We start from the raw sequence: 144179 nt of genomic DNA, 5'->3' as shown, positions 1-144179 counted from the left end.
TCTACAGAATTCATAAACAGTTGATTCTTTTTCATCTCTAACGAACAAAATTATATTTTAGAGGGATCTTATCAAAAAATCATGTGACTCTAATCAGAACCGTCAGTCCTCATCATTTTACTACGATGTACACAAGTACTGAAAGGGGAAAAAAAAAATCACCTTTGATTCGACTGTAACTCTAACCAGACCTCCAGTTTTGTCTCTCTGTTGCCAGACTAAACTCTGCTTTTGCAGCCAGCTGTTTTGGAAATATTCTTACTTGCACCCCTGGGATGACCCCCACGATTTATAAAAATGAAGTATTAATAGCTTCAAATTGCACCCAAATGACTGTGATGTAGGCCTGTAGGAGAAGCCTGTTTGTTTTCTCGGTTTCTTTTTCTATACATTGAAATCGTTTGCAGAATTTGGAAGAAAAAAAAAACTGGATGAAGTTCAGAGATATACTGTAGTGTGTTGCAGTAAGGAATGCAATAACTCGTATGTGCATGTGAACCTGTCCAAGCTGTCAGCATCTGAAATCTCAGGTTTTTTTTTTTTTTTTTTTTTTTTTACAGTCAAGTCCCACAAATGCAGAATCTGGTAAAAAGAAATGCTGAATTGAAGCAAAGTTGTCACACATGTTTTAATCTGAGCATTTTGTTATTTCATTTCATTTGGTTTTAATCAAAATTTTAAGTGCGCCGCCACACTTAACGTTGATAGCTACATGGTTGTAAAGCTCTGGCTAAACATGTCAGGATATGCCGGGTTTCCTGCTAACATTTAGTTACTTTATTTCAGAAACAGTTCCCATCAGTTTCTGTGGGCTCTGCAGAGCCTCAGTGTGAATAGTGCGAAGAGCTGAACCATTAAAATCTCCCGAATAAGCCAAGAAGCTGGCTCCAGTAATACATTGCACGCTAGATCGGTTGAGAAAAACTGTAAATATTTCCTCTAATATTTCTCTGGCTAGCAGGTGTTCTTTTTTTGGCCAGAGGTTCGTGTTCTGCTGTAAACATGTATCTGAGTGCAGCTATATTTTTGGTTGAGGCTTGTGTTGCTCCCGTGTAGAACCCCACTTTGGCCCTTTCGTGATGAGCTGTAGTAAGATGGATGATTCCCTGAAAACGACAATTTCCTGGTCTAATCCCAGCCGGAGGGCAAAAGTGGGGTGATCCAGCTGTGTGTGCGTGTGTGTATGTGTGTGTGTTGGGTTCTGTTAGTCACTTCAGGTGTAGCATTAACATCTATGCTTGTAGCTTTTAGCAATAAGGCTATGAATGTACAGCAGCCAACAGTACTTGAGATACTGAGGACTGAAAACTCAAACATGAAAATGTGAAATCACTTCTGAAAGTGTACACACCTTCATTAAAAAGGTCATCATGAAAATATGCTGACATGAATGATTCCAATGACTTGAGTTTTTGGACCTAAAAGACATTGCTCTTTTATTAAAAGTATGTGCCCCCCAATTCACTCAGGGACCTAAATAGTCACCATGTATGCGGTTCATCATTTGGACATCTTTGATAAAGAAGCAAAGAAAACCTTAATGCTTGTGTTTTGTGCATTAAATAGAAAAGGCAGTCTAGACACTGAAGTCACAACATTTATATTTTACCGTGCATGTAAAAAAAAAACATTTTTTGTGTAACATTTATTTCTCATCACTTATTTGTTCTTCAGAAAAATTATTGTCCTACAATCATCTAATATAAAAATCACATGCAGCCTGTGTCATTCTCTCTCTCTCGTTGTTTCACTAAGTTAAAAAAGAATGAATCTTTTTAGTTAGTCAGATCCCAAGTCCCACAACATCATACTCATGCAGCTTTGCTAACAGATGTCACTGCCACTTAATCCTTCTTCAGCATGTTATCAATACTCTCATTAGTAAAACTCTTACGGTCTCTTGGTTGTCTATTAGGCAGCAACTGGAGAGTTTTGATGTTTCTGGATTTTTCACTGAGGTTTTTTCTGACTAAAAAAAAACATAACATTTGTTTTTGTGGCCCCACTCATTCATGCCCCCCCTCTTTTGCTGACTTAAATGGAGTCTGAGCTGTTTCCAAGCTGCACAAACTGGTGCTTGCGTATGACAGCACCAGTGTTACCCTTAAGCCTGTACACCTGCTCATAACTATCACAGTTTTTTTTTTTTCCCCCCAGCTTCTTTTATCTGTTGCAAATGTAACTTGGATGACTTCACCCCACTGTTCAGAGACTTCTGCTGCATTAACATCAACCTCTTTGGGTTTTTTTCTCTCTCTCTCCTGCAGATGTGACTATTGGTTTGGACCATCATGCTGTAAGTAAAGATTTTATAAAACATGTAAAAATTAAACTAACTCAGGTTTCTGCATTTAAATATACATGCTGCATAAAACTTTAACTTGTGCATAAACAGAGGTCGCAAACTGCAGAAATGGGGTTTCAAAAAGATTACCCACTGACGAGGGATTCCAAGCTATTCCCACAATTCTCGGGACATTAAAAGCATACGCAGGCTTGCATATAATTGTATGTGCATGGTCTTGTTACTCCTGAGAGACGTTATCTTATTCATGAGTCTCCAGGAAACCCCATCTTTCCTTGTGTGGCTTTTACTATTACTTAATACCCGCTAATAAACAATTTATGCCACTTAACTGAGAGTAATGCATTATATCCTGACACATGGTTGAGTAACTACCTCGACTTTTCTCCCTCTGCTCCTCCAGTTGTGGAAAACAAAGTATTTGGCTTTCAGCCACGCAGAAAACTGAGGCCCATTATCTTCTGCATGCTCTCTAAAGAAGCTTTCAAACAGAGGAAGTTCACCTCTCTCTTGTTGACCAGGTATTGTGTATTGAATAACTGACCAGCATGCTAATGAAATATGAATAGCGTGTTACTAATGCAACTTGGACACAGTTGCAGTTCAGGAAAGCTGTAGGCATAATCATCTCCACATTTTGTGCAAACCATTGCAGTTTAAAAAAAAAAAAAAGTAAAACCACACACACAAGACCTCAAGATGTGCCATTTATCGCACATTTTAAAAAAAGATTCAGTAAACACACTTTAGATATAGATGTACTAAAGAGATGGTTAAAAAGAACAGAACTAAAATGAAGTGTGGAAGTACTAATACAAATAGTTTCCTCAACTGAGACAGAAGGATGTCGAATCAGAAAATAAAAACACTGAATGCTTGAATGCTAACTGCTAGTAAGATGTTCATTTTCGTTCTTATCGGTCCGCTTTAAGTCTGTCAAAAGTGACGTGAGCTTTTTGGTTTTGTGTCATGCTGTTTGTTGTGCTGGTGCGTTCCTGGGCTTTTACAGACCTTGTTGTCCAGGTTGACGACCAGCTGATGGGGCATAAAAGTGTTTACTGATAAAATTCACTTACATAGCCTTGCATCAACACATATAAACACTTTTACTAAACCAGCTAAAATGTCAGGATTCATCTCACTTCATCCACCTTGAAGATGTGTTTGCTCTTCACAGTTTGTTTGGAAACCAACTATTATTTGCAAAAGTTGCAGAAGATTGATGACATAGCAAATGGAGTACCTGAATTCCTAATGGTTATGAAAGGAATAGTGTAAGAAGGAAATGTATGTAAATTAATTTTAATTCATTATTGTTCTGAAAAGAATATCATGCAGAGATCTACTGTGTAGATTTTCTTCATAGTGCCGATGTTGATGCTGTACGATATCTACTGCACTACTGTGATTATGCACTGATGGCAGAGTGTTGCTGTCATTTTTTTAAAGGAGAAAGTGGCATATAACCACTTGTGACAAAAGAAAACTGCAGTTTAATAAACTTAAATTCAGCATTGAGTTGTTGTTTCTGCTCCATTTCTGTGTGCCTCTGTTCTGGCTAAGTTGATTCAAATAATTTCATGATTCGAGGACCAGGGTTGGGAATCACTGCTCTAATAAAGGCTGCGTCCGCTGAATATTTTTTATAAGTGAACACGGTGGTGGCTATGTAAAACTTTGCAATGAATGGAAGCAGCAAAAAGTCTAACTTTTCAATCCATAGCCCGTGCTTTACTCGTGAGGGTTCAGCTGCAGTGCAGTAATGCAGCTTCCTAAGACGTTGGGAAACAGAAATTGGATCAATGTTTGGCTTCTGGAATTATTAATGATTATGAATGATAATTCATTATTAATAGAGTTAAGAGTTTGTTAACCTGGAATCATTAACTAAACATTCCAGCCTCTAATGAAGAAATGAATGCAACTCTACCGGACACCTGACACTCCTCACAGAGACGCATTTCTCTCCAATAAAGTCCAAGAATGAACAAAACACTTCAACTTTACAGTCTAAATATTCTGTCACTGTTAAACTACCGACATCCCACCAGCTTCTGAGGACAAAAATCAATAAAAAGATCAAGTCAACTAATTAAAGAAGTGTAATGAAATGAAACAGACTTCTGTAATATAGTTTCAAGACTGATTAATAGTAGAATATTGGAAACAACTATGCTGCAAATTATCAATTCATCAGAAAACCAGCTTGACTCCAGCAGCAACAAGCATACGTGTGGGGTGGAGGGGCCGGGGGCTGGCGGGTATGCGTTCGTGCAAAAATCTGGGCTTAGAAGCACTTGTTTCAGCCAAGGGTTGGGAGTCAGAGAAATTAAGATATGACCCTGGGTTCTCCACTGCACAGAACGGAGGGAGTGTGTGTAAGGAAGAGAGAGAGAGAGATAAAAGGATATGCACGCACAACTTGGTTTTGGCACATTACTCAAACTCTGCTTTGGATGCAATCATTTCAAACATGTGGCAACATAATGCATGAAATGACACATAATGACAGAGAACATTCAGGAAAAATAGCTTCAAGATTAAATGATTGTCGGGTGCTGTGGTGGTGCAGGGGCAAAGCACGACTCACGTATTGAGGCCTTAATCCTCGTGGCGATGGTTGCAGGTTTGATTCCCTGTCTGGTGACATTTGCCGCGTGTCTTCCCCTTCTCTGATTACCCTCTTTTCTGTCAAATTACTTTCAAGTAAAGGCCACTAGAGCCAACAAAACCTGTTGAATGTTAGAAAACAAGAATGCAGTGAATCCACAATTCAGCAATCAAGAAATGACAAAGAACAACAACAATCTTACAGCATCCAATCTTGAGCGAGACGCATTAATCCAACAAATGAGTAACGGTCTCAAATCTGAAGTTATATATATATATATATATTTTTTATGTTGAATTCAATACTTGTCTAACATAACTCTAGGGATTTGGAGTTATGTCAAGTAGGGGTAAAAAAAAAATACACCAGCAAACATTCTCACATCATAAAGAAAACAAAACGATTCTCTCTGGTGCACTCCTTTCATGTGCAAACACACACATGCACCCCTCTGAGTGCCTTCAGGTTCATGTTGGCCTCCAGAAGAAACTGTATCTGACAACAGAGGTCATGTGACCTGGGTAGTCAGCCTCTGATAGCGCTACTGTCAGCTCTAATTGGGCGGTGGGGAATTGATGCAAACCCCCCGCCCCTTCTCTTTAAATGTGTTTGTGTGTGTTTAGAGTGATTGCTTTGCGTTTCCTAAAAAAAAAAAAAAAAAAATGTTCATGTGGGATTTGACAGTGGAATAAGATAAGTTAGTTATTGGTAAGCCAACCATTTTTATCAGTGACTGAGAAACTCTTCAATCCGGCTCAAGTTCATTGAAGGCTAAATATTCTACGCTTCACCAGTAGAGGGCAGTAATTGTAAAACAACGCAAACCAATGCTGGAACCTTTTTAAACTAAGTCAGGGATTACGTTTGCTGTTTGAGGGAGCTTGGAAAGGTCAATTTCAGAGGAATTCATGTTTGTTTTCTTTAGCTGTGAGCTTTCATTTATTATCTGTGTTTTGTTTTTTTTATTATTTGGAAAAAGAACGGACTGCGACACAGACTAAACAGAGTGAGACTTGAGCACCTTAAGGCATGAAATAAAACAGGTGGATTAAGGAGGAATCAGCTGCGACGAGGCTGAGAACTGGCTGTGCAAGACACTAAAGGAATCTGACTAAAACGCAACATCTGTTTTCACTTCAGATAATTTCATTATTATTCCTGTTCATATTTATTCCTCCTCTTCAGATTAGTATTTGCAGTTTCTCTCCTAATAACATTATTTCTTTAGCTATGCTGCAGCAAACAAACTGAACACTGAATATTCTGATGGACTTGTTGATGTATGGAAGTCCAATGATGACCAGAAACAACTGTAAAACATCAAAAACCACCCTCTGTCATAACACAGAAATTATTTAAAGGCGCAAAAAAGTCATATTTAATGTGACGACGCTGTTCATTCACACCCAATCATTTAAGCTGTTTAACGTTTTCCAATTTAAATTAAACTGATGTCAGAGGCTAAAAATAAATCTTAAAGGGTATATATAAATATATATATCATTACTTTTTGCAGCTGTTCCCTTTTTTCTATGAAAAAGTATTTCCCTCATGTTTTCTTTTTGTCACACCTCAACCTTTCAAATCATCTAACAAATGTCACTGTCATGTAAAGATAACCTGGGAAAACACAAACAGTGGTTTGGAAATAATGACTTTATGTACTTGGAGAAAAACAAACAATCAAAACCAATATGGCATGATGAAAAAAATGTAACTCCACTTCAACTTAATAACTGGTTGTGCTACTTTTGGTGGCAACATTGACAACAATGGATTTTGATTAAAGGTATCGAGTTTTTTTTTTTTTTTAAGTCGCTTTGTGGTAATTGTGGTCCGCTGTTCTTTGCAGAACAGCAGATTCTCGCTGATGGTTTTGTGCTAAAGAACAGAATTTGTTCTGTCAGTTTTGACAAGTTTTGTAGATCCCGCAAAAAAATAAAGCCTAGATCGTCACACCTCTTGGTATACCATTATTTTTATTAAATGCTGTTGGTTTTACAGCAGATGTAACAGGACAGACTTAAGACTCAGTTTTGTCGCTCTTGTCTTCGTCATTGCCTACGGTGACTCCTGTCTTTGAAGTGGATGTGGGCTGGAGTTAGCTGCTGACTCAGAGACTTAAACCCGGCTGCTCCTCAGTTTGGTAATGCCTTCGTTATGTTTTGGGTTTGAACACACTTGCCATAGTTATAGTTCTCTTTTTAGGGAAACCTAAAGTCAATCTAATAAAAACATGTAAAGCAGTAGGGCTGTTGTAAACGAATATTTTAGTAATCGAGTAATCTATCGATTATTCTTACGATTAATCGAGTAATCGGATAAAAAAAAATTATAAAATGAAATATTGGTAAATCTGGCATAATACTGGTGTTACTATCAGATATCAATATCAGTCCAATTTTTCATATTTGGCATCCCTAACAGTTGCTTTTTTGTAGTTTAGAAAACTAACCTGTAACAATAATAGCTCACTTTCTAAGTTAACCAGAAGAAAAGTTATAGAAAAATCTGAAATTATATTGAATTTAATAACAAAGAGGCAGGCTCACAAATATGCTTATAAAAAATGTCTACAATCCAGCTTTTAGTTTATGTATTCATCTTCAGTGAGTTTAATAGATTAATTAAACTCACCTTGCCACCTAACCTGTCACGCTTTGGGTTTGAAAATACGGGAAATGCCGCCTGGAGTGGGAGGAGAGGGCGAATGAACGAACGTAAGATGGGGTGGAGGGGAGGAAATAGACCAGCGGACTGACGAACCGTTAGACCGGGGGACGAACACGGGGGGAAGCAATACGGGATATTTACGACACCTTCACTGGTCACACTCAGAAACTCATCTACCAGCCATGTACGATGCGCTCCGCCACCCGTTTCTTCAGACCGGGATATGAAATTTATTGTGCGGTTCGTCGGTAAAGCTACATTTACACGGGAAGCATCAGCTACTCAGCCGCCCGCCCTGTTCAGTCTATCCGCTCACCTCAGCGCTCTTCCCGCCGTTCGCTTTCAACCAGCAGCCCCGGAGGAGAAATGCTGCCGTACTCCAGGCATTCCCCCAGTCATGTTAATAAGGATGCTTATTGGTTCCCCAAAAACGATAAAAAGTCGGGCATTATCATCAATCAATAAAATCCCCACGGGCCAATCTTGAAGATTGGACTTTATGCCGCTGAGACTTAGCTTTTGTCAACAACTCAGAGGCGGAAGTGAGAGCTCCGCGCAACGCAAATGAAGTCCCGGCCGGAACACGGTGCGCTAACTAATAAAACATAAATTAACGAAGCTTCGAGGCAGGTAAATTTTCCTCGAGGAATTTTAGTAATCGAGGTACTCGAACCATTCGAGGAATCGTTTCAGCCCTATAAAGCAGCTTTAAAATCTGTCTCCTTTTTTTATCATGACTTGTAGAGCTGAGTTGTGACAGTATTCAAAAGAATGTAACCCTTTTTGCTAAGAGGGGGAAATAAAAGGCTAAGTTCTTCCTTTCTTATCAAAAAGACATGAAAGAAAGATACAGCAGGGCGTCACGCTTATGGCACTTTAATATCTGAGCTCAACATAAGAGCTTCCACTGATTTGGGGACTTTGAGACAAAGGTACTGCTGTAAAGGCATTTTAATAGAGAACTGTGTTGGACTCCTGATAAATTTACAAACAAACCTGCACTCGGATATTTAACGCTTCCAAATTGTTTAATCGTCTCTTTGATGTACTTAGTAGGCATGTTAAATATTTCATATTTGCAATACACTTGTCACAAATGAGCCGTTGAAGAACACATACCACCAGAGACAGGAGGACGATGCAAAGCTGGGAGTAGTACAAAAGATTCAATAGAACCACAACAGAAATTCAGAAGTATGATTCAGAAGCAGATGTACCCAGGGCAGGACACGGCAGGAAAGATGAGCAGATGGACAAACGCGAAGGGGGAAAGTAGGAGCATATCTACATGCTAACTGACTAATGAGACACAGCAGGAAACAGTAAAGACAGTCACTGGGCCAGAGCAGCAGGGACAAAACACCAGATGTACAACGACTGCTACAACTGAACAAAATAAGGAACGTTGGTAGGGCCTTTACGAATGCAACAAGGAACGCAACCAATTGTCCAAAATGTGTAGACTGGACTTTTGGTACAAAAGTAACAACCGAGCGGTTGGTGAGAGGCGGCGTACATCCCGGAGACGATGCCCGTCTATGAGACAACATTAACTTTGATAAAAACCTACAAAGATACATCACTCAACATCTCCTCCCAATTATTGCTCCAAACCTGCATTTCATTTCTAAAGTCAATCTACATCCATCCCACATCCACATTTATGAACTTTTAGGTTTTCCACCATCTACAGCCCGTACCGTACCCCACACCCCTCTACCTCTCAACACTCACAGCCCCTAAGGTCTCTCTATACATCTAAGAGCCACATGGAGGGTCTGTTTCAGATCTCCACATCTGTTTGTTTTGCTTGTTTGAGGACCCCACAATGCAGTTTGTAGTGCCTAGGACCCACAGAGAGCAGATTTAATTAGATAAGGGGAATGGTGGTAGGAGCTGGATAATTGAAATTGGACATGGGGGTTTCACAGGGGAGGTGGCAGGTTCCTGGCACTGCGTGTGCTCGGCGCAAACAATGCGCTTCACACTGTGAGGAGCAATGAGAAAGTTAAGGGGAGAAGGGGGGTGAGAAGGAAGAATGGAGATAACATACTTAACTCTGGCCCGGTAGTCACTATAGGGTTTATGTGACTATTATCCTTTTAGTGCCACGCCATGAATACCAACCCTTAGTTCCTAATGTTAATCTTAGAGCAGACAATGAACATCTGAACAATGAGAGCAACTTCCTGTTAACAAAACTTTAGCTCAAACTTTAGCAAACATTTCATTTAGATTTCTGCTTGCTATTTTAGGAAACGGCTTTTAAAGTTTATATGAAAACACATTATCTGGGGAGTTACATTTGGGAAGTCCTCTGTAAATTTGCTACATATATTAAACTGATTACAGGTACATCTTCTGACTCAGAAGGCGCAGAAAGTCTTTTATTTAACATATTTACATCCATACAACAAAGTGAGGAGTTTGCTAAATTCACCAGCAACTTTATCAGAAAGCTACTTCAGTTTAAACAAAGCATCAGATTGATTGGAGACGCTGGTCATGAAGCGTGGCGTCAGGTGAAGTTATATCTGTTACTCCTTTGAGCAAACAGATTTATCAGTATGTTCTGTATCATACAAATCTTTTCCATTGATGCAAGCAAAAAAAAAGACTTATTTTTTGTTCCGTTTTCTTGCTGCTTGGTGCTATGAAACAATCTTTTGCTGCACTAAAAAGTTGTGTTTTTGCTGCTCGGCTACACAAAATGCATCTGAAGACAGATCCTTCAGTGCTGTTTTCAATTGTCTGAAGACTTCTTTCACTTAGGTAAAGAGGGAAAGTGTGTACCTTATACTGAAACGCTAGATTTCATTCCTGTGTATCTAATGACTAGAATGCAGTTGTCCTTGGAGAGTCTGTTCTTTTTCATTTAGCTCTCCCCCTCGTCGTATACTTGACATGGTTATTGTATGCATATTTCTAGCTTGCTGATGATTTAAATGGTTACATACTTCCCATAGCAGTTCTTGCTCTTTTTGTGGCATCTGGTCAGGTTTTCAGTTTATATTTCTTTTTCCTGACGTGTGTATGTTGGCAAACGGAAGCATTTTGCATTCCTTTTCTCAGTCCCAATCAAGTGGAAAGTACAGATAAAAGAGCCAGGACATGGGCTGAATCAAAGTCAAAGGGCTGCTCTATTCCAAATTCAAAATTTTGCTCAAGCCTTTCAATTGACTGTGCTTCAAAACAGCTTGGTCCTTTTGAAATACTATATGAATACCAGACCAGGATATGATAAAATCCTATTGTGATGCGACAATCTGTTTTTTTTCCTCCAACTATCAAATTTGTCTCTCTTTCCATTTTAGTCTTTGCAGAAATATATTCTTTTGCAATGTTCTCTGTGGCATGTCATCAAAACCATTACTGTTGACATCTGCAGTGGGACATTTGTTTGCTTTAACCAAATCCACGGTTAGATGATTCTTTGGGCTGGTTTTTACCTGACGCATATGGTGGCGTAAATGTTCTGCTGTGTGGTTCAGAAATTGACGTCTTCAGAATCAGCGTTACTGTTAAGATAACATCGGGCCTTTAGCAAAGCATTTCCACTGTCCTTTTTTCAGAGTGGGACGATTATACAACTTCAATAAGGTTTTCATTTGGGTGTTGGGTGAAGCATTCCCAAGCTCTTGAAATTAGCCTGCTTTTAATCATTCTAAAACTGATGTTCACATGCGCTGCAATGATGTCTCAGTTTCATCCCTCTATCTATACTATTTTTGTACATTATTGAACACCCAAGCCCTTTTTATTGCACGTTAAACCTACTTTTTGCAACTGATTAATCAGTCAAATCTATAAAAACTCAACAGTTGTTGCTTGAAACTAACAAGTATAAATAACTCAATGAATTCTGCCAAGAGGAATAGCCAGGCTGAATCAGAAGTTCACAAAAAGCATGTTTTTGATGTTACGGAACATTCAACTAAATATAAGTGGGGTAGCACCTATTTTCCTGAGTCTGTAGGTATAACTTTGACCCATTGAGGCTTACAGAAAATCCAAAATAAACTAAAGTTTGTTCTATGTCCAAGTTGAGAGCATAGGGTCACATTTTACCAGCTCAGTCTCTTCCACATTCCTGGTCCGGAGTATCTTCAGAAATGTTTTTTTACAGTAACATCAATTCTAACGTCTGCACATAAAGAAAGCTGGTTGTACACAAACCTTCAAATTTAGTGTGGGAACCGAACTTTTTGGCACGCCAAATGCCAAAAGGTTGTTTTCATATTGAGGCAGATGTGACTTTTGGAAAGGAATCTGCCATCATGCTGCCGTGCATGACCATCAGCCGAGTGATTCAGCCGGGTTTCATTAGGAAACACAAGCTGTCCCTGAGAGTCATTAGGACCATCAGCGAGTCCAACTGCCAGGTGGAGGAAGTTTTGATCTTTTTGTTTGGGATTCCTGAAGGATGTAATCGTTTTTCCTTTTTTTTTTTCGTTTCTTATTTTTTTTTTTTTAGTAATGAGGACTTTCCTGTGGCAAAGATTAAGCAGTAGTGATAGACTGCAGATAAAATGGCTAGAGTGATTGTTCCAAAAAGACCAAGGCCATCCCTAAAGTGTTACTGACAGCCCATGTGGTTTTTATGTCAGTCTACGGAACGATTCACCTCACTGAACCACCACTGTTGGGATCTGCTGCTTCTTGTTAATCGTTCTCAGCCAAGCTTATGGATAAGGGAAAGCAGAAATTGTCAAACGACATAAGCCTTCATTCACACTTAAACGTTCCTGCATTATTTTTGATTTGATCAAAGAGGCAGTATAGCAGGCTGCTGCGGTCGTGACTCGTCAGCTTCAGATTGGGTTTGCAATGCAAATGAACTTTTAGTCAACTCTTGAATAGCTTTTCTTACCCGTGTCTGCCTCATGAGTAAGAGATATCTAAACAAGTCTTTGGCCTTTTTAGCCAAAAATGTTTTGTGAAGAGTCTTGATCAGCACATCCTTCGTTTTTCATTTAATTCAGTTCATTTTGACTGCGCCAACTTACAACATGTCACCTAAAGCCGCTTCACAAAAACAATCAGTCGTACACTCCAAATGATCCGAGCAAGAGCAACATGAAAAGCTCCTTTTGACAGGAAGAAACCCCCTGGCGGAACTAGGTTCTGTACCAGCGGCCATCTGCCAACCCATTTCTCTCAGCGGCACACTTTTGGGTTTGTTTTGGCTCAATTTACCCAGAATGCCCTGCACTATCGTCCACTTCCTGATTGCTTTTGGAGTGGTCTCTGGCTTGCATCGACATACGCATCCGAACCGTGTAAGAGTTCACTTCAACCGAACCGAAATCTAAATCTTTAGCATGACCAGAGTCCAGTTTTTTTGGCCCGCATTAGAGTTTGATTGCACACTCACACCTCCCCAAACAAACCGGACTTTCTAGGCAAACGAAGAAAGAGTTTGATTAAGGCGGCCTACCCAAGGGTAATTATTTCTGGCTCTAAACCATTTTCTCAGATAATTCCACTTTTCTTGTTTTCTCTTTTAGAGATTAAATTGTATCCAGCACTAATACCACAGGTTCCTGGAAGAGGACAGACTCTGACGTATCACTTTTCTGCTGTCCGACATCACAGACTAGTTGTTCTCTATGAGCTGTCCTCTCTGTTTATCTTTACAGATTCCAGATGAATTCTTGCTGAAAAGACGGTGGCCAAACATCTGTGCACTGGCACTGAGCAGTGACAAGTCTGGTGCAGACCGGTAAAGTGTACGGAAAACACAGAGGCACCTTGACACAAACACAGGGGGAAGAAAATGCTTAGATCAACCTTTGTGAGACACACAGTCGTACATGTCAGACGCACAATGTTCCCTGAAACGAGCACTGGTGTCTGCTTAGTAGGTGCTCAATCATTTGGCTCTTAGAAGGTTTAATGGTTTGGTAAGCCTGCAAGAATATTTCTTGTGTGAAATATTCTTGAAACATGGACCTGAAAAACTTAATGAGGTCAGAAAGCCCGCAGAAAGCAGGAAGGTTATCACTTAATTTCCAGGACACAGATGGGATTGTTCTAGCTGTGATGCTGTTCCAGTTGGCAAGCCTTCCCCTGGACATAATATCACATTAAGACTCCCTCCCCCCCGCCATCACATTTTTCTTTTCAAACCATGCTTTTCTTTTATGATCCATATATCTCTATGACTGTAGCTGTTTTCCGCACTCAGGATGACACGGAACACCTGCTTTGCGTGTGCTTTGTTACGCTCCTTTCCAACATAAAGATTTTCTCCACTTTCAAAAAGTCAAGGCCGCTGAAGGACACTCTGTGATAGCGGTGATGTTTACCAAACTCAAGTCCTCTTCTTTTCATGATAGCGCTGTCTTTTTTTTTCTTTTTTTCCAGGAAACACTTCCTTTCTTTATACCTATTGGCTGCAGAAAAACACATCATGCCAAGAAACCAGACTTGAAGATTACTCCGATTATAGGCTAAGACTGCTTGAGGCAAAACATTGGAGGCGATATTTAAAGTCTGCTGCCCAGTCATATCGCTAACAGGAAATAGGAGCATTGATCTGACGGCAGTGCTTTGGTTTCCTCAAACACAAACAGCAGGTCTGTGTTTGAGTGGAGCAACGGGAATTGGCTGATGCTCTCTGGGGATAAAATCAGCTCTGTCATAGACCAAGGTCCATGTTTATCTTTGGGCTTCGGAAGATGTTGATGTTGGCTGTGCAAGAGAACCACTTGTTTAAAAAATTATTTTTGAGGGACACTGAAAAAGGAGAAAGAGAAAGCGAGAGACTAAGCAGACGGGAGAGAGGGAAAACAGTGTAATTAGTGTGTATGGAAGTGGGAATAGATGTGTGTGTGTGTGGTGGGGGGGTGCTGTTTTTATTCCTCACCAGAAATAGCATTTATATTGGATTTTAAAGAGTAAAAAGTGCTTACCATTGTCCACCTCCAACCATTATCAGTACCCGCTTGGCCTTGCAGGATCCAGAGGTCACTGGAGCGAGAGGTGGGGTAAACCCTGGACAGTCCATCACGGGGCAACACCGAGACACAGAACAAACAATCATGATTGCTCACAGTCGCACATGAGGGCAATTTTAAAGTAACCTAACAGTTATGTCTTTTAGCTTTGGGAGAAAGTCAGAGTACCCGGAGAGACCCACAAATGCACTGGGAGAGCATGCCGACTCCAGAATGACCACACACTGTGATTTGGATGTGATGTCTGGGTTCCCCTGCTGGACCTTTTTTGTCTCTCTGACCCAAATCTGCTCAAGTGGAAGATTTGTGTAAGTATGGATTTGAGATTATCTGATGACTGGACTGTCGCTGGGTGCCAAACAATTAACACAATCCGACTTACTCTTCTGCTTCAAACCGTAGTAATTGTTACACAACTTCTGGGTTTAGGCCCTGAAACAGCAGTCACTACCATGACCCAGCTCTGGCCCGGTTGTTACCTGCACTTGGAAAAACACACTGGCAATAATTACACTTGCAGTAGGACTGTGAGAGATGTGTTTGGGTCAGAAAGACAAACAGAACTAATGTTTGTCTTTTTAAGAAGCATTAGTCATGTTTGGTCAACCACGTGTTGACAGCAGCCTCGGTGCAGCACGGCATGACAACTAGGACTTTGCAGAATGTGCTGGCAGAATATGAATTGAAAAAATATGAGAACGTTTCAGTAAAACGGAACGCGGAGGTTTTTTTTTTTTTTTTTTTTGACCGCAGTGACACTGTTTATGGTGGAAAACTTGTATTTACATAGAAAAAGAGTTATTCACATCCCCCGTCTCCAAGGGAGTGCTTTTGCCATTACACGCTCAAGAAAAGATTACTGTTTGCAGCGATATGAGGAGACATTAATGGGGCTGTTTTCTGAATTAATCTAGCAAGCTTTCATGGTAACACACATCGTGCAGGAATTCAACTTCTTGTCTGACCATGGAGGCCATGAGTTGTTGGGTGTAAAGATACAGTCGGATCACAAGATGGGATGAAACCAGATGCTGGATTCACCAGACAATTAGACATGTTGGCATTGGTTTTAGAAAAGTAGGTCCCCACATTTCAAAAATCATGAACAGTGTCCTAAAGCATATACCACTCCATGAACAATAATTTAGTTCTGATTCATATTATATCTAATTTGTTTCAAAGAATAAATTGAGTGTGAAATCATCCAGTTCAGGTTCGATCAGTCTGAGTGTTTGAGTTTTTGAACTGGATGAGATCAAATTCAGTCCAGACTCATTCAAATTGTGAAATAGCACGTTAGCTTAGCAAAATGAGAAGTTATCAAGTGTTTTCACTGAGAACAATCAATTAATATGTTCATTCTGTGTGTTCGGTCTGAAGCAACAGTTTAATTTTTAATGTCAATGAAAAAGACAAACTGTGGAAGTCGGAGTCGATCCAGTTAAAGTGATTGCCTTGGTCAATTTTCTTAAAAAAAAAAATAAAACAAAATAAAATTCCTGTAAACTGATCAGCCATTAGCATCCAACTAATATTAAGTGGCCATAAAATAAAATATACATATATAAATTAGCAGCTTTGAGCCTCTGATGGTCATTTGATCTAAAATGACTTAATATGCTCAAATTGATGAGGTTTCTTTGGAAAACTGAGGCAGGCTGCATAAAATGCGTCTGGTCGGGAGGTGACTAGTTGAAGTTTGTTGGCAGATTGATGGCAACTGTGCGAGCACGCAGGCTTTTAGACAACACAAATCCATTAAAGCACAGCGAGTGATAAGATCAGTTCAAGGAAAGATCACAATGAGTCAGATTGTTAAATTCAGGAAAGATGAGGCAATCGGGTAAAATAAGGTTTCACACAATTAGATACGGAAATGTCTGCCAGCCGAATTAACTCAAGAGCAAAAAGGCATTATGTAAGGCTAATAACCGCAAAAATGTGTACACATATTGCAAAATTAAAAATGATTAACAAAAAACTAATAAAAACAGGGAATATAAGAAATTATGTTGGAAAAAAAATTTGCTATTAACCTATTTTTCTGGAACCAAACCTGAAAAGATTCAGAAAGTGACAGTATTGAAGAGATGTGCAGTGGGATTAGATCGGATTATTTAAAGGCTGATTATCTCTGTCTGGTTACTGGCTGCTGGAAAACTTAACAATCCAATATTTTTCCGATCAGAAAACATTGACGGCACTTTTTGAAAGGAGAATCTGCTACTGAAGAAATTAAACTTCATGTCCAAGAGACTTATTTTCCGTATCGGTGAAATGTTTAACAGCAGGAGGAGAGACTTAGTGACCGTACTTCACAAGACATTTTGAAACATATCCACGGTTCACGATTCGAGAGAGTGAGGCTTTCTGCAGATAACAGGAAGGCTGAAGAGAGACTTTTCACCTCTTTCTATCATGTAATGTGCTGGATTTGGAAATGTTGGCATTACTTTCAGAATCTCCGAAAAAGCTTTAAATTTCCAAGGAAATACAGACGAAGGAAGGAAATGCAGCATTATTGTCTAATATTAGATCATAAGGGCAGTTAAAATCTTTCTACTATTACTTTGTTTTTGTTTTAAATTAGTAAGACCTGTTCTACAGTGATTTTACTGTTTCAATAAACAGCTAATTACCTCTAAGCGTCGAATTTCAGCTCCTAAGGAGAAACCAGAATTGGCTAAAAAGTGACATTGGAAAAGGTCCACATCATTCTGATTGCTGCAGCATCACAGTTAGTCTTCTAATAATTGCTAAATCTTAATGCTAACATTTTAAAAAACCCAAAGTTGTGACTTTTATCATTTTCTGGACACGTTTGGGGAAAGTGTGCTGTCAAAGAACTAAGAAGTATCCAGACACGCTGTCGCATAAAACTACTTGCACGCATTCACATAATATGCAACTACCCCAACCACACAACTCATACACACACACATACACACACGCACACTGACCCACAGACACACATGAAGGCGGTCCTTCCCATCTGTGGCCCATGAAATAAAGGTGCTGATGAGCAGCCTCTATCAGCAGATGCCATCTTGGTCTTGTCATCAGTGGCTTGCATGGTCACAGAGAGAGGGGCTTGTGGCTTCACCTTTCAAAGAGTTTCTGCAAGCTGCTGCCTCCCCTTAAAATTCCTACGCTCTCCATCTCTTTATGCTACATTTATTACCTGCACTTAGATAATATCCTGTCCGATCAACCTCTCCCTCCCCCTTTTTTCTTTTCTTTTTTTTCCTTCTCAGGCCAAATTGCAGAGACTCTGAACCCAGCAGAATAAGAAGTGTTGAAAAGTTGACATCAACCTCACGACCGCTGCTTTCTCTTAACTTGGCTAATAAAAAAAAAACAGATTTAACTCATTGATTTAGTAAATCCGATCTTTATGTCTCCTACTCTGGTGGGTGAGAACATCCATAAAATCCTTTTCGCCTCTTCGTGGTCAGAAAACGCACATCATCAGCCAATCGGATTTTCATCTCGTCTTCATCTGCTGCAGAAGCGACTCGCGCTCTGAGTCTGTGCCTCTGTTTCATCTGGTCAAATTAAAAAGTGTGAGTTTGTCGGCGCCGAGGGAAGGCGAGCGAACGCCGAGCCAGTCCCGTCTACGGATTCCACGGGAAAACGTTCAGATGACACCTGGTACCTGTTTCCTCCGTCAGCGTTTGAAGAGAAAACAAACACCTGAGCGGGAAGGCAGGGGAATTCTCCCTCTTGGCCTCCGTGACGTCAAACGGGGGCTCTGTTCCTCGTCGCTCTGCAGAACTGACACTTTAAGAGCAAGAAAACAAGAGCGCTGTTTTTCCAGTGGAGAACAAAGTTTTATAGTCGTATTGATTTTGTGTAGGAGGGGAAAAAAAATAGAAGAGATGAAGCAGAGATGCTTGTTTGGGTTGATTTTACTCATCAAAGTAAAGAGGCAGAGGGAATATTTGCGATTGACTCAGCTGTTTTTAAGGCACAGACTAATTTCTGAAAAAATACATTAAAAATCAAGTTATCAGCTGAACAAACGTTTCAGACTGATAGCCTTAAATAGCCTTCTCATAAATCTAGATTTTGTGCAGATTTCTGTCAGACTTCCATGCAGTCGTGACACCCTGATGGTAATTCAAAAAAGGCTTTCCGCCTTTGAACTTTGCAGGATTCTTTACTATGACTATTACAATGATTCATTGCTGTCAAGGTTGGACACAGTAAAAAACAAATAGCTCAATATTAGCTGCAATATCACCAAAGCGTCCAACGGGCCCGTCTATGAAAACACAAGCAGATCCTCGACTCAAATCATGGCCCTTACTGATGCCGACTGAAATCCGATAGCCATAAGACGGCATGTGTTAGAGAAGATCTTAAAGAACAAAAAACTTCTTCAAAGGCCGCATCCTTCAACAGGACAAACCTGAACGTTTGAGCTTTTTCAGGAAGAACCAAACTGAAAGGAGGAGGAGTTTTACTGAGGCTGATCGCGACATGTTATGGTAAACATCCCTTTACTAACGGGAGGCTCTACTGAATTGATTAAGTTTTTCAACAAGAAAATGTAGAGGTTTACGACACCATTCTGATTCCTTCCAGAAATGACACTGGTTTCCTCACCATAAGGAGCAACTTTCCCTCAAGGTTACTGGAAAATCTTGCATGAAGCATGGCTAAGCTAATTGTTGTTGAAATGGTGGCAGAATTCACGTCTGAGTTCTGGTTTCTTTGGTTTTTCTTTTTTATTGGCTAATTCTCTTGAACTTTGGATCAGCTCATGAAAGAGCCTGTTAAATTTGGTTTCCAGTAAACTGATCACTTTGTTTGGTCTGCTGTTGCTGTCTCTTCCTTGTGCATTTTGGAACCTTATTTTGATCCTGAAGAGTGGAATGTGAACAAGCTGTAACTTTTTTCTTTCTCTCAAGATTTTTACCAGAATTGTGTCACAAGAGTTGATCAACCAAAACTAATCAGTTCAGCCAACTTTAATTTTTTTATTTTTTTATTTCCCCCACTGGATGCTGTAAGTCACAATAATCTATTAATCAGACCAGGCACCTCAGGAAAAATTGTTTAAATTTTTTTCTCTCTGTCTCTAATTAAAGAGAAACAACAGAGAATAAAATGTTAACAGAACAAATTGTTTTACGTAAAATACATATATTTCTATTTTTATTTGTCATTGGCAGTTTTGTTTTCATATCCGAAGTTAATTGTGTAAAAGAAAAACACTTGAAGTATCCTTAAATATTCAGATACAAAGGATACCAATTCAATACAAATGATGTTTAGTCTTTCTTAATTGTGGAATAATCCATTACACATATACTCTCTTTTGATATTGTTTGATCTATGCATAGATCATCAAGACAAAATACATACTGAATTGAATTTGAAATGCTACCAAAGACCAAAGAAGGGATTTTATCAATCATTAAGTACCAAACATTAAAGAAAATACCCATTCCAGCGTTTTTAGTACATAAGAATATGGCATTTGGATATACAGCAATCCTATTGCTTATTCTAAAATGACGTATGTCGCATGTATTTTTGTTATTATTCTAGCTGCCTAATGTCTAATATAATATTAAAGAACAATAAATCTCTCCCCTTTTTTGAATGAGATGATCCTGCAGATCATTTTCATTCAGTCTAGGCAAAGTTTGCTCATGTTCGTAAACAATATGGTCATCTGATTCATTAAAAAAAAACGTTCTAGTATTTCTTTTAGGTTTTCTGTTGAGATACTTCACAAATAACTACAGTAATGGTAAGATATGTTGGCTTTTACCTGGTTGTAAAAAAAAAAAAAAAGCCTCCAGGTAAAAAATGCATGAAACAGATCATTTGTGCTGTTTTTGCTGCTTTGTGGTTTTAATCAGCGGTGTTACTACGGCGAGCAAAGCCGTGACTAACACGAGCGTTTGATAGGTAAGAATCAATTAGTGTGTGTAATCACGCCTGGTGCATTAGGCTTTGGGTTTGCATGTTTGTATGCAAGAGTGTTGTGAAATGGTTGACTGGGCCAGTAAACAGCTTAGTAGTAATTACCACTATAAAAACTGCAGGTTCTGCTCTGCCACCACTCAGTGAAGAAAAGCCCACCCTTGAGACAAGAGTGTGAGCACAATGCTGGCTGTTGATTTGCTTTTATGGAGCGCATTCGGGCCAGAGTGACTGGTGTTAACATGCTTTCTTTCCAAGATATGTTTTATCCCAAATATTTAAGTGAGCAGAAAAAAAAAAGAGAGGAAAAACCCGCAAATGAAATACTGACATTCTTTCGGTTTGACTGATTCTGACGAAGCAAAAATAATTCGTTATAGTGTCAATGCAACGTTTCATTGCAGCGTACATGGACGGCTAGTACATTAAAAAGACAATAAAGTAATTTAGTGTTTAGTTCTATCTGTCTGATAGTTGTTAAGGTATAGTTATTTGAAGCAAAGTCATCCCCAAGCTGACCTTTTGATCCCATTTTCACTTCTTAATGGGAAACCAATAAAGCGAAAATAAGACTAAAAGTGGGTGCGTGTTTCTGTGTGAGTGTGTGTTGATGTAACCTGCTGTGTAATTAGACGTTTGGTCACTAGAGGTGACGAGGAGAACAGGCCCTGGAATGCCCTCTGCCACGTCTGTGAAGAAATCCCCCTGAAGACAGACACACACACACACACACACACACACGCACGCATTCACAATTATTGTCTCTCCACCTCGGTGAACCCCTGCTGTCCAGGCTTCATTATCTCCAAACCCCTCCAATGAAGGTTCCAATGAGGAGGGGGGGCAGACAAAGTTCTGTTCCCCCCTTCTTTCCGGAGCCCTGGGGCTTTGCTGGAATTTACACCCCTGAGCCTGAGAACGGAGAGGGCCCACAATCATCCACTTTCCCATTGTTGGGGAGAAAGTGGAACAGTGGGCTTACATCGGAGGAGGAGGAGGAGGAGAATGGGAACACACAGAGAGGTGAAATGAAACTGATTTCCCCTCGTCTTCGGCGGGGGCTTCGGTGCTTCTGTCGCTCAGCGTGGCGCTTTGGATGTCGAAGGGATGGAGAGCAGAAGTGAGGGGCAAGAGTGACATTCCTTACTAACTAGATTTGTCTTTTTTTTGTCATCTGCGAACATTCTCCCTCTAAAGGTTTTCTGTTTCTGCTTTCCCTGCTTCCTTTTTCGTGTCTGTGTGTGTGTGTGTGTGCGTGTGTGTGTGTGTGTGTGTAACCCCAACTACTGACAATTCCCTTTCACGTTGCCAAATTACACCACTATTAATGTTACTGCTGGAAAAGTGATAATTAGATAAGCTAAGCTGCAGGGGGAAGTCTACTGTGAGCTCCCCTGTGAAAAACTTTACATTGTTCTGAGTGCAGAGCCAGAAAGAAAGGCCAATAAAAAAACCACTTCCCCTGTAATTTAGGTCAGCATCTCACCCCCCTCCTCCCCCCGAAAACAAACTGAGACAGAGTGAGGGGATGTGGAAGTAAGGGGTGGGGTGGGGAGCGATCTCTTACCACCTGAGGTCTGTGTGTACGTGGCGGCCCTGCTAACCATGAGTAAACACAGTAAATGGTTTTTGACTGTAAAAGCTTAAGTTCAGCAGTCCGTTCTCACGAGGAGGGAGCGACGGATCTGTGTGCTTTGCACTTGGCAACCCAGACGGACTCCAACAAGCTGTATGATGTCCAAGTCTGTGCAGGAGGGATCAGCAGTTTTCTCCATGCTAAGTCTGCTGACTGTGTCTCGTCTGAGAGCGCGGTTCTAAAACTGTGGCGTGAGAGCCAACTGGTGGCATTTGGGCTGCCTCTTCGTGTTTCCGTGAGGATATTCGTTATCGTTGCGTGGAGACAAGCAGATTGACAGTGATCCAAAAGCACAAAATCTTACCAAATGTTTTTGGTCTACTCTCGTGCAAATTTGTTAGGTTTGTGTTTTTTGTTTTGTTTTGTCTTTTGAAGTAAGACAAAAGTAGCTTTTGAGCAAGATTAGGAACTTGCGTCAAGTCAATGACTCCTTAATATTGATACTTGTTCTATAACAGGAAAAATGTTTTTATAAGTGAAATAATCTGCCAGCAGAACAAGTCATTTTTATTAATATTTAAGATTCATTTACTAGTCACGGCATTTCGGGCCATGGTTTCCTAATTGCATGATTAACTTTATTAAGCTATAGTTACATCAAGGCTTCTAGGTAGACATGCCAAATTAACAAAAAACAAATCTATTTGTATGTTATATGCAATATATATAAAATATTTTTTTAACTTAATACCAGTTGTGTTTAACTCTATTTATGTGAGTATTTCCCAGTCAACTCTATTTGGTCCTTTGTGAAGCCCAGCTCACTGCATAGTTGCTGGTTCTGTCCTCAGAGCTTGTGCGCTGGCTAACACCCACCGGCTGGGCCAGAGTGCCCCATTAGCTTAATGGTCGTATAGGATTTCACAGGGGATGCATCGCTGTTATGGCTGAGAGGTTTGTGTTTCCCTTTTTATGGCTCCTTTGGATTCCCAACGCCCAGAAACACGGTCTCAGGAGGAGGAGAAGAAGGAGAGGAAGAGGAGGAGGAGAGACAAAACAAAACAAACAGGACAGCAACATAACACCGTCTTAAGCTGAAAGCAGACAAGTCAGGTAGGTAGAGATAACAGAGGGGCGGCATTTGAAGAAAGAGAGATGGGAATACTAAGAATTACAGTTTAAGAGATACAAACATCAAAATATGTCTGATGAAACTCCTGATCTGTAGTTTTTTTGTGTTGTGGTGGCCAGATTTCTTTGACTATACCTATGACTTTTGACCCTTAGTGTCTCCCACAGCAAATCAAAAAGAGGTCAAGTTTCACTTTCACCAAAACATATAATTCAACTTGTTCAACAAGGAAGCTAATTTTCAAAATCTTTTTCTACTTAATCTAAAAATGCTAGGCATGTAACAATATATCACCCAGAGACCGACTGTGAAATAGACTCCCAGTTTTGAGAAAAAGGTAAAAATAATTGAGTTGTATAAGCAGGTTGATCGTTGCTTCATCAGAAACTTCTCAAACTTGCCCCTCATTCCCGATCTCCATCCCTCCAGTAAGAACCAAAGAACCTGATGACGACAGAGGAAAAATGAAACAGACTTTTAGTTTGAAGCAACAAATCAGACACAAACTTTAGCATCGCTAACAGTCAGCCAATCACAGCATCCTTACAGTATAGACAGTGTACTTAGACTGGCTGGTCTGGGTTTTTCACATACTTTTGTTTGATCCGTTTGGCTTTTAATTCCAGTTTACAGGCAAGTAAAAAGGTGAAAAGGGGGAGAGATTCGGTTCTGTGGAAAACAAAATATCCTATTGATGTCAGAGGAATGAGGAAGATGGGGAAACTGGTTTAAGATGACAAGAAATGGAGGATTAGTTAAACCTTAAGAAGAATGTATTTTGCGTTCTCTAACCCTCATGTTTCAGTTTCCAACTAGCAGATAAACCCAGTCCTCTACTCCTCCAGCACACCTGAATCAACTGAATGGCTCAGGCGTGTTGAAGCAGGGATGCATCTAAATGTTGCTTGATAATGGTGCTTGAGGACTGGACTTATACTGCACCACCTAATTCCCTTTTACAAACTGAGTATCCATGAAGAAAAACATAGAATAATCACTCAATTTTAAGCTTAAGTGCTCACAGCACCTCGGCTGGTGCAAATTATGAGTATGAAAGAAACATTTCAAAGACAAAATTTAAGGATCCGGTTCCTGAAGTGAGAGAAAACGTTTTGTCGTGAACAGAAATGCGGGTCCTTAACTTTCTTTTGGGTACCAGTCTTCATGTTGAACTTATGAGAACATCTGCTTTTAGTTGACGACATTTGCATGTGATTCGCAACAGATTCAGAATAAAGACGTTTTGAATGGCATAAGAGTTGACGTCATAAAACGATTTACAATAAATTAACAAAACTTGGCATCTGAAACGTGCATCATTTAGTTGCTTTATAGGAAAACGTGTCACTTTTAAAGTGATGGCTTACATTTAACTGCTGTGCTAGCACTAAGCAAACCTAAACAATTCTTAGAAATTGATTGCAGCTGCGCTGCTTTTAATTTGTTCTTCCTCTGTAAATGTGCACCAACTAACAGCATTTTGTTAACATTTCTGCCTGTGTAATGCTTTTTTAGGTGCAGCTTTGACTTGTTTTGGAAGTTTTTATATCCTACAGTCAACATCCTGCAGCAACCCCTCACCTGCTCATCCAATAACTAAACCTCTTTTACGCAGCAAACCATCAGAATGTTGAGGTCTTATTCTGTCACGTATTGAAATATTCCCCAATGTCTTACTATCTGCACCACCAGTGTGACCGACAGAGGTCCAATCCACCCGATTCTACCTTGAATCTGTGAAACGGGGAACATCCTGTTGTTCCTTCTGCTCAGTTTTTATTTGTTGCATCTCTGCAAACTCTCTGACAGAAAAGAGATGGTCTGATGGGATAGAAGAAAACAATGAATAGTTGCATTTGCATACGCTAATAAAGCCAACTCCGGCCTTGCATGTCACGACGAAGCAGAACTGATTGCTTTAATCCAAAACTCCCTTTGTCAGTGGGAAACATGCGGCACAATAACATGTGGAGATCATTTGTCAGCATATTGTCTGACCAAACTGATTTAACTCAATTATTTTTTAGTTATTTCTTCTTCTACTTTTTTTTTTGCCTCATTATGAAACCCTTTCATGAACATTTTCAATGCTTTTTTTTTTTTACCAAAGTAAAAACGTGCCACTTTAATTTTGACCATCTGTGTTGTCTGTGTATCACCTTCTTCACAAAAACATGAGCTCACAAATAACTGTTTATCTCTCTCTGGTAACAAGTGGCGTCCAGGTCAGGCCTATCAGGCCAGGACTCTTGACCTTCCCTGACTCTTCTCCAGTCCCAGCTCCTTAGTTCAGTCTTCATCAGCAGGAGGGAAAAAAAAAAGAAACATAGCCTGAGTATTTACCAACCACAGACACCAGACTTTCATTTTTATTTAATTTTCTTTACTTTGCGTCTAATCTCCCCATTACCTACTTCAAGCTCAGGGTATTTTTTGCTTCATTCATGCAGTTCACCCATGAACTGGTTCATCACAAACTGTCTACTCTGACTTTTGGTGTCTTCCTCAAGTTGTCTTCACCTTTACCAGCCTCACACCTCACCATCAAGGAGAGGGGCTAATCTTTCTGACCTGCCAGATTCTGCAGACTCCTCCGCTGACCTAAATGTGGCTCCACTACAGCATTGCACACACTTTTCGGGAGTGTGTGCATGTGGAGAGGAGGCGATGTGTGAGCGAAATATTGGAAGGTAGGCTGAGTATTCCTCTGGTTTGTGTAAGTCTTCTTTCGTATAAACATTTTTTTTCTGATTATAAGCCATTTATATGGCTCACCTATATATAATTTTTACATGTCTTTTGGTTAAACGTCAACTTTTGATGTTTTCTTTATTAGAAAGTTAAAATGTTACAAGTCATGATTATCAGTTTTCGATGATATTGTGTTTTTATCCAAATGTGTTAAAGAAATGCAAAAACTATTACAATCTAATTTTACTGCACTTGTCGAAGCTGTCAAAAATATTTTTTTATTAATTACAGTTTTTCTTTTTTTTTACTTAGTTACATTAAGATCAAAACAAGCCCAAGCCTTTTTTTTTTTTTTTTTAAAGCTTTTTCAAAACGGCACACAAATTCCCTCAGGATCTTCCCTGCCTTGCAATAATCATGTCCAACAATCAAAAATATCTACTCTAGATGAAATTCTCTTGGCCAGTAAGGGACCAGAATAGCTGCTGCTATTTTAACACTCATAAGATGGTCTGTCTAAAGAAAATTCAACTCTTCTTTAGTGAAAAATACAAATCCAAAAAGCAAAAGTGTTGTTCCTCTATGATGCAGACAGACATGAAAAATCAGTGGATGTCAATAAGCCTTTGCACAAACTGTGCAAATGTGGCTACAAAGCTGAGTATCACTGCAAACAAGGCAAAGGATGTCTTATGTCTGAGAATAATAAAAAAAAAGGTAGTTTAAAAGTGATTTTTAGAAATGGTGGATAACAGAATACAGTTTTTATGGTGATTTAGCGTTGACATAATTCTTTCTGAAATGCTGTGATTAGCAATGAAACCAACAATTTTACAATTCTTTGTTTAAACTGTACTTGCTTCAGTATACATGTGCAGACTTTAAGGCCACTTTGAGGAATTTTACCTTGAAATTGACAAAAAGTTTGAAAAACAATTCCTAAAGGTTATTAAACAAAAATTCATTGCACAGCGAGGCCCATTAGAGCCATACACCGAGAAACTAAGAGGCAGGCATAAGCTGACAGCTGAGTGTGGGCGGGTGTGTGTTTGAAAGCCCTGTCATATGTTATGATTTGTGAGCTGAGAGCAGATCCCACCGCTAACTGACTCCTAGACTTTGGCGTCAGTGATGAACGATCAGGTCACAGATTCACCTCTAAATGAGCCGAATCACCTTCATGGTTACAGGAACACAAAGGCTCTTTTTTTTTTTTTTCACGCAGCTGCAAAAAACACAGTGTTGCTGTGGTTGTTGGTGTTTTCCTGCATAAATAAATACAACAGAACAGTTGCCCCCTGCCCCCCCAAGATTTGGGATTTCTTTCCACTTTCTACATCTTCAGATGGAGCACAGGTGTGAGGCGACTTTTCTCAAACTTTTAAACATGAGAATACCCACTCTTCTTTTCTTCCTGACGTTCCCCCTGTCAGGCCTTCACCCGGACTCCTTTCTGACACATCAAGCTGGGTCAGAGATCACTTCAGTAGTGTGATGAGCCAGGGGCCCCTCAGTGGCCCCTCATTGGCTGAGAGAGCTCCATGTGGAGCTCCTTTTGGATCCGTGTAGAGCAAAGGGCCAGTGGGACTGAATAGGCCCACACTGTTAAGGAATACTTGTGATAATGATGTTATTTGGGTATGAGCAAGGCCTGCCTAGCAGCTGTTGACAGTAATGATGTAGTGAGTGAGCGAGCGTGTATGTGTGTGTGTGTGTGTGTGGGTTAGTAATTAATGAATCTCACAGCTCTCCTACATGCCATCTGCTGACCGAGAAAGGAAGTGGATGATTGATGGGAATTATCGATACCTCCTGAAGCACAGACATACATGTAGCAGGTTGCTAAATCCTTGATTGGCGTCTCAGTTTGTTTCTTTTTCTCCACCTCATCACAAATGAACTCATCAGTCACTGATGAAGGAATGTCAATACTCCACCAGCCCCCACCCCCAGCCACCACCCGCTCATCCCTACATGTCCTGTTTGGGGCTTACATTCAATTTCTAGTCTCTTGCATTAGAAAATGTGGGGTTATATTGGCAATTAAAGCCAAAGAAATATTATTGTATATACAGATCAGTAGGTTTGAGGACCAGAAACTGATGCGTTACCAAATTTCACCTAAAAACTGCTTGAAGCCGCATGTAAAACATAACATTTCAGTTCCTTAAAATTGGAATTGTGCCAAATATGACACACAAACATTGAAATAGTAAATAGCATTTAGTTCCTGCTCTCCATTTGCATTACTAAGACGTAAGTGTAACATTTCAATCATTTAGTTTCCCATTTTATTAACCATCTCAAATATTTTGCTTAAATTTGGGCTTTGCTGTTTGCAGTAATGTTTTTTTTTTAAGTCGGTTTGGTAAGCAACTTTTTCTTTCTCTGCTCACATCGATGGAGTTAGATAAACTCACCAAGTCTCCACTAAAATGTTACCTGCAGATAAAGTTCAATTTCACACACTGACCATCCTTATAAGGTTTTATTTTCTCTAAAGCTAATTTTATTCAAAAGCAAATCATCCTCTTTGCATCTCTTCTGTTTTCCTGCCATGATCCATTTCTGCTGGGCCCTACTCAGTCTCTCCAATCGGAAGCCTGCAACTGTTGCAGTCACTAACAACTGTGTCTGTGCAAAAGTGCATTGATAAATGGTAGATGATATCCAATATCGTGCTGTTATTACTGAAGGTCCTGTTTTCCAGAGCAAAGACTGCTCCTGTCAGAGAACCCTGTGTTTGATTTGCAGTCCATCCTGCTCTCCAGAGGGACACGAACGGCTCAGACAATGAATAAGATTTAAAGTCTCTTTTAAATTCTGAAGGGAATATTTCAGATCTCGCCGCTCAAATCATTTCAATAAACGATAATAGACTTGCATGCCATTTTTCAAAACTTAACAGTGTCCTCGTTTTTATTTTATTAGTATTTATATGATTGTTCATACATTTGCACTTACTGTGTGTGTGTGTGAAACATAAATGTGATTTATCCATTACTAGTCAGCTGTAATTTCAGAGTAAAATTTAAATCCTTGTCTCCATATTAGAGCTTGTGTTTTGATCCTATTTGATTCCACATTTATATATAAATAACCACCTTAAAGCCATAACTTCAATTCAGACAACTGAAAATGATTTGTAACAGAAAAGACAGAGGAAGGTGGAGGGAGAAAAAAACCCCTGAGGAATATGTTTGAGAGATGACACGTATTAGAACAATGCACAAAAAAATGTTACAGAAAAAATTAAAGATGCTTTCAACATTAATTCATCTCTGCACGTGTTCAGTGTGTGTGTCTGTATTTACAGTATAAGGTTTTGAAACATGTGGTTGCTATCACGACGGCAATCCATTGTCAGTGCAGATGACTCTCCGTCTTGGTGAGTTCACGGGTGTGTTTATGTACGCCTGGAGAGCATGTTTCAATCATTTGCTAATCATCGCCTTCGGAAACGCCATGAAAAGCATTTCAGTGACTTTTGTAGCAATGCTGTCGAGTTAATCTTCTTTTACACCATAAAAAATATTTTAAAAAATGAGAGGTGTTGTCTGTAGGTTTGAGCATCAGGGCTCCCCTGGTTACTGTCACATCATCAACAGTCATTGAAGGTTCTGAAATCATTTATCTACGCACACTGAAAATAAAAATAAGATACATTAGGGGGGAAAAAAACAAAGGAACATCTCATCTTCAGGCGGTAGAGCAACTGTTAGCTAGTGTTAATGTAATCCACTGACTTTTTGCAAATATGACATTGAAATTCAGGTCTGGTTAATCACAAAATGTTGCTGTACTTTCGACACCTCCCTTCATGGGGCTGACGCAGCGCAGCAGGCTTCCCCGTTCCACAGCTGCGTGTCCACAGACTTGGCAGATGCCCTTCCTGATGCAAACCGAGGATGGAATGGGATTAATCACAAAATAAAATATGAATTTTATATGAATATGTTTCGTATGAACATGGCTGCATTGTGGCGAAGTTGGTACCACTGTTGCCCTGCAGCAGCAACGTCCTGCGTTTAATTTAATTTAAAAACACCTTAATGATCCTAAAGAGAAACTAAATGTCATAATATGCAAGATTCTTCAAAGAGTCCTTGTAGACGCTGATGCCTTCAGGCAGGGGGGATCTCCTGGCCAATATATTGGGAACAGAAACCCAGACAATTTATTTTAACACTGCTGGGTCCAGGTCAGCAAAAAATAATTTCACAATCATTAAGAGGTTAGAACAACTAACTTAAAATTGTACTGAAAATTGGAAAAAAAAAAAAAGAAAAAAAACCCACTGATCATAACAAAGAGAACCAGTTCCGTAATTTGGCTGCAGTTTGTTCAGATGCAACTTAATGAATTGGATCATCATCGAAAAGTTCATCTATAAGAGTAAAGTGAGATTCAGGAGGAAGCAGAAATACTGACTATCTCACTGCCTCAATTTTTATTAGCAAGTTTCTCCATCAATAAATGCTTTATTACATGTGTCTTTTCTGGTGTTTCACTCAGGAAGATTAATGGCGAGGCACCACCTCCAACCTCTATTTCCTGACTAAAAATTGATCTGACTTTTTGTGACTAGTCTCAAAATCCAAAGATGGAGTTGGTTGAAGATAGAGACACACTTTGGCAGACTAAGCTGAATTTATGACGACACTAAGAAAATTATCAGAGATATAACTAGTTTGTAACAATCACATACAAAAAATCTGAAACTTTTTTCCAGCTTCTTTGCTTCCTTTTCTTATTTGCTTTATATCTGCCACCACTATAAGCAAATAAGAATGGCCTGCTTTCCTGTTCCCAGTTACCCCTCTGTGATGCTGAGGACATACAAACATGTGTGTGAAAAAAAAAAAAAAATGAACCCATGACACAATAAAATCTATTTATCTCCAGCATGTTTCTTTTAGCCAGCTTATCCAGATTCCCACATCCTCCCCGTCCCCCGCGGGCTGTTTTTAAAGCTTTCACTTTAAACTTAAAGTAGCCGCAGCACAACTCCTGCCTGCCTGCCTCCTGCGAGCGCCGTCCCTTGTCCTGCATGTACTGTTGACAGCAGGTTGTTCAAATCAGACATCAAACAGCGAGGCCTGATGTTCGGCTGCTGCATCTGTCCCAGTGCTGCTCCGTTGTTTATTGTTTCATCCCGGCTTTATTTACAGCTGGCCTAATTATTTCCATGTTAGATCTTTGTGAGGGATGTATGGGCCCGGTCTTTTTTTTTTTTCCTCCTTCGTGCTCCGCCGCTGTCACGCCAGGCCCTGGCTTGCTCCTCCCGCTCGCTCACGGCGCAGGTGACAAGAGACTTTGGCTGCAAGATGGATGGCTGTCTGCCTGCCACATCTTAGACCTGTTACCTCTGAGTGGGTGTTTATTTGAATTCCCCCCACCACCACCATCCCCTGCTGCATCACACACTGGGATGGAGAGGGGGAAATCTCTTGAACTCCAACAACTGGAGTGTAAATATTATGGGGAAAGCCACTGAGACATGAAATGTAGCTTTAATTACAACACTGATATATCAAGGTCAGTTCCTCTGTGCATGTGGGGGCAACCTGACAGTTTCCTTTTTGTCCACATGATTTCTTGCTTGACTCAGTGTACACACTCATTAAATAAATGTATGTGCCGCGTTGCATATGGTGGTGTGTGTTTGCGTAAGGGTAGGATCTGGGAGTGCCGGAGGCTAATTTTATAGACCATCTGCGATTGGACAAGATATCAAAGACACATTGGGTAAATTCACTGACACTATTCTTCATCTGCTGATGCTTTCCTTTTATAGCGGAGACGCATGTGTAGGTAGGTGTCCAGCTCTTAAATGAACTCAAATTAACTTTTATAAATATCCTGGTAACTGAATTAGCTCATGACTCAGGTGTGCAGTTATAATTTATGAGGTGATTGATGGAAACCCTTAATTTAGCATAAACCAGACCCATCCTAAAGAAACCCTGAGGTGATCTCACTGATCGGTTAAAGACGTAAATTAAATAGTCTTTATGTGAATGTGACAAATCCAAAAGAATACAGATTTTGAACATTTATTTATGTTTTTTAATGAATAAATTAGATTGAACTTCAGATGCCTTTAAATTGAATAACATGTTTCTTGCAGCAATATTCCAGAAAATGTGTTTTCAGCTCTACGGCCCTTTTTCACTGACATGACTCTCCATCTTTTTCACTTGGATATCTTGGGTCAACTATCAGACCCAAGATATCTATTTTTTCCCCCCCTGGGCTACTGCAGCAGTGTTGAACAAAGTTTGATCTGCACAAAATCCGTGACTTTGAGGCTCCCCTGTGTCACCTTTATTAAAAATGTCACGTCCAAAAAGTGTGAATTACCTTTTCTAAAGGCACACACTAAATGCATATCCCAGCAGCTCTTCAATGTTTTAAATGAAATCCTGTCCGTAAAGTTGCGGTTGTTTTCATTTGTGCCTCGGGACTTAAACCTTTTAAAACCCTGAAATATTTATTTGACAGAAAAACGTACACACTCTTCTGGGAAAGATGACATCAATAATTTAAACTGTGACAGTAGATGAGTTTAAACAAGGAGGCCTGAATTATTACACTGGAAAAAAATTAACTATTTTGAAATGCTGAGCACTCTTCCAGGTTATTTGTTTTTCACCACGGTGTCAGCTACGAAAGCACAGAGAATGTCTCCTGTCCCGGATCCTGGAAAAGGTTCTCATTTTTAAAGAATCTCTTAATGTTCTTCAACTTCTCACTAACGAAGCAGATATTCATATGAACAGCAATGGAAGGCTGTCCACATAGTGTATTCACCTGATGGGATAACGTCCAGGCCAAAATCCAATTGAGAATATTTGGAAAGACGTGTAGGACTATATTTCAAAGATACTTTCCATCAAGTCCTTGATTTGTACTGGTCTGTCACATAAAGCTAAAAAAACATACACTGATGTTTACAGCTGCAAATTAAAACAAGAAAATTACACACATGCTTTAGCAAGGCACTATATATTCAATTTAATAGAATGGCTGAGGAAAGTCTTATCCCTTTGTCAACCCAACACGCAGCACACGGTGATGGACGCAGAGTCGTCTCTTTGCTCCATGAAGAAGTCCAGTGGACCCCGAGTCGTTTGCAGTTCAGCATTTATGGGTTTTTCGTCAAGTGTGGAGATAAGAAAGACTGTAGATGTCAGCTGGTGCGATGGCTGGCCCTTGGGTCCACTGTATTACTTCAAACTCCTTATTGTAAAAGATAAATCAATATGCTTCACAGCTGACAGGTGTCGCTCTTTCTACAGCAGAGGTGTTTCTACCTCTGACGTGCAGAGGAAGTGTTCCTTAACCCAAAGCAATAACAAAACGTATTCTTTTGTCCTCTTTTAATAAATAAAAAAAAGTCTGAAAAAGTAATCAAAAATAACACAAAGTACCTGCATAAGCTGCATTTTAACAAAGTTTGTCTGGTCCCATTGCCACCAGCTTGCAGGTGGCACAGCATTGTTTTCATGTGGGGTCTTTCAGGCATATAATTACAAAAAAAAAGCAGAGATTGCTGGCTATTGTTACTCCCAAAGGAAACTGAGTAAAGTTTGACAGGAGATGGTATGCTTTATCTGTTTTCTCCTCGCTTGTTTACTCAAATTAATAATAAGATAAAGGAGACGGATGAGCTTCAATACAGAATTTACCTTAACAGCTAATCACTGTTGGCTTGTAACCCAATTCTATCGCCTTGGTGAAATTCAAGAACCAATTTGGGCCGAGCGAGGCTAGTTCAGGCCATGATACGTCTTTGATGTGATGGGATGTAAGGAGGGAAACCTTTGGTGTTTTGTGAGGATATTTGTATGTACAAGGAGGAAGTGAAGCAGCTAGAGGCCTGCTGCTGAGACAACAAACCGGTGTTCAACTTCGGGGGTGAAAAAAAAAAGGTCACGACCTGAGCACAAACCCCTCATCATCAGCAGCCATGCAGTAGAGAGGCTGGATAGCATCGGGTTTCTCAGAGTCTGTTGAACTCACCTGGTCGAAGACGGATCAGGAAATGGACCCGGCTGAGTTTACGTTTTCTGGAGAAACCATCACAAGCGTCACTCTAGAGAAATCTGGTTTATGATGTCCCAGTGTAGAAATATCAGAACAGTTCGAGACCTAAAGACACTCCGTGTGAGAACGACTTTGGGATTGGTGATTCATCCCTCAGCAGCTGTGTTTATTTTACATTTCCGAGAACATTTTGCAACGAAGGGCTTCAAAATCTAGAAAACGCAACGCACGAAAGGTAATATTAGCTGCTACACTCATCACCTAATGATTTTTCTGTGGAAGTTTGGAGTTGCCTTACCTGCATAAACAGTCGGGACAGATGATCTGCCGCCACTGCGTATCACTGCGGTGTAAAAAGAGTGGATGTGGGGGATCTGGACTCGGCAGCAAACACATAAACCACTAAAAAAAAAATTTACTTCTACAATTTCAACACTATTCATGTTTTCTCTCTCCCTCTCTGAATGTAATGCAATTTTGCAAGCACTTTGTATCCCTATAGCTTTGCCTCAAACATTTTAAAACTTTGGTTAGTGGGTATGGCCTCGTAAAAGGCTTACAAAAACATAACTTGCATGGATTTGCAAAACCAGACCCCCCTGGAGGTGTCTGCATTGTGTTGCTGTTAGAAAGCGTGCCCTCGACCGAGCCACCGGCATGAAGGATGGGATAGTTCCACATGATTCTAGGGTTTCCTTGCAGTTAGTGAATAGTCAAACAAAACAGACCATTGCTTACTTTAACGGTTGAATTTGGAGAGATTTTTGGCAGACACAGTGTTATGATTATCATACGGGTCATAATTCCAAGTCGATGAATGTGACGAGCTGATTTTGTTATTACTACTGTATGAACCTCATCGGTCCATTATTTAAGCTTTATTCTAAACATTTTTAAAAGTCACAAGAAAAGAGCCACTGATGGTGCAGAGCAGCTGCCGCTAAGACATTTTGTGCGACTACAAAGGCTCTTTTTGTACACAAGGACTCCTCTGCCACAGTTTCTGATTTGTGGTCGGACAGAACGCCGTAGGATCCTTTAAACGCAACGGGCGCGTCAACAAACAATGTCGTTTTCAGATGCACTGGCCCATAACAATGTATATAAAACCTTTACGTTTTAAAGCTTGGCGATCTGTGCTACGAAAGCTTCAAAACAGATTTTTCAACAGACTCGGCTTCAAAGAAATTCTAAATTTACTTCTACTCTTGTAAGATGGACAGCCTTTAAACCACCTGAACTTTGTCATGTGTTGTCACTTTATAGCGGATGTCAACATCGATGCAATTTTTATGGTTTTATGTGATGGATAAACACATAGTAGTGCATAATTTTGAAGCAGAAGAAAATGTTTTCACAAACAAAACAATCTGAAAAGTGCAGCATGTGTTTGTATTCAGGCCCCCAGAGTCGATAATTTACAGAATCATCTTTTGTCTCTTGCTTTGAGTATGTCGCTCCACCATGTTTCCAGATCAAGAGACTGAAATTTGTCTTCCCTAAATAGTTGTGGCTCAGACAGATAAGATGGAGAGCGTCTGTGAACACCAACAATTGTCAACGATTGGGTTTGGTTAGGACTTTGACTGAGCCATTCTAACACACGAAACTGTTTTGATCCAAATCTAGTTGACTATGTATCTATTTAGGTGCCTTCACTTTGTTAACCTTGGTTTCCCTTAAAGGTGCATTTCAAGGTCACTGCCCTGCTGGAAGATGAACTTTATCTCCACTTGAATTCTTTGGCACAGATTCTCTTCATCATTAGCTTTTGTTTAACTCCGTCCATCAACCCTGACCACCTTTCTGCTTCCCACAGCAAAGCATTACCTCACTCAGAAAACATAATTTGGCTTTGACTTTATTGAAAAGGGGACAACTGAAACACAAATGACACCATTTGATCCGTCCTACCAGACTGCAGCTTTTAGCTCAATTTAAATCTCCAGTGGCTCCTGAAGTTAAGAAAAGAAAGCTTAAAAATGTTAAGAATTTAGATGAAAATAGTCAGTAAAATACACAAAACAGATATAATTCCAGCAACATCCTCAGCTACGCATGTATTATCCTACACAGTTGTAAGGCCCACAATATCAAACATTATTTTTAAACATCCTGATCAAATCCAGCAGCTCTCAGAGGTCTTTGACAATCTCTCCATGTTGGATTGAATGAGCTACAGCTCATCTGGCAGTACTATCTATCAATCTGTTGCTACTCCAGAGTTGCAATGAACTTCTTGGCTACTTTTTCCAAACAATACTCCACTTGTTTCAGGGGATGAGCATGTCTGAGGGCAGTTTCAAAATCCGTTTTATTACATTTATTTGGTGGTATAAGATTAAAAGGGTCTTCTGAAATTTTCTTTTTTGGAAAAAATAAGATAAAATAAATATACTTACTAGTCTCCTTGCATGATTTTACACTACTTACTGTGGTATATCAGAGAAATTGTGATGCAATATGGTGAAGTTTTGATGCTGTAGCCTGAAAAAATTGAAAACGGTAAAACACCTGTAAGGCACAAAGTTTTAAAGTGTGCATAAAACACACAAACTATACATTTATTTTTAGATTGTTTATCCTTCAACCAACATATATTTTAATTTTACTACAATGCTTAACTGTGATTGGCTGCACGGAGCAATTTATCAACATTTATCCATCCAAATAAATAAAACATTTTATACATGTACAAGGACTGAAATGTTACTTAAACCAAAACCATAGATTCCATTGCGTTTTGGAGTAGTGATGTTCCACTCTATGCTTACTCCAGCAAAATGGACCTGCCAGAGTGCAGCCAAGTCCTTTGTCTTGATTGTCTTTCATCCCTATAACATGGACCCGCTGTGGTGAACGGAAGGGATAAACAGTCGCATAACTGGGAAGCCGCTGCGACTGTTTTCTATAACTCATAACGACGCAGGGATCGTTTAACAAAACACATGGATGCAGGAAGAGAAAGAAAGGAAGTCAAAGGAAAGGTAGTATTCAGAGAAAAGGGATTTGGGAGCACGAATTAGAAATAGGATCTCTGTATTCAAAAACTGTATTGACTTTGAAACGTCTAAATAAATCTGCCGTCTTTTGGAAAGCAGAATGCTGTATTTATTTAACGTATATATGTGCCTCGTTAGGAGCTGGGTTTCGTAAAACGGATCGCCCATGTGGGACGGAGGTACCACACATAGTGTTTTCACAGCCTTGTTCCTCAGAGCGCCTTCTGACATGAGCGATTACAGAACAAGACAATAACAGCCATGCTTGGTCAGAGTTGCATGTTGCTGTTTCACTCTTTTCGAAACCGTGAAAATGTGTGATCTCAACATTTCACGAGGCGAAAGCACCCAGTCACCATAATTTCATTACCGAAGAATGCTTTGTGAGGACCCTGCAGGGTCTGAGGGACTGGTTTCCATTAAACCGGCGTAACCAAGTTTGTCTAAAGCTCACCAGTCAGCTCCACGGCCTCCACCATCAACCCTCCACTCTCAAAGACATGTTACAGTGACCTTCACCATATTCGGTGTATCTTACCAGCCGGGGTGTTGACAGCACTTTGAAGCTCAGACAGCACATATGTGATCACTACGCTGCCCTTGGTGCACTTACTGCAGGACTTCCTGCCGGCGAAGGGAGCTCTTGAAGAATTCCCAACATGACTCCAGATATTTTGCTCAAGAGAATCATTTACATGTTTTAAATGCTGGAGAGACGGAGAGGGCATTCAGACATCTGTCTGCAAATACGCAAAGTCCGTTGAACAGAGAGTCTACACAGAAACAAAAAGCAGTCAACACCAATCAAGAGGAAGATTTGACCTCTGCTCAGACATCAACTGGAGAGCCGAATAGAATCGTTTCTGAGATTGCTTTCCTAAAGTTTTAATTTCAGCGCTGCTGTTACTATAGCGCTTTGCAAGTGTTCAAAACCATTGAAATTTCTGTCTATTCTTAGTCAGCACTATATATCCTTTGGGGGATTTCTCCATAGGTTTTTGAGTACCTAAAGGCTAAGATTGCGTTCATCTTTGCAAAACACCTCGAGCTCAGTTGGAGTGAATAGAGAGAACCTTCACACCAGTCTCAAGTCTTTTGCAGCCTCTAATGCCTGCTTCACACTGCAAGATTTTTAAGCTAATTTTCCTCCCGGTATCCCCCTTCTGACAATCTTAAGGACGCCCTCGTTATCAGGATGGTTCTTATCTTAAGCGATTCCTGCCCTGTTTGGTGTGTTTAAGACTGATCTGGTCTAATCGGAAGGTTGTCAGGACCACTTTGATCTAAAATCGGGGATATTCAGCATGTTGAATGTTGTAGCGTGTGTAGTGTCCCCTTAGGACAAACAAGAATACAACCTGTTGACTGTGACATATCGCCATTCAGAAAGTGAGGTGATGAAAAGACAAAGAGATAATCCAAAATACACCGAAGACAAAACAACTGCCACGTCCAGTGGACAGTGGAAACATTTTTGTTTTGTTTATCCCACTAACACCATTGCTTCTTCCCAGTCTGCCATGTTTGTTTGCTCTGAACTCACGTTTGGTCTCTCAGGTTTTGTGAGGTCTGAATGTTGGGGAGAGAAATCGGGTTGCTGCTGCCGTGTGGCTCGACGCCACACCTTATAAGACCTAACCTGTCATACCTAAAGTTCCTTTATCGTCGTGTTTGTGGTCTCTCAGGTTTTGAAAATTGGCCAACAATTTTAAAATCGTGCCGCGTGAACGAGGCAAAATATGTTCTGCTCCAGGATTCCTCTGTATTTAGCTCCATCCATCCGTCTTCCCAACAACTGCCTGCTGCGGAAAAACTTCCTCACCCCATGACCTCAACCTAAGGTGACCGAATCTGTGCCTCACCAATCTGATTGTTATTTGAACACAGATTTTAGCCAAACATCCCTTACTTGTCACTTCATTATTAGGCTCTACTTTGCTTTCATTTAGGTACATCAAATCCCAATGCTACATATTGAAGAATGGAATGATAATTGGGCAAAATGTTAAAACATTCTTGTGTTACGCGTACATTTCTGGGTCACTGTGTTTTGGGACAAAGGTACAAAGCATGTTTCCGATGTTAAAATCTGACAATAATACTTTGGAATCTTTGGATTACATCAGTGTTTTCATACGAGGGTCTTTAAGATACTGGGAAGACCTTTTTCCCCACCAACTTAAAACAGATGCTTTTATCTTCACTTCTGAGGCCACTGCAGCAGTCGACAACCCCCCCCACCACCCCAACTCCTTGTCATTGACCTTATGTCTTCATGGTGGATGCACAGCTAAAGAGCCAGGGTCACTGCTCCTGACAAGCAGCTGTCATTGATCTGCTGGTTTCCAAGACACATTCAGGGATTTGGTTACTGTCAGTTTGGTACTTAACAGCACACGCAAACATGCACACGCCGCTGGACACTCAACAGCATGTCTGCAAGAATCTACAAATACATCTGGCCTGTTTACTTTTTCAATCGCAAATGTACAAAAATATTTAGATCACTCCTCCTAATCTCTGCAGTGGAATCAAATGCTACAGGAAACACAAGCAAAAGATTATGGCATCGATGATGAATTTACACAAACATGGAGAGACCAGACTGAAGAAATGCATTGATTGCAACCGTGGAGGTCCCCCTGCAGCTTAGGGAGCACAATCTTAATGTTACACATGTGAACCGACAGTGTTGAAATGGTAAGTCTATTTAAATTTAGTGTGCAGCCAATGATTTCAAAGCAACATTGTAGAAATACGATCTCTTCTGTGACTTAGATGAATTGTGGATGTGCTCAGGGCTTATCCCACCTCTTGCCTGATGAAAGCAGGGATAAACTGCAGTCACTGCTCTGGGCAGGATAAAGCTGGTATGGAAAATAAATGATCGCTATTACCATTTCTCAACCTAACTCTTCAGCACTTTGGAAAGTCCAGAGAGTTTCTGGAAAGCTTTAAGGACACCAATACAATGAGGATTAGCAACTGATGTGAATATAAGTTACAACAAAACTTTTCCTTGCATTACTCTGGGACAGGATGTTCTTACTTTTGGGATTCACTGATTTAGCCAAAATTCTTTTAAAAAACACAACTGTGCCTTCCATGTGAAAAATAAAAAGAACATGAAAATCTGGTTGAAAAGTGACAATTTGATAAAGGCAACTTCTTAAGGCAAAACACTGTAAGAAAGATATGATATGCAAACCACGCTTAAGTTTCAATGTTTTTGTTTAAGATAAGGTTGAACTTGAGGTAAGGTGTGTATTTTTCTGGACTTAACAAAGAAAATAAGTTGGTAGAGTTGGTGCACCATGTGCAGACGATTCTCCAGGGTTCAATCCCCCGTCTTGAGCCATTTGCCCTTTTTACCCTTTGTCCTGTCAAACTGATGTTCAAAAAAGGCTACGAGTGCCAAAAATCTTAAAAAAAAAAAGACAAGCATTGACCATATTGATAAAAACCACAGAGAATCATCTGTGGTTTTTTATCAATATAATTGTAGTAATCTAATTTTAGTAAATTAGATGTGCCTAATTTACTAAATTAGACATCTAATTTAGTAAAACCTGAGTTTGGAAAATAACTAATAAAACTGCATAAAACAATGAAAAGACAAATTATTGCACCTCTAAAGTAATGTGTTTTTTTTTTATTCCAACATTTATCAAAAGTGGTAACAAGTGTCTTGAATACAGGTTTCAACTTAATTGACCTTTGCTGCTTATTGTAAATAAAAAAAGAAAAAAAAGAAAATTTGAATATGAGTTACAATAATATTTAATTTTCCTTTGGGGTTAATAAAGTATTTTTGAATTAAATTTGAACTTACCACACATGAGGGCACACCTTCGCACTGAAAACAACTCTGGTTATCAGTAGAGACGACTCCACGGCAGCGTCAGTAAAAGTGAAGTACACAAAAAAGAAGTTGTGGAAGCTATATTGTCTGCAACCCTTTCAGACATGTGCAGTTACAAGAGAGAGCAAAATCTAAAGCAGATAACAGCAAGGCTTAGAGGAGTAGAACAAAGTTGCTCTTTTCTATCCCATTTGAGATTTCAACTTCTGTTTTTGGAAAAATGTCTGGATTTGGAAATACTGGCAAGGTTTTTGAAAGCTCAGAATCTACAATTTCTGTAGGAAATACACTGCTGTTAACAGTTATCAATGCTAGCCATGCTAACCGCTAACATGAGATACTAAAGAGAGTTTAAAATGTTAACTTTTGGACCATTTAGCTTCTTAAATACAAGTAAAATATATATATACAGAATACTATTTTCTGATGTTATAGTCCTTCAAGAGCCGTCATAATTACTCCAAGATTACAGCTGGTCAAAGCTTTACAAGAACTTAAAATTGGCCACACTTCTGATTATTCCATCCCTAGGGATTATTTCATCTCTATCTAAATGAACTTCTGCCAAAACATCTACCGCAGTTGCTGCAAAAGAATAATACATTTCTATTTATTTTTTTTTTTGCAACAAAACAAAGATTGTTGACTTTACGGTTTGTTTGTTATTTCTGAAAAGTTCTCCTCTCTCGCTTTCCACCTACATTTTTGCCCTTGGCTGTGGTAACATTATCCCCGCGAATCAACAAGTGATAAATGGTCACTTTTTTTTTTCCCCCCCAGCTGAGCACGGGTGGCTTCGCCTGACCCCGCAGCTCAACGTCTCTCATGTGCACAGACGACCGAGGGAGAGTAAGAAAAAAAAAAAGAAAACAAGCTGTGATTGTCCTGCACTGACTTTCTGGAGTCCACGCTTTCCCGGCCTGTCACATAAGAGAACCATCACACAGGAGAGCATAACAAAGGTATATTGTGTGTGCAATTGTGCACAGAGATCAAAGCTGGAATACTTATGCAATGCAATCTTTCCCAACACACAAATATATTTAAATGTTTTACTTTTTCTTTTATCCTCCAGATTGTCCATAATTTATCTATTTGGTACAGATGAAAGTGATGATTTTACCAAGATGCAGAAAAATGCCTTTCTTCTCTTTCATCCAGTCATAAAATAATACAATACCCTGCTGCACGGATCGTATTCCAAGCAATGGAAATCAACGTCTTCTTCTCCTCCAAGTCTGTTGTGCATTCCCACAAGTTTTTCTTCCTTGCTCCAGACCATTCTGATAAATATGTGCACCCTATCAATATAATTAGATTCAAGTGAGGCATACAGGCCCAGGCCACACGTGCACACAATAAGCTTGGGCAGGTCTATTAGCGGTTTCAACACAACGAAGGCCCAATGTTTACTTATTATTATTAACCTTATTATTTTTAACATTAGACACACATATTTTTTTTTCTTGTATTTTTCTTTTTCTTTTCATCGACTTATTTCATTATCATTTGTACAGCACTTTGGTGCAGTTTTAAACCAGTTTTTAAAGTGCTATATAGATAAATTTGACATTGACAAATTTACAAAGTTTATTTTTGCAAACTACCATTTGGACTCTTTATGGCTTCCTCCCAACAACAGATTTCCCATTTGTTGATTGCTCAACTTATAATTATTGTTCTGTTTCTTCACTAATGTTCGTAACATTGAAAAGTTTTTCTTCTAAAAGAAATTGGACTTCGTAATTCAAGGACACATGTGAATTCAAAATCAGAACCACAAGGATGTGGGGTGAAGATGTGGAATGGTTTAAAAATGTCCAAACATAAAACAGCTTAAAATGCCATTTAAAAAAAACACTTACCACTGCATGTCAATATGAGAAATAATTACTGTTATTACTGCAATTATCAATGTATTGTTACTCTTTAATCAAGTTGTCAATTATTACTTTATTAATTGATTTCCAGATAATGGCAGCTATTAATATAAATACATTGTGCCAGTTATAGGTATGGATATAGAAAATATTAACTAAGAAAGGATGCTATAACCAAGTTAACATGAAACGTAATTTTATTGGATGATGTTATAGATGTAAGAGGGCTGTAAAAATAAGACAGAAGAACCACTGTTCTTCTTATGACGCTCTACGTTCAATAAAGTCAGCTGTGCTAATACTGAAATGAAATCACACAGGTGGAGTCAAGAGACCTAATTCCACTTTAACTAAGATCATACTGAGCCTTTCTGAACATATTTTGAGGAGACATTCTGCATATTTGTGAAAAGCAAGAACCTGCCTTTGCTAAACGGCAGCAGTTGTGACAAAGAGACGTCTAACGTTGGGACAATGGAGTAAGGCTCGGTGTGCACCTGCAGAATTCGTCCCTGTATAACGTGAACGCTTCATGCCTGTCATACGCCGCTCACGGGTGGCACAGCCGTGGGAAGCTGGGGTTCCTCGTCTTGACACACATTCCTGTCCCTGAGTGCTCACATGAACACACACACACACAGAAATACTCCCCCAGCCCGCCCACCTGGGCTGGATGACCCCCTAAACAGCTCCAATTACCAGGCACTGACAGACAGACAGATTAGGTCCAAACAAGGGTGCTGGGGCCTGCATAGACAGACAGACACATGGGTAAAAAACGGCTATAAGGGCTACTCTAGGTGGGGGGGGGGATGCAGAAAGAGGAATAGGAGAGAAAGAGTATGCTCAAGAGGTCTACACCATTAATTATAGCATGTTTACGTGGAGCTCCAAACAGACCAAACCAAGCTGGAGATTAGTTTGCCCTTTCATCACGAACGACGTTCCCATGAGCCTCCTTTAAGCCTGCCACAATTTTCTGCATCGATGCGACCTCATCCTGGAGATCCTTTCACTTAACTGGTGAGATCCACTTTGTGAAAATCAAAGCCCAGAAATAAAGCAGGAGCGTGACCAAAAGGCGGAGGCGGGGAAGAGAAATGCCCCGAAGGTCACCGGATAAACTGACACCTCGCCACGGCGACAGAAAGAAGGTGTCTCAGGTGGCTTCTTACTCAGAAGATCGAGGCATATTCTGATTGTTTTGGCTTCTCTGGTCAGTAAAATGTTTTGTTTTCCGCCCTCATGGAAATTGCTGCCCATGGTGGAAATTTTTCCCAATCAAGCCAACATTTACACAGTAGTGGATGAAGGCGATGACGGAGCGCACTGTGTGGGAGAAGGACACCAGGAGTTTTTGGGAAGCAAGTTTAAAACATGGAGCTTCTTGTTTGGAGAGCGTTATGAGATACAGCTGATCCTGCTTGCGAATCTAAACCGAGCGCCGGCCCAGAATGGATGCGGCGTTTAGAAACGAGCCATTTCTCCAACTGTAAGAGCAGCAACCGTCACACAAACAGAAAATGAGAAAATTTGACTGGAGCTGCTCCCAGTAACAGGTTGCGCTCATTGTTTGGCTTTGTTTAGTTTCTTGGTTTATTTTACAGCTTGTTTGTATTTTTACGACTCTAGAAGAGTTCAGTAAAAGCCACACACTGACTGACAGTAAAACTAAACCGGCATTTCTCATGCTCTGCAGGCCTGTTGACAATTTTCAGAAGCTTTTTTTTTTTTTTTAAGTAGGACAACTAAGTTCTATAGTAAGTTTCAGCAGTTCAGGATATGGCTCCAAAAAGGTCATTTCCTATCATGCATGTGGATTGCTGTTATTATTATTATTTTTTTTTGCCATTTTGTCTTTTCACAATAAATTTTTCAGTTCTCAACTCCATTTAGGTGTAGACTTTGACTTGACCGTTCTTACACATGAATGATTATCGTCCACCAGTTTGTACATTTTGTTGCCTGTTTCTGCACGTCAAAAGAAATAAATAACACAACCTAAAAAAGAAAGAAAAATCATCTTGTCAAATTTAATATTTAACATGAAAACATGTCCATGCTTCCCCATGAGTTTATTCAAGAAGCAGTATATGTCTTATTCTTATTATAAACAACTTATTCTACTTGTTCAACTACTAAGAGCAATTTTACGTCAAACTATGTTGAGGTGTGAGGCGGTGGAAGGACGGTTGCTGTTGTTTTCTGAGATATTGCAGTGTAACATCTGTAGAGACAGCCTGTGATCTGCAAAAACGCCTCAGAGAAACTCTGAGCTGCTTTTTGGATGGTGACTGGTGAGGAAGGTTGGGCTCAGTAAAGTTTCTGATTATTGCCACATTTTCTGTACCGGTTGCAAGATCCATCGCTGCAAAACCAAAAAGAGGAGAGGAGGCAGCGAGAGCACAAGGACAGCAGGCCTGAACGAATTAGAAAACAGACAAAAGGCTTTGGAGGAGAGAAAGACTGGGGGGGGAAAGAGAGCGAGAGAAAGACAGGATCGCGTTTGTGTAGCTGTTTAAGGGAGCCCCTTCAATAAGTTCAACAAGCACATTTCACTTGGAAGGTCATTGGATCCAGATGACAACTTCCTCTCTCTGTCCAGCTCACTTTTTATCAGCCAGGAGACCGAAGAACAGCAGAGGGGAAGTGTTACTTCAGGCCCGGCTCTCCTGTTTTACTAATCGGTCTCCAGACCAATCCGCTGCCATTTGCTCAACTTGGCGAACAGCAGCTAATTGGTTGCTCAGGTGTGAGAGTTGTAGCTTTTTGTCAAGTTTAATTCTTGTTTATCTCAACGGTATGATAATAGATGTGAACTTTAACAGAATAGCATTCAAAGTATTTATACTGGAAAAGTAAGCAGAAGAAATGTGACAACATTTCTATGAATTACTTTTTTTTTGAAAGGAAGCTTGTTATTTACCAACACTGAAGATGAAGGTTTATTATTGCAGTCAGTGATGCTGACGATGTTTCATTCCGGCGAAGCGCTCTGCGTCACTCTGTTTACTTAGTTTGATTACTTTTAATGTGCTTGTCTCAAGCGGTTTTGCATCTGTCTCCTTTTTAGCTTCTGTAAAGTTTCTTTATTTTGTTTTTGTTTTTTTTCTGGATGTCCATCAGTTGCAGTTCCCAGCATCTGCTCTTCCTCTGCTCCACGCGTTCGAAATTAACAGCTACACAGTACACAGCTTACACAAATCACACAACGGACACAGAATAAAACAACCGCAGATAAAAACCGATGCAGACAGAAATGAAGGCCGTGCACCAAAACAAAACGGAAATGAAATAAATTATTGTGAAAGAAGGCAAGTCACAAACACTTAAATATGTTTAAGCGATACGTATAGAAAAATGTATACATACAACAAATAATTGAGAAAATTCACTCAGGATTATTTTTGAAAGTTGTTTAAAATTATCGTTTTGATGCATGTTCATTGTTCAGTAAAAAACATGCAAGCTTTAAATATTCAAAGAAGTTGAACTTTTAGAGTAAATCTGATTTCAATTTCTTGCTTAAGTTTGATGATTATGCTCAATTGGTACTGAGAAAAAACTGAATAAACTATCTGCTTTGAGAATATCCATTTATGTTACATTACATTAGACTAAACATTGCAGAACTTTTTTTTTTCCGTCAGCACCTACCTCCCATTGTTTTTTCTTTAACGGATTAAATGCTGCAGTTGAAGAGTCGTGCCGTAATCTCTTGCTCTCTGCAGAAGATCTGAAACGGTCTTCCGCTCGCTGCCGAGTGCCGCTGAGTGGACTCGCGGTAGAACCGACTTGTGTAAATAATTACTTCTTCTTTGTTTGATGACTCAGGCAGCTCCGCTACTTGGTAACAACAGCAGTCAACTCTGTCATCACAACCAAAATCCTCCTGTCACCTTTTTCAGTGCGGAGTTGCTACAACAGCTTACCGACCGGAGCGACTTACCTAGCAAGTTTTCTTTTGACGTCTTTTGTGGCCTATTTGTTCTTCATCATGGAAACTGCGACGTGGAAACTGAAAGACAACATTTATTCCAGTCTTTCAGTTTGCTCTGTCATCAATATGAATGTTTAAAAGGTTTAAAAAAAATAACTAAGTTGAATTTAGCAAATGTGCACTGGGACAAAAAGTTTATCTGCTCAGAGATACTACACAGCCACCCTCCTTTTTTCTATGTTTATGAAGCTAAATGCTAGCTGTTTAAGCACAAAACAGACAAAAATTCTGTTTCTGCCTTTCAGATGTTATTTAGCACAGCAGCAACCACAAACGGTCTTGTTCTGCTGAGGCCTCATAGGTTTGTTAGCATATTAGCAAACAAATCAGAGGAAGAAGATCGAGCAACACTGGTCAGCAATAAAGTCATGAAGAAGTTAGTTAGGTTTTAAAACGACATCCCAATCACTGACTGTCTCACTGAGCTAAACATCAAGCAAACATACAAGAGGCTCAGAGTGAGTCTCGTGTAGAGATTGACAGATCAGGCGGATGAATCTGCTGGATTAGTAATGGACTCTACAAATCTGTCCTCCTTCGTGAAAAAGCACCAACAAGTTAGAAACAATTGAATAAAAGTCATAAGAACTTCCAGTCATTTAATATAATGAAACATGGCCAACACTGAATGTTTTGGCCCAGTGTATGTGCAAAGTAGTATGTTGAGAAATTATTACAAAACATTACAGATCCCCTTTGACTGTTTGGTTGGAAACAGAGCGGTGGCAGCACCACGCTTTCACTCCAACAGGACAGGGAAGCTGGTCATAAGTGACGTGTCGATACAGGGTAATCGTGAATGCAGCCACTTACAGTGGCCTTGAAATCGCTTGTCATGGATGATCTCCATCCGATCGTGTTTGAGCTTCAGCTATTGCGTAAAGGGGAACGGGAAACATCTCAGCCTGGCAGAGAAACGCGGATCGATTTATTTTTCACTACTTCACACATATCACTTAAAATTCCAGCAACTTCATGGAGGTTTGTGGTTGTAAGTATGCAGTATGAATAGTTTTGCTTGGCACTTTGCAGTTTCAACAGTTCCAATGAGTTTTTTTTTTTTTTTTTTTTGTACATTAAGAGTTTGTTTCTTTATCCTCTACGAGAAAAAGAAAACTGTCCCACAAAGTCCACAAGCTGGCATGATTTATGTCTCCAATCTTTCGGTGGGGGGGTGAAAAGAAACTGTGTGTTTACAGAGCGGCCTGCGCTTGGGCAGAGAGTTTAATTAAAGGTGAGCATTAGTATCTGCTCTCAAACCAAAGAATGTGTGACAAAGACTCATGCGTTGTCACACCCACTCTTGAGGTCGGTTCCAGCTGCTTTTCATGTCTAAAACAAACCACTACATCTGTTTTTACTTCATATTTTTGTTTGTGCGTCAAAAAGAGAGGAACAAAAGGGTATTTGGGTAGCCCAAATCATTGCAAGGGGGTTTATCTTCTCTGTTCTCCTGGACCAGAGCGCACGAGCGCTATTTGCGAAAAGAGAAAGGAGGGGAGAAAGTGGATGAGGAGCAATTTCAATTCAGACACAGGAGGTCATGACAGAGAGAATGCAGAAAAATAGATCCACAGCCGTGCTGGTCCACATGTCTACTTATGTAGTTAGACACAGATGGATGGGATTTTCCTCAAAGTGGAAACATCGTTCCGCTTTTCTCTGCGAGGCTGACGCTGACGATCAAAAAATCAGCTCAAGAGGCTAGAAAGTGAAAAATATTTCCTCTGTTCTTTTTGGTTGTTTGTTTTCTGGGTCCTGTGATTCGTTGTCAGAATGTTTTATTGGTTGATGCTATAGTCAGTTTCATTTTACTCTGCAGATTTAACCAGCAAATTCAGTGCCTTACAACACAATAGAACCTTTTTTTTATTTTATTTTTTTCAAGGCAAAATCACAAAACTTTACATCTTTTTTGGGGGGGCAGGGGGAATGAGAGGAGGTGGGGCTGATTTTGTGTGACAGAACAAGTCAAAAAATTGTATAATCCTAAAATGGTTTTCAAAAATTTTCCAAATTAGAATTTGAAAGATGAGGCAGCCTGAGGAAATATCTTTTACAATCACTTTGTGCAGCTTTGAGCACTTAGAGATATGCAGCTATAAATATCTGCCCTCCATCTTTGTAAAATAGTTGAAATCCTTTTGCACTGTGTGGAAATGTGCAACTCCCACTACTAGATTTTCAATTTGGTTTTTACTGAACCTTTGGAACACAAATTTTTGCTTTGACCTTTGACCCTCCCCATTTCTTTATATCTCTGGCTGCCATGGTTACATGTTTTGATGGAAAGTGAGTGTTTCCCCCCAGTGTTCAGTCTTCTTCAGTCCCAAACAGGTTTGTTTTTTCCAGGATTGCCATTATTTTAGCTTTAGCTCCAATCAACTCTGAGCTGTCTTGTGCCTGCATCCCCCCCACATCATGATGCTGCCTCCACCCTCAACAAATATTGAAATTTTGCTTCATAAACTAACTCTACATTAAACATTCCAACCTTTTTTTTGTTTTGTTTTTACAATTTGTAATTAGAATCACATAGACTTTGACTATTACTGAAAAATTCTATCTATTTTTAAATTCTCAACTAAACTCGAATGTATTGATAATCCGAAAGTCGGCTTTAGCATTTTTACGCTGCTTTCAGATTTAATCTTTCATGTTATTTTTTTTGTTTTGTTTCATGTCTCAAAACTGTTTTCCAGCACAAAACTTTCCTAAACAAACCACCGACAGATGTTTTCCGTCAGCTCCATTTGTTTCTCGCTGCGGAGAAGGTACACAGTCATTTTTCAGTTTGTAAAACCTCCTCAGTGTTAAGTCCAAGTTTAGCGCAGTCCCAAATCCAGACATGCCTCAGACTTTCTCCTGTGTGGGATGGGGAAAAAGATTTATCTGGATCCACGGATGGCTAACCCGATGGCAATGCAGATAACGCACTTGCTCATCCTTGATTGGCCGAGGAAGCTGAAATTCTGCTTGCGCTGCTCCAACAGCTGTTGTAAACAAATATCTATCACTCTGTGCATTTACTTGCCACCCATCAGACTGTTTGCTTTCTTTTGCTCAGGCAATCTGATAAGTTTTAACCGCAGACACTAATGGATGGAGCTAATCACACAAAAGGCACCAAGATCTTCTCTTTTTTTTAACTCATTTCACGTCACAATTTAAAAAGATTCTCTTAACAATCTACTTTGCAGTATTCGTAAATTCAACTAACTCATCGTCAGTGACATATTGTTGTCTGTTGTGAATACCTAAACATCTAAATAAAGTTTGAAAACCCAACACATGACTCCTTATCAAACAAGCTGACTCCGCTGCCCGCCGTACCGGGAGTTCATTTGTGAGTGTCTGATGATTGTAAGCACTTTCACTCCCAGCTGCCTTATCAGCCAAAGGATGGAGAAGTCCATCTAGCTGCATTCAGGCTTGTCTCTGTGTTTATTCCTCAGATTGATAATGTTCATTAGTTGAACTTTGCTCCACATGGCACTAAATGCTGTTGTACGCTGAGTAGAAGAAGAACCAAGCTGGATGTGGTCAACGGCCCCTTGAACTGTGGAAGAAGTGGAAGGTTTTTCTTCTACCCGCTTTTATGTTGGTCGACTGTTTGGTTTTATGTATCACATTTTAAGACCAGAATGTGATTTTCTACCTTTCTTAAAAAAAAAAAATCCTCTGCGTAGCCATTCATTGTTTTTTATTGTGTTATAAAACGGATTTATGCGCAGGATGGGTTAATCAGCATTTTCTGACACTAATATGACTGAGTTACTCTTATAGATGAGCTGATACTGCTTCCCTGTACGAGGCTCGATTACCATCAGTGGCTCTAAGTGTATAAGAGAATACACAACATCTGTAGATAACTTATGTACCAATAACAATTCATTGTTTCCGCATTTTGTTTCCCCCCTTGACAGTAACGAATAATATCTCGGGTTCTACAGGACGGCCCAAACTCAGGCGGTCCAATCACTTCCTCGGTGACAGACATGTGAAATCCAGCATCAAGGAAAGCAGACAGCTTTTAGGGACATTTGTGAAAGACCGGGTCGCTGTCAGGAGCTCACTGAATCTCAACATGGCTCAGTGACAGGACACAAACCTGTGCAATAGGTTCGGTCATAATGGCTACTAAATATTCCCCAGTCAATTGTTACCTGCACTATAATTAAGAGGCCTTCGGATAAGAAGAGTGTGCAGGAAGCTTCATGGATATGTGATGTTTATTAGTCAACGAAGAAATGAGAAACAATTCAATTATTGTTTTGACTGTTTCTGTGCAAATGTACACATTCACAGCAACACATGCCTTACAGATAAAGAGAGATCCCTGAAAAAAACTAAACAAAACAAAAAACCAAACAACTAAAAAAAAAAAAAAAAAAACGGTTCGACATCGAACTGTGAAATAAAATGAGACGTACCAGCTTCAGCCTCAAGCCGTATGCATCTGGCCGAGTCTGTTTTGTATAGATCTAAACGATATCAGAACTAGAATGTGAGGTTTTGTAATTCCTTTCGCTAACATGAAAGAAAGTCACAGGCGGCGCACAGTTTTACTTACCGACTCAGTAAGATTAGGAAAAAAAAAAAAAAACCAAGCCAGAGATGGTTGTGGGAGATTTTGGCTGACCTTCCAGACCAAAGAGTTATTTATCTTACATTTTAGGAAACAAAACCCTTTGTGTTTGCTTGAGCTATCCGTGATTGAAACCATATACTCCAAATTAGATGTTCAAAATGTTCTCTTCATTCAAGGAACAATAACACACTGGATTAAGTTTTATTGTTTTCCGAGCCTGTTGCTGTTTGTGATTGTAAGTGACTCTAATGTGTTAAACACACAAGTCGGAGCGAAAAGGAAGAAAAAGGACAACATGATTTACAAACAGGCATTACTTTAATGCTCTCCTAAGAAGCAGATGGCAAAATTCAAGTTTAATTTGGACCACACGAAATATTTGATGAATTAATACAGTCTAAGGTAAATAAAGGACAACATTTTGCTTCTTTTGTTTTTCTGCCTAAACATTTTCTAAAGTTTTAATTGATGCCTATACTTCGTGATTCATTTTATTTAGTTGTATAGTTCAGGTTATACATTTTTTGTTTGTTTGTTTTTTTCTTTTTAGCAGAGATGCACCAAGAAACTAGTAAAAATCTCAAAAAGACAGTTGTTTTTTTTTAAGTTAATGTATCAGAATAAATACAACCTGACCGCCTTTTCCTTTTGTTTAGGACTCTTTTTTTTGGCTCTAGTGGCCTTTATTGTAGAGCAGATATGAAAGCAGACATTCAGCAAAGGTCAACAGGCAGGGACTTTCAACAACACTCTTCAGTGTGGATGTTGTTACCGATGCAAGATTCAAATGTAGCTTGTGAGGTGCTAAAAAACAAAGTCCTAGTAATCAGAATTGGTTGGAATATGTGGTACAAAAATGAAGCAGAAGGAGAGCAGGACTTTCAGCAGACAACTGGAGAACAGCAAAGTTGCTCTTTTCTTTTTCTCTGAAGCCTCCACCGCTGATCGTGATCATGCTGGATTTGGAAACGTCGGCAGCGTTTTGGAAACCAGAGTTAAAATAATTCTTTACATTTTTTTTTCAGTGCTAGCCGTGCTAATTCCTGCTTGAACTGACATTGGTCAAAAATGTCGACTTTTAAAGCGTGTTGTCCCTGATTCATGCTGACCTCGCTTCAGTTCCCTCTGCTCCAATAAAAATAATGAATGACCGCTCATGACAGGCAGGCTAGAAAAAATATTTTTAGTTCTGCTCTTGTAAGTCGTCTCATATTCTTAAAGACAAATCAGAATCATCAAGAATTACAAAAATCAGACATTAGAAATCATTTGCAAAATGTATATGGGCCATTTTCTCATTTTTAGAAAAGCTGTAATGTAAAAATACCTAGTTACTAAGAAAAGTAACAATTGCATTATTTAAAAAAAAAAAAAAAGCGTTTAATTATGTTACTATTCAGGAGCCCCTCTGACTGGAACTTTAAAATGTGTGTTGAAATGTTTATCATAAAACTGAATCAATAAATGGACATTGAGCAGCTTGGACAGCGTCGCCCAATCAGCTTCATACACCAAGCGAAGCCTCCCTGGGTTTAGGCTGCACCTGCTTAGCACCAACACCGTCATTCTTGGTGACTAGTTTTAATGAAGTATGTGATGTTCTAGAAATTTCAAGTTGCTCGTAACCTATATAAAGAATATTGTTGCTACTCATAGATAAATTACTTTTCACAGATGTTTCTGTGTCTTTTGTATCTTCAAGACAAAAAAATGACATCTGTACATTCAGCTAAAAATGCTACCTTAGCTTAGCCTGGTTAGCAGCAGAAGATTCAAATGCATCCAAGACTCGATAAACCAAGCAGTGACCTGTGCAACGTTTTGGATGGATGAGGCTAAAAGGAAAAAAGTCACCTGGGAATCAGCAAGTAGTTTGATTCCAGTTGTCGATGGCACTTAAACCCCAAAATGCCTACTGAGTTTCTCAATATGTGAGCATTAGTGAGCTAAGCTGGGTTAATGAGAGTTGGGAGTGTAAAAGCACATTGAGTGGCCAGTATCACAAGAAAAGTGCTGCATAAGTTCAGTCTCATTCCGCTTTAGGCCTCATGTCATCCAGGAAAGAAATCACCGTTACTGAGAGAGAAACATTTCATAGCAGAATAAAAGTAAATCAGGTTTCGATTGACATTTTCCTGCAAGAATATGAAGGGTAAAAGAAACAGCTGGGCAGATTCGTCAACCCCACCACCCCACCCCAGGCCGTTAAAAATGATTAAGAGGAAAGACATACAAGGACTCTGCACTTCATGGCTTATCCTGATGTAGCGATTAGAGATGCTATCGCCACGTATTACAAATAGATGTAAAATTAAACAAAACCGATAGACGTTTAAGGGAAACCTGCAAGCGTTTAAAGTCTGTCTTTGTTTACCACAAAGAAAACCACATTAGAAACAGTTTATTGATCATGTATATTCTTTAATATGCTAAACATTTTGCTATCTTCAAAAGCATTATGTAAAAATCTAATTTCCTAAGCAAACCTGTTTACTTGTTCCCACGTTTCTTTGGTGTTTTTGTTTTCTTTGTTTTGTGTGTGGTTTACACATTCTTCTGTCCTGTTAGGAATTTGTTGCTCTTATCTTCTTCTGTTGCAGCGTGACATTCTGTGACTAAGCTAGGATCTACTTGGAAGGTCGGGGAAGGAAGCACATAGTTTGCACGGAGCAACCCGAAGCTGCTCTCGCAAGATGTGTGCAGCGTGGTTCTGAAATAAAGACAACAACACCCAAGATGTTTCCCTCACAGCTCCACCCCACACACATCTGTAGGGTTAGCGACACGAGGATTTGTGATTGCTACGTCAAACAAACACAAACGGATGAAATGTATGAGAGAAATAATTTTACAAAGTGCTGCAGCCTGACAACAACGCGGTATCAAAGTCATTTATTCCTGCAAACATGTATACACATACGTCCGTTAGTGATTAATCTGTTAAGGTTTTTGGGTTTTGAGATTCATGTAAATGAAACTGAGACCGTTTGAGGTTCCAGATGCACTGGGTTCATTTAGCATTGCAGAGTTGAATTAAAGGTTTGACCCAGCACACTTTGTTGGGTTTTCAACCCAAAAACATGTGTTAAAATGATTTGTTTGAGTTTCCTTCGTTGTCTTTATTTTATTTTTTTTTAAAAGGCAACAATTTCCCTATGTGAGATTAAAGATTTTATTTGAAAAGAACCATTTAATTTGTATAACAAAATGCATTTTGAATACATTCTACTGTTAACTAAAGACATTATAATACAACACGGCATGTTTTACCATCTGAGCTCAATTCAGAAACAGCCGCCTTTCACTGCAGGCGAAGCTGTAGCATTTTTAGGTTATGTGTGAAAACAAAAGCACGATGCTGCCAACGCCATGTCTCACTGTGATGTGCAGTGTTCATTTTTCTGTCATGCATTTTAAATATTCTGATCCAAAAACCAATCACATGTACCTTTGTTTGTTTGTTTTCCACAATTTGAAAACAGGTGTCCTCAAAAGCACATATTCCTGTTGTTCCAGGCTTGGAAGGGATCTGTCTCTGTGGATTTCCTGAGCAGACACTGGATGCTGTAGATATGGTTACCCTGCAGAAAGCTCAGGCAACCGCACTCCAATTAGACAGAGCTGCTGCTCGCCTTCAGAGCCTTCAAGAGCAGATGGAACTGATAAAGCTACACGTGTTTGTGAATGAGTGTGTTTGAGTGTGCGTGCGTGCGGGTGTGTTTGTGTGTGTGTGAGGGCTGGAGGGGTGTAGGTCCAACAACTCATATTCTGGACAATGGGAAAGGCAGCCATGCATCTCGGGAAATATAGAGCATGCATCGACTATAGATGCTCGTTATAGAACTCGGAGAAACCCTGTAACTTGCTCTGCTGGGTTTCAGAAATGAAATGCTGAGCATTAGGTCACACAGAGCAAATGAAATCCAACCATTTGCAAGAGTGTGTGTGTGTGTATGCGCTCATGCTCACGAGGGTGTACACACATGCAAATGTAACTTAAGAAGTAAAACTGAATGTTTGTTGAAAGCAGCAGACTTTGTGTTTCTGTCAAACTGCTGATCAAAGTAGATAAATGACAGAAGGAAAGATTGCACAATTACTTGGCAGACAGTCACTTCAGGATGTGGCAATGTAGGTTTTTTTTGTGATTTTTGCAGCCTAAAATTAGTGATTTTGCTTCATTTTTTTAAAATGTTGCACACAAAGATGTGATTTTATTTTTTTTTGTTAGATTTTTTTATTTTTTTTTTTGCCATAACACGGTCTTACAAAAACATTTAAATTCTTGAACATAACCTTGCCAACAAAGAGAGGAATTTAAAATAGTTAATATTAAAAGTGCAAATTACACTTTCAAGCACCTTCTTGGTACAATATTTGTATTCTTTATACAAAACAACTTGTCCTGGGGAGTTGTCAAAGTGCAAAAGAAAAAAATCCATATCGGTCATTCAAGTTTACATGAACTTTACACAGTATAAACAAATCCTACAGAACATCTCAAAATGTTTTTCTGCAAAAAAAAAAAAAAAAAAAGGGGCAAATGTTAATTTTAGCACCACAAATGCTTTTGTTTTGCAGGTTTTCTTTCAAGAAATGTTGTGAAACAGGAAGTTAAATTAGAAAGGGGCTAAGGGATTGGTCAAAATTCAGTAGAGTACAGAGGAAAAGTTGCTATGACTGGTCAGTTTGCTTTTATAGTTGGAACTGCAACATCGCAACTGTACGTGCAAAAAACATTCCCTTTTAAGCACATTTAAACTAAAGCAGAAACTACATTATTAAAAGCATTATTATTATTATTATTTTAACAAATCAAACAAAATTCTGAAAACATGCTGAGATAAAAACACAGGTCAGCATTGAGATATGACGCTTCCTGTTTTCCTTTAGTTTTACACATTCATAGTTTTTAAGCACTCAAAAATGCATGTAGGTTTAAAGACCTGCAATGACTGTTTTCCAATCAAACCTGTGTCTTTGAAGTATATCGGAAATTCAGTCATACTATCGGCTGGGCTGGTTCGGGTGATCTTATTTCTTCTTCTTCTTCTCCAAGACAAAGCAAAACCAGTGTTGTCGTAAGATTTTGTCCCCAACTCCAGTTTGCCAGATTTGGCCCACAGACCTTTAGTTTGACACTAGACAAACAGAATGGCTAAGAAAATCACAGATAGTTCGCCAACAACAGGTACTGGGTTTCACATTTTCTCAGTGAATACAGTAGCAAGGAGCATCTGTCTGGATGCTGAGATGATACTTGGGATCAACTCAGAACATTCCTCATGAAAACACAACACAACCAGAAATATGGCTCCATACGCCCAACCATCTGAAGCCTGTTTTGTAATTCATACTGTACTTCCTCATTTCAAATGTCAGACAAGTTAGTGTAAATGTCATCTATGCTTATGGCAATAAACAGATGTCTAACGCACAAATTCCATTTTTTTTCCCCCTTTCGTTCAGTTTCCAATAACTTCAACATCCCACATAGACAGAATATACAGTCCCGAAGGCGAGAGGGAATACTTCTCTTGGATGATTTAACTGAAAGGAAATGAGCCGAACAGAGCAGCATATTATTCTCCCACAGCCCCAATCTGCTCAGCCATTCATCAAGAGTTTGAGTGGTGTAACTCAGCTCAACGCCAGCATTTCAACACAGGATGACATTTGTACCGAACGCTCAGAGACGCAGGCAGACATCCCCACAGCCACTCCTGTGAAATCTCGTATATCGGCGCAACATTCAAGGGAGGAGACGAGTGAAGGACCTGGACCTCTTAAATGCTGTTTAATCACCTCAAGTAACAGCAGCAACCACGCCGACCGGCCCTTACACTCCCCCCCTTTTTTCTGCTTCTTAACTCATCGTAATAATTGAAAATTAACTTGATGGATGTGCTTAATAGCTGAGCAGAACAAGGCCACTTACACATCCCATCAATCTCAACCTGCCGGGGGTGAAAACAAAGACAGGAACCTTCTCCATATCCATGGAGCTTGGTTTCACCTTCTGCTTACACACAACAGACAGGAGTTATTTTTAAGGTAGTAAGACAGAAAGTGCTGCAAATAAAAACAAAAATGGAGGAAGCGCACATGACGAAATAAAACGAGAACCCAAGGAGGTGAGAATCTGAGAGGGACGAAGAGATCCAAAAGAAATCCTGTTTGAGGTTTGTGTTTGTCAACACAATGGCTTGCCGTTGTCATCCATGAGGCACAGTGTTGGCGGCGTCATGCTGTGGGGAAGCTTTTTTTTTTTCTTGAGCAGGTCAGAGTTGACAGTTAATACAGATAAATATGGAGCAATCCTGTAAAAAAAACAAAAACACAAGGACATCAGGACAACAGAACACGTATCAGTGCGTAACTGTGAGGTGGGATGAAAAAGCAATTATGGCTCTTTGCAAGCAAAAAATTGAAGGAAAAAAATTGGCTTTTTTTTTGTGCCAAATTTGTAGAATTGTTGTTGATGCAACTACAACTACAAGACACTCGGTTTGTGCGTCCAGCAGCTGTTTATGTCTGGATTAAGACTGGACTTTTCCACTCATTCCTCTTTGCAAAATATCTCAGGCTAAGTTAGATTGAATGCTGACAATAAGTTTTGCCACAGATTCTTAATAAGGACTTTAGCTGGACTATAAAATAAAATAAAAAATATAAAATAAAACATGGACACGCTTTGATCTAAACTATTCACTGTGTATATTTAGTTGTTCTTGCACGTGAAAGCTGAGTAAGACACACTGACATTTGTGGGTTTTATTTGACAAGCAGTAAAAAAAAAAAAAAAAAAAAAAAGAAAAATTCAAGACTGTGTTAATACTTTTGCAAAAGCCCTGTTAAAGAAATTAGGAAGAAGACGGGGGGAAAAATGGAGGTGTTTTGCAAAATTCTTTCTCAAACGCTTTATTATCTCACTTGCGATCTTAAGCAAACAAGACAGAACCACAAAGTCCCGGTACCCACTGTCTCTCCAGTCTGTTTAGAATACCGGGAACATTCTGCATGGTTCCTAAGTGCTCATTAAAACCGGGAGATTAACGCAGCGACTGTGGAAGAAGGCACAAGTTCCACATTCCTGATTGCCTTGTACGGACTGACACGGCCAGCGGCCTGAACGTAGCTAAATCAGCCGTTCTCTGCCATGTCACTCATCCAGAGCCGGTGTTTTAAAACTTATCTTTGCACATTCAGATAATGAGACTTCCCCTCTCGCCTCGCTGCCCGTTTCATGTGTTATTACTGTGAATTAAGGCCACTACCACCACAACAAATCTTTGAAATTAAAAGTATTCTAATTGCCTCCGAAAGCCTCTCGGCGGAGTTACTTTAAACTGTTAAAGCGGTTTATCATCCTAACTGTTTATATTGTCAGGAAATTAAGACGGTGTGTCAAAACCAGCTGGATAAAAGGGAAGTAATTTTATGGAGTCGTATTTTCAGGAACACTAGAATCTCATTATCGCTCTTTTCCACCACATTTTTCAAAATAACCGCTTTGAAACGCTCCCCTTAGTTGCAATATAAATGAACTGCATCCCAGTTTGGCTGACCCTCAAATTCCTCCTTGCCGGGCTTGCAGCTCCCTTTTCCTCTGCTACACTCGGTTAGGAAAACATCTCAGAACAATTAGTGAGGAATTAGAGGGAGCGATGTTAATCTTATTTCCGCCTCGTGTGTGATCATGTCAACATCTTAATGACACCTTGAGTTGTGAAAATTTGCTTTAACCCCAGAAGCTTTGGCTCGCAGCTCCAGTTACACTTTCACGCAGACACACTCATGCATACGCACAAGGTGGGGAAGCCGAGTAGGGAGATTTTTTTTTTTTTTTGGGTGGAAGCAGGAGGAGAGAAAAGCAGGGGACGAACACCTGCTTACAATTTTAAGGAAAAGGCAGAAACGTCTTAAATCTGGACTTGGCTGGCTGGCTGGCATAGGAGCACAGCATTGTTTTACAGATCAGGCTGATATTAAGCCTCCATAAGTGCCAACATCTCCGGAGAACAGGGCTAAGTGCTGACATTTTTGACACCTTGCCAGAGAACCTTGTGGGTATGGATACCTTTTAGTGTAGGAATGTGATAAATATCTTTTATAGCTCTTGCACTTCTGTAAAAATCAACTTATCCATATGTGCATTCCAGGCAGCAGTCCAATTATCATCTAAAAAGCTCTTCTGCCTGATTCACCGGTTGCTTGTTGAATTGATTAGGTTTATAGTTTGAGGCCTGAAATGTATTTATCCGATCAGATGGAAGGCTGCAAACAGGCTATCTGAATTAGCTCCTCTGTGATCGTGCTAGTTTGTCTGCAATATCGTCTGCAGCCAGTTTTTAAAAGGTGGCGGTCAGACGTGGAAATAAAGACCTAGCTTCCTCATCTTCCTCTGATGAATCCCATTTTTTAATGTAAGCGCAATTATTCACTGGAGGAAACAAATCCCATAAAAGCAGCTGTGATTGTAGGACCACACTTGTTGCACCCGTTATTTAAAATAAATACAATATAAGGCTTTATGACGTGTTTTTGTACATTTAATGAGTCATTCTTTGTCACTTCCAAAAGTTGGAAAGACAAGAGAACTTTCATTTTAAAGGAGATTCACGTTATACTTCATAAATCATGAAATGGCAACAAACTTTTCCAACTGTGGAAAAAGTGCAATTACAAAAAAAATTTAAAAGTGTAATTGCAGTTATGGCAGCAATTACGGCCCTCAGAACAACCAGAAGTGTGACAAAAATAAGAAAGAAAGAAAGAAAGAAAGAAAGAAAGAAAGAAAGAAAGAAAGAAAGAAAGAAAGAAAGAAAGAAAGAAAAGAAAAGAAACCGGATGAGTTTCCCTTCAAACGACGGGGGGATACGACAGTAAAAATCCCACTCAGAATTCCCCGCTGGAGAGCTGCAACAAAGAGCAGCATCCTGGGATAACGGAGTTTCCAAAACGACCATTTATTTTTAGTTATTTGTACACATCTTCACAAGGGGTCACAGGAATTGTGGAACAGTTTTGATTGTAATAACTCACACTGCGCGCTGAAATGTATTTTTGTTTCAGCGGTTACGAGTCTGTTTGTGTGTTTACGCAGCATGGTTTATATTGACTTAGAGCTGTGCATGAGCTGTCCATAGGATCAGCGTATCTTTTGTTTACTAGAGAAGTCTGCTGCAGATTAGAAAATATGAGGCAAGTGAAACCACAGTGACGTGAACATTTGGTTTACGGACCGCTCTGCTCTTCAGCGGTGTTTGATCCAGTGTTATGAAAAATGACATCCATCTTTTTGTCTACTTGTGTATCAGAGCTGCCCTGCATAAACACCACAATGCTTGTTCATGTAATCTAATGTGATCTTGTTAGAACAAAGAGCAATAACATTAATCTTTGTCTCTGCTGAAATGCCACCCTTACCTTGCAAATAAGAACATGGAAAAAACTCCAGTTGGTTTGACCTGAAAACTAACTGGAAGATGTACATTAAAGGACAGAAATTTGTGCACTCAACAAATCAGGTAGAGTGTCAGACCAAACGCACTATAACCAGAATGAACCACGGTAGTGGCAGCAGCATTGAGACGGGAGTGGGGATTTTTTTAGCAGGGACAGGGAGGTTTGAGTTCGAGTTGAGGAAAGTTTACAGCTGAATTTAGTTCTAGGCTTGTGAATTAGAGGATGCAAAAATACTTAAGAGTTGGGTGGAGGTTGGGAAAATGTGGTTGTAGAAATTATAAGTCTTCCTTTCTTCTTCTTCTTGTGCTGTTTTACTGCAACACATCTCAATAAAAGGGAAATGTTTGTGATTGTTAGCATGTTAAAATGGGGAAGTTAAAAGACATTGGAGAACACTTGAAAGGCCCAGCATTGATCACCCATCAGCATAATTCAAACAGTAAATGTATGAATTTACAGTGCACAAAAAAAAAAGAACAAACCCCAAAACGCAACTCATCCGAATCCAGAATAAAACCTCTCCACCTCACGGACTCATGTGCTAAGTTTTTAAGGTGACTGCACTTAGTTTACATTTCTTCGGAGCAGGACCGCGACCTGCAGCGGGGCTGCTGCCTGCACCGGCTTTGCACACCACTCCAGCCTTCAACTGATAAGGAGAGTCTTCAGGAACAATGCATGCAATTGTGAGGTTCTGCAGGGTGACGGAGGCGGCCGTGCAGATATGCACACCTCCAGCCGCGACGAGCCACGAAAACAAACAACTTATCATTTTTATTTACACATTCCTTTTGTGTTATCTCTGAGAGTCTGAAAAAAAATAAATAACTCATCGGAACTATAGGAAACGATAGCTTTCTGCTCATCCAGACTTTCTCATACTTTGGCAACAAAGACAACATTTGCCTCGAAACATCGGAAGCAGTGTTGCATAACCAACGTTGTACCAACACACTGTAAGCGGAACCCTATTTTGGTACATAATGCCTTTCATAATAGTGTTGGAGGGAAATAAAGTGTCCGTCTATAGATCTAAAATCAGCTGTTTGCTGCAATATGGCTACGATTCAGCACCATGGACAGCAGTTGTATAATTAACAGCAATTAAACTAGAACTACAGGCAGTTATTAACGGGTCCAAACCCTACCCAACAGGTCTTGCACCTCCCCTCTCTCCAATCTTAAACTGACCTTCAGGAATGATGCATGCAATAGTGAGGTCCTGCAGGGTGACGGAGGATATGCACACCTCCCCAGCATCCTGCTACTACTTACTCTACAGTGTTATAAAATCTATTTTTTTAAAACCTGGAGGGAATGCAGTACCACAATAGCAGCATAGAGCATGTTTCTTCTCCCTTGTTGTTATTGTTCCACCCCTAACCTGCAATTCTTTCTATTGTAGTAATTTCATTAAAACAGACATGTTGATAAAATCCTGTAATAAACAAAACCGCAATCTTGTCCGGAAGCATGTCATTATATTTTTTGTTGGAACAGACCTCGCTTATCGCTTTACTATTGACCCTTCGTATCAAACTTTGAATTTGGACAGTTTGCTACTTTGTGGAGCATTATCGTAAATCTTGAGGCATTGTACGACGCAGAGCTGTTGCTACAATCCAGCAGAAGTTGCTCACCGCACATCTCACCACAGACAGAGATCTGTGCAGGTGTTATCAGTCAGACTACTTAAACACTTGGGAACAGTGTGCCTCCCCATCATTCTCTGTAAATCTTCCTGCGATAAAAAAAACAAACCCTGTGAGCTTCCTCTGTGTGACGAAAACACCCGGTATACGAGCGGAGATGAACGGATAGCCTTTCGACGACGAGCGGAAACAAACAAGTGAAAGATCGCAAGCCTACCTTCTCGCCCCGCCGCCCCCTCTCACCTCGTACCTGCGCCATGTCTCTCCGCTCTCCTACGTGCCGTTTCGCCAGCAGTCACACGGGAGTCCTCCAGATCATCAGTCAAGCATGTGCCGGCTGAGGCAGGGATGGAAGTTTGGAAGGAGCTCAGGAATTTTTTTTTTATGTAAACTTACCTGGATATACGAGCTCCTTCTCAATAGACGGAAAACTTAAGCTCTCTAGCTTTTCGGCTTTTGTTTTCGGCTTTTAAATGGAGAAAATAGCAAAATGGGATTTATCTAAGCAAAGGAAGTACTGTGTTTTACTTTTATATTGCAACAAATCACTTCAACAAAACACAAATTAGCCCACGATTGCTGTTGCTCAGGTGTGACAATCTGTTGACATTGCAGCTATTCATTTTACTTCAACAAGTCTGACTCATGCAGATGTGGCACAAAAAAAAAAAAATTACAATTACAGTTTGCCACAAACAATGTAGGGAATATGGAAGACAATTCTGGTACAAAACACTGTATTTGGAGGCACGACACGCAAAACATGATCCCCAGAGTCACGTCATGGGTAACAAGACAAAATGTGATGGATTTCAATACTTTTCACAAGACATTGAACGTTCATGTTCTTTTTGTTTTAGTTTAAAATCTGGTGTCACCCCCGTTTTGGAACATTGAAATAAAGGAACACAAATAACCTTCCTGGAACATTCCCGGGACACAATTAGAGCACGCGCATGCAGACAGTCTCATCATCATCTTAAAATTTTGGCTCTGCGCAGAAGCTGACGCAGAAGGCAGCCAACATTCCCCTCTTCTGATTCACCTCTTGCTCATCAGGACAGATGGAAGATGGCGCAGACAGCTATTTGTCTCCTTTGTTGCATAAAGTAATCAGCTTTCAGAAAGAGAAAAGAAAAGAAAAAAGCTAAGCTTGGGGGATGTTTTTTAAAAAAAAAAGTAAAATCCACCAATCCCAGATGCAGGTGCTCCAAAATAGCAGTGTATCTACAATCAGTGCAAGGCCAAGGTTTTATAGATATGAAGTTTCACTATGTTTGATTGTTTTCATATGGAAAAGGCAGAATAACTAAAAAAAAAATAAAATAAAATACTCTGAATGACAGGATTTCTTCAATTTGCATAGATATCTGCCAGATGAGAGTTTTGGAGTAGATAATGTGTAATGGAGAACAACATCTGCTCTTTTACTGTGCTGGTAACAAACATTCTCACAATTTATTAGAAAACAATATTGAGCACATTGCACATTATGCTTCTGCCATGTGTGCTGTTATTATTGGAAAACATGCCACGTAGGTCCAGATGAGAGGCAATGAAGAGGATTTTGTGGAACATTAATTATTGTCACGTCTAAAAAGTACGTGTTGCTTTTGATGCTTTTTCTGTGCTTTACATTGATCATGCATACTGTCTGAATTGCCTGTGTTTACAAGAAACTGCTTGCCTTGTGAAACAACTTTCCAATTCTTGATTCGACTCATCAATGGCTATCAAGCTAAAATGTGTCCAATTTGCCAACACATCTCTAAAACCCTGACCAGTATTTTACTACTGTAGCCGTACTGCACTGTCGAACGTCTCAAAGAGAAGCATCAAAATGTTCTGGCTGTGGTAATCCCAGCTGAGTGAAGCCAGTTTGGCCTCTATGAACATACATACCACTCTTCTATAAATGTATACAGTTCAAGTTTGAGGCTGGAGTTTTAAACGCAGTTCGTTCTCCCTCCGGCTACTTCGTCGGTCAATTTTTGATTGTTCTCTGTGACCTAGAAAAAAAAAAAAAAAAATCTCCACAATGTCCCCTCTGATTTCATTCAGTGGATTCTCCTGTCATGTGGAACCCATGTTCACATGATAGACAGAAGGAGAAAGATGAAAGTGTGACACGTCGCTCCAGAGAGCTCCTCACCAATGTTCTCCAGTAATCAGCAAAGGGCTTCCACTTCAAACAGGTCTGTCCCAACCATGGAAATAAAACACAGGAAGTGGAAGCACCGCCGAGGGACGCTCGATCCTGTCAGAGTCTTGCAGTCCATGAAACGGAGGGGCTTCTCCCTACAAACAACACATCCAGTTTAGCTCTAAACTGTCAAAAGCAGCAGCAAAGCGACGGCGTATAATGTCGACCCCTGAGAAAATACATTCGTTTGTGTTTTTAAAGAAGGCAAAAGAAAACGACTGGGAACTTTGGCAAAAGTTGTTGTGACCAACTATTTCCTGTGTTTTCAGGAGCAATGATTAAAGGTTTCAGGAAAACAAAAAGCAGCATGAATGAATGATGATCTCATACTCACTACAATCCTTAGCAACTGTTTTATTCGTGGCAAGGTCACTGGTTTCCATCACACAGGAAAAAAGCAGTGATTCAGACCGACGTTCATTGAGTTAGACAAGACCCAGGCACCGCTGTGTCAACTGTCCACCCGTCCAATAAGGTCTGTTTACAAGTCCTTCTGCTTCCCTGCTGTCGCTTCTTTGCTTTGCTCATTTCTGCTCACATCCAGTCTAAATATCAGCACCAAAAGCCAAATTAGAAACCCAAACACAGAGCTCCTGTGATTTCCTCTGTGTTATCGCCTTCAGTTTGATTATTTCCCATCAGCCAGCATGGAGGCTCCCTCCTGGTGGTGTGGTCTGTTTCCAAAACGTTCAACTGAGCCGGGAAGCTAAGAGGCATGGTGGCTTAAATCTCCTTGGTTCTTATGTCTACCAACAGTAACCCGAGTCGACTTCAGTGCTCTTAAACCCAAACTATTGCTTAATGCTGAAAATGTAATGATTTTAATCTTTTCTACTGAGCTGTTAGCACATTAAAACCCCTCATTGAGCACACTAAAATCTTTAGTGTTTTTTTATTTGTTTTTTTAAAGCAATGGACATTTTTGTGCCTTATTATATCTCTTTGCAATAATAACTTGTGTTTGTCTACAGTAACAATTGGTCTTGAAAACAGAAGGTGATTGCTGACTTGCAATCGGTTCAGTCTTTCATGATTCAGGCAACCTGCAGCATCTGCAGCGTAGCAGAAAATAATATACAGTGGCTATAAAAACTATTCACTCCCTTGGGTATTTTCAATCGTGAACAACAAAGTTTAGCTTTTTTTTTTTAACAAAAGAAATATGAAAAAAACAAAAAACTTTAACATCAGAGTAAAAACCGAGTTCCACAAAATAATGTCAATTAAATAAAGACTATTGAACACAACAACAATGATTGCATAAATATTCACCCCCTTCAGGTCTGTGATTTCACGGGTATAGAGATCTCTCAAGAACCTTTTGACCCCGTTCAGATCCACGATGTAATTACTTCGTAATTTACTGAATGTGAGTTTGTAGACAATTACAGCTCAGTTAATTACAACATGCGATCTGGTGAGGCTTATTTATCAGATTAAAATAACATTTGAAAATAAAAATCTGTAAACAGTTTTTTTAAATTTTTTTTAAATTTTCATAAATTAAATGTCACCAGTGGTGGTACGTAAAAAATATTCAAAATTGAGATAAATAAAGGCTTTAAAAGGTTGGTGTAAAATTATTTGATAATGTTCCACTTCATCGAGATTCACCTGCATCTTCATTCATTGCAGATTCGAGAAAGAAAACGGCAAAGTTCTCAAAACGGCTTCCGAGAAAAATCCATAAATACGTCGAAGCAGCAGCAGCCTTGTAGTTTTCATGAGTTGTGCATGAGACGTCGTTCATTTACAGGCCCTATGAAATCACTCCTCTGACTTTTTGAGCAGTTAATGATGAACACAGCTGCAGCTGACAATGTAATGTCCAGATTCAGTGACTCTCCATCTCAGTAAGGTGGTGGTGGTGGGGGGATACTGCTGATTCCAAGCATGCCTTCTCACCAGGATGCCTCCTTTTTCACATCACCCAACTCTCTCCCTTTCTCAAACTAATTTCATGTTCTGTTTTTTTCCCGCCCCGCTCTCCGAGAGCTCGTCCAAACGACTGACGTTGATGAATGCGTGGAAAGGATCCGCTGCAGGTAGGATACGGTTACGAGCTGAGCGGGATAAGAGGGAGGAATAGAGGGAGGCAGAGAGGTTGGAGTGGGGGTTGGGGGGCGGTGCAGAGAGTCAGGATGTTTGTCTTCCAATGAGCCGTGACTCTGAGAGAAAGAGGAGCAGAGAGTGGGATGAGAGAAGAGAGGAGGGTGGGAAGAGATGAAGGGGAAGAGATTAGTGGAGGGTGTCACTGCATCTTCACTGAACTGGTTGCAGAGGTGAAAACAGAGCTAAATGAGACTTTCATGCGCTAGCAAAGTTATTCCCGAGGGCACAGTCACACGTAACGTGGCAAACCTCGTTCGGAAAAGCAGGAAACAGAAAGCAACGCACCTGGAAGCACTGAGCAGTCAGAAAGTGCATGCCTTTGCTGGGGAATGCGTGTGTGTGTGTGTGCGTGTGTGTGTGTGTGTTTGTTTGTAATACCTTGTGGGGCCGATTTTCCTGACATATACTACGTTGTGGGGACCAATTGCTCCTTGTGGGGACCGGAGCCTGGTCCCAACAAGGGGAAACCCTGTTTTTGGGTTAGGGGTCAGATTTAGGGCTAAGGTATGAATTGAGTTTTGGTTAGGGTTAGGGTTAGGTATGTGATGGTTAGGGTTAGGAAAAGGTTAAAGGTAAGGTTTAGGCTGTAGAAATGAATGGAAGTCAATGGAAAGTCCCCACAAAGATAGCAACACAAACATGTGTGTGTGTGTGTGTGTGCGTGTGTGTGTGTCATTTCTTTGCAGCGCTGTGGGATTTATTTGCTTTTCTAGATAGCTCATAAAAAGTGTGTATGTGCATGTGTGTATGTGTGTGTGTGTGTGTGCGTGTGTGTGTGTGTGTGTGTGACGTGTGTGTGTGACGTGTGTGCTAGAGCAAGGTGTGTGTTTCTGTCTGAGGGCATGTGTGGGGCAATGGGAGTGTGTTCATACTGGTGTGTAAACAGAGCGCGATGTGCATACACACTCATACACACGGCCCCGTGCTGAGGTGTTTATAAGTCCTGAGAGTGGAGATTCCCTCTGCAAACTGAGGGCAATCTCCTTCCAAACCAATTAAACCTACAAACACACACGCATGCACACGCACACACACACACACACACAATAATACTACAAGCATTATGACATAGTAGATTTTATTCATAGTGTAAAACAAAAAAAAAAATACCCAGATTTTATTACATTTAATGTTTTGATTTTTACAAGTATATACTGAGTGAAAACATCAACATTCATGCCAGTAGCTGTTGTGGTCGTATAAAGAGATTATTAAAACTCCAAGAGCGAGTTGTCATTTTGAGTTTCATTTTGTTTACTTTTGGAGAAACCAAACTGGCGCTGTATGAGAAGTCACCGATGGCAGAGAAAACGTGGTTGCCCTTCCTGGGACGAGTCTTTAAAATCGCCATCAAGGAATTTCTGCCCACTAACGGTTCGTGCTAAAGCTTTTCAAACTGACTTAAGTCCAGACTTTGATTAGGCTGTTCTAAATCCTTTCTCTGCGGTAGCTTTGAGGGTTTCAGAGCCGAAATGGCTTGTGTGTTGTGGAGCAGAAAAAAGCAGCCCCAGACTGTCCTACTACCACCACCATGTCTGACCAATAGTATAATGCTCCTGTGAAAAGCTGGGATCTTTGCTCTGCAGAACTCTTTGCAATCACTTTGCATGCTCTCATCCTGGTGTGTCTAAAGGTAATTAGGACCACAGCGTGCACACGATCGTTTCATTATCTCCTTCTTTCTGTCGGCTCCGCTGTACCCAGGACGAAGCACGTACAGAAAATGTGTGGTTAGATATTGCAGATCCAGTGTTTCTGCTGTTCATTATAGTGCTTCTAACATCTAATATCATGCGCTGTCATGACAACTAGTAACTTGGAACAGCCGATGGGGCTTTGCAAAGCCAGAAAATGACAAAAACACAACCTTAGACTTTCAGACAATTTTAATAAGAGACACTTGGAAATGTGTTGCCGAACCAAAGTGGAAGGTTGTTATTTTGGCTGCCTGCGAGTCACAGGCAGGTGAAGAAGGACGACCTGCAGATATTTGCAATAACATAAGCTGTAATCCTTGACATGTTACTGAGAACTAGTGTTTCTCGTCTCCATTATTAAACATCCCTGTCATCGCTGACTTTGCCACACAAGAAAACTGTCCGTGTTGATTTATTTGCACAAGACATTCTTCTTTTTTTCCCCTCCATTTTCGTCTTCTCCCCTCCCCGGTCCTCTCAGGATGTTGTTGATTGAACATTGCGGCGCGAAGGCTTTTCATGACTAAAATATTTCACTACGACCACAAATTTTCCATCTTTTCTCCAGGGAGCCAACAATTCTGATTCGTCCAAGCTGGTGTCCAAACGGCGGCCCAGTTTGAAGCAGAAAATATACGTTGGAAACCGTAAATTCCTCCCAGCACAAAGCACATGTGGGGGGGACGGGGGGGGGGGGAAATGATTTTATCTCCCCGCACCAAGCGGAGGCCACGTGAACCAACAGCAGCCGGGAATCGAGTCGCTGCTCTTTCCTCATAAAAAAATGATTATAGTCTAATAACTGATTTTAACAGTTTACAGCGAATGCATGAATCAACGTGTTCTCCCTGGGATGCAGCTGCTGGCCACTATTTGCTCGGTAATTTGTTTTTCTTCTTTGAACAGTTTGTGGTAAGACCTAATTCACTGGGGGATGCTTGAAGTGTGGACTTTGGCTTTAGAGGAGAAAACTGCAGATTTATTTGACAGAAGACGGAGGAAGTTTTTAAATCAATAACTCTAATCCTTTTGAGACTGAAGATGCGGCTGTCAGCTATGGCTACGGTGAAATTATTGCTTTCAGGCTGCAGCCATCTGTGGTTTAAAAAACTCATATCTCAAGTTTGATTCAGAGGGTCAGATAACACACACACACACGCACACAAACACACACAGGTTTGTATTTCTACCCATATTAGGACATTGTATAGACGTCCATTCATTGTAGTAACTCCATTTATGTCTAATACAGACATGTTCCCTAAGCCTAGCTATTACTAGTCTATTCCTAACCCTAATCTTAATCAAAGCCTAATTCACATCACACTTCTAAACCTAAAACATTGCACTAGAACCATGCTTTGGTTCTGAAAAGACCCATTGGTCTTCAGATTAGCAGATATGCCAAAAAATGGTCCTAGTTAAAGTACATGGACACATGTTTGTATTTCTACACATATTAGGACTTTGCATTGACTTGCATTCATTTTAGTAACTGCATTTATGTCTAAACCTGACGTATTTTCTAACCCTAACTATTACTAGTCTGCAGCTAGACGTAACCATAACCCCAAAACAAGGTGGTCCAGATTAGGCTTTGGTCTCCATAAGACCCGCTGGGCTGCAGAGGGCTAGGAAATATTCCAGAAACAATGGTTCTAAATAGGATAGCTAGACAAGTACACACACACACACACACACACACGCACACACACACGCACACACACCACCTGCTAATCCTCTAAATATGCCAATAATTTTGTAGTTATTCCTTGCAAAGTCGATATCCACTGGTTAACGACGGCCAAAATAAGTTTCAGAATGTGTGCGTATTAATCATGTATTATTGCCTACGATAGCGTACAGCAAGTAGTATTTCCTGGGCCAGCTCATTTTAGTCACAATCAATGTTGGAACCAGATACTGCCAAATGAATCATCCAAGAGCAACAAACCTGTCCACATCAGCGGTCCCTCTGCGCTCCCGAATCTGTGCTGCATTAGGCATCCCCCCACAGCCGAGCCCGGTGTTGCATGTCTGCGTGTGTCTGCAGAGCGCTGTCCTCTGACCTGGAGCAGAGTTCTTCTGAGGACAACCGGGCCCTGCTGATTGAAAACCAAGTCCGTGCCAAGGCGTCACAAGCACTCAAAAGGTTCAGTCAAAGTAGCCGAGGTGTGATCGTCCGGGGTGATACACCAAGGTCCGCGTCATTGGAGGATTCTTCTACAGTAGAAATCGGTTCAGGTTGCAGACCGCGGTCCAGCTGCGCTGTCCGAGGCCTGGGAAACGGTGAGGGTCGCTGCAAAGAATTTGTCTTTGTCCATTGTAAGTTTTCTGTGGGCCTTTTGACCCTGAACATGGTCTGCTTTGTAGCAGATGGCGGAATGTTTTATGTCATAATCTGCAAGCTGTTTGTTCACCTCACTCTTGATTCAAACTATAAAAAATGAAATGTCAGGCTGCAGCTGAAGCCTAAAGCGGGATAACTGCTTTGATTAATTTGGAAAGGGTGTAGTTTTTCCAAAATATTGCCTCCTCAAAGAAGTTGGCATAAAAGTCAAGCCACTTTGGTTTTTATTGACAGAAACTCCATGTATTTTTCATTCTCAAGGCAATCTTTTAATAAATATATCTATAGGGTTAGTCAGAGGGCTACATGCAATAACTGTCCGCATGGACGTTGCATTAATTTTAGTCTTTCATGAGGGTGGAGTCCTGTTGTTTACTCAGAAGTTCAAATTACTTGTGGATTTCGTACAAAAAAACAACTCAAAATATGCCATAAAAACACATTCCATCTAATACCTGGTTTTGGCAGACAAACTACAAACGCTTTGCAGGAGTTTTGGGGATAATTTTGTATGTAGAACCAATTTAATTTGGTTAGTTCCCTGCCATGTAGGTTGCTATTAAGCACAGTTTGTGCATTTTAATAGGACTGAGGTTTAGCCTGCCTTATTCATTCCAAGCATTCCAAGTTTTGATCACTACCAGGTTGGAACACAGTTGAGTCCATAGTTCACATGTTTATCTGCTGTTTGGAGGTGAAGGTGAAATATTAGGCTTAAGTCTACATTCATGATAATCCCATGATGCCATATTTGAAAGACTTGACTCCAGTACATTCGTCGTTTCATTACAACACACCTCAGTCTTTGACTCATGAGCCCAGAAGATGTTTACTTCCAGAAGGCATCCGTGTTGTTCCTGTGGAAAGTTGCCAATTTCACTACTGTTCTCACATCTTTGTGTTTAAAAGTCTTGATCCTTGGTGAACTCTGTTGTTCTGGAGTCTGCTAATCCACTTCTTTCCCTCAGAGAGTGATAGTTTGCTTCAGAAAGTTAAAATTTGGACGTAATTGAGTTCTCCAACAGTTCGACATTAACAAACTGTCAAAATTGTGTTAAATTAAAGTGGATGGAGTGGACTAATAATTTAAAAGTTGTTATTGTTAAAGTCCTAAGTTATTACGACGATCAGACCAGAGATTTTGACTGGCTTATACAGACATGTAAATCTTTCCAACAAAAGTGTCGTTATTTACAAAATAATGCAAAGTTGGCACTTTTAATTGACTTTTAATGCAACTATTAGAGCAACTTTGCATTAAAAGTGTCATTATTTACCGAATGACATTTCATGACAACATGAACTCCTTCATGTTCATGATAAATGTTGTCATGTTTATGACAGTGTCATGTCACTCTTATTGACCCTGTCAAATAAAGTGATACCCAAAACTGTGACCAAAACACAAATTATAACCAATAACTCTAAAAGAAACTAAAAACATTCAAGGTAGGGATGGTTACTAGCCAAATGTTGCAAGATATATATATATATATATATATATATATATATATATATATATATATATATATATATATATATATATATATATATATATATATGTATTTATTTATTTATTTATTTTTTGCCAGCTCTTCAGTTACATTGTTGTAAATAAACAATATTTCTCTTCCATTCTGTTATACTATTAGGTTTGCAGCTTTGCAACAACCTTTCCATTAACCAGATTAATGGGAACAACAAACCAGGCCGAATGAATATAGGCATGCCACACAATCATTTTATTTCATTTTTATTTTTGTCCTTTTCCTTCCACTCTGTGGTGAAGTGACACTTAATGAAATGCAAGAAAATGCATGAAAATTTGCAGTTGTAATGATCCTAAACGTGTGAAAAAACCAGACGGGCGTTTTTTTTCAAGGTGCTATAAATGTTAGTAACGAGGATGTGTGTCCACACTACCCAGCAGTTAACAGAGTTTACTTTGCATCATGGACCCTGCTAACAGAGTAGATGCCCCGTGTCCCAAGGCCTGCGGCAAATTATCCCACTGTGGCTTTTATACAAGGGCCATTATCATGGGCTGTAAACAGCCACTGTAGTCTGTCGCCCCTCTCTGCTGGTCAGATGCAGGATCAGTTATGTTTTATTGGCCTCGTGTTTTTCATATGCATTAAACATGTGTGCAGCAGCAGCGGCAGCTCCGTGGAGGTTCACCCTGGGTGAAAGCCTTGCATCTTGTCAGGAACCACATGTCGGAGAATCTGAAAGTCTCTACCACACCTTACAAAGTCTACAGAAAAAAAAAAAGAGATCCAATTGACATTAATCTTTACAGGCCTGGTAGAACAACAAACCAGGCCGAATTTATCTGAATTCATGAATAATTATGCGTCATCTGTCCTTAACCAGTTACACCAAAGGCGGCGTTCGTTAAACATTAAAATTAGCTTCTTGAGCTAACAAACCTTTAACATTTGATTTTCCTGCTTGCGAAATATTAATCAAGTCATTATTTCATTCATAATGCCAAAGAGAAAAAAAATCACATCATTTACTCACAAATAACTTTTCTATAGAGTTTATTTCACATGTTGTTCAGCCGTTGCAGATCATTTAGATTAATGGCGTGTGGCACAGCCTCCCCCTCTCCCCACCCGGCTGCCAAACACTCCCACTCTGATCATTAGCAATACTAAGGTTTGGCCTTGATTATAAAAACACCAGCCCTTGAATCCAACAGTTTTATAGGTCCTAAGTATTTTTATATGACTGCTTTTCAAACTTGAAATTGGTTTCTTGTGTGCTCATACACTAAATCTTCCTGAGGAACATTTTCTTTTTTTCCTCTCTCTCTCTGTTGTTGGTTTCTGCAACAATGTGTGACCAACCTCAAGAGCAACAAAGCTGGAACAACAAACAAACACTGCATACTATACGTGTTTTCCAATACAGCGGGAACCTTGTCCAGCTACTAGGGTGGTTTTCTGGGGCTGTTGTTTCCCCTCTGCAGTTCCACCAGGGTAAAAGCACATTGGCAGGGCAGAAATTTACTCCAGATAATAGCCCTGGCAGAAAGGTAGCACTTGCTCATGTAACTTTTAAATTGAGTTTTGCAGAGGAAACCTACTACGGATTGTTGATTGGTTGTTTTTTGTTGTTGTTGTTTTTTTCTGAACAATAAATTAGTTAAACTTGTAGTAGTGAGGGATGAGGTGTTCATTGGTGACTGTCAAGTCAACAGTCAATATGATCTATACCTCAAATTTTCAAGATATTTCAGCTGTAATACATTTTAAATCACTGGGATCTGTTTGCCTCAAAAAAGACGGAGTGAAATTCTATATTCATTGTAACATTTTATTGTTTTAATTTGTTTATGTTCACCGATTTTAAGTTGAATATCGAGGGACTGAATTTGTTTCTGAGTGATTGATACACCAGAAAGGCTTGTTTGTTGTCCACTAATATTAATAACATCAGCTTAAAACCAGAGCTCAAGAGTAGAGCTACTTCCACATACTTTTGCTCAACTAAAAGTAAAAAAAAGTAGTTGTGTACTTTTTTTTACACAACTACTTGGGTAATATTACCTTTGTAATATTACCCAAGTAGAAAGTAGAAAGTACAGTGTAGTAAAACGACTTCTTAAACTCCTTTTTTTCCCCAAAAAAGTTACTTGAGTAATATAGATAATAATACTATTTCTGATACTACCTTGACGATTTTGATGATGACATTTGACAAAATGTAACGTTTGCTACTTGTTTCATAATTGATGACTGTTTTTTATTTATTTTTTTATTATTATTATTTTTGTGGTGTAAAACCACCACCACCCTCAACAAGGCCGTTCCACTCCAGGAACGGCCTTGTTGCTGAAATGGGCATCGCAAATAAACTTGACTTGGCTTTTCAAAACCTCGCGTCATAAAATTCCAAACTATCCATTTAAAATAATTGAATTGTGTTCTTCCTATGAGGAGTGTACATGTTCCCCCTTGTGTGAAAATCCTGCAGGCGCGCACGCATGGGTACGTCGGCTGATGGGAGCCAACATGGCTGTTAATCTCCAGCCTGTTTGTATTAAATGCTGTGAGTTTAAATTAAGAAACCAGTAAAAAAAAAAAAAAACTACATAGCTGAATGACATTCATCTCTGTTAAGACCCTAAATTAAGAAGTTACTAATTTTAAGGTCTCCCCCCCACACCCCCCTACTAAACATGCTATCAGCACGCTGCCACTGCTGTGCTATGGTGATTAATATTTTTCAACACAACTGTAGGGCCACTCTCATGACTGTAAACTCCCGCTCAGAACTTGTGAGCTTTGTTTGTTTTGGGTTAAATCTCCCTGGATAAATGTTCTTGGCTCGGCGCGGAACAGTTAGTTTTTGTGTACTCAGTTGTACATACAGTTTTGACTTTGTACTTCCTTTTTTAATACGAAGCAACTGAATGAACTCAAAACACCCTGGAAATGGGTAACAGGACTCTCGCTCCGCAGCACATTTTGGAGCAAAGAGACATCACTTCATAGCCATAATATTTAGATCATCTGAGAAGCTGTTTGTTGACTATTGAAACCACACTGTCTCAACAGTCCTTGAGATAAACAAGCCAATATTAGCCACTTGTAGCTCTGGCTGAGCAGATGTGGCCAATGCACAGCTCTGCTGGAATAGAGAAATAGGATTTTTTTTTCCACCCTCCCTCCCTTATTACTTGAACCAAGAATCCCCCATTAATTTGCTTTATGAAAAGCCCAACTCTCCTTGCCACGGGGTTGTTCTGCTTGGGTGAGAATCGAAAGGCGCAAATATTGCTTTCGCACATGTTGTAATTCAGGCCCGTTCCATTAGCAAGGCCCTCCGATCGGGAGGAAATTGTTCACTAGAAAAATAAAGCTCAAGCCATCTGCCTTCTTTCAAGCGACGGTGGAGTTTCTCGGGGCTATTCCTAAACCATGTGTTCAGTCAAAAGTCAACAAAAATGATTTATAGTATTTGAATGATAAAACTAAATTGCTCAAAGACATGCAGCTTTGCAAACTTCCGTGATGATGATGATGATGATGATGATGGCATCTTTTCACGCATACCTTCACCCGGCTCCCCGCACAAGCTCTCGTTAAAGGTGGGGGGGTCCCGACACGGGTCCCTGCAGAGCGCAGCCGTCACAGCACAAAAGGTGGAGAGGAGAAGGGCCACCTTCCATCAAGATTAAGCATGGAGGATTTTATCAGGGAGAAAAAGGAAAAGACTCCCCATGACGATTAATAAAATAACCCTGAGGTGCTTTTATGCACCCTCCCCTTTCCCTCGACAGAAATTCAAGACACCCCCTACGCAAAATATCCCCAGGTCTACCCCACATGTTGCTGGGAAACAACCGAAGCAGGGTGGGGGTGGGGGGGGTGAGCAGAGGCGGGAGCCAGTAGTGCCCTGATGATTAAAATTTCCTGGGAAGCAGTGGTAGATCCCCAGTATGCTGCCTTTGTCTCCTCGAAGCTTCATAAGAACGGCAAGGTCGAGGTTGCAAAGCAACAGAGGAAAGAAATCACATAAACTTTCTCAGTCCTGTCAGGCGGTAACTGGCTTTGCTCACTGACTTTTTTTCCTTCAATTTTATGAGAATCTCCCCCCCCCACGCCCCCCACTCATCCCACTTCACTCAAGTTAACTTAACTAAGCATTCCCGCCGCCCCGTCCTGACCCCCACTCTCTCCCCTCAACATACTCCTCAACCCATTCCGCAGTCGTGAAGATCACTTTGGCAAATCGCTACCCCAATCAAAGGGAAGCTAGGAAAGAGGTGGAAATATATCAGTCGAGGTCACGTTGACGGTCAGACACAGAGAGCCGTGCCCTTAAAAGCCGACGGCTTAGTTTATTTGAAGAGCCGCTGTCGAGGGGGGCGTGGAGAGCAGAGACACAATTTTGGATGGAATGCGTAATTATTGCCACACTCGCTGCTAAATCAGTAAAGCCGGCCACAGGGAATCCTGCTGCGGCTCGTTGTAGAGAGGAGATGTTTACGTCCACACTGGGTTTTTTCAAACAGCATAAACCTTCACAAACTTTAACATCACATTAGAGAGCCAGACAGTCTAAAAACAACATACTAAATAGGTCTTTACATTGGCGGCTAATGAAATTAATTTTAAAAATACTTTGTCAACAACGACACTGTCTTGACGTTTGTCCCATTTTTCTAGAAACGGTTTTCAAAAGGGAATTTGTTTGCTAGCTTGTTGTTATATTGCTTGTTAGCGAGACAGGAAGCGTGAATGGGCATTCTGGGTGTTAGCATAGGTAGGCAGGATGGATTTATTTTACACAGACTTGCTAGGGCTTAAAAACATATTAAAACACAGACGGATTATTTAAAAATCGGTGAGATGAGCTCAATCACTGAAGACATTTTGAAAGTAAAAGATTCTGTTGATAGTTTATTGGGGCAAATGGGAGTGCTGACATCCTTTTACTACAAAGGGTTTTTCCGCTGTGTTGAATTGTTGGCAGTAACTGCTTTCCCTGTAGTGCTTTTAAATCCCTCCAATGAGTGCTAGTTCGCCTGGTCTCTAAGCAGCTGTTCTCAGACAACAAGCTTTTTCTGAATTCCTCTTCCTCGCTGGATGAACCAAGACATGAATTTCCCGTTTGTGAACTAACATTCAAGCGGGAAACGGCGTTTCTGTCAGTTTTGTCCTGGGAGGACACTGTAACGATCACTGATGACCATTATCAGCACTCAAAACCATGCAACTCCATCACTCTGAGGCACTTTCCACTGCATCCTCTGTTGCCTTGTGCAGTTTCAGACATAGTAGTAATGCATATGTGAACTACCAGCCTGAATATGCATAGACACACTCACTTCCAGTCTTCCTCCATCTGACCTTCTCTGTTCAAATCTCTGTCCAGCTTTACCCTGTGTGTATACAGCTGACAGCGCTCGCTCACAGTGATTATCTGTCACTTCTCAATCCCCCCCCTCATAATGAGAAGTGATCCCCTCAATCACCCTAGATTACATTCACACACATATAGGAGAAGGTTTGTTCCCGCTTCCACTCCATGACACACACCTGTCTGATCCCTGTTTGCATTACTCTAAGCCCCTGGACTGTGTGTATGTTATGCTGTCTAGCAAAAGTGACTCCATGCCATAAAGCGTCTCACTTTCTGCGACCTTACAGCCACAAACATTAATGCATGTATATATATTCTGTCTTTTTTTCCTGTAAAGAACAACCGTAACTCATTTGGGCAAAGTGGTTGTCTTGCGGGTTTCATTCTAGCGTCTCCCAGTCGCATGTTGACGTTGCTCTGGGCGACACGCTTAACCCTAAGTTATTTCCTGATGTGGCTCTAGTGCAGAGCAATTTGAGTGGTGAGTGTGACTAGAAATGTGCTAAAGGAAGCTGGTCCATCTACCATTGCTTTATCAATCTTCATCTTGTTTTATCTTTTTGCATCTTCTCTTTCCCTGGAGATAAGAAGCAACCACACAGCATGATGCCGCCGCCACCGTGTTCGACAGAAATCGAGGTGGATTTCGGTGCTGTGATTTTTCCTCTGCTGGTGTTGCTGCGACACTCTTGTGTTTGTGTGTGTGTGTGTGTGTGTGTGTGTGTGTGTGTGTGCGTGTGCGTGTGTGTGTGTGTGTGTGTGCGTGCGTGTGCATGTGTGTGTGGATGACCGCTGGTGTATTTGCCTCTTTAGCTGTTGCACTGTCAGAAGGAAACAAGCTGTAATGCCACAGACTCCAATGTTTTCACAGACCTCGGTGAAGCTCGCTCCGTCCGTCGCTGTCCACACTCAGCCGGGCCTAATTCGTAAGCCGATGACAGCGCGGTGGTTGTCACTGTCACCTGAGAATTTTATGAGTCATGAGCGGGAGGGGAATCGGGGGGGAATGAACAGTTTGGAGATCAGAGGCGCGAGCTTTGCAGTGTCCTTGTATGTTCACCGCTCCGAGGCGGCCGAGGATTAGAAGAGTAGCATGCCTGTTTATGTTGAGGTTATGGGATTTTTGCAATGTCACAGGGATCTCATACAGCCTATAAATAGCTGAATGACTGGTGTGATTTACACGTCAGGCTTCTTAGTACTTCTCGACGGGCTGCATGCAGATTTTCTAACATCAACGAGAGATCACGGCCAAATCGTTTTCATAATGCTACAGCAAATTATCCACACCGCACTGGAAAAAAAAAAAGAAAAGAAAAGGCTGGGTCGACATAAAGGTAGATGAGAGTTTGTATTGAAAGATGAAGCAGAAACCATGTGGATATGAGACCTGCTATGTGATGGAAATTACACAGAACCTTACGAGGTTATAGTTGTCATTACCGTATCGCAAATTAAAAACTCTGACACGATTTAGGGTAAAACATTGCTGCGGTGCAAAAGCTAACTTTTGCTGTTGTCACTCCGCTAGCCTTGACCGCGTCTTTGTTAACGTTTTCCAATTTGTTTTTAATCCACGCATTCTCCGGGATTCAAATCGTGCGTGACGCAGCATGTTTTCCGCACTTGTAAGTAGCAGCGATGTCAACATTAACTACGGAAAAATTCAAAAGAAGATTCTAAAGCATTGCTAGGTGAAAATTTTTAAAATACTAAGCAGATAGCCCGACTAATGTACTGGCCAGCATCAGCTTGTTAATCTCCCAGTTTTGTAATATTACAAGTAGAAAAAGAAAACATTTTTCTTTATATTGTTTTGTTTTTTGCTAAATCAATAAGCTTTTCACATTTTCACTTATAGTTATCAAGCTATGATAATTTTATACAATCTTCATCTCAGTATTTCCAGTACACAAAAAAACTTTAGATTTATAACAATAATAATAATAATAGCTTACAGTTTGAAAAACGGGCCTGACCTGCAAAAGCATATGATGTCATCCTTCCACTATATTTTCCATATGAGTAGCAAACTGCACTGTTTAATGTGAACAACAGAGAAAACAAATAAATAAAATTCCTCATGATAACTCACATGCCCTTATAATTATTTCAGCTGGCAAAGTGAAACTGTCTCTCACCATTAGAAAGACAACCTGAAAGGGTTAAGTCAGTGTTAAGCAGATACTGAAAATGGAGGCAGGGGCGGATTATTTTGAAGAAAAGAAAGAAACAATTGTGAACTTGACATTATGTGTTGTTTTCCCCCCGACCATCTTTGTCTCTGTGTCATCGGCGTTCTTGGTATGAACCCCCATACACCAGTCTGTGAGAACAACACCTAAATTAGTTTAGGGCTAAAATAGAACAAGGTGTAGTTTGAAAGGAAAAAAAAAGAAAAAAGAAGAAGAAAAAAAAAAACTTGTAACGTGTATCCATCCTTGGTCAGCCGGCTCTATGCACCTGCCAGACTTCATTTACAGGTGTCGACTGATTCTCTCATGGGCCGGTCACAGGGACTGACCAAGTGACCTTAACCTTCCACACCCCTCAGCCACATACACACCTACACACACCTAAACACACACACACACACACACACAAAAACTGTTACCAGTGGGGGCTGGTGGAGCTTGTTGAGTCTAGGGCACAAAGACAAGCATTATTCCTCCACATCCCCTCCACCGAGCCGCAGACGGCGGAGAGACGGACGGAGGTTTGAGAATTTAGCTCAAAATTTCTTCCCTTTTCTGAGCAAAAAAAAAAATCAATTTAGCTTCATATGTGACATTATGTTCCACAATGTGACGCGTTTTAACAGCTTTTAACGGCAGTGAAGCGGCAGCTTGTAATTTTCAGTGCGTATTAGCTGCACAATACTTCACTTAATATCCCTTGGCAGAGTTTGGATTAAGAGGTCTGCCTGTGCGGAGGTGAAGGAGTTTAAAACAATGCATCAATCTCTGCTGTGTCTCGGTGTCCTGGTCCTGAGTTAGCACAGGGCAAACTGGGAAGTATTCCCATAAAGAAAAGAAAAAAGAAAACCCACACAATGTTTGCATTGCTTTCCTCAGCACGGTGACTGATGGAAGACCAGAAGCCACAGTGAGGAAAAGCACTGGAGTCGTGCATACTGTTCCCCTTAAACATCAACACTCTAGTTAGACAGATGAGGCCTTTGGCCCTCCCTCTCTCCTCTCGTCTCGTCTCCAGAAGCAGACCTTCGCCTCCGGAGTGTCTCGTCTCACCTGTGTTCTCCGGGTCCGCGCGCTCTCTCTCAAGACAGACCGGAATCAGTTTACGTGTGCCCGATGTGAGAAACAACACTGCATTTTTTTGGACTCATCATCAGAGAAGGGATCAAGAGCTCAAGTTCATCACAAGCTTTTAATGGAGCTAACTCCCTCTAGAGGTGGTGCTGGGAAATGCTGGCGCTTCCATGGATTTTTTTTTCCCCCTCTCTTCAAATGATGATCCATGCTGCTCAGGATCCCCCAAAAAACAATCACACGAGAATCGATTAGACGATGTTGTAACTTTATATGAATGATTGTGAAGATGAATAGGAGTAGAAATAATAAATACGGTGGATCTGTGGGGGCGGAGGGGATAACTCACCTGTGAGATAAATCCCACTTTGTAAACATCGAATTAAATGGAACTTTCTTCACTCATTTTAGAGTTTTTATTCATTAATAAGAAGGTAATTATGAAAAGGTAGATTTGAATGACATAAAAGAGTTTTTTTTTAGTCGGCTCATGATACTTTGGAGGACAGTCCACTTTAAAAACTGCTGGGTCAGCATCAGTGAAGTGTAGGTTATTTTTGCTAACCCAGTGAAACATGGACCAATTTAATCCTGGAATTAACGCGATGTGGTTGGATTAATGAGTCAGAGCGTATACGATGGTAGGGCTACCAAAGAGGGGGTCAAAAACAAACAGACATTAAATTGTACAATAACAGTACATATACTTGCTTGTTCACAATGACTCTATAATCAGTTCTTTGCCTAAAGTTTGAGGCCTGAATAGATTAGGCTAATGTAATAAATTCCTTCTCCGTGAACTACAGTCAGTACCACAAGCAACTGAGTGTCGACATCATTACAGAGCATCATCCTGCACAGCATCTGTCCAGAATGATGTCAAGTCTTTTCTCTAGCCCAAATAAATACGCCATTGCTTTTCGAACAAATGTATGATCAAAGCTGCCCAAATCTTCTAGCAACATTCAGACAGCTGTTGAATAAATGTAGTCCTGGGGAATCCCCTCCTTCCTGAGCCACCAAAACCAGCCACACACACACATACAACCACGCACGCACACGCACAAGCCATGCATGGTAAGTCCCTCTGATTTTGTTTCAGCAAAATTAAAAAAAAATCTAAATTAAAAGCAAAACTTTACACAATTCAATAACTGTACCAAAAAATTTAGTAGACTTCATCAAGTGTTTAACACCAAATTGGAAGCTGCGAATCACATACCAACTTCAGCGTCAGGAGGCAGGTGCTGGGGGTGCAGGCTCTGCGTTGACCGGATGTGCAGCTGACAACTTTTTTTTTTCTTTTTTTTTTTTTTGTTAACACGCGCTCCTAATGCTGATGTGCACCGTCCATATCAAACCGCTCAGAGCATAAATCTATCATTCAGTTAAAAGGAATAACCAGATAGTTTTGATTCCTTTACTTCTTTCTTCCTTTCTTTCTTTCTTTCTTTCTTTCTTTCTTTCTTTCTTTCTTTCTTTCTTTCTTTCTTTCTTTCTTTCTTTCCTTTTTTTTCTTTTTGTCTGTGGTAAAACTTTATGTTAGTATCGGTCTGAGCTGCTCTTGGTTTGAAAGGCCGAACAACATAAATAGTTCAGTAATCCAAACAATCATTTCCACATTCAGACTGCGGATGAGCACCAGCAGAGGAACAAACTCAAAGGAGGAATAAGAGAAAGCACAGTGCGCATCTGAATCCGTTCAGCGCGTCTCCCTCTCTCTCTCTGACGCGGGGGGCATGCCCTCTAAATAAACTTTAGAGCTCATAGAGAGAGGGGGGAGAGAGAGGAGAGAGAGAGAGAGAGAGCAGAAGGCTGAAGTCATCAAGGGAGTGAATGAGTCCTGCACGCAAAGCAGAAACGCGCTGAAAGTGCGGAGATTTACTTTGGTTCACACACGGTGAGGCAGCAGCAGGAGGAGGTGTCGGCTTTACAAGACCTGCGAATCTCTCTGCTGGGAGATCCGTTTTAATGATTCCTCATACTGATTGAGTTTTTTTCTTCTGTGTTTATTTGTTTGCTTGTTTTACTTTGTTTGCTTGCGCCTGTGAGTGCTCCAGCTGATGCTGAGCTGAACAAGTTCGCCTGACGCAGTAAACGTAGCCACACTCTCTGGGACGCACCGCGCATCTCTCTACCAGATGAGAGGAGAGGGTTCCCTAATTTGGAGTTCGGACGAATGGATTTAACTTTTCAGGCTTCTTCGGTGTTCCACTAAAACCTTCTTATAGCCTCTCTATTCACCTTTTTTTTAACTCACATACTAATGTTTAATTCTGTTTTTGCGTATATGCGCAACAAATGAAATTGGAGTTTGTTTCTGTTAGTGCGTTTTTTCTCTCTCCCTCTTTTTTTTTTAAAGGAAATGTTTCCCATCTCGGAACGGATAACGGACCTCTAACGAGGACTTGTTTTCTCGGCACATATGTGGACCCTATCCAGGATGTTACAGTCTAAACGGCCCAGGCATCATTGGGCCACGGTACGCTACAGCCACCACATAACACCACACAGCTGGGCTGCGTCCTGCTGCGTTTAGGAGTTTTCCGAGCTTCAACCTCTTTAGGCGGAGGAAAACATTTACACAAAAATTAAAAGAAAAGAAAGAAAGAAAGAAATAAAGAAAGAAAGAAAGAAAGAAAGAAAGGACAAGAAGAAGAAGGAGAAAAAAACGCCAACTTGTTTTGGTGAACATTGACATTGGCTTTAGGAGTCTCACCTCTGGGCTACTATGCAATTACAATTGATCTCCTTTGTTCTGATCATCTGGAACTGCATGGATTACTCTGGTTGTCAGCCGCACAGCAGCTCCAGGCACCGGCAGCACAAAGGTGAGTAGATCGGCGTGATGTCTGACGTTTCCACAGGAAGGTCAAAATATGGTTGGAAGAAATAAAATCTTTTTACTATTATTATTATTCATTAATTTATGGAATGCTGCTCAAATTCTTCTTCTTTTTTGTCTGTGTTTTTAACTTAGAAATCAGAGGTAACCTTTTCCCTAATCATAGCTTAACTTTCTGTCAATTTAATCAACATTAATTAGCTTTTGTTTACTTCGTACCTTTTCCTATATATATATATATATATATATATATATATATATATATATATATATATATATATATATATATATATATATATATATATATATATATATATATATATATATATATATATATATATATATATATGTTCCGCTTAATATAGTCGCTGATGTAACAGACATGACTGGATACGCTTGAAACGTGTCTGAGATGCATTGTCTTGTTTTCTTGCTTTTGTGTTTTATGTGATATTAACGAAATCAGCAGCATTTCCGTCTGGGGACTGTTTTCCGTCTCGCACAACTTTCTGTCACACCATCTTTGTTTTATTGTGATTGAACTTAATTGGGTTGATTAAACGAGTGTGGAGCCACTTGCAGTCCCGCAGCTGCCGCTCTGAGCTGGAGCTCCAGCTTCCTGCGTCGCTCTCTAGCGGCGAGCGCAGCAGATTTCAGCCAGCAAACTTTATCCAGTCCAGACACCACGAGTTGAATATCCCTCTATTCGTCTCGTTATTCTAAATTGGGAGATATTTCTCCAGATGATGGCTGCAGTCATCTGAACTCCTCTTGTGACTGTTAATGCAAAGCTGTCAGCAGCAGTGAGGAAGATGAGATGTTCCATCCAGGCTCTGCCGGTTTTTCTTCTCCCATTTATCTCCCAGAAGTCCAACATCATGTCTCATTTCTTGGGCTCTGACCAGGTCTATCCACTCTGAAATAAGTATGAAATAAAGCTTTTTTTTCTTTTTCTTTATTTCTTTACTTCTTTCTTTACTTCTTTCTTTCTTTCTTTCCTTCTTTCTTTCCTTCTTTCTTTCTTTCCTTCTTTCTTTCTTTCTTTCTTTCTATTCTGCCCACGCACTCTGCATCACTGAGGGTCTCCAGATGGGCTCTGTGACTGATTCTGTTTGAGGAGAGCAGCGATAACTGGAATATTCCACATATCACTTGTCAGCATATCTGAAAACTGTCTGTGATCTGCGGTGACAGAGCTCTGGAGTGATGTTTTTATCCATGCCACCTGCGGCGGAGAAGTTGATTTGATATTTAGAGCTCCGATTTGGACCGCAGGGATAGTTCTTTATTTGAAATGTTTCTGCAGTGACCATCAGTGCAGTGCCAAAAGTGCACAACTAGCCATATCTCATTTCGTCTGTTCCCAATTACGCATGCCTTCCTATTTCTTGTCCATCAAAAACTTAAAAGTGTGGCATGCATTTGTATTCCGCTCCCCTAGCTCAAAACTTTTTTATTTTTGCTCATTCTTATTCGCAGCTTAGCTCGAGCTCAGTCTAAATCTTTGGTGAACTTCGGTTTTCAAATGCCGTCTCGCATTGTCAGTCACCCTTAGTTTTGGACTTTGACTGAGCCGTTCTAACATGTGGGTTCGCTTCCATCTACTTCTGTCTCACGTCTTTCAGAGTCCACCACATGTGTTCGTCCTGGATTGACCTGTATTTAGCTTCATGCATCTTCTCAACAGTTCTAGCTTCTTTTCACATCCCTGCAGAAGAAAGGCATCTCCGCAGCATGATGCTTCCACCACCAAGTTTAAACACGTTCTCTGTGTCCCTCATGGCTTACCGCAAACTTTCAACTGGACTTTTTATTTCTTTCTTCCAGCCGTGGCTTTTTGCTTTTCACTCTTTCATAAAAGCCAGATTTAAGAAGTCCACTACTGCTGGTCTCCATTAAGAAACCGTGTAGTTAATAACTAACTACAAGAAAAAATAAAATAAAATCTTAGCACATATTTTTGGTCTAGCTCCCAGTGCAAAAATCTCAGTAAACATAAAATAAGACAATACTACCTTACAAGTAACTTTTCAGTATAATATGAAAGCTTGTTTTAAGTCAAAAGTTTCTTAATATTGACAAAAAAGTATCAGTCACTTTTAAGTTCTGGAAGTAGCAAGTTTTATAAATATTACAGAGTAACTGACTTAAAACAAGTTCCCGTTGTTTGTAGAAAAATTTGTTGTAAGTTATTTTTGTCAATTTCAAGAGTACTAAGATATTTAAACTAGAAACTGGACCAAAAATACGTAGTTAAAAATTGTGTTTTTGAAGCATAAAGATTGGAACATTTCTTTATAACCAAATCGTGATTTTAACTTCTTTCTAAGCTTCTCCCTGCCCTCTTTGGTCTATATGCTGCTGTTTGGTCACTGATGTTCTTCAATAAAACAGCTATGTTTCTGCTGAGAACAAATTAAACACGGGCCTGCTCTTTGGTGCAAAGACATGTGGCACCATGTGAAGCTCCATCAGGAAAATCCAAATGAAACTGATTACTGACTGAAACTGACCAAACGTTTAAAAAAGTCCCAGGAGCATAAACGGTGTTGCGTGTGTAAATACGTGGCGTTCTTTGTACTCTCAGAGGTTTCAGGACCTTTAGCTGTTTATTTCCTCTAACCAGCACTAAGCCCTCCCTCTGAACAGGGTTGGCAGGATGCAAACAGGAAGGTCATGTAGACAAAACCTCGGTTTATGATATTTTTCCTCAAGAACAGACTCTGCTGGCGGCATTCTGTGCAGAAGACAAATCTTAAGCACCCGTCAGGCGACCGCTGTCCAACGCAAATAAACAAAGTGTGTTTTCAGTCTGAACCCATTCAGCTGCCTTTCAAAGCATCCCTTGGTCCATGTGGCTCTGCTTTGTAGATGAGAGAGCAACATCACCTTCATTCTCACATAGAATAAAGAGCAGTCACCCAACCTTTCCACGGGCCAATAAATAGTCAATTTAAGATCGCTTCCTCCAAGGATGCAGACATCCTACACTTTTAGTGATATCAGGGAGGATGGAGGGATTGTTTTGGGGAACGAGTACAGACCAGGAGGGACAGAAAGGGGGATAGGACTCAGAGGAGAGTCAATGACCTCTCAGTTAACAGAGCAGGATTACCAAGCAGTAGACAGAACCCAAGCCACAAACTTCCGGTGTGCAATGATGATGATGATGATGATGATGATGCCTACAAAAGAAATTTTAATTCTTGGCGCAAGTAGTGTGTGTGTGTCTGTGTGTGTGTGTCATTGGTGATGTTTGCATGATAGAATGTAGAACAGAGGTACACTCATGTAAAAAAGGGGGAAAAACACATTGTTGTGACACATTTGGACACTTAAAATGAACTACAGCAATGCAGAATAACCCAAGTAGGATGAGTAAACCATAACAAGACTGGAGGAAAAAAAACAAAGCTTTTTGTAACATCTTTTTTTTTTTGCAAAATATGCATTTCTGATGAGGAATAATTGGAACTCAAACATCTGGACATCAGATGTTGCCACAAACAAAGTGGAGGTGTAAGTGTGATGGTTCGGGGATGTTTTGCTGCAGCAGGACCTGGACAGTTTGAAGTCACATAATCCACTATGAATTTTATCACATCAGAGCATGGTTTTATAAAATGTGGGAACCATCTGTTAAAAAAAGAAAGAAAAAAATTGACCCAAAGAGCTGGACTGAATTGAAATCAAGACCTCGATCTCATTGAGGTGCAAACTTCAGACCTGTTATCGCTACAGTAAGTGTCTCGTTAAAGTCATTTCAGACATTTACAAATCCTACATTTTTTCTAGGATCCTAAATTTATCCACAAGAAAATAAAACATGTTTTGTGAATAAAAGGAGGTTCATCTTTGTTGTTGAAATGCAGTGGAAATCACTTTATCTTCCAGATATGAATACAATATAAGATTAAACATCAATATATGAACAATCCTAGATAAATAGGTTAACATTTTTCATATAACTGCCCATCTAACACAATTGCTTAAGTGTTTCTTCTGTCATTTCATAAGTCAAACAAAGATAAAAACCTGCTCATTTCCCATGCATTCTCTGTAGCACTTCCTTGGTGCACTACAGAGATGCAGGCAGTCCAGCCGAGGTTCAGCCTGGCTGGATTCCTGTCTCTGCGCAGCTTAGCAGGAATGCAAGTCGGCCGGTGGACGGCTCTCGTAAAGACAGTCAGGATATTTCAAACAAAGTGTCTGTGATCTATGATGAACTGGCAGCTAAGGCCTGACTTGAGAAATACTCAAAGTTTATAAGGCATTTCCATGTGATGCTAGGATGACGGAGGAAAACCAAACCCTAATCCCAACCCTACCATGACGCACCTCTGTACCTTATAAACTTCATTAGGGATGGACTCAACTAGGTCAAGTAACGTGAAATGGGAGAAGCACTTTTTTTTTTGTTGCAGTTTTAGTTCATAATATGATGCTGTAGGTGGCACCGACTGGACGCATCTGTAGATGCAAATATCAAAGGAGAGGCTGAGATTTGTGTTTTGGATTTGGCTTGAGCTTACTTTTGAGGGACTGGTGTGCTGCTTCAATCATGGCGTGAAGTTAAAGAACAGTAGGAAGCTTCTCAGGAATGGCCCACATACCAAAATGCTCCAAGAGTACCTGGATGACGAGTCCAGGAGGCTGCAACAGAACCCAGAACAAAGTCTAAACCGCTTCAGACCTCTCATATCGCAGATAGGGTCAGTGTTCATCATATTACAGTGACAGACTGACTGGGGAAAAATGAAAATTTTTGAGAGAGGTCATAGGAGAAAAAAACTACTGAGCAAAAGGAAGGTAAAAAGCCCATCTTACATTTACCTAAAACCTCTTGATTATCCCGTAGGACTTTTGGGAAAATGACCTGATGAGATGAGAAGGGATGAGGGTTTGTGTGTCCCTCTGTGTTTCTGAGTTTCCTTTGACTCTTTCTGTGGCTTTTTGCTAAAGAGCTTCAAATCAAAGGCTGGAAATGACATAAAGGTTCAATTGTTTTAAAATTATAACTCCTTTAACCTTGGTATACAATCAAAGGCTTTTCTATCTAATATGAAAAAGATCTGTGGACTTGGTTTTACTCCATAATTTATCTGAATCTGGCTTAGTCATTTGACGTCTAAGGTTTGGGATGTTCCTTCAGGTAAAGAGAAAACAACAGAGGAAACCGTTACTATAATGCTAGCTACTGCTGAAATGCTGCATTATGCATGTCACTGTTCAGGCGTGACCTGAGTGATCGATGTACTCAGCCTGATTTCATGACATAACTTGTAGCAGCTACACTGATCTGTACCATGCAAGGTTGAAATTTCAAGACAGGTCTAAAACCGGCTGTCGACGTGAATAAACTTTAATGTCCAATTGTTGTTGATGATGAAATGTCATCATCAATTGTTGATGTAAGAGTTCGTGGTGTCTGGGTAAATAACACCCATAGTGACGTGTTTTACATTTAGCTTTTTTTGCTAATTATTGTTCATTCTTATGATGATTCGTGAGTCCTCGTTACAGACTTAAGAGATGTAGATGTAGAAGAAACTGAATGTTTTTAGTGGTGGTTTTATGGTTTTAACTTCAGCTTCTTCCTAGCACATATCGATGTGCCACTGAGCAAGGCACTTAACCCTAATTTTACCTGCTGCTCTCCTGATCAATGTGTGAGAGTATGAATATTGTGGCTTTGAGAATCAAACTTTGCTGCAGGATTGATTTAACTGGTCAGTATGACTAGAAAATCCATATTAAGGTTCAGTCCATTTATTCTATTTGTTGACTAAAGGCAGCTGTACAACAAATAATCCACCAATATGTCTTTATTTTGTTATATAGGTTGGATGCAGTGTTTAAGGTTGAACTGCAGAGGGGTTTCATGTGCACAGTAGTGTCATTCTGGAAAGACTTGAATGTACTTTTTGAAACACCTACGCTGTAATATCATTTTTACTACAAACTAAAATCAGAGTTGTCGGACCGGCTCTTAGTTATGTGGGATGGTTTGCCACTTATAATGATATTTAAATGTAATATCTTCAACTCTGTTGTTTATCTGCCTATCATTTCAGTGACATTGTAAATTATGTTGCATTTGATAAACAACACACAAGTTCTGCCTTTCTACACGTCTGGTAATTTAGCATTCACCGTTTTTTTTTTGGACATGGTGCAAACAGTTACAGCATGAGCATCACAGCTTAGAAATGCCATATATACATTCAACAAATGAGTTTATGCAGATGTTCTGTTTGCGATGTTTTACTCAGCTCAGTACGTCAAAAGCTTGAAGTGTCCCCTGCTAATAGCTGTGATGCCTAACTACGTTCTGATTAAGTTAGTTAAACATTTTTTGTCTGGTTAGGGACATTCAAAGACCGTCTATTTTTTATTTCAGTTTTTGACTAGGTGACACTATTTGATGTTTGACAAAATCAGGACTTAACCTGTCATGCATTTTTCAATAGGCCAGCATCGACTGCATCTGAAAGTGTGAGACTGAATTTTGGCACATTTTGCCTCTCATACACCTTGTAAAAACCAGTAAAAACAAGCTGCCATGTGACTGGTCAAACCCCGGACTTTTCTCAGATGTAATCTTAGTGTTTTGTTTATCATGATGAAAGTCGTCTGCTTCTGTCTACAGCGATGGCCGGTGGCAGCTCGGGGTGCCAGCAGAGTGGCTGTCTGACCTGCTCAGACTACAATGGCTGTCTGTCCTGCAAGCCTCGTCTCTTCATGCATTTGGAGAGGATCGGGATGAAACAGATCGGGGTGTGCATGACTTCCTGTCCTCCTGGCTTTTACGGCACCCGGTCACCTGAGAGAAACACTTGTACGAGTGAGTAAAAAGCTAGCAACAAATTGAGAGAAACACGGTGGAGTGCTTTAGCTAAAGTCTAAACCCAACTTTGACAGAGTGATAGCAACGTTGTGTTGGATTTTCTTGTATGTATTCTATGTAAAAGACACAGTAGAATCACTAAACATACACCAAGCTATTTTTTTTTTTACATTTTGTCACTGTACAATTTGCACATTATTGAAATTTTATAGTTCGCATTTTTATTCAGCTCTGTTTACTCTAAAGAAATCCAGTGCAACCATTTGCCTTGAGGTGTCCAATAACTGGTAAACTAATACGTCACATGATCATGACCACATCACTCTATATTTGGTAGTGATGTGAAAATATCTGGAAATGTTCAAGAGCTGCGAACACTTCATTTCAGATTTGCATTATACCAATGGCATTCACTCTTATTTACTTCTAAGACTAACTAACATGGCAATAAGAGCAAATATACTGAGGTAACTTGCTCTGTGTGTCACTTAATTAGGTTAAGTGTTGTGCTGCAGCCAGCCAGTGAAACATCAACTTACCTACAGGTGTTTTAATGATCATCGATGGTGTTTTTTTGTTTGTTTGTTTTTTTTATCAGAGTGCAGGTCGGAGTGTGACTCGTGCTTTAACAAGAACTTCTGCACGCGCTGCCGAGCGGGGTTCTACCTTCACCTGGGCAAGTGCCTGGACAGCTGCCCTGTAGGCATGGTCCACAGCGACGCACAGAGGGAGTGCGTTCCCAGTGAGTGTCTCATTTTTTTTTTTACTTTTTTCAAGGCTTGTGGGAAAATAGTGGTATTTTCTGAGCTCAGATGTGTGAATGTTCCTGCAGGATGCTCTGCGGAGTGTGAATCGTGTGTGAACAGTGACACGTGCACCCGGTGCCGGCCTGGCCTTTATCAGCTGAATGGAAGGTGCCACCATATCTGTCCAGACGACTATGAGCCCAATGACAAACTAATGGAGTGCACTCCACAAGGTAAGTCCCGTGTTATACTCGAATCTTAAATGTCGAGCTTTCATTGACTTTGAGTGGAAAATTATCATAATTATCAGAAATAAAGGTTTGGAAATATCAGTCAAATTAATGAATTGTTTTACTGAAATAAATATTATTGTAATTTATTGAGATGCACCTGCGTCTTTTATTGAGACTGGGCATAAACGACCATTGGCATTGGAAAGAATAGTGACTTGCCAATGCCAAATCTCCTTAAAGCACATTCAGTATATGAAAATGTATTAGATGAATGAATATACTTTGTGCTCAAGGAAAGGAGACGAACTTAGTCCTCACTGTCACCTCTCCCTCTCCATGTTTGCTCTGCTAGTGCACTGCGAGGTGGGCGAGTGGAGTGAGTGGAGCCCCTGCTCTCGGTCGGGCAGAACCTGCGGCTTCAGACGGGGCCAGGAGACCCGCACAAGGCAGGTCCAGCAGTATCCATCTCCATTTGGCAATCCCTGCCCAGAGATCTCTGAGGTCAAAGAGTGTCTGGTCAAGAAAAAGAGATGTCAAGGTAAATAAAACCTCCTCGCTCCGTCTCTCTCTCCTCATTAAAGAACCCTCCAGGCCAACATGACCCTAAAAGCTGGACGTATCGATTAAAGCCACCAAATCCAGCCAATGGTAATTGCTCCCAATCCTTCAGGTTCACTGCCAACGCTGTGTTTGGAACACATGGCTCGGTTTCAGCTCCATGCATTCCAGACCGCTCTGCTTCAGTTTGTACAACCAGAACAAGCCTGTCTTCCGCTCAGGACTCTGACTGTTTATTCAGACGACTGTCATTGTGGCTGCAGTCAGGACAGTGGGGTGGGGGGGGGAGCACACATGCGGGATGTTGCAATGGGCACCCTGTATTTTTTGTAGGGTTTTCACCCCTCCCCCCACCCTCCCTCCAGATCGCACTTTAGGTTTGAAACAGTGAAAGCCTCTCTCTGTGCTCTCAGTAAACAGGGAATAGCATGATGATTTCTAATGAATGGGCTGAAAACTGCTTTCAGACGAGGCTCGTCTTTTTGAAATATGCAGCCTGCAGCAGTTTTACAACCACTTGGAGGTTTTTTCAGGGTTTTTTTGTGCAATTGTGGGTACCAAGGTGGTCGGTTGTCGGCCACGACTGGTTGTGTTTTTTTTTTCCTCTGGGGGTTCTGCAGTGTTACATGACAGATTGCAGACAGGGTAGGAGGCTGAGATCCAGTCCCTTGGGGCCTCACACTTACAGAACAAACACTGTGCTTGTGCTTCTATGCGTGCGCGCGTGCGCGTGCGTGCGTGTGTGTGTGTCTGTGTGTGATGCAGCAAAAAGCAGTTGGCTCTGGAGTAGAGACAGCCAGCTCAACATCAACATCCTCCTCTTGGGAGGCACGAGGCGACCAGGGGATCAGTATTGGTTTATCCCCACAGCTGCTAATACACACACGATAATTTGCTCCATACACACACACACACACACACACACATGCACATGCATGCACACACAATAGCAGGACATATATGCCCAGCTAAAGCTAGGCTGTGTGTGCTTTGAACAGGCCAGACAACTGCACACGCTTCTAGGCGCTCAAATTCCAGTGCTATAGAGCTGATACGAGTTGGACTGGGAAATGTAACCTCTGTCTCCCATTTAATCACTGTCTGTCAGCATCTCGATGTTCATCCCCTCACACACACGGCCTTCGTGCAGACACACGCCGAGGAAAGCTATAAGCGCCGCAGTGGCACTTCGATTCACTCAGACCGAGACCTGAAACCTTAATTTGGATTGAACTGAAACTGATGCAAACAGAGTGAGACGGAAAGAGCAGACCGCTTTTATCAGTGCTACCCTCATGATTACTCAGTTGCCTGATCTCCAAGAGACTCCACAGTGAATGGAGGCTAATTATCTGCCTCGGCGCATCCTCTCCTCGGTGTTTACGTTCTGCACACGCTAGGGGGTCAGTGGCCTGACCTCAGAGAGCCCCCAGTAATCCTCCAGCAGCCCTCCAACACTGATACATCCTTCTTCCCTTCTTCCTCTTTTTGTGCTTTCTCCTTTAGCTGCTATTCTCCCCCCCACCCACCCCTTCCACCTCCACACACACACCCTGCGTCTCCTTTTCCTCTTCCTGTAGTTGGCAAATGTTATTTCGTTTTTCACATCTTCTTCTCCTTTTTTATGCGTGTTTTTTTATTACTTTTACTTCTTTAGAGGTGCACCAATGAGGCTTTTCCTAGTAATACCAACTTCAAGTTTTCTTTGACACCTTATTTTACAGTTCTGTACATTCTATTTTTTTTTTTTCACAAGAAGAAAAAAAAATACCTCTGGTCCCTTGATGGAGATCGTGGTTTTGAAACCAACAGAAAAGGAGGAATTCAATTATTAAAGTCATTTACGCATCAAAGCATCAATATTTTGGATCAAAGCAAAATTTCTTTTGTTCTTCTGTTGTTTCTGTTTATTGTGTTTATGTTATTAAAGTATTTTGTAGACACCTGTTAAACTTCATCTAAAATCTGTCTCAGTTTTTATCAAAATAATTCCAAAGGAAAAAAAAATACAAAAATTCCTAAAAGTTAGAAGTTTGATGGTATATCATACTTAAGCATATTCGTATTGGTATTGGGATTGGTATTAGGATTAGTATCGATGATACTGTTCCTGTATTTACTTTGCATACCTCTTTCTGAGTAATATGCAATTATTACTCATGAAACAATCTGAAAAATCAAGACATCTGTAGTATTTCATTAATCTTTATATAAACTCCTGACTCTCATTTTGCATAGTTAATCAACAGCTACAATAAGGATCCCCTCAAGCCTCATGCTGACATCACACAGGCCTATATGTGCAGATCTATCAGCTCTGACATCCAGTTGAGCCTCATCACAATCCACTGAATATGAATGCACATACCCACACATCCTCATTTGTCTTCCCTCAAATGATTTCTGACTAATTTGTCCTTCGGTGGTACTAAGCTTCACCTTCCAGGTCTCTGTAGCCAGATGGACCGTTTGTCTGTCTGCAGGGCTCAACACATGCAGAAAAAGGCACACTGAGAAACATATAGCTATACAAGCTACCGTCAGTCATCCACTCAGCATGTATGTATATATCTGAGTGAGTGAGTATTACTCACACCACAACCCCCACGGTGACATCCTGGCAGCCATGCAGCAGGCATTCCAGTTGTGGGACAGCCCAAGGCCTTTAATCCCGGTCTGTCTCCCGCCAAAAGCTCCCCCACCGACTGAACGGCTGCCACAGAGGATGTAACAACATAAAACCCACAGTGTCTCTTTAAATATCCCTCTGAACACTTATGCTCTGTCTGTCAGTGACACACAACATGATGGCTTTTCAGTTATTACCTCCCTGAGGGTTTCTTTTCGTTATAGCTTTTTCCTCCATTGTCCTTTTTGGGGATTTCATGTTCTATAAAGTTTTTCTCTTTGTTCTTAAGTCAGGCAAGTGCTCTACTTTGTGTCTTTGTGTTTGATTTCTACAAGCTGCTGTTACAGACAAACTTATTCTGGGAAACAAGACAACAAATGCAACATGTTCTTGCAAATGGTATTCATCATTTCTGAGAGAACCGCAGCACTGGTGAATAGCTTGTTCTGTGTGAGCATGCTGTTCCACACACTGTTTTACTTCTTACTTCAAAACTTTGGACCAATCAGGGTTTTTTTTTTCATACATCTCTTGTTATCCCCTAACTGGTATGACCAGTACAACTCCTTCCTGATTTAAGTACTATTTATCTAACAGGAAGCAGTTTGTTACATTTGATAACACTCTGCATACAGCTACAGTTAAACTAGGGGTGCCTCAAGACTCTGTTATCGAACCCTTCCCTTTTCATTATCAACATGGTCCATCTTGACCAAAACATATCCGACCATAACCTAAAACCATCCTATCTTGATCACTCTTGAATCTGTCTCAGGAATAAATTCAATTCTAAACACTTATCAACTGTGTGGACAAAAAAAAAACCTGTGGATGTCTACAAATTAAAATTAGGAGCAAACATTTCACAAGGAATTTTTGCAGTTTTCTTGACATATCCATTTTTTCACGTCAATCCAAAAATGGATTGTGGATGTATTCCTCCCAAGGTGTTTCCAGGTCAGAAGAGACTTATAGACCCTCCAGCAAATTCTGTTCCACGCTCTTCTCCTAGTGCTACTTGCACGGAAAACCTCCAAAAATCATTTCCTTGAACCAAACCAATTCCTTCCAGTGCTGAGAAGCAGTGATTCCACCTCAAGCTGCTTACATTCGCTCTTCACCCAACCATCGTACTGAGGGCGTTCCTTTCAGCTCCTTTAATTACAGTCCACATCTCATGACCATAGGTCAAGGGTCATTAGGTACAAACCAGTTATGACTTTGGATCATATCTTTCGTCACCACAACAGATCAGATCAGTGACCACATCTCGTAAGCTATCCTACTAACACACATGACCAAGACAACTTGTTCACAACTTATTGCACTAATGCAATGTAAAGACGCTTTACAATGAAATCAGTCATTCCCATTCATGCACACATTCACATTCTGGTGGACAAAGTGTTTTGCTTCATCCGTGGAATCGAACTACTTCCACCATCGCCACCTAATCATTAATCATACATAAAGTCCTATAAGACGCACATCGGTTCCAAGAAAATTATTTATCCCAAACTTCAATCTTCGAGCGATGAATAAAGATCTTTACTTTTTATTTTTGAACGAGCCAAGTTCTCTGTACCTTCAAGTTTTTGATAGCAACTCATAACAAATGGAAATTTGAGAGTGTCTACGGTAAATGTTGTAAAACAAAGCAGGTGTCCCATTAAGGGACCGTTATCCGCACGTCCACTCACAGTTTACGTTTAGCCTGTCGGAAACTGTTCCAGCAAACCAAATGCATGTTGGCTTGATAAACACTCCGCTAATCATCTCAACACTGGCATGGATTAGGTTTCTGCTCTGGTTCAACAAAAGCACTGGGGCTACAGTATGACTAATCCACTGAACTTGTAAATAGTTATGGTGTCAGGACAGAGAAAACAATGAGAGCGAAGGGGACTTCCTGTGTTTATAGAGGATGAGGGCATACCCTGGATGAGTCAGTGGACCAGATTACCCCGTCCATCCATCTATCCATCGGCTCATCCATCCATGAAACCGGTTCCCTTTGCTATCACTTCTGTTGCACTGAAAACAAGCCATCTGTTGCAGTCAACACTTGAACATTGTTGCGTCCCCATTTCCACCTCAAGGCCTCTTTTCGTCTCAGAACGTCAAGCAGGAAACGTTGCACAGTAGTTAGGGAGACTCTCGTAATACCGGTGTAAAAGGCTTAAGTCGGACCTGGTTCCAGATCCAACCAGAGACCTGCCGTGATTAATGCATGTAGGGGGTGAGGCGGGAGGCAAAAAAGCTTGCAGACAGGGGAGACAGATCTCTCTTTTCCTCTCTCCCTGTGTCTGAGCCCACTGCCTACTTCAGCAGTTTCACAATCCCCAAACAGGCAGCCAACAGCAGGCCGTGCTGCTCCGTTCCACTCACACATGAGCGCCACCCGTACAACAACAGGAAAGGGCCTCCTCTGCTTTCACTCGTAGGTCCCGTCTCCAACCTCCCTGAGGGTATATCTTGTTATTATCATTAATAACCACGGCTCAGGCAGAGATAAAACCTTCAGCATTCCAAAAACTCCCACTTTTGTTTATGAGACAGTGTTGCAAGAACAGATAAAATTGGGGGTGAGGGATTGGGGGGTGTTATTTAAAGGCTTTCTATTTTCGACAAAGGTCTGCTCATCACATGCAGAGTGCCACAACAGCTGACAGGCTGACAGCGGAGCAGCTACTTGTTGATAAAGAGTGACACCTAGTGGTAAAAAAAAAAATCATGTGGTTCCTGCAGTTAGGGGAATTTTATTTAAGATTTATAAAATTCATACAACATGAAATGCACTCAGATTTACAATTAAAATCAGATTTGTACAAATATTATGTAAAAGATGAGATTTTTCACTTGCTGTCTAAGAATAAATAGGTAGGTAATCAGAGATTAGTAGAGTTTCTTCTGTTTTATTTTTTTTTTTGTTTGTTTGTTTTTTTTGGGTTTTTTTACATTCATAAGTTGAAATACAAGATGTCCACAATAGTTTGCGGACTTTTGCTCTACAGGCAGAACTGGCCTAATTGAATCAGGTTTATAGGCCGCCTTGCTTACACAGATCTGGCCACAGATATCTCATGGGATAGAGCTAAGAACTGTGTTGTCCATTTGGAAGAACCACTTGTGCCCAAAGTCTAACTTCCTGTCTGATGTTTTGAGATGTTTGTTTATCTGAAAGCAACAGAATCTGACTCTTCCTTAGCAGTATGGTGGCTGGACATTCCCATAGTGTTTACACTTGGCTATAATTTCAGTGTATGTAAACATCTGGTTTTAACTGTGAGACATTTCCTTTTTATTCTTCAGTAAGACCAAATTCATGCACTGAAACTATAACTTTTATCCTGAGAAAATTCCTGTCAACAAATAACTTCAGCCTGAATAACAATGAACTCAGCTGAACTACACTAATCTTCTTCCCTTGTCAAATTTCCTCGGTTTTCAGGAGCACGGAGGAGGACCGACCGAAAAGAGAGGAGGAATCGCAACAACCGCAAGGACAAGGAGAGCCAGGAGGGTCGGAGGGAGAGGAAGCGGGAGCGGGAGCGGGAAAGGGATGCGGGTGAACGGGAAGACTCTGATAACAGGAACAAAACGGAGAACCGACACCGGAGAGGCCACGACTCACAGACAATCTCTCCTGAAGACGGCCTCGTGCAATAAAGCTGGGGACAGATGATGACCGACCCCCACCTCTGGTTGTCTCCCCTTCCTTCCTGCTCCATGACATCCCAACCCCTCAGAGGGGTTGGGATGTTCCCCTGCCCCCCGTCCCCCGTCTACTATCTCTCCCCTTTTTGACCCCTCCTTACAGGGGTGTTGCTGCTACTTGTATGGTTTCAACAGACCGTTTTTACATCAGCGTTATTCATGGACTGTAATAAGCCCTTTTGATCTCAAAAACTGCATCACCGTTCAAAGTGTCTCACGTGAAAGCTTTATGGAGACGCTGCTGTCTGGAAACTGGGAACACTCTGTGACTGCAGAGGACCATCAGACAAACTGACTGAGATGGAGACATATGTGCTTGTTCATACGGTTATTTAATGGAGCTTTGGTACAACGATGTGTATCTGTGGTTCCAAATGTAGATTGATTTTACAGCATTGCAGTGCTTTGCAAAAGTATTTACATCCATTGAACTTTTTTATTTTTGCATTTTGTCGCTTTACAACCATAAACTTTGATGTATTTTACAGAGATTTGATGTACTAGACCAACATAAACTGGTGCAAATTGTGAAATGAAAAGAAAATCTATAATTTTATCTTTTTTCTACAAATAAAAATTTGAATAGTGTGACTTGCATTCAACCCCCTTTAATCTAATATGTGTGACATCAATCACACATATTAGACATCAGTCACATATTAGTGACTGATGTGACACTTAAGTCTCCAGTTGTTCCTTTGTCCATAAGCAACAATACATTTCTTTGGACAACAATATCTTGTACAAAGCAATGTACTGCTTTCAGATGTCACCTGATTTGTAAATAAACTCCACATTTTCATAACTTAATCTGATTATAACACAGGAATAGGTTATAAATAAAGTTTGTCAGAGAACATTAGTGAACAAAGAGCATTAGGAAGTCCAAAGGGCTCAGCAAGAAGTAGTGTTAGGTTATAAAACATTTAACCAAGCTTTAAATATCACATGATGCACTGTTTAGTTCGCCATCATAAAATTAGAAAAGTACAGCACCACTGTAAATCTACCAAGATATGGGTGTCCATGTTAACTGGTAGGCCAGAAAAGAACATAAATCTAAGACGCAGTCAAGAGGACCAAGGCAACTCTAAAAATCTATCCTTAATGGAGGAGTGTCAAGAAGAAAACAATTGCTGAAACAAAGAAATGAGAACACATCTGTGGTAAAAGGTGCTCTGGTTCGATGTGACCAAAATTAAACGTTTTTAGCATATTACCTTTTACTTCACAGCTATTCACCACTTGTTGGGCTGTCCCTTAAAATCCAAATTAAATATCTGGACGTTTGTGCTTGTGACTCGGCAAAATGAAGAAAAAAAAAGTTCAAAGTGCGAGAATACTTCTGAAAGACACTGTGTGTAGAAAAGTTTATTATTATTGTTGTACTTGTTGTGTAGATCTATCTGGTGGAAATTTTGTAAAGAACAAAAATATGAGTATTAGCTCTTGCCAACTTCATACTGACACATGTAGGGAAAGCTGAGTGCCGTGTCCAAAACTGAAATATGTACATCTGGGATGAAAGCAAAGTTTATCCAAAGAAGTGCTAAATCTTCCGGAGCACTATTCTTTTTTTTTTCTCCCCTCCTTTTGTGTAAATAGATTCTGTGCTCCAAATAAAGCTCATCAACCAGAACAAAAAAAGAAAAAACTGTATGTAAAATAAAGCTGTAATGGTTTCTATTTGTGCGTGTTGTTTGTCCAGCTCCATAAACCCTGATTAGTTCTTAGGTGATTAGCAACAATGCTAATCACCTAAGAACTGCTGGGACAGTCCAGAGTTAGCTTGAGAAACAAACATGCTTCTGTGTTATCTAGTGGTGTCATAAAGTGCTTGATAGCCTACCACATTTAATAATCAACTAATGTAAATTCCTAGAAAAAAAATATGATTAGTCATTGTACATTTCAACAGCTTTCGATATTAAATGTTAAATATGTAAAATGTTGATTCATAAAACTGTGGCTCCTAAAGCTGTTCAGCTTCTGATTTGTGACCATGGCTTCTGGTTGAGAATTTGTTTCCACTATGGTCAATTGAGCAGGAGTGAAATAATGTAAACATGTGATACATTTGTCAGATCTTTTTTTTTTTTTTTAAGTATTGTTAGTATTTGTCTTTATGTGTTCAATGTAGATGTGATTTATAATTATTTAACTGAATTTCCAAAGAACTCTAGTTTATAAACTTGCTGATTTGGGATCCCAGTTTTAGCTGCCACCCTCAGTGCTGGATTTAAAAGAATATGAGCCCTGGGCTAGAGCCAGTTTTACCTCATCTCTACCAGTCTATGTATGCAACAGATTGAAAGGTACGCATCAACTTAGTGGTTTTCATGCCTTTTATAGCAGTATACTTTCTTGTGAATTCATCTTTGTTTTTGTACTTTCTTAAAATGTCTTCGTACTCTGGCATGCTGCTGGGCATAGCAGAGATCCCATAAAAGCAGACTATTAGATGTGTTCTGACTTTGGGATGTTTTCTCCTTTTCTTCTCTGTTAATACTATGGAAAAAAAAATGGAAAAAAAAGACGACCCAAACAAAACTTAATAGAATTATTTCTAGAACCCATAAAAATAACAAATGCAAAATATTACACTAACCACCCCAGGCCTGTGTGTGGTGACAATGCACAGTCACTGACACAGTTTGGGTGTCAGATATCATTCTCAAATAATTTAAAATGTTTCAGATTATATACATAAAAATCTCAGAGATTTGGGCTTTTTAACCTTGTATTATACTTCTTTAGCCACACATTAGTTCTATGAATACATGTATTTTTTGATCCCCAGGTTTCTGCCCTTGGAAAGCCCTTGCTTAAAGTCCGGCCCTGCGCAAAGAAACTTGACCAGACATCCTGATCAGTGACCTTTTCACCCTTTTAAGCCCTTATTATGCAAGAAAGGTAAAAGAAAGGAAGCATTTTAAAGCTAGTCTGTTTATTGGTGGAGTGAATATTTTGCTCTTCAGTAATAACAACCGTTTTTTTGCATCAGTAGACATATGACAGTGTTCCCTCCTTGTTCACAGCAGAAAAGTCTATGCAAATACATACTGCATTTAAATTTGCAAAAATAAAAACGAATCACAGTACGGTAGAGAATGGGCATGAATTATACACACAGAAGAAAGCTGTGGTTGGTAAAGAGGAATAAAAGTCAAAAAAAGAAAAGGACCCAACTGCCAACAGAAAAAGAGAGGAAACACTGATGGATCTTTAGTTAGTCTGATGCCTTGTAAGACGAACAAATTATCCATCACAGCTGGTTTTCTTGACTCAACCGGCTCCTGATTACTTCATATTGGCCACAAAGTCCTCGCCCTTCTTGATGGAAGCCTTCAGCTCCCCCATGGCGTCGGCCACCAGCTTCTCCTCAAACGCAGACAGCTTGCCCAGCCCCAGGTTCTTCTCGATGCCATTCTTGCCGAGCAGCAGCGGCGTGGAGAAGTACTTGCACTCCGTCTCCTCAGATCTGACGAAGGCGCACTCGACCACGCCCTCCTTCCCGTTCATGGCGTCCAGGACGGAAAAGGTGAAGCGGGCACCTGCGTACGCCATGGACAGGGTGGCGGACCCCGCCCCCGCCTTGGCTTTCACCACCTCCGTACCGGCCTCCTGGATCCTCTCGGTCAGGGCGGTGAGCTGGTCGGAAGGAAACTCGACCTTAGGGGTGCACTGGGAGATCAGGGGGATAATGGTCTTCCCAGCGTGACCGCCAATCACCGGGACGTTGACCCGAGCCGGGTCCAAGCCTTTGAGCTCCGCCACAAACGTGTTGGCTCTGACAATGTCCAAGGTGGTGACCCCGAACACCCTGTTGGGGTTATACACGCCGTGCTTCTTCATCACCTCCGACGTAATGGGTATGGTGGAGTTCACGGGGTTGGCAATGATGCAGATCATGGCCTCGGGGCAGTTGCGTGCGCAAGCGTCCGCCAGGTTAGCTACGATGGTGGCGTTGGTGTTGAACAGGTCGTCTCGGGTCATACCGGGTTTCCTCGGCACGCCGGCGGGGATAACCACCACTTCGCAGCCCTTCAGAGCGGCGCCCAGCTGGTCGGGGCCTATGTAGCCGCTCACCTGGGCCCTGGTCTCGATGTGGCTGAGGTCAGCGGCCACCCCGGGCGTGTGGGCAATATCGTAAAGGGAGAGCTGGCTCACCAAGGGGCTGTTCTTCAGCAGCAGGGAGAGCGGCTGGCCTATGCCGCCAGAAGCGCCCAGCACCGCCACCTTGGCGTGGTTCTGCGAGGAGGTGGACAGGCTCCGAGCCAGGCCGACGGTGGGTCTCACTGCACGGGAAAACATCTTACTTTCGGTTCTTCTTTGAGGTTAGTTTGGGGAAAATAAGAATAGTCGACGAGCCGCTCTCCTCTGTGACACCAACGTCCTCTAGCAACGAGCGAACAGGAACACTCCGGTTTCTTCTTCTCGTTGTTGTTGAGCGGCGGTCGGCGTCGACATTAATGGCGCACTACTGCCATCTACTGTTTGGGAGTGTGGATCAGATCGCTCACACAGTGCCCTGCAAAAGAATTTATAACATGTTACTTTCCAAAACTGATGTCAGTAAGGTAAAAAATGATTTGATATATAATAATAAAAAAAATTGTCACTTTGCAACCATATTCTTCAATAGGCTATCATTTATTGAGATTTATGTTTGAGCTTAATACAAATTAATGCATGAATTGCTTTCTAAAATAAAATTGCATGTTAAAATCTGAAAATTGCAGCTAGCATGCGTATTATAATTTGATATCCCTAGTTAGGATTCAGTTCAATCAATTTACTTTCATTATGAGCAAAAAAGCAGTTAATGTATCTTGTTTAGCTGTTCTGGAAGACCAAATTTGAAACTTTTTAATTTCACACACAATGTCCCGCATTGTGTGTGAAGGAAATACTAATGTTAAACATCACCCTGAACACACTGACCATAGCAGCATCATGCTCTGAGCAGACTGTTCTTTAGCGAGGATGGGGGAGCTGGTCAGAGTTACCAGGAAGATGAATGGAGGTTCACTGTAGGACACAAATATAAAACATAAAGAACATAAACATGGTTTAGATCAAGGTATGCTCATGGGTTAGCATAAGCTAGCCAAAGCCCAGACCTAAATCCAATTGAGAATCTGTGGCAAGACTTGACAAATGACATTCACATGTGCTCTTTGTCCAATATTGATAGAGTTTAAGCTCTTTTACAGTATTGACAAGAATATGTTTGAAGCCATGTATCCCTTTCTTATTATTTCACATCCATGCATTACTTCATTTCAAGCATGCCTGTGTCCAACCTTTTATGTATATCCACTGTATGTGAAACTATGTCTTACATTTTTCAGTGGTTTTTCATGTTCTTAATGACTAAGAAATGAGCAGAAGTTTTATTTATAGCAAGGTTGTAAAAAAATAAGTTTGTTTTGTTACTGTGCTTCCAAGAACTATCAGTAAATGCAAGCCCTTCTTCATCTTCATTGTTGCACGATTTTGTAAAGTCTTATATCTGTGCTAAAAACTAACTGGACATTTGTAGCTCTTTAACAAATAGGTACAAAATGTTAAATGTTTGAAGCTTTAAACAGGTTTCCCTCTAGTATTGCCCTTTTAATTGATTCCATCCATCCTCCCATCAACTCTGACCAGCATCCCTGTTCCTCCTGAAGTACAACACAGCATGTTGCTGCCACTTCCATGTTTCACAGTAAGGATGGTGTGCTTAGAGTGCATTACTTTTCTGCAGCACATTGCATCTTGGTCAAAAGGTTTAGTGTTCACATTTGATCAGAACACCTTCTTCCACATGTCTGCTGTGACCCCACCACAAGTCAAATGCTTTTCTTTTTGCCATTCTTTTAGAAAAGTGATTCTCTGCAGGTCTGTCAAGAGTTTTCATGTTAATGAGAGTTATCTTTGAATAACTTGATACTTTCTATGCGTCTTTCATGTTTTCTACAGCTAAGAAAAAAAAATGAAGCTTCACCTGCATGAAAAAAATCTCAGCATTCTTACCCGAAGCAAGTCTAGTGATTTTCCCCAACTTCAACAGGTCATGTCTCTCTGTAATTGATATGAATGCTGTCTCCTTTGCACTCTAGTCCATTTCTGATTCCACTGTTGATGGTCTTTCCTGTTTCCTGTATTTAGAACCTGTTTTGTTAGAATACCTAGTTTGTTAATTCTCACAGAACCCAGAGTAATTCAATCTTACCTATTTGTTTTATTATTCCGAGTTATTTTTGTTTGTTTTTAGTAAATGTATTCTATTTATTTTTGCTTTATTTTCCATTAAGTTGCTATAAAAAAAAAATCAGTATTTTTTTATTTTATATTTCCTTTAAAAAAAAGAACCCTCTTTTTTCATGCATCGTCTCGTGTGATTGGACCATATGAATTGGACGTCCAGTGACGTAAGGTCGCTCGGCTACGTTGTGTCGTTTATCACAGCTTCTCTGAGAGGAAAACAAAGCCAGTTAACATTGGAAGTCGATGTACTTGCGTTTCGTACGGCTCTGATACGACGAGTTTCGACCGTGAAGAAGCCCAGTAGAAAGAAATTTAAAGATATGGTGGGTAGTTAATCGTTGTGGTGTCTTGTGTTTTCCCCTCTCCTGTTTATATCGTCCTGCTGGAAGAAGGTAGCGCCGTCAAATGAGATCCGTCTATTTACTGGAGGCTGACCACTTAGCCCAGATAGCTTTGGCTAGCTACAGCAGGTTTTACTGAAATGAAGAGTTTTACCGCTCTTGAACCCTACATTGTGACCTCTGTTTAAACTTCTCAGGGTTAAACAGAACATGACACGGTGTTGCGCAGCTGTTATTTGTTGGCTAAACATCCTTTCTTTTCAAATTGCCCGCAATATAGTGTTAAATGTATATGTTAAAACAAACTCCGTTATTATTTCAATCACATGCCCCGTCATAAGGACAGCTGAGATTAAGTTAGCAAAAAGCGGCACAGTTCCCTTATTGTCGCCTGTAAACAGAGCATCCCTTTGTTCCCCTACAGTACCTTCTCATGTTACACACAGCTTAATGTGTTAACGTGAACTTTAAGTTTTTCATTGTAAATGCAAGAATAAGAATCCACCTCTTTACCTCGTAGGGTAAAAGACAAAAAAAAAAAAAAAAACACACACACAATAAGTAGCTTGATATCACGTTCTAGTTTGTTAAAGTTTCATCTGACTGTTTTGTTTTTCATTTATTTTGTTTCTCCAGTGGGTGGTTTGAAGGTTCAGAAGCTCTCCCGATGATTCATCTGCATTGACAACTTTAGGTAAGTGTTAAAAATCATGTGTGCAAAAGCGAGGCACATGTTACCATAATCCTCGTGTTACATCACAACAAACACTAAATTTATTTTTGTGCTAGGTCAATGGAAAGTAGTATGAAATTGTGGAGTACATAGAAAATGACATGGATTTCTTCTTCTGTTTTTTTTATACATATAACTAGGAATATGATACCCTGATACTTCAAAAAAAAGATTTTATGAAGCAAATTTCCTTCAGAGCCCAACTAGTTGTACAGTCCACAAATTCAGTCTTTGTACATCTTATGTCTTACGATCATAAGACGTGCAAGTTGCCACAAGCCATGTTGGAGATTTGGCAAACGTGTGGAAGAAAGTACTTTAGTCAGACTAGACCATGGTTCTAACTTTTTGACCTACAGGCAAAAAAAATTGTCATGAAGAACCGGCATTGGAGATTACCTTGAGCACACTGTCCCCGTAGTGATAGTAGGTTGTGGCAGAAGTTTGTTTGCATGATAAGTTATTAAACTTGTCATTATCAATTATCAGTCTTGTTGATCATGACTCGTGTGAAGAGAGAAAAGTGTTTCTTTTGTAGCTTTTCGAAATACAAAAATTTCAATACAGGAAAAAAAATCAACCCTTTGTAGTGCAAAAACATTTTATTGAAATTGCCATGTTTAGATTTAGCAAATACATTTTTTATCATTTCAATTGGCGCAATTTTACTGTCAATGGAAATGCAGCTGTGGCAGTGTATGTAAACATCTGGTTTCTGGTGGGGAACTTAATCGTCTCCTGTTCTGCAGCGCTTGATAAGGATGGCTAGCTGTGGCGAGGTGGACCACTCCGTGAGCTCGCTCCCATCCAGTAAGAAGGGCAGTGGCGGTGGAGGCGGCGGTAGCGGAAGCGGCACCGAATCGTCCTGCTCCGACTCAAACGGCTCTTCCCCCGCCCTGTCCGTGCCGGAGTGCGCCATCTGTCTGCAGAGCTGCGTCCACCCCGTCCAGTTGCCGTGCCATCACGTCTTCTGCTTCCTGTGCGTCAAGGGCGCTTCCTGGCAGAGCAAACGCTGCGCCCTCTGCAGGCAGGAAGTGCCGGACGACTTCCTGGAAAGGCCCACGCTCCTCTCTCCGGAGGAGCTGAAGGCGTCGGCGGGCGGCCGCAGCGGGGCGACGAGCGACCACGCCTGGTACTACGAGGGCCGCAACGGCTGGTGGCAGTACGACGAGAGGACGAGCCGGGAGCTGGAGGACGCCTTCTCCAAGGGGAAGAAGACGGCCGAGATGCTGATTGCCGGCTTCCTGTACGTCGCCGACCTGGAGAACATGGTGCAGTACCGGCGCAACGAGCACGGCCGCCGGCGCAAGATGAAAAGAGACGTTATCGATATTCCCAAGAAGGGCGTGGCCGGGCTGCGGTTGGACGCTGACGCCGTCGCCGGGGCGCTGAGCTCGGCGGGTCGGGAGAACTCTGCAGATGGTGCTGACACCACGACGGCAGGCGCTCTGCCGCAGGCTGCCGGCGTCCTCACCGCCGCTCCGGCCCCCTCCGCTGCCGCCCAGTCCCCCCCGTCTCTTGGGGCCCAACCGGGGCCCGGTACCAGCCCCACGGTGGAGGACTCTCTCTCCCAGCTGCAGATCAGTCCCAGGTCAGCCCCGCCTCACGACCGGTCAGAGGGCGGTGAGGGGGAGGGACAGGATGACGACCAGGAAGACACATCCCCCTCCAGGTCCTCAGACCCTCACACCTCCGTGGAGGAGTCCGCCTCCGGAGACTGGAGCGACGACGAAGAGGAGGAGGAGGAAGAAGAAGAAGAAGAGGGGGGAGACGGCGACCACGCGGAGCCTTGGGAGGACTGGCCGCGCAGACGGAGACCACCCCCGGAGGACAGGGTGCCCCCCCGTGCTGCGTCGGCATCTCCCGCTCCGTCTTCCCACAGCAGTGGGAGGTCCAGGATGCCAGACGGCCAGTGTACAGTGACTGAGGTGTGAATCCACTCCATTTAATTTATGCTGCAGTTTGCTCAGACGCAGATCTGAGGTGGTAGAAGTGAGGCATGTCACGCTCACACACAAACAGCTCCGCAGTTCTTTTCTAGCGTTTTCTGTCTATTGGTTTGGATTTGTTTTCTCAACGCCACCAGTCAGCCGCTCATGCCCTCAAACTGAGACAGAGACGACGTGGTTGGGATGTAAATGATCTTACAAGTTTATATTTAACACATCATCATCATGAGAGGTTAAAGACTTCCTGTCAGTTGTCTGCGTTACTTTAATTTGATGCCTATAGATTGTATTCTGTTTAGGTTTCAAAAAACGTTGAAGCTACACTGTGAACTTTACTCACAAACCCGTTTTGCCCAAATCTAAGCCTGGTTTTCATCTACAATCCAGAACCCTGAAGGCTTCTGTGAGGCCGAGTCAGAGAGCGGTCATCTTCATAAATGACTGCTTTGGGATCATCTAACCGTTTGGCTGACGCAGAAATGTCACCTGACTCGACCTCCATTGCACTGAATTCAATCAACTTGATCCTAGTTTCTAACCCAGTCAGCTGCTTTCTCTGGGCCGATAATTCAACAGTTAACTGAGCTAATGTTCCTTTAAGGAGAAACCTCGTCTGGTTTTATCTACAGACACAGATAGAAAACTAAAAAAACAAAATCCCATCATGCTTCTAAAGCTACTTTGATGTTTAAATTACTTGCTTAATATTTAACAATGCAGATTTAGGAGGCAGGTAAATGTGTGGCTGCCTTGTGATTTATTTTTATTTCAGATTAGTTCATTGAAACCCAAACTTATCGTAAAGATTGATGTGTATTTGAAATGAATGTAAGCATTAGAAGTTGTGATTATTTGTTTTATTGGTGCCCAGCCTTAAGGAATTGGCATTTTAATGTGAAATATTGGTGTTTGTTTTTTTGTGTGTGTTTTATTTTATTTTATTTTATTTTTTACTTTAAAGCAGCTCTGTTACTGTCCCCAAGATCCCTGACTGATCAATTCTCAAGTGTGCCCAAAGTTTTGTGATTTGTCGTTTATTTGAAAAGTTTTATTTGAACACTACTGTCTGGTTGAGAGGATTTGGAGAGCTGATGGGTTTTAATTATCTCCATTTCTTATGGCGGTTAAATGTATGTCAGAGGACATAAAATAACAAAAACAAGCTCTAGTTTCTGTCCATCCTGGAGAAATTTCAAGTGATGTTATTTTTCTATTAAATCATCTTTTTTTTTGACTTTCCATTCTGGAGAATAAAGTTTGTGTAACTGTTTTGGCTTCAGACTTTTGTTACATGGTTTGTAATTTAAGAATAAACTTTTCATCATTCCATCATGCTAAAAACATTTGTGGTCATTCAAGTATTTATCTTACTGATGTAATGAAATGTATTTTATTGCAGAGATAACAGGATCTGATATTTCACTCGTCTGACAAAAAACAGCTAACTGGTCTAGTTTAGGGCTCGGTAAACTTTTGAAATTATGTAATGGTATTCAAAGCTTTAAATGGAGATTAATGCGTTAAACCGTAAAGCAAACTTGTCTTGTAATTATAAAAGATGGAAATCAACCAGTCTGATTCAGCAAGCTTACTAATTATACCTTTAGCAACTTGGATCCAAATTTAATATGCAGAACCAGCAAACTGAGTCAGAACCAAGAGCCTTCTGGGATCCTTTACTGTCTTCCAGATTTAAATGAATGAAATCCAAACTTTTCCCTCAGGACTAAATCAGCTCAAAGCCTTTAGACTCCAGAGAAGTTGATCGTAGAGGTGGGCAGGTTGGGCGGTTATGGACTTAAAAGTTGATTTTGTGGCATTATAAGGAAAAATGACCCGAAACATTTTTTTAAGGTAACTGTACATTCTTGACTGCCTGACAGAAATAATAGGCCCACATACCCAAATGCTGCTCTTACAAAGACATTTCTAAACAGGCTCTTTTTCAGGACAACAGTTACGTAAAGTGTGAAGTACTCATGAAACAGTAAACGGTACAAAAATAATTAAGTTTTTGGGGTTATCCAACATTTAGAATTTATTGTCCAAATTCTTTATGAATTTTTTTTATTACGATTCCCATCCCTAATTGATTTCCTCTTGATGGAGACTAATAATCGGCTGATATTCTGGTCCTCGTAGAAGTTAAGCTTCTTCAGTAGTTAAGAGTTCATGTTTCGTTTCCATTTCTTTAAATAGAACATTAAAAAACAAGGAGCCTGATTACTAATTAGTTAAATAATTACTAATGAGCCCCAACAATTATGCAGTTTTGGTTGAAGTGTGAACATTCTGATTGTTGGCACAAATGTATAGCATTTCTATAAATCCATAAATCACAAAATAGCCCCCTTATATTATGCAATACAATAAAATTTAATTTTTTTTTTTTTTAATAAGAGTGATTCATTTTATGCGTGACACTGAAAAGTCTCTTGATGCGTTCATATAGTTTAAGTTCATCATTGCCACATTGTTCAGCTTTTCTGGGAGGATACTTCCATGGTGGGCTGCTATTCACCAGGGCTTTCTGTTCACCTTGTAGGCGTTTGGTATTCTGCTCACGCCGCGTTTTGAACGCTCTCTCTGGGACCTCCGCCAGGAAACGCGACCTCTGGAACGGCAGCACGAGATAAGGGTCTGCCGGCCGCCAGGGGTCCGTCCTGCTGCTGCAGTTTGAGCACATCTGTGGTTTTTGAGCACTGCTTGGATAGATCCGCGAATGAAAATTATTCACACACACACCACGTCTCTGGGATTTCACTTTGGCTCGTTGCAGAAATCGGATGATGCTCGGAGCTCAATCCAAACCCTGTGAGTTAAAAGGTTGCTCTGGTCTAATGTAGGAGGAATGATATGCAGACATCGATGATGTTTGTCACTCGGAATATCTTGCAAATGGCATACGCAAACAGATTTTCAAAAAAAAAAAAAATTAAACTCCCATTCTATATTATCCATTTAAACATGAATGGTGGAGAAACAACTTACCATTACAGGAAAACACTTTATCCGCTGTCATCGGTTGGTCATGCTAACTAGCCTTAGCATTCGCAACATGCTCACACATGGCAATGATTGACAGCACTAAGACCCGCCTCCACGCTCTGATTGGTTGTTTGAAGATAGCAATGGGACAAGGACAGAGCTCGATTTTTTTCACAGATTATCTGTCTCATACTATACCTTCATAACATGGTGACAGTTTCAACGAATATATAAAAAATATTTACTTTTTTTGTAAAAGTTACATACTGCAGATTTAAAATGGTTTCAGTGAACCAAAAGTTTGGAAACATCAAACACCAATCAGCCTCATCTCACTGAATCCGACCCAGAAGCAGCACACGCTGATCTTTGCTAATCTGGACAAATCTCAGGACGCTGGGGCCAAGTTATTTGTGCTTGGACTTGCTGGCCAAGGCTCGCAAATTAGCCGGAGCGCCCCACACCGTCCCAAACACCTCCTTCTCCGTCTGCAGAGCCTCCAGCAGGGGGAGTTCTCTTCCTGCCAGCACTACTTTTTTCACCGCCTGGATCACAGGGACTGGTCCTTCAGTGTAGCGGCGGAGCCAGTCTTCGGCCTGCTGCAGGTGGGTGCCGGCACTCGGGGCGTCCCCGTCGGCCTCCAGGACTCCGTCTGCCAGTCCGACGTCCAGGCCGCGTTCAGGGTCCACTTTCACGGCGCCGCCAAGCAACTTGAGAGCATTCTGGCTTCCAACGATGCGGACGAGTCGCGCAGCGCCGCCCCAGCCTGGAACCAGACCGATGTGTTTGTGGACAAACTGGATCACGCTGCCTGGTGCCATTAATCTGTGAGGAAGATTGTTATATTTAGGATACATTTTCATGAAAAAACAACAACAAAAAACATATTTCTTCTGTTTTTGCTTATTTTGTCATATTGAAATATTTCAGATCAATACTCAGATTTTATTCTTGCAGAGTAAAATAAAAATCAAGTTTTCAATCAATGATGAAATTTATTAAAGCTGCAGTATGTCACTTATAAAAAATGTTTATTGTTTTACATATTTGTTAAAACTATCATTATGTTGTGACATTATTATAGAAAACAGATCACCTGTGAAATTTGTGTCTCTCTGCCATCTGCAAAAATATCAGTCACAAACGACCACTCAGACCCAGGGGGAGGGTCTTAGTGCTGTCAATCACCCTCATGCAAGGGCATAAATAAATTATTTTTTATGTAGAAATCATATACCAGTCAATCAAGTTTATTTATATAGCACATTCCAGCAACAAGGGAGTTCAAAACATCATAAAAACAAAAACACAAAGTCATAAACACACAGTCAACAACTGAAACTTTACATTTTGCCAAGTGCTGAGGATGACACAAAACAACATTGGCCCTACTTCTTTCACTTTAGGTCAGCTTAATATGGACAGCTTTTTCCCCCTTACCAGATAAAAATAATCTCTTAAAAACTGGACTAAATTTTGTCTTGTGTTATCTTTGAATAATATTCAAACATGTCTGATGATCTGAAACATTTCAGTGTGACAAAAAAAAAGCAACAGAAGAAATGTGTATGGAGACGTACATGTAAAATGTAATGAATATATATGTTGGAATGCTATTGTGCCCTATTTATTCATTTCTAAATGAAAAAGCGTTTTCTTTGATATATTTGAAACAAACCAAAAGTGGAAGCTCTTTACCTAAAATCGCAGGCGGTGGTGAGTTCTGCGCCTCCTCCCAAGGCTCTGCCCTCCACCAGAGCAACAGAGACCAGGGGCAGCCTGCAATGAGAACACTACTCTGTCAGCACACATGAGAAACAGCGCCTTGAAGGAATCCCCACGGCATGACGCTGCCACCACCATGCATCACTGAATAGTAGCATTTAGCATTTAACTTAAACTGATGAAAATGGGCCAAATCTGTGGTGATTTGTAAGGTAGTAAAACATGCATTTGCTCTGCAACTCTGAAAATATTTCCTTCGAAGCTTAAGAATCGGCTAAAGATGAACCCGGACTATGCCCACTCTTAAATATTGTAATTGTTTTGAGTCAAATAAACAGTAAAATAAAATAAAAGATGTTTATTGCTTCATTTGCAGTTTGCAAAACTTGAGCGTTTACCTGAGTAGTCTTGTGAGAGCGTCCTGCATGAACATGCACATTTTCATCCCGTCCTATGAGGGAAGAACGGACTCATTCAGATGTGTCCAGATGGCCAAAACAAAGCAGCCGGTCAGAGGTACCTGGGGGCTGGATATTGCTCGGACTGCGTTGAGGTCGGACCCAGAGCAGAATGTCTCGGCAGCGCCCCGAACGACGAGGCCTTTGCCTTCAGTCCAGCTTTCCAGCTGGCTCACCTTCTCCTCCAGGTCCACCATCATGCTGCCTGGCAGGAGGAACAAAAGCCAAAACATCAGACTGGACCGTAAAGACTACGACTTGAAACAGCACACTAAACTAGGGCTGAAAAAAAAAAAATTGGATTATTGAAATGACTGTCATTTAATTTAGCAATCGATTAATTGTTAATTGGACTACAAAAATTGCCATTTTCTGAAAATTCAGAGCACTAATTGATTATGTACATTTTGCATATAATAAATACAACTTCTCACTCCTCAAGTGGCATAAGTATAGCTTCATCTGGTTCAATTATGTAAAAAATAATTACAGCAATCTCCTATTAAGCACCTTTTGCTATCCAATTATTATCAAGTAATTAAAAGAAAATCAACACATCAACCCTACACTGTATTGATAAGTTAAGCAGAATGTGCCTTTTTTACCTGATTAATCGATAGAATAACTGATAGATTAAACGATTTCCACCCAACATTTAAGTGATGGTACCGGAGAAGGCGTTCATGCGAGCGGGGTTGTTGATGGTCAGCACAGCGACGCCGGAGTCCTGCTTCAGCAGGTCGACGGAGCCTCCAGGGAAGGCCCGCAGCTTCTGTCTGGTCTCCTCCTGGTTGAAGCCATGGGTGCTGGAGTAAAGGCAGTGGCGGCGGCGGCTCGATGTCTGCAGCCTGAGGGGACAGAGAGGCGCCATTTAAACCCTCACTTGTCCCGCCAGAAACACGCTTCAAAGCTACATTCATTGACAACAAACTAACAAGGACAGGAGTGCGTGTTAGTTTGAGTGGTAGGCATGAGATGGCTATGAAAATCGCTGAATTGTAGCTTTTTCCTCCCCGGGGTAGAATGGATTTTCTGTACAAATTACGGGTTAAGAAGGTGAACAGCTGAGCTGGTTTACTTCATTACCTGGCCATGAAAACACAACAGCTGCTGCTGCTCCTCCTCAGGAGCTGTCTGTTCAGGGCGCAGAGGACCATGATGCTGCGTGATGACTGAAGAGGGAGAAAAAGTCGTTTACCTGCAGCATCACTTTCACAAAAACATCAAGTTGAAACAGGTGATATGAGCAATTAGATTTTTATTTGGGTTTTATATTATCGGTTTAAAATGTAGTGTATATAGGTTATGGTGGTTTACTCAGAGAAACTGATGCTAATGTACGATAATGTTTGCATTTTTAATTCTGAAAAATGCTAAAAATGCCGTTTTTACTCTCCTTTAAATTAATGGGTATCACAGAGATTTGTGTTTCACCTTTCACACAAAAGACAGAACACTGAGGTTTGTGGTTGTAACTCGGCAATAGGTGAAGGCATTCACACAAGTGATGAGAGAGAAGTGAACCGATAAATACTTTTAAAATTTGAATGTAGCAAAAAGAATCGCATAGAAATTATCCACAATGTAACTACACAGTCAAACAAAGGGTACAGAGGAAAACCGAGGCCACCCAAATAATAATTACGTAAATTCTCCGCACCAACCTTGTACAGCCGTGTGGTGTCGCCGTTAAATCTGCACCACCAGGAACAAGAGTTAGAGGGAAACAAGGCCCGCTTGGGCGCCGGTGTATTTAGTTTTCAAATTCCGCCACACGATGGCGCCCCACAGCGGATTTTAAATCACTCTTGCGGAAGTAAAATCAAAATGACCTCTGTTTTTTTAAATTTGTTTTACAAATAAAAGCCTGGAGTGGTATTCACCTAACACGAGTTAATACTTTTACCTGTGGTTTTGTAACACAATTAAAATTCTCTTCATCTGACAAGAGAGTTAACTGTCTTCCACGTTCTCTGTTCCTGATAAGATAATTTGTTTTTTCTCCTGAGCTACAGAACAGTGGGCCTCTTTGGTCTTTCACATGAACATTGAGTATATAATATATCATCTAAGGAGAAGTCACTTCTTTTCACAGCAAGTAATTTGTTGGTAAGTCTTTAACCAACAATTTAACATTCTTTGCGTATAAGAAAGTAGATTTTATATGGGCAAAAATCAACCAGATTGTTTGGAAATGACAAAAAAAAGTGAAAATGAGTGGGAAACATGTCTGCCTCCTGTGTTCTGATTTATGTCTTCTGATGCATAAATCTTTTCCTTCCATCCACACTTCCTCTGTTGCTTTTTAAAAACCCTCATAAATCACAGACAAGTAAAGTAAAAAAAAAAAAAAAAAAAAAAAAAAGCTTTTTCTTTACTTTTTGGCACTCAAATAACTCTGCATAACTTCTATTACATTTAATGTTGTGTTTGGGGAGTGCGGGGGTGAAGGTGCACTATTTCTGCAGTGCAAACATAAAAGGTAATCAACAAGGTGTCTTTGCATTGTATCCAAGGCTACAACAGGGTGAGCTCTGTTTGACAGTCAACACGTCTCTGGTCTATTTAAAAGTGGGGAAGGAATTCAGAAAGGTTAGTTGGGATGTTCCCAGACGGGCTGTCTCCCCTTCCGATTCTAGACATTCAGCTCAGACATCTAGCCTGCAACGCATTTATGCGTATTATTCCGCTAGATGCTGAAACTTTAGGATCCAGTGGCATTGTGATGTCTGCATGATGCACAGTCTGTACAAGCCGCATTGGAGATGGGCGGGACAGACTGACAGACTTTCCTGTGTCTAACTGCGGCTTGGATTTCAGTGCTGCAGCTGCAGACTGATAATTCAGCTGCTAATGGAGGCCTGTCTGAGACTGCAGCTTGGCAAAGTGGAAGATACAGAGGAAGAGCTACACATGCATGCCCAAGTGCTGCCCCATGTACGACCGTATGTGACTGCGAGTGCGTTGTACGCGGTCAGTAAAGTGATGCACAATGTGCCGATCAATAAGGAGCTGTCCTCCACAGGAAGTGTGGGAATGTGCTGCAGTCAGCCTGGTTTTAAAAGCAGCTCTGAGATGAGATACGTCACGCACATTGAGAACTTAGTTTATTTACCTAAGGCAAAATCACCTCAAAAATATATTTAAAAAAATTCTAATTTTTTACTGTGGCGCAGTCAGTAGAACTGCTATCTTGCTGCAAGAAGGCCTCGTTTCAACAGAGCATCTCTGAACATGCAATTTCCTTTAGACTGGTTTCACTGCAGCTTCGTAAATGGAAAAGCCAAGATAGACCTGAATGCATAGGGAATGGATCAATTTATGAATGAGACTGCATCTTTTGAATTATTGATAGCCAAATTAAATGGCTAACAAGAATAATACAAGCTTGTCTGGAGTCTGTTCTTTTTCTATATAAAAGAAGTATAGTTTTTGTGGAGTATACAGAAATTATATGATTATGTGAATTTATGATCATATATGTTGTGTGTGATCTTTAAAAATCAAATGAACATTTAAATATATATATAAAAACTGAGCAAATCCAAGATAGTGGAACAAGAGACTGACATTGTGGATGTGCAGATTAAAATTGCTGCAGCAGTGGGATGCTATTCTCATTATAGACAAATATCTATTAAAAACATTTCCACCTTGTTGAATTTATGTCATTTATTAAGGTAGTTCTAAAGACAAAAACTGACTTTAAGTTGTACCTAAAAAAGAAGTGGCTGGTTAGTGTACAAGGTTTTTTTTTTCAAAATAAACTATGAGCCACAAGGTGGTTCTAGTTTAGAGCAAAACCACTGTCCAGTTGCCAGGAAGCATATAGCGACGCTACCAAGCCATCTTGGAAAAGTGAAATCCGTACTTTTACTGTCACCGGTATGACTGTGATCAGCTGGACAAACACTGCTGACCCCACAGATTAAAAACAGGAATAGTGGCACGGTTTATTATTCCAACAGCAAAAATGATCCTGCAGTAGCGTTTGCTTCCACGCTGTGTCTAGAAAATAAGCCACCGCTGTCACTCTGCTGGGCTGATCAAACGCAGATCGCTGCAGAAATTCTTTCCAGTGCTGTGATTTTAAGCAGCTCTAGCCTGGAGGCAGTCAGCGCTGGTTATATAATGGTCGCTCCATCTGGAGACCTCCAGACAACCAGCACAGGTCTTTACCGGGAATTAACCCTCTTTCCCAACCTTGACACAGAAAAGCAGGATGAGACATTGGGCGCGGAGCTCGGGCGAGCTTCAGGAGAGAATGAAAATATTTATATATCTATCGGGAGAGGGGTAAGATTTCTGGCTCCACAACACTGCCACACCTGCTATTTCCATCAGCAAAGGGTGCCAGGTTTCAGGGTGAGAGGCGGGGTTGGGTGTCTGTCCCACTCAGGGTAGCGTGTCTCTTTAAATTTATCAACAGTCCTGGAAAAGATGTAATAAAGAAAGCCAAGTGATGATTTATCAGATCAAATGTTAGGCTTTTTTCCACATTTCAGTTTGTCTGATCAGTGTGCAGATATTACTTAGAGGAGGAGATCAGGGTGTCAGCAAAGACATCTGCAAGTTGGTAAAAAAAAAAAAAAAAAAGCAAAGGAAGCCAGACAGTTGTTTGGTTCTGGTTGGTCGGCTGCAGTGTCGCATACAAATCAAATGAGTTTAAAGTGAATATTTATGTGAAAGCTGCAAAGTTTAAGAGTGAGATAGCAGTGCACCTCTGCCAAGGGACAATCAGCGTAGCATGGTAGACCTCAAGTGACATTAGGAATTAAAACTCAGGCTATTGATTATCACACTTTTAGGTAAAACTACAAAACATTACATAACAACTTAGCATCTTCTCTAAGCATCCCAAACTCCTTCTACTTCCTCCATATTGCAACCACAAGCTTTTATATAGGCAGACATCAGTTTCTAGATGACTCCAAATATCTGCAGCAGTCACTGCAATGAAAGGTGGGATTACAAATGTTCACTCAAGCCACACTTTTCAGATCTTTATTTTGTGTTCTTAAGGTGAAAACCACAAATCAGTTTTTTTTTCCCAAGTTCCCAGCTACGTCCTACTTTATTTCAGTCTTCTGCTTAAAATCCCAAATAAAATAACATGCATTAAAGTTTTGTGGTTTTAACATGACAAAATGTGAAAAACGTCAAACTGAGGCATTATTGGAATATTGTTTATTATACAAAACCAACAGCAAAGGCATCGTGTTTCACCACCTTTCAGCCATAAAAAAACACTACCTAGCAAAGTAACTTCCTCAAACATGAGTATTTAGTTAGAGTAAAAAAAGGCATTCCTATCTCTTTTTTGGAGCATGTTATGCAAAAAAAAAAACAAAACAAAAAAACAGACTTGTAAATACAGTTTACACACAAACCTTAAAAAAATGTTAGCTATGGCAAAAAAAGATGTATTTTATTCCAAACAATGCACTTAAAAATCAAGAAAATGCACAAGAAACCAGCCTTTGGTACATATTATAAAAAGTCGATTTTTATGCAGCTTTTCCTAAAAGTAAATGTTTTTTGTTTTTGCTTCACAATAATAAACATAAAGTCAAACTTCAATGAAAAACAAAATATTCTGGTTACAGTCAAGGTACAGTCCAGTCATGTGCTGCAGGGTTACTTTATGGTAGGGATGTCATGCGTGGAGAAATCTTTGCTCCCCCTCTCCATGTCTGAGCTGAACGTACTGATGCATACATTTTAATTGAAACTACAGTTTTTTTTTTTCAGGTTGTAAATCCAGTCTGTAGCAGAGATAAATTAGTTAAAAGCTGTTATTAGTAGATTTGTAAAGCTACGCTAGTGGTCAACGCTGGAATCCAGACCTGAGCAGATTATTCATTAGATGCTGTCCGTTACGCCTGGCAGGTTCACTTGGGCCATAATGTCGATACTTGTAGCTGTTTGGAGTTATTCACCTTCCTTCATCAGGTATGTTCCACAGGATGCCACAAACACAGTTTGTCGTTGAGTACATTCGGAATAAATTTTCTGTCCTTCGTATTGATTTGGTGTATACAAGAGGAAAAAAGAAAAAAAAAAGAGAGAGGATAAAATGTTCGGAGTTCGTCAGTGAAGGCTTCTGGTTGGTTCTGAAAACACAACAACCTGGAGTTTCAAATGATGACGGTCTCTATGTGAAAGCCGTGTGTGTAAGTGAAGGAGGAAGAGTGTTTCTGGAGGGGAAAGGAAGCAGGGATGACGGGCGTGGTGCATGGAGAGGACGAGGGAGAGGAGGACGAAGTGGGGGAGCGGCTGGCCCATCTGGAGGGGAGGCGACGGTTGGCAGGACGGGCGGGCCTCGAAAAGTTCTTGTGGACGGAGGGAGGCGTGACCGAGGACTCTTCGTCTTCCTGTAGAGAGGCAGCAGAGTTAGCATTTAGGATTATCCCGCTGTTCCGTCTGCATCCAAGCTGACGCACTCAGTTACTTAACATCGTTTCACGTGTTCCAGCGGTTGTCTTCTTGAGCCTGGGGAAAATAACGGGCATATTTCAAACAGGAACCCTAAACACATCGCCACGCTCCTGCGTAAAGGTCACACAAGTAACTCTGATTGATTTCATCCCTAAGGGGGGGGGGGGGAGCATTTGAAGTCAAGATAGCCGACATGTGAGGCACTTTTTCCCCTCGCCAACTCTTCTGAATCACCAGCGTTTAATCTCTGACAGTTCCACTAATGTGGTCCTCCCCATTTCGTTCTTTTCATGAGGTTCTCGAAGTTGCCTTCATAATGACTCCCACAACATCTTTAAGATTAGCATGACTTTAAAGCAACGTAATTACTTCAGCATTCTCATTTTGTGGTCTGCCAAGGCCAGTTAGTCAGCCGGCTTCTTGCAGATACTTCAGTAATTACCACACAACGGCCAGAAATCACCGGGGCCTTCTGGAAGGACTTAGAGTCCAACATCAGGCTGGTGCGGGCTGCCGGTCCCCTGCCTGTTTCACTGTCAGCTCCTCGGGAGCCTTTCAGCAATGGAGTGGCCCAGAAGCCCAGATTATAATGGAGGCTCTGGCCTGCTTTTATCTCTTAGCACATACCAGAAATAAACAACATTCCCACAAGAGCTGGCCTCTGTCAAGGGCAATTACTTACTGTTTAACAAAGTGTTGGAACAGAAAGCAACGCACAAGATCCTCCAGGTCCACTGACACAGCAAGCTTTGAGGATACAGCCTCACCGAACCGTGAAATATACAGTGATCAGGCATAACGTTATGACCACTGATAGGAAGGTTCAAGACATATCGCCATATCACATATTGAAGTAAAATCTAAAACTTTTTTCATATCGGATCCAATTTCCAATTTTAATCTTTTTTTTTCTGCTTTCTTCTCTGAAGTAGAAATTGCAAATAAATATTTAGTAATAGTGGTTTTCATTTCAAAGATTCTATCTCGCATTTCAAGCATGGTCGCACTTTACAGGACAGAATCTGCTGCTGGCATGTTGGTGCTGGCGACCGCAGCACACCTTCAGGCGTCTGCTGGAGTTCATGCCTTGATGGGTCATGGCTACAAAACGGGGCGGAGGCAACTAAGGCTGAAACGATTAATCGTGATTAATCGATTATTGAAACTAATTTAGTAGTTGATTAATTTTTAACTGGAGTATGCAGTCTCAAAAAAGGCCATTTGTTGAAAGAACGTACTCAGAGCAGTAATTAAGCCTAAATGGTACAAAACAATTGACATTTTGCATTTATGATTTTAAATAAAAACTTTCCTCATCTGTAAATATGTTCTAGCCAGAACTCCTCAGGTGGCAATTTCATCTTAATCTGGTTCAAATTCTGTTAAATAAATCTCATATAAGGCATCTTTTGCAATCCAATTAATTGGTTCATCCAAAAAAGTGACACATTAGCTCTTCATGGTGTTGGTAAATCAAGTAGAACGAGCTGAGCTTTTCACATGTTAGAAGTATTTTGTCTCCTGCAGATGATCAAGCTTATACAAAAGGAATACCAGGTTATTGCATATTTAGGCAATAAAATGTTCCTTTTCATACGAAAGCGGAATTTAATTATTTGTTTATTTGCATCTTTTAATGCATTTCCAATGTATAAAAAAGTTTTAAATGAAAAATCTGCAGAATGTGCCAGTTTTTATAATCTGATTAATCGATTAATCGCCAGAATAGTTGATCGAACACTCGATTACTGAAATGATAATAAGTTGAAGCCCAAGTGGCAACACACTATTTGGTAGGTGAACATAATGTTATGCATGATTTCATGTTTTAGTTTTAATCTACAAACTGAAATACCTGAACACTGAACTGTGCAGCTAAGAAAGGGCAAGGCTTGACTCACCTGCACCTTCAGCTGCGTCTCATTGACGCTGTGGAGGCTGACCTGTGCGGTGGGTGATGTGTGCATGTGTCTCAGAGTGGGACTTAAATGCAGAGGGGTCATGTCCAGCATGTCCAGTTCTGTGGGGTTGGAAACCATCTCGTTCTGCTGCGCTCGTGCGGCGCTCTCGTAGTTTTTCAGAATCCTTTCCACAGCGCCATAGTTGGATCTGGAGCCCTCCGGTCGAGGGTACGCAGCAAGGGTGAGAGGCTTCCACGGATGTTCGTTCATGATGCGAGGGACGGGTCTGGAGGAGTCGAGCTGGAGAGGAGAGTCTGACCTCTGTCTTGGCTGCGCCACATGCCTTTTCTTGCTCTCGGCAGACGGCTGAAGCGGGGAGACGCTGGCTCTGGCTGGCTGAGGTTTTGTTTCGTGGGGATTTTCCCTGCTGGAGTTTGAACTCTCCACAGATTCGTCTGGCTGGGTGATTGTAGACGAAGGAGGCTCGTGGGTTGCTCTATGTTGGGATTTCCTGGAGAAGCTGCCTGTTTTTCGCAGTTTGTGCTTGACCTCACTCTGGGAAGGCTTTGGAGCCTCTTTGAGTCCAGGATGCGGCTCTTCCAGCGAGAGGACGGAAGGTGTTTCTTTGGAAGCGCTCCTCATCTGCACTGGCTCCGATTCAGTGTTCTGCTTGGTAGACGTTGAGATGGAGGGTGATGGCGACGCTTTAGAATATGAATCTGTGATGTCAGTGGAAACATCAGAGCACATGGATGGAGATGTGGCGTCTTTGGGTGGTAATATGTGGCTTGATGTTCCAAACACTGGTTGGCAAGCCTCAAAACGGGTCTCTTGTACATCCACGCCCCGGCCCATCTCGGCCTGAAACAAAGTTCTGTTGAACTCGGCTGTTTTTCGCTCCAGCATCAGGTTTCTTCTGGAGCCCTGGAGGCTGGGACTAACAGACTGAATTCCTTGTGAAATCGAATCCACCGGGAATTCTTGGATAACTGGAAACACTTGGACCTTTCCGACGTCATTGTTTTTCTCTGGGCACAGATCTGTCCCAGCAGTCAATATGTTGACCTCGGAGAAGCTTTTCTGGACGGTCCCGTACATCAGCTGTTTATTGTGGGTCAACTTGCTGGAGTCACAGGACCAGCGATTGTGGCAGCAGCCCGTGTTGCAGTTGGAGTTGGAAGGTGTAGAGCAGGATGTTAGCACGCCGTCTTTAAAGACTTTTCCCTCATTCTCTTGAAGCATGGCCTCAAACTTCCTGACAATGGATGGGCTGTTACACTTTCTGTCCAACAGAACACAGGGGCTATGGCACTTCCTCATTGTGGCCATAGGGGACTCTGGGATGTGGAGTTCTGTGTCTGGATTAGAGGAGTTTAGGTTCCAGGAGGAAGTACGAGGAGGAATGGGTGGAGCCGCCGTCTCCATGTCGGAGGATTCTCCAGGACTTGTCTCTGCGTCTCTGTAGGGATATGGATCAGAGGTGTTTGCCATCCAGGTGTCGCTTGAACTTCTGTTGGCTCTCCAGGTGCTTTCTGGTGACAACGTGATCCAGTTTTCTCGCTGCAGAGCCCGGAGGTCATCGTAGATCTGGCTGAGGTCACAAGGAGCCTCTTCTACCTGCAGAAAGCTTTTTTCATGTCCCTCAGATGGACACAGGGATTCGGATTGGTTCCTAGAAGAAATTGGGAAACAACTTTAACCCGCCAATATGACATTGTCTAATTTCACTTCTTTACAAGTGAGAATTAAAGTTTTCCATGTGCAGAATCTATTATTTTCCAGACTCAGTCTAAGCATTTCGGTACAGTAAAAAAATGACACGTATCTTCTTCCTTCTCTGTCAAATATTAAATCAGACTAAATATTTCCTGTTTTAGGTCAGTTGAGAGATTTTTTTTGTTTTTGCTGATGCCACAACAAAGCAAGATAATTAAGTGTACATCAAATTTTAGGTACGGTACGATTCAAATTTTAAAGAAAGAAGAAAAAGCAATTCTGGCAATCCTAGTTTCATTTAATGTCATCAATTGGAAAAAAAAGTGTATTTTTTGTGCAAACATCTGGTTTCAGGTACAAGTCATGGACTTCTTAACATCTACATAAAATTTGCCTTTCTCCAACAGTGAGGCACATATGGTATTAACTATCTGATGATAACCAGAATCTGATGATTCTGGTTATCAAGACGCTTGCAAAAAGAAATTCACCTCTTATCTCCGCTCTTTTTCCTGATCTCGTCCTGGTAGCTACAAAGCTCCTCGCTAACGCGGGCGATTTCCTTTAGAGCCTGAGAAAGAAAGACACAACAGACAGAAAGACAATGAGACGAGATTAACGTTTTGTAATTGGGAAGTAATAAATACTTCACAAATAGTCCCCTGATATTAACAAACACATGTTGAAAATCAGCTTTAAACACTCACAGCATTGAGCGCAGTCGTGTTCTTTTTCTTGTCACTCCCGTAAGTCTGTCTGGCCCAGAGAGGACTCTCCGGAGGAGTTCCTTGGAGACCTTTATCACTCCCTATGGAAACGTATTCCTGTGGCGTCCCACTATCCGGAGCGCCACAGTAAAAAGCCTCCAGCTCTGCTGCACCTCCAGCTTTCTTATCACCCGACAAGTCTTGCTTCCAGGTTTCTCTGGATCTAGTTTCAACCAGAAGCTCGGATTGTAAGGGATCGCTCTGACTGAACCGCACATCCACGTTAAATCCACACGGGCTGCCGCCGTCGGCGCTGATGTTTCTGTTCAGACCTAATCTGGGTGAAGGTGGGTTTCTGGTTGGTTCTGACGGAGTGCTGCTACTGAGCAGCTCCGACCGGGAGTTGTCGCTGAGCAGGCTGGAGCCCGTGCTGGTGGAGCGCATGCTGAGTCGGAGCACCGCGTCATCGTCCTGCTTCATGCCGTCCGGGGCCGGACCCCCTCGACTGGATCTCACCTCACAGTACAGCTGGAAACACAAAAGAGAAAAATAGATGATAAAAAAACTAGGGATGAATACATATCAGCACCAACATCGGGACTGGCCGATATTAGCCATTTTTTTTCATATCGATATCTGTCCGATAAATAAAACTCGGTCAAGATTAACAACTGATATTTATTTCAATCTCACAATGATGAAGAGCGATTATTATATATGTCATGATCTTTATATAAACATACACATATAAGTTATCTGTATTGGACCATAATAATATCTGATATTGACATTGGTAGTTTTTTTTTATTTCTGTGCATCCCTACAAAACATCCTGCTTTATGCTGCAAAAAGTTACAAATAATACAGTAAAAATGCAGGAAATATAAGAGATTTTAGAGAAATTTGGTTTAAACTTTTCTGTGCCAACCTACACAAGCTGAACTTCCTCAACAAAGCTGCATTTAACCTTATAAGCATATCAATCTATGTGGATGTGTGATGATGAACAGACTGATGACTGAGTCTAAAATTACTCAATGTATTTTCAGCTTCCTAGTTATCAAAGTCTCATCCTCAGGTTTCTATAAACGCGAAAGATTTATAGTCAAAAACTGGGAGTTGAGATGATTTATGTTTTAGCTAACATGATGAATCCGCTGCTCGCAGTCGGAGCTGAGGTTGTGCAAGAAAAATGAAAATCATTTTAAAAGACTTTAAAGTCAGAGCCGGTATTGCATAAACCCAAGCTGTAGACAGCTTCAGTCTCTCTTCACAGATAAAAGGAAATAACAACTGTTAACTCCGCTGACTCTTTCCGCACTTTAATCGCTGCAGTGTCAATGATGAAAAATAGTTTTGACAGGGCTGATGTTGAACAGGACGAGTAGGAGTACCGTTACAAACTGCAGGCATAGAAACATCTTCAAAACTGACGGAAAGTTTAAAATGCGTTGATTAAACGGTATTCTTTTTAATCAGGATTTTAGAGTATTTTTCGTCATGCTCTCGTCTTACATTAGTTAACCGGCTTACAAGCTTATTGTCAAGCATCTCACCTCTTCTATTTTCTTCTGCATGTCCTTCAGCTGGCACTCCCACTCTCTCCTCTCCACATCGAATCTTTCTAGCAGCTCGGCCTTCTCTCTCAGCCAGTCCCTCTCGTTGTGATCCAGACGACAGCGCAGGTCCATGGCTGTAGAATGCGTGTCGGCCAGGATCCTCCGCTGCTCTTCCCTCTCCCGGCAGAGCGTCGAGGTCTCGCTGTTCGATTCGCGGGGACTCCGTGACGTCACCGATCCGAGACCCGCGGGCGACTGGAGGCCTCCGCTCCCTAACCCTGTGGCTTCTCTAGCTTCCAGCTTGGAGAGCAGGATGGCAAGGAAAAAAGAGGTAGAAACAGAATAGAGAATAATGGGATATTACAGTTGGGGACCAAAAGACGAGAGCCAGATGATGAGACATGTGGGGATGGTGGTGGGAGAATTTGTTGAAGGTGGAATTGGAGGAATGAAGGAGCGGCAGGAAGCGAAGGTGGAGAAAGTGGAGAAATAATGTACCACGGGGACGAGTGTGAGTGGGTTTACAGGAGGGAAGAGGGAGACGGATTGAGCGTTGAGTGTATCCTGTTAGAACTCACACAGATGGTTCAGAGATGCAAAGTTCAAGTTTATTTTCTATGGTGCTTCAGCACAGGATACAGGGCAGGAAATGGTAGGTTGAGGCACGGCAGCATACGTCTGCAGATGTGACCTGATTTAAGCTTTCAAGAAAAACAACGATTTGTGACATGCAGATGATATCTGTGTGCAAATGTGGACCAGACTCTTTATTGCTGCCTATGCACCACTCAATTAAACTGTATATGGTTTAATTAATTAGATTAAAGGGTTTTTACATGTTTTTAAACAACCTGGGATTTTCCCCTGAAATATTTGGTCTTACAGGAAAATAAAGTCCTGTCAAGAGGGAAAATTGCCATATTACATAATTCACTTGTGTTACTACTACAAATGCGACTATATTTTGTTAGAATTTTATGTTAAATCATGATGAAGCAGTATAAGGAAAATGATAGATGGCTTTCACAGTTTTTTTTTTTTTTTTTTTTTTTTTTTTTAAGCAAAAAAGAAAGCTCTTAACAAGCAAATTTTGTTCAGCTCCCCCTGAGTCAATATTGGAACTACATTCTCTGCATCTAAAATGCAAATCTACAAACATTGTAGTGTTGGACAGTAAACAATTTTGCCTATTCTTCTTTACAGGATGGCTAGCTAATGAGCCAGATAGCCAGCTACCAAGCTGTCTAGCCAGAGACACAGACAAATTTTATACTTTTCTGATTTTTATTTATTGAAAAGTCAAACAGTCCTTTCTCTCCCACTTTACAACTTCATGCTCCATCACCACTGTGTTAGTCTATTATGCAATTCCAAAAAAACAAAAGAAAAACCATTGTGGTTTGTGATTTTTAACATGACAAAATGTGGAAAAGTTCAAGGAGTGTGAATACTTTTGTAGGTCACTATATGAAAAACTATCTGTACTTAAAGCTATGATGGAATGAATTTTACATAGAATTCTGTAAACAAGCCAATATACTATTTTGAAGACCTGAAATGATGGTGTATTTCAGTGTGCATTCTGTGGTATGTGTGAAGTTTTGCTGCTAGTTTAAAAAAAATTGGAAGAATGTTGGGTTTGGAACTGGAAGAATCCCCAAGACAACGCCTCTGTACGTTGATGTGTTCCTCTCTCTGTGCGAGCGAGTGTGGACGCAACTTTTGCATACGAGCCTGCCGAAGTGTGTCATTTCTGTGTTCCGCCACAGACACCGACCAAAGCCTTTCTCCATGCTGCTATTTCTGACTGTGGCCTGGGGTCAAGAAATTATGGTGTAGAAAAACAAGTCAACATCTTCTGTCTGCCCGCGGCTTTTCTCAGAGGCCTCCGCAATTAGAGACGGATGATGACGGTTGCTGTCCACAATCTATATAAACTTTCGAATGTAAGCATGGCTCGAGATGCAAAAAACAAGATGCTTGGACTCGCATTAAAGAAACAATCTCGGTTTTAAATGACTGGAACGGGAAAGACGGTTCGTCCAACTACAGATGTCCAGGGAATAGATTGTGAAAATCTCGACGAAGCCCCTGGAGAGACACTCGGGTATTTACACATCAACACTTTACACTGAGTCTGTTTAGAGAGCAACCTCTGCACACTCGAAGCCAGCCTGGGCTCCTCTGAGTGCCACGGGGTTTATAAAGGTAACTGTGTCACCAGGGTGACCCACTATTAATAGCGGACACCCAGCCCTGTACAATGTCACATTCTGAGAGGATGTGGGAGGAGGGGGGGATGCCGAGGTAAAGAGAGGAAGGGGAGCTGACTGCTAAGGCGGAATGAGATGTATCCTAGCTGCCAGCAGCATTCATAAATCAGAGCCACACGGAGAAACATGCCTGGAAATACTGGGGCCTGAGCTGAAGCCAGAGAGCTTGGATGCTTTCTTGGTATTTGGTGCTGGACGTGTCCAAAAGGGAATCAGCGCATTCAAATTCAGGCCGCATACATGAGGGTAAACGGCGTTGGCTAATTTAAGTGATAATGTGATATTTAACTCCTAGACGTTTCATTGTGACATTGTCCAGATGCCATTCCTGTAAAAGCTCGGATAACAAACACTTGAACGTTTCACTTTAAGTGAATCTGGTGTTTCTAAATTTTCCGACACTTTTACTACTCAAAGTCGAATTAAAGAAAAAAAAAGGGGGGAACAAAAGCGAGCAGCTTTAACTCGCCAGAATGCAAACAGCATCATTAGAGAAAATTATTCAAAGGAGCTCAATTCAGCCTGCCCTCTCTGCATGACTCAGATGATTGGACTAAATGGCTGCACTTCAGCGAAACCCACTACAATTTTCCTCTATTACTTCATAACTCTGTACTATTTTGGACGACAATTAGTGTTAACACTCAAACTGCCCCCAGCACGTTAGCTGTTTAACACCTGCACTTTTCCCTCCACAGAAGCTAAATATAGACTCAGTTTTACTGGTGCAGTAACACCAACATGTGAGAAATGACAGGTTCTTGCATCTTCAACTGTTCATCTTTCAATTGAAAGTAACTATATAAATAGTGCGGTATGTTTTGAATGTGGCTGTTTACTTTATGAAGTGTGTTTTGTGTTTTTCCATTGACGAGTCAAAAGCATCTCAAAGTAAGTTGATCAGAAAACATAAAAAATGTATATATTTCAGGAGGAGTCTTGGACGTTGGAAATGTATGATAAAATATTTGAGATTCACCCATCGGACATCTGTAATCAATTTGTGATCTCCATTTTTTTAAAGTCTTTTTTTCAAACCGGCTGATTTAATTTTTTTCATTATTCTGATTTCTATTTAATAATTGTAGCTTAAGAAGGTATTAGAACAGCATTCAATATTTTTTATTATTTTTTTTTCCGATTGTGACTGAGCATTATTTTTGGAGCACAGACAGTGACACAATCAGCATACAAAAAAAAACTGATGACGGCACAGGTGACATTTTAAACTGCCTTTAGCGTTTCTTACTAGAAACCAGCATGATTGGCTAAACTAACTGGAAACAGTGGTGTATAAAAAAAAAATAGACAAACTTTGCTGTATACCGTTCAGCTTTTACGTTGTCTGCTTAAGGTTTTGCTCTCTCTCACAGCCTGAATTAACCACAGAACCGTCATGAAATATTGTAGAAATCTTTATATCTGTCTCTTTAAGACCAACTGACTTTTTATGGATAGTTTGGTCACCAACTGTAAAACAATCAAGTCTTTGAGTCTTCACTAGTCAGGATGAGTCGAGCTGAAAGTTGTTCCATTTCTCTGTGCATATCTACAAAATCTTTAAGACGAGCCGGGTGCTGGCGTGTAAAGTCTATTTGTGTAAATTTATAGTTGTCTTGAGTCTAACTTCAAATTCCTGGCGTTGTTTTCTAAGCCTCATAAAAAGACTCGCTTATCACTTAGTAAATATGCTGGCGAACGTCACATCTGTGGTTGGACATGGCATCCAGACAAAACAAGTCTTACAATGGGTCTAATCCTGCTCTGGCTGGCCACACTCCAAGTCACATTTCCCTGCTCTATTTACAGAATCTTAAGAATAAAAGCTAGTTGTGAGCAAAACAACACAAACATAGATGAGGATGGTGATTTTGTGTCTGTGTGTTCTAGCAAAGCTAGAATATTATCTATCTCATCATCAATGGTTTCACATGACTAGCCAACAGGATTGTTGGCTAGTCTCCACTTTTGTCTCCACTTTTTCTTTCTGGTTCTAGATTCAAAGAAGGGGGGGGGTCTGTGTGAGGAATAAATTCGTTTTGAGTCTTTGATACAAATCACACAAGCCTCAACTGAATATAGATAAAGTATACAAGTACAGCGAAGCAGTCTATATGTACAAATTAATAAATGAGAATTTGTTGGCTTAAAAGTTTGTTTTTCTCTGTCTAAAGGGTGAAAAAGTCCAATCAGTTTTGGACTTGCAGCAGCCAAATAAGTCCCATTTCTGATCCTATCTGTAAAGGAGCTAAATCCCTAAAACTGTAGTCCTGTGAAGAGAAGAAAAGCACTTTTTCAAGAGAAGCGCATTTGGCTTTTCTTTGCCATGCAAACCCTTTAGCCTTCAGTATTTCTGCCAGTAGCTGTCCACGTAATAGGCTAGTATTTATCTTCCTTAGAGCTAGCTGCTAAAAGTATCAATGTCTTTCTAAGCAGGGTTTAACAGAGCATGTCCCCGCAGTGAAAACCTTTTTGTCTAAACTTGGATAGAGGCTGTAGCATACCGACTTGGTAATTCCAGTTGGGTTACCAGAAAATGACCAACCAGCCACGCACGTAGCTGAAAATCTACACGTGAAATATTGCTGATTGCTGTGCGGACACGCGTGCGCACATGCACATGTTCAAACACTTTGAGCATGCAGAGCAACTGAATACCAGTGCATAGAAACAATCTACAGTCTGATCGCCATGGCCGGTCGTCTCTCACCTGTGCAATCCTGCATTTGAGCTCAGCTTTCTCAAGCTCCCAGGCACATCTGTCTCTGGTGTACTGCAGCTGGAGCTCACTCCTCTTCTCCTCCTCTTTCTTCACCTCGGCCTGCACCTCCTCCAGAACCGTCTTCAGGTCCAGCAGAATCCTCCTGTTCTCCCCACCCTACGTTGATACACAAACGGCATCCCGCTTTCTTGTTAAACGTGGATCACATGTTTGACCTTCTAAAATTCTGAATTTGAAGCTCCGAAGAACCAGGAAGTGGTGGTTCTTGTATGGACGTGACTTTGAGCAAATCCTAAGCTTTGTGTCATTTATATATATATATATATATAGATTCTAATCTATCTAACAAACATTTAGTTTGATGTTCATTTTTTGATCTAATGTAAACCTTATGGATAAAACAAGATTGAAAGTGCTCCCTTTTGAGAGTACAAAAAGAATACAGCCTTTCCCACATATTATGAACGAATTTATTAATTTTTAATTGACTCCCATTCATGAAAAAATAAATCAGTTCAGGTTTGATCAGACGACGCGTTTTAGATTTTTATCCAGAGATGGTCAAATGCAGGAAGGACTATGATGTTTAAAAGACTATAAAACAGCTTTTTATGTTGGGTGGATATCATATGCTTGTAAAAGCCAAGTTGTTTTCTTACTCTCCTCAGTTGCTCTTACTGTTAGCACCACCGCATTCCTGTTTGCCAACTGACTGGACTTCTAATGAGTAATAGAAAATAGAAAAACTTGTGGCCAAGATTTTTTCTGAGTGGGGAGCCATACTTAAAAAAAAAATAAACTCCTTGGTTAATATTGGTACAGAAATGCTGAATAAATTATTCCTTCTAATCCATTACTTGGATGTCAGCAACTTGTCTCAATAAGGACTCCTTCTCTCGCATCCAGTCTTCTTTATCCTGAACGTGTCGCTTTTTCAGATCCTCTAGTTTCTTTTTAAGCCGCATGTGGTGCATTTGCTGCTGCTGCTGGGGTTCGGGGCCCGGCCACATTTGTCCCCCGAGGACCTCGAGCTGCTGGGTCCCTGCCCCTCCCTCTCCTCCAGTTTGCGAAGCGCCGATCGGGGGCTCCTGGATGTGGCTGAAAACGGTGGGCGGGGAGGAGATCCTCCTTAGCGGGCTGCGGTTTTTGCCCCGGCCCCTGTCAGCTTTCTCAATCCTGGAGCGAGGCACAAACTCCCACCCCTGAGACTGCACGTAGCCCCCGCCGCTGCCGCCCTGCAGCCCTGCGCCGTTCATAAAGGCGCTCCACATCGCTCAAATGCATGCACATAAAACACTCAAATATGCAATGGAAAGTCACCAAACGATGTTGTGAGCAGCCATTTCTGCTCTGAACAGTTTTGATCAGTTCACTGACTCCTCCATCAACATCAACTTTAGTAACTTTTAGGAGTTATCCACACCCGGCCAAATCCCGCCTCGGGCACACGGCTTCACCCCTGGTCACCGTCGCAGGGACACGCTGGACGGGACGGGATGCCTCGGCCGTCTCCATGTCTTCACAAAGATGAGGTCAAGATTCCATGCTGGTCCCCCACTTCGCTCAGTCCTTGTCCTTTACAGACCCGCTCTCGGTTGTCCACCTGCGCTGCTTTTCTTTTGCGCGTCCTAACCAAGAATGAGCCGTCCCCTTGAAGCGACAGGCGCCCGTAAACACTCCGAGGCAAAAAGGAGAAGCTCCCAAAAATACCACGGAGTGCTTCTGATGTAACAGCAGCGGCGAGTATTTTTACCCCTCTGTAACCAGGAGTTTTTTCTCTCTCTCTCTCTGAGGCTGAACGACGCCTAGAGGCGACAGCGGAAGAAGAGCCCCTTAATCAACACCGAAGTCTTTTAATTACGTCGCCACCTTGCGCCGTAGCCATGGCAACGGATCGACTCGAGCACCGCGTCGCGGCAACTTTGATGGCCAAATGTGAGCCGTCGGTTCTTTTAAGAGACCGCAAACGACCCATTTTGAGTGCCAAGAAGAGGAAGCGTTTAACAAACTGCTACTTTTCCACAGCAAATTATCTTTAGCTTGGCTGTAAACAAAGCAGGTTTGTTTCTGCTGTTAGATGAAGTATGAGAGGAGGCTGACTGTCACGAGGAGAGCAAAGAGGGGTGGGCGTCCATTAACCTAGAAAGCAGACAGCCACACAACTCCACATGAAAACGATGTTCATTTGTTCATAACTGTCACCTTATCCTAGTCGTAAACTTGTAAGCCACATACCAGCTAGCTACCTTTAAAGTTCGCGGTCTTAACTCGTACGAAGCACACGCTATTTGCAGCCTTACCGTACGTCTTGTAAGGTTCTGGGACGTGGAAGTGGTCGTCCTTATTTTAAAACAGCCACCAATTGCCCAGCTACTTTTCGGACAGCTGAAACACTTGAACACTTGGTCTGGGCTGGGACGCAACAGCACTGTTAAAAACAACTGCAGTGAGGGGGAATGCCTGCAGTTAAAATGATGCTTTCATTAACTGGAATAAAATTCCCCTTCCTCCCTTCCTTCCTCCCTCCTACTCGTGTCTCTCCTCCTCTTCCTCCCACAGCTGGCCCTAAGACAGTGTGTGACGTGCAACATCCCACCGGTGGGATAAAAGAAGCGGACCGAGTCCACCTCCCATCCTGGTGGCCAGACAAGAACCCCCATCTGCACATTTTTGTGCTGGGTCTGCAGACCCCACCCGTGGCTATTTTTAAATAGTCTATTGCTGCAAAAAACCACAATCCAAATAGGTAAAACGCCAGTCTCTCTGTCTATGTGGAGGGCTAAAAGGGTCTGTAATGATGAACTTGTACTCTTATAACAAAAATGCATAGCTTTTGGAGAATGAGAATGGGGGGAAAAAGGTTTAAAAAAATACACCAAGCACAAAAAACGATGATATCAAGGGGTAGCATCAATATCTGGAGGTTTAGTGACTCTCAAGATATGGACAAATACCATAACTTGATGCAAAAAAAGAAAGACACAGAATAATCAAAGATACAAGAAAAATATAGAACATTACAGAAAAAATGTGCACACAATGCCCACATATTTGTCATTTTTCTTCTGTAAATGACCAATAGACCATTTCTTGCACATAACGTCACCCGCTCAGTGACTCAGCACAGGGAAGCTTTCAAGACACGCACAGTGACTTGCAAAACTATTTTTTTTTTTATCTTTCTCTATTTGCATTTTGTCAAAAATACAACCATGGTTAACTCCATTATATTTGGATCTCATGTGATAAACCAATGAAAAGTGCCACATGATTGGGAAGTTGAAAGAAAGCGATACATGGCTCTGCAATTGTAAAAAAAAAAAAAAAAAAAAAAAAAAAAATAGATGTGTGGCATTCATTTTTATCCAACCTCCTTTAATCTGATGATATCCTGAAATAAAGTCTGGTGTAACAAGTCGCTTTCAGAAGTCACTGAATTAGTTGATAGAGAGTGTGAAATTGAATAAAACTGTTCTGTGAAGATTTCAGAGGACTCCACAAATATGACCTTTATGGAAGAAGAGAGCCATTTTTTTAAAAAAAAGCCTTGTTTAAAGTTTGTCACATATGTACATGGCAAACATCAGATGAAACCAAACTTAAACACACGTTGCACACCATCCTAAACATGTGTGGTGAAGCAGCATCGTGCCGTGGGTTAAGGAAAGTGGTCACAGCTGATGAGAAGACAAAGCTAAGCACAGAGAATTTTTGGAAGGAAGGAGTGAGTGGGGTTCCTAATAAAATGAAAAAGTTCTGGGGCTGTGAATACTTCTTACAGAGGAAAACATTACGCAGAACATTACAAAGAATGACAAGTACACGGAAACCCCACACATTTTGTGGTCTGTCTGTATGTTTGTGTTTTTAATCTACTGTGTTACAAAAGACGACCAAAAGATGATGAGTTACACATCATATCATCAGCTCAGTGACTCAGCACAGAGGGGCTTTCAGGAAACAAAACAAATGTAGCACTGACAATAACGGTCACTGTTATTGTGGGCATGAACCTGAGTTACTGGATGCATTTTCACTGCAACGCACCACTCCTGCTGTAACCCAAACCTCAGCATGCACCGTCCCCCTCTGGCTGCACCCAGATGTATAGCAAATGTCGGACGAGCTGGGAATATCTCAGAAACCGTTGTTTTGTCAACCCATTCAAAACCCCCCAGTGGATGAATTACATAAAAATAAACCAAGTGCAGTCTACACACTGTGGTTTCAAGCTGTTCATAGTTTAGTAAACAGATTATTTTTTTCTTTTTTGTCCTTTCTTGCAACGATCCCAGAGCTTGCTTAAAACACAGTGGGCTCGAGTTTTTCAGTGTGTGCTTGAAAGTGAATTCATATGCGACCACACTCACCTAACTCTCCAGCATCACTCCTAAGCTACGCTGCGTCCAGGGTGTGGCAAGCCATTGCAGTCCACGGATGATTGGAGTCGTACTTGGGGAAGTGGAACTGTCCTGTACCTTGAGTGACCGTATGCGATGCGTTGAACGTAACAGAACAGAACTTAAGATGAATGAATAATGTAGCAAACAATATGAAAAAGAAAAGTGCACTGAGAGGTCTTGAGCGTGTGCTTTACAGAACAAAGAACAGGGTGAAAAGAAATACCAGTTTGAAAATGGTGGCATAAGAGAGCGAGGAAAACAGAACGAGGATGAGGATGAGCAAAATAATGGGTTGAAACATCTGGGTGGATGTGAAGAGCAGGATTGCAGTTGATCAGAATGAGAAAACTCTACAAGGAAACCACAGAGGTGCGTTCGTCTGCAGTGGCTTACAGACAGCGGTTCTTCTGGCTGTTTGTCGTCCTGCTTGGGGACATCCAGACGGTCTATGAAGGTCTGCAGCTCTTTCCTGAAAGCTTTCATCTGGGCATTGATTCGATACAGCAGCTCATGCTCTCTAATCCTGCAGAGCAGACGTGGAAAAGCTGAATCCAGGGTTTTCACAATGCAGTCTAGTGATTTATTATTTCAGTGATTCTTGAGAATAGGGACAAAATGGGTTTTAATTTTCCCATATTTTTTTTTAATTATTTCTCAACCTTATGTATGCAAATATGACAAATAATGTTTAGAAAACATGAAGATGCTAAGGTACAGGCTCCCAGTTGCGAATTTTTAAAAAAAAATTACATTTTTAATCGACCTGACCCAGAACTTTGTCATCACCATCTGACAAAAATAAATCTAAAATGATTTTTAAAATACCCCATTAGTGATATTTTTACTCAATTTACAGACAAATGCTTCTCAAGAAATAAAATAAATATTATTTAAAACAAAAAACAAGAAAAAGTCCATCTGATGGAGTTGACAGTGCATGACGGAGTTGACACAGAACTGAAGGTGGTGACAAACTAGTGAGTAAAATGAAAAACTTGGTACATGTGAAGTAATGCAATTCATGTAAAATACATTAAAATGAATTAGTTGCACAATTAAGTGAGATTTGACAACAATTTCACTGAAAGAGTCAGAAAAACTCTGATGGAGTTGACATCTGACGGAGTTGACGAAATGCCAAACTACCTCAATTTACATGATGTTATTCTGAAGGAGGCCATATTGTAGCTCGTCAGGTCCATGAAATCTTTACAGTTTACCAGAATTAAGCTTTTATTTCTCAAAATTTCATCAAAGTTTTGTAAATTGTCAGTTATGGAGTTGACACATCATGGTTGTGACAAACAACTTAGGAATAAAACAGAAGAAAAAACTAAAGAATAACTTAAGCTAACCAGAGCTAACTAGCCCTCCTAGCAAAGGAAGAGAAAAGACAACGTCATGGGGTCCTCAGAAGTTCTGGTGCCCCCCAATAATGCCTGATTTTTTTACATTCTTTTCATTTCTGACGGTGTTGACAAAAACTAAGGACAAATTTCAACGGACTTGGAAAATATCTAAAAATTATTTTTAATTCAATTTATCGATACTTTTATAATTATTTATATGACTACTTATACTTAATTGTCATAATATATAATTTTAGTATTTCTTTAATTGTTTTAAACTATAAGAATGTGTTGAGTTCTGCTCCTGGACAAGGGCTTTTACAGGCATCATTCACCGACTACAATGTTTAAAATAAAAAAATATTCAGCAAAAAAAAGAAAAATATACATTGTTGTGCTCACATGACCCAGGTTAGTTTAGTTAGATATTTGAAAAAAATATATTTTGTGTATATTTTATTCAAATTTCATGCTTTATCCATAGGACCTGTTTTGTCCCTATTCTCAAGAATCACTGATTTATTTGTTTATTACCTGCCACCTTCTTCCTCCTCATCCAGCCTGGCAAACAGCTCCCCGTTGGTTACGTACACTCGGGCCTCGGCGATGATAGTGCTGGTGTCAGCGATGAGCCTGTCGATGGTCCGGCCCAGCCTCTCGGCCTCGATGCGGATGTCTATCATCTGCTGCCGGTCCCGCAGGCTTCTGGATAAAAAACGGCTATCTACTGGAGAGTAAAGGGAGCGCGTCGGGGTGAGGCAGCGGAGGTTTCTCACCTCGTCGGAGTCGCTCTCTCCCCCGATGGGGCCCTCGCGCTTGCGGTGCGGCGGGAGGAGGCGAGGGGAAGCGGCGGAGGTCGACGGAGTGTCGTCGTCCCGGCCCCCGTCGCTCTCCGCGTCGCTATCCCGCGGGCTGCCGCGGATGCCCAGGTGGGAGGCCAGGTCGTAGCGCTGCATGTTGGAGAGCAGCACGCGGTTTTCGTACTGGAGCTGCATGACTTTGCCGCTCAGTTCATTGATCTGCAGGCGTGCCGCTTTCAGCTCCTCTTGGAGCGCCTCCAGTTTAGCCTGATCACCCCCACCTGAAGGCAAGTAAAAGTGAGAATGAACTTCAAGCACTAGCATAATTCAACAATGCTATTGGAAGACATATGGGATCGTTCCTACTGCTACGTTAGTAAATAAGGAAGTGATCTCTTAAGTAGGGCTGGGCAATAAATCGATAACAATATATATCGTGATAGACACGTTATCAATATCAATATAAAGCACATCGGATATTATGTTAAACAATTTCGCAGAACAGAATTACGGGGGATGTGAGCAGAGGAAAGGCTTTAACTGCTCAACCTCTCAAAGTCAGCTAAGCAAAGAGAGTGGCATCAACTAACTCACTCCTCTTTGGTTACCTAGCAACAACCTGTTGAATAACTTGCACAGCAGCAGTTACAGGTGAAAATGAATACAACAGCTCCAGAAGAAATTGTGGATAAAACAGGAAAGGTCATATCACCAGTTTGGCAGTAATTCATATTTTTAAAACAAACAAACAAAAAAATAAATAATTATCAGCGCCTGATGTGAAATGCTTGTGTCATGACATGTTTTTCAGTCATATTGCCCAACCCTACTCTCAAGTGAAATCATTTATTTGCCATGCAACATAGTTTTCATTTCAAAAAGCAAACAAACCTCCTCCGTGTCTTGATCCGGCCTCATGGGACCCAGCCTTGTATTTGAGCTTATTGAGCTCATTTGTTACCTGAGGAAATGTAAATTCAATCTTTGGTGAGGTGGCTGGTCAAACAGCAGAAAGTTTGGAATTTAATTGGTGTAAAACAGCAGAACATACATAAATATATATATTTTATGTAATCCACCCAACAAACCTTTTTGTTCTCTTCTTCTACATCAGCTAAGTTCCTGCGGAGGAGTTCTGCCTCATCCTCCACCAGCTGCAGCTGCTGCCTTAGTTCGGACAAAGCCTCGCCTTGCTCCCTGCTCTGCTGGCCGCCACCGCCACTGCCATCCCCTCCTGCTGCCAGACTAGAAAATACAAGTAAATATAAGTTTAGGTTTGCTGGCTTTCTTTAAAAAAAATAAAGAAAAAAAAGAAAAGGACAAGCTTTCAAATATCAAATAAAATTCTTCACTTTTCAAATTCCCATCACATTTTAACATCTAAAGTGTTGATTGAGATGAGGGTACCTGTCCTCTCTCATGTCATCCAGTTCAGCCTTCAGTCCTCTGTTCTCCACCTCCAGCTCCACAATCTTCCTCCCCAGGATGTTTGCCTCCTCCTCCACCAGGCGCAAGCGGAGCTTCAGCTCAGACTCCCGGGTGGTGGGAGGCCCCCCGGCCTCGCCTTTGGGCAGCGGGCTGTCCACGTCCCCATAGAAGGAGCGGTACTTCTGCAGCTCCTGCTCCAGACGATCCTTCTCTTTGTCGATCTTCGCCATCTTTTTTCTCATTAAGACGGCTTCCTCCTTGATGAAGGCGAGCTGGCACCTCAGGTCCTCATTTTCTTCCTGCAAAAAGGTAAGATTGCTTTTTACTTGCTCTGGTTTCTGTGACTTCTTTATGTCTTAAGCACCTACAATTTTCATTACAGTAGAATCTGTATTTTGACTCGGGGTCAAAATACAGATGCACAGCACACTTGATTTTATTCGGAAAAAGCTTTTAAAAATAATGCTTCCTTCTTCTTGCGAAACAATTACACTGTACTGTTTTGTTGGTCACGTTAAATGTGAATAGAACAGATTAAATGGAACAAAATGTGAAACATCTTACAGGGTATTACTAATTGTCTGGGAATTGTGCAATTTAGGCCTTATTACTTAAAATATCCATGGAGGTTTAGTACTCAGTGGTTGAGTAAACACAAGACTTGACTCACCTCAACGGGCGTCTGTGGCATCTTTTTCTCAGTTCTCTGTGCGTCCTTACTTCCTTTTCTTTTCAGGGAGAGCTGCACAGAAGCAATGGCAATTATGTCATATTGTTTTCAAACTGAAAGTGGTGATTTAATCCAGATTTTTTTACATTACCAGAAAAAAAAACTCTCCCTAATTAATAAATCCTATCACTGGGCAAAATTTTAAAATATAAATCAGGCTGCTCAGATTTTATTTTCTGTTTTTGAAGCACACAATCAAAAACATCCCTAAGAACAATTTACCGGGTCAGAAATGTGTTGTGTTGCAATTAAGTGAAAGGAGTTCTTCTGGGGGGGGGGAAATGCACAAACAAGCAGGAGGCGATGCTACTTAAATTTGACTCATTTTATGCATTTTTGGTTTTGTGTGTTAATGAAAATCCTTGAAAACCTAACTCAGTCCTGCCTTGTCACTACTTGAAATTGCACTCTTTATCTGCTTTTTTTTTTTTTTTTTAGTTACACATTGTCTTTCCTCATTCACACTCCATTGCCATCCAAATCGATTTTAATCAAGTTTAATTTTCCTCCCCTTCTGACCCAACGAAGTAGAAAAACGAACAAACGCGTCGCCTCGACTTTCTTTCTCACCTCTCTGGCTTTCTCCAACTCATTTTGCAGGGCCTGTTTAGTGACCTCCACTTCTATCAGCTGCTGCCTCAGCTTCTCGTTCTCCTCCTCCGTCCTTGTCCTCTTCTCCTCGACATTCTCCAGTTCGTGGTGCAGGCGCACCGACACGTCCTTTGCCACCTGCAGGAAGAGGCCAAGAAAGGCAAACACACAGTGCCTTGTGAATGTTTTCGTAAACGCCAGGCTAAAGGTCGTTTGTTTAAGTCTGGCGGTGTGTGACGGCAGGGAAACAATAAAACATGCATGACAGTGGGCCCTGATGACCACGATCGATGGCACTGGTTTAGGACTCTGCTTCAATACATCTGAATCCAAAATGTTAATGTAGCCAGAAGTGACTCAACAAAGAGGCTAAATACAAAACATATGATTCTTTGCAAGGTTTAATTTCTAACAAGTTGTGAAAATCAGTCCGCAATCTTTACTATAACGCACTATTCTGTGTTGATCTGTCACATCAAACCGGTGTAACTTGGCAAAAATATGAATAAAAAGTAACTTTAAGGGCAAAAAGCTGTTTTTCATACATAAGGGCAGATTACAGGCATCACGGACTTACCTTCAGGTCTTGCTCCAGACTTCTGAGGAGCTCTCCATCCACTTGGCCGCTTTCATTAAACCTCAGCCTCTTCCTCTCGGCCTTCTTCAGCCGGTATTGGAGGATGCGACAGTTTTTGTTGGCCCTCTCCAACTCTCTGCGCATGTCCTGCAGCTGACAGGCGTCCTCTTCATAGAAAGTGTCCCGCATCTCGTCCATCTCTGCCCGCATCTCCTCAATCTCAATCTAGAAAACAGCGAATCAATGCTTTATCAGCTCATTGCATGCAGCAAATAAAAATGACAAGGTCCCCCCACATATAGAAAATAAGCCAGCGCTAGCGTGGTGATGCCCCTGCAGCACGCATGCAAATACAACAGGTGTAGCTGATGCTGCGGTTCGTGTGTGTGTTTGTGTGTGTGCATCTTTAGCTATATTTACCTTTAAATCTTCATTTTCGTCCTCCAGCCTCTCAATTTCTTCTTGCAGCCTTTCGTCGGGCTGAGCAGACGGCTGTGGAGCGGCGGGCTCGGGGGACAGCTCCGGCTCCGGCTCCGACGCTGGCGGAGACGCGGACTTTGTCTGCATCTTGGCTCCTTTCTTCCCCAGGCTTTTATTCAAGTGAAACTGTATCAGTTCGGACTGCAAGCATCCCTCCTTCCAGAAACCGGGTCCGCATCCCACAGTGCTTTTAGAGCTCTTCTTATTGCTGCTGCTGCTGCTGCCGCCTCCAGCTGAGGCGGACTCTGCGCCTCTCGGGTTTTTGTTCCTCAGTTTCGGGGACTTGGATGCGCACGGCTGGTCGGAGACAACGCGGCTCGAATCAGCTCTGGAGGGCGAGGAGGCGTCGCCGGCGGCGCCGGCGGTGGTGGGGCGGGCGGAGTCTTCGGTTGCCTGCGCCGCCGCGGGCCTGCTCGGTGTCGGGCTTTCAGCACCAGCAGATTGGACAGCGGCCGCGCCTTTGCTGGGAGGAGCGCTTCCGGCCTGCCGCTCCCTGCCTGTGGAAACGGGAGAATGACCTCGACTACCTCTGCCTCCTCCTCCTCCTCCTCCTCCTCCTCCTGGTCCTCCTGCTCCACCTGCTGCCGCTTGCTTTGGTGTGACGGGCTTAGCCGAGCCGCTGCCCTTCTGCGCAGTTTTAGATCCAGTTTCCTTGACACCGGCTGGAGACGACGAGCGCGCCTGCTTCCGGCTGCTATTGTCTGGCTGCCGAGAGGAGTCGGCAGAGGATGGGTTCATCATGGTGTCAGAGGATCAGTTCATTCTCGTTAGCATCCACCCTCTCCATCTGTGTCCAGACTAATAAGAATCTGTAGAGATCGCTCTACAGGTCCACCAATGTCTCCCAAGTTTCTTTGTCTTGCCCTGTGGAAAACAATGAATTAGGGAAAGAAGAAGAAGAAAAATGGTTCCCCATGAACCTAATCGAAGGTAATAAGATTAGGCTCTTGTCAGTGGAAAGTTGCCAGCAAAAGGCGGGGGTGGGGCTAGGGGGGGATACAATGTGATCAATGATTATGCAGTCTGCCCTTTTGGGTCTCCGTTTGATTCCTGCCTTTTGTGTGAGATCAGCTGCAGTCCGGGTAGTTAGACATTTGCGTCAGATGCGCCCAACGAGCGGGCAGAGAGGGAAATGTAATGTCACTGACCTGAGGCGGCAGACAACCAATTAAACCTCGCTGCCGTTTCACTGACACCAGAGCGCTGATGTCAGTGAAACGGTTCTGATCGGATTCAACGGCAACAAAAGCAGCTTCGACGCTGGACGAGAAGCACCAACTCATAAAGAGTGGAGCTGCTTCCTGTCAGCCATCATTTTATCCGCCACATCCTACATGCCGGATGACTCAGTAAGCCGACTCGATCGGATGGAGGAGCAGATAAACAGAAGTGTCTTAGCCCACTTGATGGGAAAACAAATATCTCTTTTTTTAAGTCTATTTAATTGCTAACATGATTCGTTTAGTTTTTCTTTTGTGTGCGTGTGGGGCTTTTAAAGCTCTAATAATGAAGAGCTTCCTTTTCATCCATTCATTCAGCTGAGCGACATTAAATGAGTCTGAATAAAGAGAAAGCGCAACTCCGTTCCACATTCTAGGAGAAGCAACAGCAAACCAGCCACGTTGCCGGCCTGACAGCAGCTACAGAAAACAATATGGACAACAGTCCAACGTTGTCCTTCATCCCGGTTACTGCTGCCTAATTCACGCAAAACCTGTGTGTTTTCTTCTATTTTCTTTTTTTTTTAAACAAACAAACAAACAAAACCTTTAATTCTGAAAATAATCATCCCGGAATCAATTTCTTACCTTTTCTGTTCCGCTTTGTCGAATCTCGGGCAGATAGTGGTGATGAAGAGGAGAGAGGAGATGCTGACTGGAGCGCCTCCCGAGCTCCAGCCAACCTGTTTCAATATTCATGACATTACATCATCACTGGGAGGGCCGCGGCCGGGGATGGAGGCGCAGGCGGCCGGCTGCTCTCATTGGAAGGAGAGACGGGACATTACCGGTCCTGCTGTCCTCCATGTCTGTCCCATCCCGATTGGACAGTAGGGTCCTCTGCTCCAAACCGGCGGACTGTGAGATGGGCACTGAGGTTGAATACACGGAGTTCTGACATTTTCCCAACTGCAGGACTTTTAGCTTAATGAGGCTCTGAATGGAAGCTCAGCTGGAGAGGCCAGAATGTTTGCAATAAATAAATAAATAAATAAATGAGCACACTGAGAAAGAAGATCTGTCTTGTGTAGTTGATTAGTTATAATTCTGGAAAATGATTTCTGAACCACTGCAATTACAGCTGCTGCAGGTGTTTATAGTACGTCACGAAAGACTTTCCAAACAGTTGTATTTATGCTGGTGTCTAATAATTAGTAATTAGGTCATTTCTGACAATATTTGTCTTTACTGGGTTATATTTAGGGGTGTCAAAGTAAATGGGGGTTGAATGCGTAGCTGCGTTTTACATTTTAATTGTGAGTGATTTAGAAACACACGGGTCGTTTTCCCCTGCGCTTTAAGTCATATTTGACTTCCAGATGAAATTCCCTCCAAAACACACCGAGTCTGTGGTTGCAATGTGAAAAACATGCAAACATTTCACGAACACTTCTGCAAACCACCGGTCAACCTTTCGTTTTTCCTCTTCGAATCTCAGAATGCACAAAACGACTCGGTGTCAAAGAGTCAACAATATAGACGAAGAAATAAAGCCTGGTTTGGTCAGCAAATGTCAACTTGGACCGACTGTGACATTTCTTTCCAGCTGTTTTTTATTATTATTATTATTTTAAATATAGTGTTGCAGATAATAAAAAAAAAAGTCAAACCAGACATGAAAACAAGAAGCTGTATTGCGTTTGGAGACAGACCAGAATCCTTCGCTTTCAATGATTGATGTGTTCCTGACTGTCTGAGTCGGGATAATCGAAACAGTACAGAACAGTAAAGTTTGCCACATTACTCATGGTTGATAGATAGGTGCCCACCTACGCTCTCGGTTGCTGGCTTGTTGTTGAACACACAATCCACTGCTTCGTGTATGTGAGTGAAACAAAGTCTTCAGCTGGGATTTGCTCTGGCCCGAATGTTTTACAGCTTGGATTTTAACTCTTGTCAAGGCTTCAGTGAGGCCACACCTCTTGGCCCCGTACTGACGTGCAATCCATTACCTTCTGTCTCTGCAGATTGTGGAAACACTCTGTCTTGATCTGTGAAGAAAAGTCAGGCTGCTCTCTCTCTTGTAATCTCAGTTTAATTAGCAGGAGGGGGGGAAAAATGTTGCAGGACCAATAAGCTGCAACTTAAGGATGAAGATCTGTTTTCTTTGAATAGGACGACAGATGCTCGGGGTCTCGCTCTCCCTTTTCACTGCGACGCACAGTGGCCACATCCCCCACATTTAAACCTCGGCCATTCAGTCATTTTCAGTGACAGATGTCTGCATCACCGAGGCCTTTGTCTACCAGTCATTATTAATCTGCCCTGTGCGTAGCGTAATCAGAGATGATCAAGCGTTTATTTGTGTAGAAAGGTTTGCTGTTCTGCTCCACATAACTTGTCGTGCTTTCACACAATTGCCAAAA

At 41.1% G+C, this 144179-nt stretch overlaps 6 protein-coding genes across 7 annotated transcripts; 2 read left to right on the top strand and 4 right to left on the bottom strand.

The window, feature by feature from the left end:
- Positions 1–81666: 81666 nt before the first annotated feature.
- rspo3 (R-spondin 3) lies at positions 81667–100156 on the top strand. Its single transcript, XM_014978660.2, has 6 exons — positions 81667–83726; positions 90390–90584; positions 91186–91329; positions 91420–91566; positions 91919–92104; positions 98205–100156. Exons 1-6 carry the CDS (start codon positions 83627–83629, stop codon positions 98420–98422), a joined length of 990 nt encoding a protein of 329 aa, XP_014834146.1. The 5' UTR covers positions 81667–83626; the 3' UTR covers positions 98423–100156.
- Positions 100157–101398: 1242 nt separating this feature from the next.
- On the bottom strand, positions 101399–102905 carry mdh2 (malate dehydrogenase 2, NAD (mitochondrial)). The gene has a single exon (XM_014975022.2). The coding sequence runs from the start codon at positions 102782–102784 to the stop codon at positions 101771–101773; it is 1014 nt and encodes a 337-aa protein (XP_014830508.1). The 5' UTR covers positions 102785–102905; the 3' UTR covers positions 101399–101770.
- Positions 102906–102914: 9 nt separating this feature from the next.
- LOC106908797 (E3 ubiquitin-protein ligase rnf146-like) lies at positions 102915–109077 on the top strand. Of its 2 annotated transcripts, none has more exons than XM_088014331.1 (3): positions 102915–103050; positions 105703–105760; positions 106549–109077. In XM_088014331.1, the coding sequence occupies exon 3, from the start codon at positions 106561–106563 to the stop codon at positions 107731–107733; it is 1173 nt and encodes a 390-aa protein (XP_087870457.1). In that variant the 5' UTR covers positions 102915–103050; positions 105703–105760; positions 106549–106560; the 3' UTR covers positions 107734–109077. The 2 variants fall into 2 exon arrangements, with proteins under 2 accessions (XP_087870457.1, XP_014830505.1); XM_014975019.2 differs by lacking the exon at positions 102915–103050 and adding an exon at positions 104707–105048.
- Positions 109078–109754: 677 nt separating this feature from the next.
- echdc1 (enoyl CoA hydratase domain containing 1) lies at positions 109755–114668 on the bottom strand. Its single transcript, XM_014975020.2, has 7 exons — positions 114584–114668; positions 114006–114091; positions 113589–113767; positions 112982–113124; positions 112860–112912; positions 112435–112515; positions 109755–111561 (listed from the first exon to the last, which is right to left on the bottom strand). The coding sequence occupies exons 2-7, from the start codon at positions 114074–114076 to the stop codon at positions 111144–111146; spliced, it is 945 nt and encodes a 314-aa protein (XP_014830506.2). The 5' UTR covers positions 114077–114091; positions 114584–114668; the 3' UTR covers positions 109755–111143.
- A 3241-nt stretch (positions 114669–117909) lies between these two features.
- mtcl3a (MTCL family member 3a) lies at positions 117910–132282 on the bottom strand. The gene is made up of 7 exons (XM_014975013.2): positions 131093–132282; positions 130224–130391; positions 125238–125540; positions 123682–124209; positions 123466–123545; positions 121259–122930; positions 117910–119293 (listed from the first exon to the last, which is right to left on the bottom strand). Exons 1-7 carry the CDS (start codon positions 131504–131506, stop codon positions 119057–119059), a joined length of 3402 nt encoding a protein of 1133 aa, XP_014830499.1. The 5' UTR covers positions 131507–132282; the 3' UTR covers positions 117910–119056.
- Positions 132283–136510: 4228 nt separating this feature from the next.
- mtcl3 (MTCL family member 3) lies at positions 136511–141812 on the bottom strand. Its single transcript, XM_088013740.1, has 8 exons — positions 140534–141812; positions 140114–140338; positions 139516–139674; positions 138886–138957; positions 138195–138514; positions 137876–138032; positions 137679–137748; positions 136511–137068 (listed from the first exon to the last, which is right to left on the bottom strand). Exons 1-8 carry the CDS (start codon positions 141332–141334, stop codon positions 136518–136520), a joined length of 2355 nt encoding a protein of 784 aa, XP_087869866.1. The 5' UTR covers positions 141335–141812; the 3' UTR covers positions 136511–136517.
- Between the last annotated feature and the right edge of the window lie 2367 nt (positions 141813–144179).

The sequence above is a fragment of the Poecilia mexicana genome, unplaced genomic scaffold (genome assembly GCF_051168715.1).
Source record: "Poecilia mexicana isolate PSO_F unplaced genomic scaffold, ASM5116871v1 scaffold_16, whole genome shotgun sequence".
Classification (NCBI taxonomy): Eukaryota; Metazoa; Chordata; class Actinopteri; order Cyprinodontiformes; family Poeciliidae; genus Poecilia; species Poecilia mexicana.
This window is presented reverse-complemented; position numbering and strand designations above follow the sequence as displayed.

Excerpts from the sequence above, each read along its gene's own strand:
- rspo3 (XM_014978660.2), top strand. The coding sequence starts at position 83,627 with ATGCAATTACAATTGATCTCCTTTGTTCTGATCATCTGGAACTGCATG. Across the intron at positions 83,727-90,389 it reads CAGGCACCGGCAGCACAAAG|CGATGGCCGGTGGCAGCTCG; the intron begins GTGAGTAGATCG and ends TTCTGTCTACAG. Across the intron at positions 92,105-98,204 it reads CAAGAAAAAGAGATGTCAAG|GAGCACGGAGGAGGACCGAC; the intron begins GTAAATAAAACC and ends CTCGGTTTTCAG.
- mdh2 (XM_014975022.2), bottom strand. The coding sequence starts at position 102,784 with ATGTTTTCCCGTGCAGTGAGACCCACCGTCGGCCTGGCTCGGAGCCTG.
- LOC106908797 (XM_088014331.1), top strand. The coding sequence starts at position 106,561 with ATGGCTAGCTGTGGCGAGGTGGACCACTCCGTGAGCTCGCTCCCATCC.
- echdc1 (XM_014975020.2), bottom strand. The coding sequence starts at position 114,076 with ATGGTCCTCTGCGCCCTGAACAGACAGCTCCTGAGGAGGAGCAGCAGC. Across the intron at positions 112,913-112,981 it reads GAGCAATATCCAGCCCCCAG|GACGGGATGAAAATGTGCAT; the intron begins GTACCTCTGACC and ends CTTCCCTCATAG. Across the intron at positions 112,516-112,859 it reads GCTCTCACAAGACTACTCAG|GCTGCCCCTGGTCTCTGTTG; the intron begins GTAAACGCTCAA and ends TTCTCATTGCAG.
- mtcl3a (XM_014975013.2), bottom strand. The coding sequence starts at position 131,506 with ATGTGGAGCGCCTTTATGAACGGCGCAGGGCTGCAGGGCGGCAGCGGC. Across the intron at positions 123,546-123,681 it reads ACACGACTGCGCTCAATGCT|GCTCTAAAGGAAATCGCCCG; the intron begins GTGAGTGTTTAA and ends TTTCTTTCTCAG. Across the intron at positions 122,931-123,465 it reads AAAAAGAGCGGAGATAAGAG|GAACCAATCCGAATCCCTGT; the intron begins GTGAATTTCTTT and ends AATTTCTTCTAG.
- mtcl3 (XM_088013740.1), bottom strand. The coding sequence starts at position 141,334 with ATGATGAACCCATCCTCTGCCGACTCCTCTCGGCAGCCAGACAATAGC. Across the intron at positions 140,339-140,533 it reads ACGAAAATGAAGATTTAAAG|ATTGAGATTGAGGAGATGCG; the intron begins GTAAATATAGCT and ends GCTGTTTTCTAG. Across the intron at positions 138,958-139,515 it reads AGTTGGAGAAAGCCAGAGAG|CTCTCCCTGAAAAGAAAAGG; the intron begins GTGAGAAAGAAA and ends GCTTCTGTGCAG.